At 35.4% G+C, this 144,179-nt stretch overlaps 9 protein-coding genes and 1 long non-coding RNA gene across 21 annotated transcripts; 6 read left to right on the top strand and 4 right to left on the bottom strand.

The window, feature by feature from the left end:
* The first annotated feature begins 6,590 nt into the window (after positions 1 to 6,590).
* On the top strand, positions 6,591 to 15,910 carry LOC104908226 (hypothetical protein). The gene is made up of 14 exons (XM_010697322.3): positions 6,591 to 6,953; positions 8,196 to 8,286; positions 8,425 to 8,509; positions 8,725 to 8,809; positions 9,883 to 9,952; positions 10,394 to 10,463; positions 12,308 to 12,353; positions 12,698 to 12,947; positions 13,047 to 13,252; positions 13,360 to 13,434; positions 14,270 to 14,339; positions 14,460 to 14,540; positions 15,233 to 15,312; positions 15,473 to 15,910. Exons 1-14 carry the CDS (start codon positions 6,817 to 6,819, stop codon positions 15,549 to 15,551), a joined length of 1,425 nt encoding a protein of 474 aa, XP_010695624.1. The 5' UTR covers positions 6,591 to 6,816; the 3' UTR covers positions 15,552 to 15,910.
* Positions 15,911 to 16,779: 869 nt separating this feature from the next.
* On the bottom strand, positions 16,780 to 28,047 carry LOC104908227 (leucoanthocyanidin reductase). Its single transcript, XM_010697323.4, has 5 exons — positions 27,673 to 28,047; positions 26,061 to 26,201; positions 18,999 to 19,236; positions 17,728 to 17,931; positions 16,780 to 17,232 (listed from the first exon to the last, which is right to left on the bottom strand). The coding sequence occupies exons 1-5, from the start codon at positions 27,886 to 27,888 to the stop codon at positions 16,955 to 16,957; spliced, it is 1,077 nt and encodes a 358-aa protein (XP_010695625.1). The 5' UTR covers positions 27,889 to 28,047; the 3' UTR covers positions 16,780 to 16,954.
* Positions 28,048 to 43,509: 15,462 nt separating this feature from the next.
* On the bottom strand, positions 43,510 to 46,736 carry LOC125497461 (uncharacterized). Its single transcript, XR_007274211.2, has 2 exons — positions 45,933 to 46,736; positions 43,510 to 43,786 (listed from the first exon to the last, which is right to left on the bottom strand). It is a non-coding gene; the product is annotated as an uncharacterized LOC125497461 (long non-coding RNA).
* Positions 46,737 to 56,588: 9,852 nt separating this feature from the next.
* On the top strand, positions 56,589 to 57,074 carry LOC125497710 (ribulose bisphosphate carboxylase large chain-like). The gene has a single exon (XM_048645376.1). It carries the CDS (start codon positions 56,589 to 56,591, stop codon positions 57,072 to 57,074), a length of 486 nt encoding a protein of 161 aa, XP_048501333.1.
* A 1,344-nt stretch (positions 57,075 to 58,418) lies between these two features.
* Positions 58,419 to 71,742, top strand: LOC104908330 (uncharacterized). 4 transcript variants are annotated; one of them, XM_057395159.1, is made up of 5 exons: positions 58,419 to 58,701; positions 58,791 to 60,520; positions 60,615 to 60,807; positions 63,761 to 63,812; positions 69,338 to 69,468. In XM_057395159.1, the coding sequence occupies exons 2-5, from the start codon at positions 58,905 to 58,907 to the stop codon at positions 69,343 to 69,345; spliced, it is 1,869 nt and encodes a 622-aa protein (XP_057251142.1). In that variant the 5' UTR covers positions 58,419 to 58,701; positions 58,791 to 58,904; the 3' UTR covers positions 69,346 to 69,468. The 4 variants fall into 4 exon arrangements, 2 of the variants coding, with proteins under 2 accessions (XP_057251142.1, XP_010695725.2); XR_007274212.2 differs by lacking the exons at positions 63,761 to 63,812; positions 69,338 to 69,468 and adding exons at positions 70,959 to 71,278; positions 71,384 to 71,742 and having other exon boundaries at positions 58,424 to 58,701; XR_792165.4 differs by lacking the exons at positions 63,761 to 63,812; positions 69,338 to 69,468 and adding exons at positions 70,959 to 71,278; positions 71,381 to 71,742 and having other exon boundaries at positions 58,424 to 58,701.
* Positions 71,743 to 72,142: 400 nt separating this feature from the next.
* On the bottom strand, positions 72,143 to 99,109 carry LOC104908332 (histone deacetylase 15). 6 transcript variants are annotated; one of them, XM_048644412.1, is made up of 20 exons: positions 98,951 to 99,108; positions 94,260 to 94,471; positions 92,425 to 92,673; positions 92,143 to 92,322; positions 91,680 to 91,794; positions 89,309 to 89,385; positions 85,742 to 85,817; positions 85,550 to 85,614; positions 85,256 to 85,351; positions 83,792 to 83,847; positions 81,106 to 81,229; positions 80,898 to 81,023; positions 80,743 to 80,793; positions 80,154 to 80,222; positions 78,375 to 78,483; positions 74,362 to 74,441; positions 74,166 to 74,248; positions 74,041 to 74,086; positions 72,980 to 73,151; positions 72,143 to 72,522 (listed from the first exon to the last, which is right to left on the bottom strand). In XM_048644412.1, exons 3-20 carry the CDS (start codon positions 92,623 to 92,625, stop codon positions 72,410 to 72,412), a joined length of 1,839 nt encoding a protein of 612 aa, XP_048500369.1. In that variant the 5' UTR covers positions 92,626 to 92,673; positions 94,260 to 94,471; positions 98,951 to 99,108; the 3' UTR covers positions 72,143 to 72,409. The 6 variants fall into 6 exon arrangements, 4 of the variants coding, with proteins under 4 accessions (XP_048500369.1, XP_048500370.1, XP_057251144.1 ...); XM_048644413.1 differs by lacking the exon at positions 94,260 to 94,471 and having other exon boundaries at positions 98,951 to 99,104; XM_057395161.1 differs by lacking the exons at positions 72,980 to 73,151; positions 94,260 to 94,471 and having other exon boundaries at positions 98,951 to 99,107.
* Positions 99,110 to 103,590: 4,481 nt separating this feature from the next.
* On the top strand, positions 103,591 to 110,000 carry LOC130591444 (uncharacterized). The gene is made up of 4 exons (XM_057394766.1): positions 103,591 to 104,210; positions 106,756 to 107,189; positions 107,262 to 107,391; positions 109,945 to 110,000. Exons 1-4 carry the CDS (start codon positions 104,192 to 104,194, stop codon positions 109,998 to 110,000), a joined length of 639 nt encoding a protein of 212 aa, XP_057250749.1. The 5' UTR covers positions 103,591 to 104,191.
* A 4,432-nt stretch (positions 110,001 to 114,432) lies between these two features.
* Positions 114,433 to 116,307, top strand: LOC130591526 (pheromone-processing carboxypeptidase KEX1-like). Its single transcript, XM_057394867.1, has 2 exons — positions 114,433 to 114,831; positions 115,190 to 116,307. The coding sequence occupies exons 1-2, from the start codon at positions 114,519 to 114,521 to the stop codon at positions 115,462 to 115,464; spliced, it is 588 nt and encodes a 195-aa protein (XP_057250850.1). The 5' UTR covers positions 114,433 to 114,518; the 3' UTR covers positions 115,465 to 116,307.
* Positions 116,308 to 121,152: 4,845 nt separating this feature from the next.
* LOC130591525 (uncharacterized) lies at positions 121,153 to 122,197 on the top strand. Its single transcript, XM_057394866.1, has 2 exons — positions 121,153 to 121,894; positions 122,080 to 122,197. The coding sequence occupies exons 1-2, from the start codon at positions 121,634 to 121,636 to the stop codon at positions 122,191 to 122,193; spliced, it is 375 nt and encodes a 124-aa protein (XP_057250849.1). The 5' UTR covers positions 121,153 to 121,633; the 3' UTR covers positions 122,194 to 122,197.
* A 7,228-nt stretch (positions 122,198 to 129,425) lies between these two features.
* On the bottom strand, positions 129,426 to 133,603 carry LOC104908333 (uncharacterized). Of its 4 annotated transcripts, none has more exons than XR_007274216.1 (6): positions 133,503 to 133,603; positions 133,210 to 133,372; positions 132,761 to 132,854; positions 131,892 to 132,091; positions 129,787 to 129,936; positions 129,426 to 129,654 (listed from the first exon to the last, which is right to left on the bottom strand). XR_007274216.1 is itself a non-coding variant. In XM_010697426.3 (6 exons), exons 1-5 carry the CDS (start codon positions 133,560 to 133,562, stop codon positions 129,798 to 129,800), a joined length of 633 nt encoding a protein of 210 aa, XP_010695728.2. In that variant the 5' UTR covers positions 133,563 to 133,603; the 3' UTR covers positions 129,426 to 129,654; positions 129,787 to 129,797. The 4 variants fall into 4 exon arrangements, 3 of the variants coding, with proteins under 3 accessions (XP_010695728.2, XP_010695729.2, XP_048500374.1); XM_010697426.3 differs by having other exon boundaries at positions 129,787 to 129,913; XM_010697427.3 differs by lacking the exon at positions 132,761 to 132,854 and having other exon boundaries at positions 129,787 to 129,913; positions 131,892 to 132,143.
* Between the last annotated feature and the right edge of the window lie 10,576 nt (positions 133,604 to 144,179).

Here is a 144,179-nt window from a genome sequence, read left to right as displayed (position 1 = left end):
AGGTACGGTTAAATTGAATATTGATGCTTCTCTTGCTATTGATGGCTGGGTTGGTTTGGGTGTTGTGGCCCCAAACTCGGATGGTGATGTGTGTTTTGCTGTTACTCGACGAGTTCGTGCCCACTGGACTGCGGAGATTGCGGAAGCAAAGGGTATTGAGCTGGCGGTCCGTCTTTGCCGTAAATATGGCTGCAAAATGTGATAATCGAGTCCGATTGTTTAACGGTGATAAACCGTCTCTCTAAGCATGTTATCTTCCTCTCTGATCTTGATATTGTCCTCCATAACATTTTTGCTTCTAGTGTGCATTTTTCGTCTCTTATTTGGTCTCATGTTAAACAAGACGAGAATGTTGTTGCCCACAATTTAGCAAGAATTATCCCGTTTGGGGTTGAACAGATTTGGGAGAACCACTCTCCCCCGGAGGTGGCTCCTTATATTTTGATGGACAAATTATCAATGGAATAGCTTGCTTTTCCCCTAAAAAAAAAAAAAAAATCCTACTTCACCACACTTACATAACCACATTTATATTCAAGAGTTCCAAAAGCCCTTCAAACATTTCATTGTCTTACTCCTACAACAACACTACTCTTCACTTGTTAACAAAAAAAAACTACAGACATAATTCACACTTGCACACACAGCACCATAGAAATAGGTTAAATTAACATGTTCATGCCCTAACATAACAACAAAAAATATAGCAAAAAAAACTCCGCAAAAACCATTGCTTCATCGTATTTATATTCTCAATCAACACGGACAACGTTGAAGGGGGTGAGGAAGGTTTTGGTTAGCAGAAAGGCTCGTGTGGGAACAACTGCTCCTGCAATAAGACATTGACAATGAGAAAGAGGAGATGGCAGACTAAGAAAAAAATCTAGAATCAATCATAACAAGTACCAAACCAAATTTGACTTTTACACAAAAGAGGCTCATTGTTGACAACTACTTGCAATTCAAGTTGATGGAAAACTTTCATGGGGGTTTGAAATAAAGTTAGCAGCATAAGTAGGTGTACACAAATGCACCATTTCAAGAATCTACAAAGATGCAATGGAACAAAGAGATCAAGGTAATGCAATAGATGTGAGGAAAAAGAGGTTTGGGAAATGTGGGAGGAAACCAAAGCATTATTCTGACAATTTTTTGCAATCAGTACCCCTACATCTTAGAACCACAATAAGGTCCTTTGCAGGGGCACTAAAACTTCCACCTGTTAGCATTTATAAGCTGCTGAAAAAGGGTTGGTTAAGGTCACATACTTCAAATTATTACCCTAGGGTCACAGAGAACAAAAGTTATCTAGAATGAAGTGGGTGTTGTTCCATCTACTTCCTGATACACCAACAACAAACCAACTTTTGCTGACATGCAAAATGTTATTCACATAGATGGAAAATGGTTTTACTTCAACCTTCAGATGAAGAGGTTTTATCTCCTATATTTTGAATACGATCCTTATAGGTGTTGTCAATAAAAAAAGTATGTACCCACTTAAAATCATGTTCAGGGGTGTCATAGGAAGGCCAATGTATGACAACAATGGCATAGAAATACATGATGACAAATATGGCATTTTCCCTTTTGTACAATATGTGGCAACAAAGAAAAGAAACAGAATAGGCCTCCATGCACTATTGAAACCAAGGCAGAATCAGTCACACAAGAAGTCATCAGAAAGATGATCATTGACAATGTCATATCAGCCATTATACAGTAAATGGCCTCCTCATATACCAAAGAACTTATTCATCCATTCAGATAATGCAAGACCCACATATCAGATGATGATATGAAATTTAGAGATGCAGCACCAAAGGATGGGTTCAATATTAAGCTCATTAATCAATCCCCCACCCAATCCCCTGATCTCAACATATTTGTGTCTTTTTAGGGTTGTGCAATCTATTCAAAACCAAGCATTTCCATAGAATTTAGATGAGTTAATCACTATAGTCCAAGATGCACATGATTTCTATGACACCAAAAAGATTAAATTTGCTTGATTACAACTTCAATATGTCATTACTAAGCTTTTAAAGGTGAAGGGAGGTAACAACTATAAGAACCCTCATCATGGCAAGACACATATGGAAAGGATTGAAATGCTACCAGATAATGTACATGTTGAACAGTAAGTTGTAGATGAAGTAGTTCAGTTTTTAAATAAAATATTGGTGCCTGTTTCAGAAAGTATCCAGTACTTACATGAAGAAGTGAGTGTTGATAAAGATTATGTTACATAACAAATTGTCTGGAATGGTTTTTTGGTCTTCTAGAATGCAGTTATTGATGATTGCTACACATAACCATGCTAGGCAGTGCTAAGTGCCACTCATAATGCAAACTTTTGTTTAGAGTTAGATCTAGGTAGTGCATTGTGATTGTTACTTGTGTTTAAGGTTTGGTTATGTATCTTTTGTATTTATACTGAGTATAAATGGGGCAGTCATGTAATTTTACATTGCATTGATCTATATGTGATTATTGTAAATGGTTATTGTTATGTAAATTTATCTCTCATGTCTCACAACCCAAGTGAACTCATTTCAGGTACCATTTATGAGACCAGGGAAGTAGAAAAAATGACAACCAAGCTTTAGTGGTAGACAATCGACACTAAACCCTCATCATTTGACTTATTATATAATTGTACTAGGAAAAACCAATGTCATCAACGCATAATTATGCATTGATTCCTCAACAAGTTGAAAATAAAACTTGGAGCTAAATAAACATGAGTTATGTATCTAGGTGAGTCCCATCATCATATGCAACCTATGTGACACTGATCCCTCACATTAGATCCTTGAGATCATTTTTTTAGGACTCATGCACATTAAGACTCAAACTGTCACTAATTTAACAGAGCCATCAACCACAAACTGTTGCTACCCCACAATCCAAACTAAGGGGTATTCCAGCAGCCTCAAAAGTGAAAATCAGATGCCATTTTTTCGAGGGACTCATGTGGAATTATAAGCACAAGACCACACACAGTAGAAAAAAATCATTTCCACATCAAGGGACTCAAAATAATAAATTAGCAATCATAACAACAAATTATCATATCATAAAATGGAAGACAAAAGTAGTGATCATAAAACCTCAGGAACTCGACTGAGTTCCTCTACGCGGCAAGAGGAAAGAGTGGTGATTCAAATCCATCTCTTCCCTTTTGACACAGGGACTCATGGGGATCTCACGCCCATCATCATCAAACTGGACATCTAACTCCTCATAAACCTTGAAAAGCCTAAGATTCCCATCATTATCTTCACAAAGCATGTCATATATGATCCCCCCCTCCCCAGGTTGAACCTCCCTAGGCAGCCCCTCTTCTTCCTCCAACATAGCCTTAATCTTAATCTTCTCCTTCCCCTTCTTCTCATTCGCAACAATCGTTGACTTCCCTTTACCCTTGTTTTCTTTCTTTACATCCACAAACCGCAAAGCACAAACAATCAATGGTAAGGTGTTGTTCTTCACCCTATGGTTCTCTCTTTCCTCCTCACTCTGAGGATCCACATTTTTCACCTTTTCCCCTAGATCTACTATTCGGTTTGGGAGAATCACCAAAGGGGAGGGGGTTTGAAATCCAGCTTCTTACTCGCCCTTCTTCTTTCTTCCGATTTTTCAACCCTTTTCATGACCAATTCCAACACCTTCATCAATTTCTCGCTCAAACAAGTCGCGGCTTCACCGGTGCAGTACAATTTCCATGCGTATGGACTTTCATCTTCAATTGAATTTGCCAAATCTCGACAAATCATCAATTTATTCCTTTGTTTTAGCATCAAAGGCAGCGTTAGTGAGATGTTGAGTGTTAATCACAATGAAATTTTGATAAGAGAGACAAAGATGAAGAGAGAAAAGACGATGAAGAAAGAGAAGAATAAGAAATGAAACAGCTGAAGAGTGAGTATGAGAATTGAGGTTTAGGGTTCATATTTTGATGAACAATAAATGATGATCACTTCAATTAATTTGATCTGTTTTCGGTAGTTAGTAGTTGGGAGCTGTATTAATTTTTTGGTGGAAATCATTAAGTTAATGAAAATGACCTAATGCTTTTAATCTGTTGGTTTAGTCCATATTAATGTTCTTAAATCAGGTTTGTTTGGGTTCATTAAGGGTATATTCATAATTTCACAGTAAAAAACTTTACCAAAAATTAAAAAAAAAGTGAAATGTTGCATTTAATTTGAAATTGTCGTTGAAGGAAACTGTTACATTTAAAACGAAACGGAGGAAGTATAAGGTTGGTCACACCTTGAACAAATGGTGTGGCAAGCTAATAAAAAGACCCAAACTAAAAGCCCAATCCGAATAAGAAGGTCCAAGCTAAATTACGGGGTTACTTTTTGTAACAGGGGTTACTTTTATTAAATCTAGGGGATTTTTTTTCTAATGTTAATGAGTTACTTTTAGTGAAACTAAGGATTATCTTTTTGAATGTTAAGGGTTACTTTTACTGAAACTAGGGATTATTTTTTGTAATGCTAAGGGGTTACTTTTACTAAATGTATGAGTTACTTTTTTGTAATTATAAGGGGTTACTTTTACTGATACTAGGTTTTTTTTTTGTAATTATAAGGGATTTTTTTTTGTAATTACAAGGGGTTACTTATACTGAAGCTACGTGTTACTTTTTATGAAACTAGGCATTACATTAAAAATTACCTTAGATTTATGCAAGAGATTATATGCTTTGCAAGGGGTTATTTTTATATTATTATAATGTGGTTACATGATATTTACCTAGGGATTACTTTAGATTTTGTACCAGGACTCGTGAGTTACTTTACACTTATGCAGGGGTTACCACTTTTATCTGTTGGAAATTACTTTATATTTTGTGTAGATGTTACTTTTACATTTAAGATAGGGTTAGTGAGAGGAATTTTCGCATAGGCGATTTTAGCGGATTTGCGAGCGTGTTCGAAGAAGAGAAGACAGTTGAAATTACTTCATATAACCATTTTTGAATCAATGGAGTTTTGTTATCTTTCTCTCCTATTTTTAGGGTTTACTGATTGATTGTAGAGAATTAGAATGTAGGAAAAGAGAAGAAGTGAAATATTTCAAGGAGCTAAATTGCTATTTGGAAAGATGACCTGAAAGGAAGGTTTGGAAGGGGAAGTCATGGAAGTGAAGGAGAGAGAGTGGCGAGGAGAGAGAGTGGCGAGGAGAGAGAAAAGAAGTGGAGATTGGGCTGTTGGAGAGAGATGAGAAGAGGAATTGGGATGGAGAAGGAAGAGCTATACTAAAATGTGTTGCAACATGATTTTGGTTCCGTGTAGTGTGTTGTATAAAAAAACGGACTGTTATTTTAATTTTCAGTTGTACATAAATCATATAGTGAGAATTATATTTCAAGCATGGTAAAATAAAACATTTTCTTTGAAGCATCACATAAGAAAAAGATTCTTATTATTATTAGTTACTTGCAAATAAGATTTTATCATTAGAAAATCTTTCGATGCTCTTTTGTACTTAGTCAAGATAGATTTGATGTCATAATCATAAAATATCATATAGTACAAAATATTATTAATATCTTCATCAGGGATTTGCATTTGATAGTCAAACTCTTTTTTTAGTGTAAAATATAATTCTCCTAATTTACTCCATATATGATGATGACACTTCTACATCTTATTCTTGGCACACTACCGCACTTCAACAAACGAACCAAGTTACCAAGAAAACCCATAAATTTCGTTTGATGTGTTTTTGTCTTTATGCTCATAAGGGGGCGTTTGGTTCGTAGGTTGGTATGGGTTTGGAATTAGGAATCAAATAAGAGTGGTATGGGGTTGGAACTTGATTCCTAATACCATGTGTTTGGTTCAGTTCTAGAATCAAAATTATCCCCATACCTAGTGTTTGGTTTAAAATGTCTCTGAAACCAAAAATGAAATTAATATTATTTTATTTTGTCTTATGTCTTGTTTTGAATAATTCAACCGTGATACTCATGAATTACAACATAAAAATCAATAAATTGAAAAAGAAACTAAAAAAAAAAGTTAGTGAATGAAACTTTGAACTACTGATAATGTCAGGGAGATGTTTTGATCGTAGGATAAGCACTAACAACAAGCCAAAGGAAATTGATGAAAAATTCACTTTTACGTTTTGTTTTGAAGTGAAAACAAACGAAAAAAAAAAAAAAATAAGTAATGGCACAAAACATAGTGCGTTACCTTGATTTATATTGAAACAAATATCTTGGTGTAATTTACACACAAGCAGATTAAGAAATAAAAGACAAAAAAAAAATTGCAGTAGAAGAAACTAGAGAAAAAAAATGGAGTATTGGGCTTCGGCAGGCAGTATCACAGGGAAGAAAATGAACGCTTTTTATTTTTGTGCAACAAGATATTCTATCTTAAATAATTTGATACCTAGGGTTGGTATGAGCCAAACCCACCTCCCCCCATGGGTTTCTAAACCCCATACCTCATGGGTTTAAGGTATTGGTTTTAAAATCAAAATTTTACTAACCAAACACTAGGTATGGGTTTAGCCCATTCTAACCCCATACCTCATACCTATATTTTGTGAACCAAACACCCCCTAAATCTTTTCTTAAAAATTCTGCCTCAATTCTCATCAATGGCGCTTGCGCCCACTGAAACCCCCTCTTTTTCTCTCTAAATACTCCTCTAAAAATCCCATCTTTTCTTTTTGCACAAAAAAAACCAGATTTTGTATTTTCTCAAAATATAGCACACTGAATTTCATTATATTCTCTTAAATCTTCATCCTTTTTATTTTGGGTGGTATTTATATGTGTGCAAAAGAATGAGTGGAAGAAGACATGCGATGAGCTGGAGAAAAGTGGCGCAGTCTTTGCAAGGATTAGCAGCGCATGGTTCACTTTTCACTTTCACCCTCTTGCTTGTTCTCAAGCTTGATCACATCGCCTCCTTCTCTTGGTGGTTCGTTTTTAATTCTTATGTTTTTAAGTTTTTCAAAATTTATGACTGTATTATTTGTAATTTATCTTTATATACTGTTTGGAATTTTATCATGTTATGGTTTTTACTTTAATTGGGTATTTTTCTTTCCTGGGTATTATTGAATCAAACAATTCTTTTGAGTTGATTTTGTTTTATTCTGAATTGGGTTAGTGTTGAAATTTATGGTGATGATATATATGTATATTTTTTGTTATTGTTGAGATGACCTTAATTTGTGGAAATTTAGGTGGGGTTTTTGAATTTCCTTTTATGGGTTTTGATTTTGGGTGATAGTTTGATTTGGGTACAGATTTTTGATGGCATAGTTGTTAAAAGAATATGGTGGGTCTGCAAAGTTAGGCTTAGAATATGAATGTTGCTGGCACAATCAGAGAAGCCTTAAATTAGAGATAAAGAGTCAATTTTTTGTTTTGTGGTGGACATAGTTTTCTAGTTAAGCACTAGTTTCGATAGTATTTTGATTTAGGATTGTTTATCCATTCCTTCAAATTACACCAGATTGAGAGGGGAAAAAAGGGTAGGTGCTGGTGGTATCTAAGTTTAATTGCACCCTTACTTTTTGTGCTCTTGTGTTTGTTGCAAATATATAATCCTCACACTTTTCATAGTCTCCACAATAACCGTGTGGTTCTGAGATTTTCTCATTGATGCACGTACCATTGTATCTTCGTTAATATGCCCCGTTAGAGAGACATGTTGCAATTGCATTAGATAGTAAAGGCAAAACGGGGAGTTGGAATTAGAAGGTACCACACCGTACCTTTTAGCTGTGGTAGTGTCATGTAGGATAGGCTGATACCATATCGTATCATACATTTGAGTGATTTATACACGGTTGTCTTTTTTATCTGTAATGAGGCATGTAAAGATTTCAGCAATGCGGACTAGACCTTGGACATATCCATTTTCCTCTAATGACTCCTATGCGATAGAGTTGGGTTCCTTGTGTTCAGCATGATTGAAATGCTACGCTTTGGGTTTGTTGCTTGGGTTTGTCTTCCAGTGTTCAGCAGGATTCCTATGGGGTAGAGTTGAACCTGGTGTCTCTTTATGAGTGACTAAGCTTTGGGTTTAACTAGCAGAGGAAAGTAGTTTATTCCTTATATTTGATCTTATTAAGTTCTTCCATTTTGCCAGCTTACCTGTATTGATATTGGTTATTATTCTTGCTTTGAAATCTGAATACTGTCTATGTTGCAGGGTTGTCTTTTTGCCGATATGGTTGTTTCATGCTGTTGTTGCTCGTGGAAGATTCTCATTACCTGCCCCTTCTGTTCCACATGATCGTCATGTATATAACTTTCTCCCCATATAACTTTCTCCCCAGTTCTTTAAGATTTAGTACTTTGAAAACCTGCTGGCGCTTTCTTTTTTTGATAAGTGATGATTATGTTAATGACTTAATGTATATAATTTTCTGAAATAACAGTGGGCACCTTGTCATGCTGTTGTTGCCACACCATTGATCATTGCCTTTGAATTGCTGTTATGTATATATCTTGAGAGTCTTTCTGGTATGTCTTGCAATCTTTCATCGTGCAATCTCCTATTTATTTTTGCCCTTTTTCTTCAAAGGGAGGTTTATTGCTCAACAATTTGGGGTACATGGTAGGCAGTGAAATATTTTCCAATGATCTATGTCGCAGTTATTGCCTATGGGTAGTAATGTGATCACCCCAATTAATATTGAGGGATTTGGTAGTAACTCTGCTTCTCTATTCTGTGACAGTTTATGGTTTTGCCGCTGTGAGCCTGAAGATTGTTTTCTTTCCTCTGTTGGCTTTTGAAACAGCTATACTGATTGACAATTTCAGGTACTGAGACTAACTTTTGGCATTGTCTCATCAGAAGTGTTAGCTGTTGCCACTACTAGTATCTGGTTTATTGAAGTCTGATTTAACTAACTTACATTTAGTCCAATAATGTGCTACTACATTTAGCTAATCTCAACAGAACTTTATATTAGCGGATTTACTTAGTTTGTTCTCCTTGACAGCAAATAAGTTGCTCAAATTTGGGAGATGGATATTAGAGATCTCTTTTGAGAGACTTGTCAATTGTAATAACTAATAAGCTAGTTTTATTACATATCAGGGTCAAGGGTTTGTCAATAGGTCATGGCTAGTTGTGTAGCTTACACAACATAGTTAAAGAATTGTTAATTCAGTAGTATAACATGTCTCCTGCATAGATTATTACAATATAATTGGATATCGTAAATCAGTTGTATTTTAATGTTGCTACAACGGGTTACTGGAGAAGGGAGTTCTTTAGGACCTAAAATAATTGGATCGGATACTAGCTTTGCCGTTGATAAGTGTACAAGTATTCAGAGGTATAAAGTGTATGCTTGGATGCTAAGTGAAAGGAGGCTTGTAGTGAAATCTTAGCTAATGAAGTAATCAATGACAAATATGCTTGCTGAATTTACTTTAAGGGCCAATTGATGTGGCTAGTATCTTCCATGTAGAGATTTTCTTGGTTGTTATTACATTAACTTCGTTGGAGATAGATAGGCAATGTGAACTATTATTGTCAAACCAAAATAGTGCTACAGACTTTCTTTGCATAAAAGATCTAGATTATGCAAAGAAGTGCTCGACACAATTTGTTGAAGTAAGAGTCAAAGCATCCTTTCGTGGAAGAAGGGGATTAGTTGTTTTTCCAAGATAAGATTATGAAGTTTCTATGCCTTAAAATTAACTCAATGCCTCTACAAGGCTCAGGTTAACTGCTTAAGATGCTTTCTTAGACCCTGATTGGCTTAAGACTCTGAAGTGTATGTTCCATTGCTTTTTATATTTGCTGTTGTCATTTATAGTGTGATGGATTGCTTGCACCTCTAGCTTATGCACTGCATCGTGTGACGTGTGAGTGTTCTTTACAGAATGTGCAGGGCTTTAATGCCAGGAGATGAAGAAAGTTTAAGTGATGAAGCAATATGGGAGACACTTCCAGTAAGTTTTATTCTGTCCCGAATGATTTATGCCTTTTTGGTCATGTAACTTTTTAATATAGTTCTAGGGGTCGGATCTTTCCATTTTTCTGATATTTATGTCGGACATCCTGAAAGTATCTGAATAAGAGTTTTCGGGATGTATATCAGATACTACAATGTTAAGTACATAACCTTTTTTGGGAATTCCTTAAAAGAAATTCGAAAGCAGATTTGGAAGAAGGAAGTAGTTGAAACTCTTATAAGTTATTCATAACCCTTTCTTAAGTGATGCGCCTGATTTGGTGGTCTTAATGTTAGTTTGCCTTCTGTTGGCTGTGAGAGTAGCTTTAATGTGTACTGAACTTCTAATTTTCTAATGATTCTTTAAGTAAAATGATTGTTGATTTTGAGTAGCCTTTCTTTGCTTCGTGATGGCTCAACTTTGATATATTGCCTGCAGCATTTCTGGGTTGCTATCTCCATGGTTTTCTTCCTTGCTGCTACGCTGTTCACCGTCTTAAAACTCTCTGGTAAAATGCTTGTCCTTGTCCCTTCATAGTATTGTCATTTCTAAATTGATAATCATATAATTAAATGTATTGTGGTTACCGCTTTGCATGATCAAATGTTCAATTTTGCAATTCATGTTGTTGCCTAGATTAAAATGTAGTAGTCTTTATTTGCATAGAAATGATTTTCAGAATTATGGACTAAGCAGTTCATAGTTTGTTTATACGAATCAAAGAAAAACTAAGAGTCTATCTTGATGACTTGATCTGCTTACTTATAATTTTAGAAAAATTAAAAGGTGACCTGATCATTGAGGGATTGACCAGAGATTAACTAAATGACTTTCATAATGGCATTGGGAAAATGTAGCATATAAGGTGCAGAGAAAAGGTTTTAGCGCTGACTGGGGGTTTTTTCTTCCACTGCTATCAAATATCAATGAAACAAATTTTGATGTGACCTCGAACATTCTTTCTATTTCTTCTCAGAAAATTGCTTTGTAATATAATAGTAATTAAATAATGGATGAAGAACCATTCTGAAATGGAGAATAAACATGGTGATAGTTGTGAAAGCTGAGAAAATATCAATCCGAATGTATTGTAATCATATCATATGTATGAGATAGATACAGATTGCAGTGACTGTCTTTAGGGACATGCTTAGAATGAAGGGAATGTATCAAGGGTAATAGAGTATGGGGTCTGAACTAGATGCGTGGACTCATCAATTTGCCCTGCTGTACCCGTGTTAACTCGACCTGTCCCCATGCTACCACTGCATGAAAGCCCATTAATGTAAAATGCATTTGCATAGATTCTTTTTAACCCTTATAACAGTTGTTCGGCTTTACCAAAAAAACTGAAATCATGTTTTTTTTGGTGGGGCACGATCCACCGCGGCCTCAAAGTACATCCGCCCCTGGCTATCATGTGTCTTATCTTCTCCCTCCCTCTTGTTTTGTTATTTGTTGTCATATCTTTACGACTTTACCTCCTTAACTCCCTCTTTTTGCTTTTCTCTCTCCACCTAAATAAATTGTGGTTGGGGTGAAATCACGTGGATACATTAATTTTGACCTTGTAATTGCTATGGTTCCTTTTTGCATTTCCATTTGTGAACTTAATAAAAAGATAAGTCATCCTTTTTTTTTCCTTTTTCTTTTTTGATCTTTCGTAGTAAGTATATTTTTTATACAAACGGAAATATTCGAAAATAGGAGACTACGAATAAGCATCTTATTTAAAAATTGTAAAAGAAAATAGGGTCTAAGGTGTGGTTAGTAGGTGGAGGTTGTGGTGTTGAAGGAACATGTGGCAATGTTATCCTAGAAGAGTGGGTAATTGTTACTGTTCATATGGGTGTAATCTATTGTCTTTTTATGGTTCTATCCCATGTCTCTCTCTTCCATCAAGTACCTACAATTTGCAACCATCACCTCCTCCACTTGTTCACACTTACTTATGATCCAAGTTTTGTTAAATCTTATATCAACATAGTGGAATATGCTCATTGTAGTTTATGCGGAAGTGATTCTTCTCTGTTGAAAAGATAGTAACTTTTAAACAGATAGCATATTTGCATCATGCTATGTCTTCTCACTCCTTTAATACACATATGGTTAGTTCTTTCCATCTTATAAAAGTTTTTGCTTGTTCCCATTGCTGTATAACTTGCCTAGGTCCTTGAGTATGTGTGCACAGCAATATAGATTCAAATATTCTGCACAGAACTATTCAATATGATATGCTTTGCATCATGTTCTGGTTTCCCCATGCATTATAAATTATCAGTTTCATGTGTTTCTGCCTCATCTTTATGGCTTCTTCTATATTCTTATTTCCTTCTCATCTAATACTTACAGGTGTCATAGGTGCACTTGGATGGTGGGACCTGTTTATCAATTTTGGGTAATGTTTATGTTCTTTCACAATCGCTCTGCATGAGTCAAGACACTCAAACTCCTCAGCTTTTCACCAAAATCTGCTTTTGAAGTTGGCCCTGCCTGGGCCAGCTTTATCCCAAGGATTTCCAGTCCAACCTGTTCATGCTATTATTGGGCATTCCAATCTTACACCCGGTGGACTTGGCCCAATCTTAACAGTTTTAGGTTGCATAATCCGGCCCCAAATATTGGCCTAGCCTGAGAGTGGACCCATCCATGTTTTTATTTGCTGGCGGTTTTGTTTGAAAAGCCCTTTATGGTGGTTTCTGTTTGTAATTTTGTTATTCGTGTTGCGCTTTCTTCATGCAGTATCGCAGAGTGCTTTGCCTTTCTTGTTTGTACGAAATGGTCCAATCCTATGATACATAGGAGTTCATGCACCGTGGAGAATGCTGCATCTTCGAGCACTATTAGCTATCTTGACTGGACTAGTGGGCTAGTTGTTTTCCCTGAAGAGGATCAAAACCAGGAGACCCTGTGTGCTTTGCCAGACATTGGTGGTCATTTTATGAAAGTACCAATTATTGCTTTCCAAATCCTCCTTTGCATGCGCTTAGAGGTGAATGTTCTTTGTGGAATATTGTCTTTCTTGCTTGGGAAAGTAAATGAACAAACAAACAACATTATTTGATACTTAAACATTGGTTTTTTCTTTCAGGGAACTCCTTCTGGTGCTAAAGATATGTCTATTCCGGTTCTTTTCTCTCCGTTATTTCTTCTGCAAGGTGTTGGAGTTTTATTTGCCATATCACGTTTGGTGGAGAAATTCTTTCTGTTGCTGCGTAGTGATGCTGGACAATGGCGTTATTTTACCATTTCTGCAAAACTGTGTGACTGTCTTGCATTTATGCACCATGGTTCAAGGTAATGATAACTGTGATATAGTGCTCTATGTATCTGCTTACTAGAAAATCTTGCATATTGCAAGTGAATGCTAATCTATTTCTGCCATTTTGGGTATTGTGAAATAGACTACTTGGCTGGTGGTCGATTGATGAGGGAAGTCGGGAGGAACAAGCACGGCTTTTGCATGAAGGGGCATCTGGGTCAGTATCTTACCTCAAATAAATGTGTATTGTATTAGTTTCTTGTAGTTAGTATTTTATTCTCCTTTTATCCAACACTGATAGTCTGTAGTAGTGTTCAGCATGTCTGGAAAAATATTGTAATTCTTGTAGAATGCCATACCTTATGCTTATGGTTGCAAGTGTACAACTACAAGTACTATTTCCTGCTTTTCCTTATCTGAAGCATGACATGGAACTTGCGTGTGTGTTCTGGATGCGACACATAGGAGTTAATCATATTTATTTATTTTCCTTTTGTTGATTGGAGGGTGGCATGCTACTAAGAAATTCTGAGCTTTGGGTTGGTATGCTGCTTGAGCCATGTGACTGATCTCAAGCAGGGAGTTATAGGCCTACAGCAGAACCTTGTGCATGCCAGGCTGTTTTTGCATGATGAACTAAGGAATGTGAGTAGCATGAAGGATATATTGGTGAATTGAAGTCAATCTTCAATTTTAGTTGGAGATGTGACTATTATGTTGTCTATAAATCTCAAGTGGCATAGCCTTATATGAGCAGCTAGCTATATGGGACTATGACAATCAAAATTTAAGCTTGAATTGGGGTGGGGGGGGGGGGGTGTGTGACTTTAGCTGCTTCCAAAATAATTATGTTGATGCTTGTGATTTGAGTACCGAAGTCTTGTACCTGTTACTGATGTTTTCCGCAGTTAGTGTTTAGAGCCAAATTCGCCAAGTATCTTTCTTTGCCAATAGAGTCATATTAGAGGCAAGGGCTGTATTTGGTACACAATACAAATAACTTTTTGGCTTTTCATATTCTAATTGTTTGTTTTTGTTGCTGTTTAATACAGGTACAACACCTTCTGCAGTTATCCACCTGAGATTGTGAAAAAAATGCCAAAAAAAGATCTGGCTGAGGAGGTGAGTTCTCTTCTGATATCTGGACTGGCCATCGTAGCTTAAAGCTTTTGAAAGTAGTTTAGGAATTATGATTTTGCCGATTCAGTCAGTCTTGTTCTGGATTTTGTTTTTTATTCACAGGTTTGGAGACTGCAGGCAGCTCTTGGCGAGCAGACAGAAATAACCAAATATAGCAAACAGGAGTATGAAAGACTACAAAATGTAAGATTTTCAAGCCAGTTATATCAACTATTTCTGCGCATGCATGGTACACTTTTTAGATTTTCTTATCTACTCCCACCATCCATAGTATGTTGTATTGTCGCAACCTCTCATATTAAGATATATAGTCTGATTTTACGAAATCATCCAATTCTAAAGTCGTGTTTTCAGCATCAAGCTGTCATCACGCATCACTTAAGACACCTGCCACAGAAATTAGAAGAATGTAAGCAAGGGTATGTTAGAAAATCCAACATAAACCGTTACCATTTCAGCAAGCTGACAACCTTTCCCTTACATCTCAAATTGGTATATGTGAATTAATTTTGGTCGGAGGAAATATGTTTCAGAGATCATTCAGGAATGGCTCATGTTCATTCCTATGCTTGTCTGCTGATGTCTGAAGTGTTTCGGTCTGAACAACTATATACATGCAAAATCTTTTTTATCGTACGTAATTGTCATTTAATGATTGTGTACATCATCCTTATACTGATGCTCAAAGAGAACTTTGTTGCTGTTCATTTTATATCTTCCTCGGTACTACTTTTTCTCGTAAACTTCACGGGATACACTCACAGGATAGTGCATATAGTTAAGCGTGGGACCTTGGATGATGTCATAACAAATTAGCATTTGTTGAATTTCATTGGTTTCACACGATTGACTTCATAGTTCTGTCATTCAATCAGGAAAAAGTTCTTTGTCGAGTCTGCTTTGAGAGAGAAATTAGCATTGTGCTGCTCCCTTGTAGACATCGGATCCTGTGCAGGTGTGTTTTCTTTCTTTCTTTCTTTCTTTCTTTCTTATGTGTGTTCTTTTTTCATAAAGAAGTTTAAATGCGGGTGCCATTTTTCTGCTCCTTTTTGTGTCTTCTTGAGCTTAAGTACCCTCTTCCATTCATTCATTGAAATATTCTCAATCTGGTGCAGTGTCTGCAGTGACAAGTGCAAAAAATGTCCAGTTTGCCGGGTCTCTGTTGACAAGAGATTAGCTGTATATGATGTATAGTTGCAGCATACTATCGATATTTTATCTATAAGAGCATTAACTTGATATAGGCAAGGAAGCAGATAGTCTAGTGATTGCGCGGTTTTCACCAAGTGTCGTTTTTTGCCCCCCAATACTGGTGGCTGTTGCTCTTTGTTTTGATTGAACAGGTAGGATAAAAGTAGATCAGTCTGTTTAATTTTCATGTTCATCTTTCTGTGATGTAAATATTATTGTAGCGAGGATCACATCTTCACTGATCTTAATCTCTCTTAAGGTTAATGTTTATAACCTAGTTTGCTCTCACATTATGTATTCTTAAATCCTTCTCTCCATTACTATATATCTTATGATTAGTGTCAAAAGATATCTTTCAATCATCTTGGTTTTTATCTTTTTTTTTTTTTTTTTTTTTCTTCCTTGAGGGACATATTGGTTTATCTGACACCAGTTATAAAAGACAACTCTACCTCGCTGAATGTTCTGGAGGTGATTGACTCACAAAGGGGACAACTTAATTATTTTTCCTCTTTGTAAGCATATGGTTTTTTCTTTGTAACTAAAATTAGTTCATTAATGTAAAATCATTCGACATCTACAACGAAAATAAAAATTAACAAATAGTAGCACATATTAACTTGGACCAAATATATTCTGTTATGGCATTTTAACGACTGTTGATGAGATGTAGCTTCCTAGTTCCTATTAAGCTACAATGATTAGACTAACCATGAAATCATCTGAAGGATTATAGTTGATAAAGATAGCAATCAGTTACTAAAACAAACTATGATGTTATGATATAGTTTATGGGCGTGTTCGACATAAGCTTTTCAAGTAGATTTTAGTGTCTTGACTCGGTCAAAACACTAATTAGAAAAAATAATAAGTGTTTGGCAAGGTAGTTGTGTAAGTAGCTTTTAGTGGTACAAGTAGTGTTTTAGTAGTGTTTGTCAAAAGCTACAATTTGTAGCTTTTGGGGGTAGCGTTTAGCGGTGTATAAATTATATGGTAAAGTTTTGTTTGAGTTTTTAACTAGTTATTCTTAAACAACTACTTTGACAGCTTCTTTTACCGAACATCAATATTTTATTGGACACAATTAACAGCTACACACCAACCACTAACAATTAACAACTACTCTTAGCTAAAAACTACCACCACAGCTACTGTTGCCGAACACGCCCTATGACAAACTCATTACTGTGAAATTATGAGATTGCTTTTCTACCAACCAAATATTCATCGATACTCAAAATTCATCTCCAAATTTCTAATAAAGACCATACAATCTCTTTATTCAACTTCGATTTAATCAAGAATCAAAACTTTTTATAAGACTTGTACTGAAATTTATTCCATGACATAACAAATGTAGCTAACATATATAGCATACTAATTTGATTCCTACATAACATGCATGATCATGCAGCAGATAAGGTGATAGCGTAAGCCTCAGATCCAGGCAGTTTGATGGCTTCAGTAGCACTTCCACTGGCTGATTTTTCAGCCATCACACGTCCATCGATTATCAACGGTACAAAATCATCGAAACACTCATCGAGAGATCGAAATGGTGTATCAGGATAAAGAGATGTTGCTTCCACATCTGTAGGTCTGTCCAAGGCAAAGTTTATCTGGCAACCTTTGATGAAAATGTCGTGGGTAAATGCCGCTACAATACTCTCTGGAATCCGCATTTCTGGCATAATTAAACGACAGTATTCTGTGTTAAGTGTTAAGATTGTGATTTTAATTGTTATTTCGTGGAGATTAATCAATCATAGGCCACTTTGTGAAAGCAAAATACATTTCAAAACAGTTAAATTTATTATTTCTACCTATTGACAGATTCAGGGCGAATTATTTTTCCCAAAATGATGCAATAACATATACATTTAATATATGAGGTTAACCCCGAATTTTGGCTTTACAAAAAATTCATTAAAAATTTGGCGAGAGGTATTACTAATGAATTAGACCTTTTAGAAAGGTTATAACGTTTTCATACACGTTATAAATCACAAAGTGACCTATTTCTTCCGTTTCATTTTAAATGCAATAAATGAGTATTATAAAAATATTTTTTGTTGCATTTAAAATGAAACGGAGTAGTCAGTCATCCGGAAAAAGGAATAAAAATAATTGTGTATTACTATTTACTAGTACTAATTATATTCGATTAGTAGTATCTTACCATTAGCAGCATTGAGTAGATCATCTTCTGTAATAGTAACTCGAGGAAGGTTACGGTTGATTTTTTTCTCCCACAAGGAAGCTAGCTCATTTATGCTGAAGAGATTATTTGGTGGTCGGAAATGAACTGCTTTGTTGATAGTCCGCTTATCATTTATCACTTTGATTGTTAGTCTTCCTATGTCAGTACCATCCACAAAATATGCTGGACATAGCCAAAGATATCATATCCCCAAACAAACAATGTTAAAATTGAGGTGCTGTGAACGTTAGGTCTTCTTGTACTTTTCATAAAAAAGTTAATGGCCGAAAGAAATAAGAACAATATATGATAGTAATTGATTCATCAATCAAAGACAAGACATGATATCATGTTAAGTAAGGACCTTAGGATATATATTTTATCAGTAATAAAGGATATCTTGGCCTAGTGGTTGAAATTGAGGTGCTGTGAAGTGTGAACGTTAGGTCACAATTAGTGTTAGGTATATTCTTAATAACTTGGTAGAAAAAGTTGTAAAATAGGTACAAGAAAGGTGCTGTAATTGATTTATATTATTTGTTACCATCATTTCAGCCAACATCATCTTCCTAGAAAACATTGATTCTTAGGAACTTAATTAAACATTGTCTACCATATAAATGCAATTCGAAATTGACGATTTGCCCTCTCACTATCTCTTGTAATAAAAGTACAAGAAGTGAGTGTGAAACCAAAAAGTGCAAATGTTCCTTCCCTAATTGCATTCATATAAACAAATTAAGTAGGAATTTGGTAATATTTTATTTCATCTTTCCTTAACTATAATGTATTGTTGAGACAAAACATAATTAGATAATGTCTTTATGTACTTAAACCTAAATTCCAACAAAAAATGTACTAATGCAATTTATATGAATGGCACACACAAGATGATCCTTTTTGCTATTTATATAAGAGGTACTTCATCTGTCTTGACACTATTCGCAATCAAAGAGAATCTTATCAGTTATTCTTGATATAAGAAAAATTATAATCATGTGTGGTCTTATTTAATCCGTCTCAATAAATACTTATTAATATTGAATCGTTCTAATTTTTACAAATATATAATGGAAGTTATTTAAAGTCTAAAAAGTGCATTTGGCAAACCATGCATCACAAGAAGGTGATAATGTTAAAAAAAAAAAAGAGGGAGTACAAAGTATAATTAGGATTACTAATTAAGGAATTAGAATAATTATATTGAGGAATAACAGTGATAGTAAAAAAGAAAAAATTATATAATTTACCTTTAACATTGCCATCACCATAAATATGGAAGTGATCCAAGGGAGGAAGAACATCAGCAGGGTGAGTATTGTCATGGTAAGGCCAAGCTGCAATAGAATTGCAACAAATGTAGGTGTAGGGAATCCCTGCCTCTTCTATTGCTCTTCTTACCTGTTTTTTCTCATTGTACATTTGTAGCCCTGGCTCTACTGGATCTGCTCTGTCTATGTCATGCCCAAATTCTGAAGGCAAGAACCTCTACAACATATTGAGACGAATCAAATGATATCCCACATGATTATATTTTTCCTTACATATACACACAAATGATGGTCAAAGTAACAATAATGAATAGTACTATAAGTCAAAGTGGATAAACTAATAAAGGACGGAAGGAGTAATTTTCAAAAAAAAAATGTTCAATACTAAAAATATCTTGTATAGATAGAAATATTGTTAATATGCATCATAATCGAGTACATTTGATTAGCAGTAATAGCAAGAATGGAGTTGGATATAAGCATTTTCACAACAACCTCTATTGTTTGGTTTAAACCTTCCAACCATTTTAATAGTAGGTGCTAACTACTACTAATTGTCAGTTAGTAATCTAACCTAGAAATATTTACAAAATCTCTATTATATAATGTCAACCCACTGTCCCCCAAACCACGCAACCCTAATGCAGTGGCGTTTCTAGGAATTTACTCATGGGGGTACGAATACGTAAATAGTTAGACTCGTTAAATTTTTTTTTTCAAAATAAAGCTTTATTAACAATTTTTTTTTCAAAATAAAGCTTTATTAACATTTTTTTCTCCCTAAGTTTAAGTAAGAGCTTGGATATAATTGCTAACTATTTAAGCGTTCAATGTTTCAATTTAAATAACCAGATCTTTAAAAATAAGTTGTTCAATTTAAAAACAGTTGTTTAAGTATATAAATGAGGAAATTTTTTTCTCCTTAAGTTTAAGTAAGAACTTAGATATAATTGCTAACTATTTAAGTGTGCAATGATTCAATTTAAATAACCAGATCTTTAAAAATAATTTGTTCAATTTAAAAACAGTAGTTTAAGTATATAAATGAGGAAATTTTGAAGGAAAAAGAATAGAGACAAAATTAGTATTTCGGAGCTTTTCTTTTTGTGGCCTTATAAATTTGTAGTTGCAGAGTCATTTTACTTATAAATTTTTAGTTTCACACTAATAGCCATAGGCCCATAGAGAGTAATATATAGTAGAAGTGTTGAAGATAAATTAAACATGAGTCAAAGAGAAGTAATTAAAAGCAAAAAAAGAACTTTGTGGGGTTTTGAACTCAAGACCTCCTCATGAAGTCATGGATCTTTATTTTCCCTTCTGCTACCAACAAGACAAACCTCAACATAGTGATTTATTTTCATTATTTTTCAGAAATAATGGGGGTACAGCTGTACTCCTTGTACCCCTCTAGATCCGTCTATGCCCTAATGTGCAACAATATTCTATTGACATTCTCCTACGTTGTCACTTCCTATAATTAACCAGTACACATGATTCGGGAATGTATCACTACTCCAACGTATAAGCTCATAATAAACGGGAATGTTACGGAGTCGTTTTCTCCTTCTTATGGGCTCCGTCAAGGAGATCCTTTATCACCGTACCTCTTCTTGTTCTGTATGGACATTCTGTCCCGCATGACAACCCTAGCAACGGATATCCGCAAATTTCAAGGAATTAAGATCGGGCGTGGGGGCCCGCAAATCTCCCATCTTTTCTTTGCGGATGACGCTACGTTCTTTTTCAAAGCTTCTACTGAATCCTGCACTGTAGTCAAATCACTCATTCAGCGTTTCTGTGCAATCTCAGGACAAGTGTTGAGTTTAACAAAATCTTTTGTAAAATTCAGCCCCAATGTTTCAGAGGAATCTCAGCACGAATTTAAAACTATTCTGGGTATGGAAACAAAGTCTTCTCTAGGCATTTATCTTGGCGTTCCCATCGATTTTCACGGCTCTTGTGTACAACAATTTACGCATTTACTGGACACGGCGTCCACAAGGATCACAAGCTGGAATCATTCTACTCTCTCGCAGTCGTCCAAGGTGATTATTATTAACTCGATTCTTATTGGAGCTTTAATGCACTATCTGGGAGTGTTTAAAATCCCGCAAACAATTGCGAATAAACTGGATAGTCTTTTTGCAGGGTTTTTTTGGAAAGACAACCATGGAAAAGGTTTACAATGGAAGAAAAGGAGTGTGATTCAGCGACCAAAAGGTGCTGGAGGTTTGGGTATTCGCAATGTGGGACTTTTCAATAATGCTTTATTAATGCGTAAGGTGGCTCGTTTTCACCGGTATCCAAATTTGCTTATTTCGCGAATTTACAAACATAACCTCGCAGCTCATCCTAGTTTGACAACCAATACGCGCCCTTCTTCTTGGGACCGGCGAGGAATGATCCTGGCAAATCGGTTATTAAATCAACATTCAGTTTGGAAAATAGGGGACGGCTGCAACATACAGGTATCTAGTGATTCATGGATGAATGGCGCGAAACCTATTTTTCGGGACCAGGTTCCGCTATCCACAGCTCGGCATCTAAGGGTGGCGAATTTGATAACACCAGAGCAAGGGATATGGAATATCCCGAAGATTAATGCTCTTTTTGAGGCCAGCTCAGCTCGCCAAATTAAGAGCATTGAACTTCCACCTGCTCCCAATATTAGAGATGAACAATTTTGGCCGTATACTAAGAGTGGTATCTACAATACAAAATCGGGGTACGCTTTACTACTCCAACAGCAACTTGAAATTAGTAGCATGACATCTTCCTTGGACAGGGAATTTTTCCGTGTTCTCTGGGGATTGCGCATCATGCCAAAATGGAAACTTTTTCTCTGGAAATTGTGGCACAATGGTCTGGCCACCAAACATAATCTTTTCCGCAGACATCTTACTTCTTCTAGCGAATGTCCGATTTGTCTCAATGACAATGAAGATCCTTGCCATCTTTTTCGTTACTGCCCATTAGCGATTGAGGCATGGACACAACGCAACCTTGGGCTAACCCAACCAACTGGAGATGTACAATCTATGAGGTTTTGGCTACATCACTGGGTGCTGTTTTTCTATAAAGCAGATGGTTACCATGGGGATAGGTTGCCACAATTTATCGCTACTCTGTGGTCGATATGGTTAGTACGGAATGAGCAGGTGTTTCGCCAGGTGCGTCCGACACCGGATATAATCGCTTGTAGTCTTCGCAAGCATGATGAACAACATGCTCCCTTTTCTGAAGGCAGCATTCAGACTACTCAGCGGATTACGGACCCAATCAACCCGCCAGGTTTCCATCAAGTGCAGTTTGGGAATCAACACTCAGGAGATCGGTTGATGACGGTTCAATTTCATGTCGTCTGGGACAAACACACTCTTGTGACGGGCATAGGCTGGGTAGCTAACCCGCGCTTTGGACATCAATCACAGGAACATGGGCGCTTAGCTTATGCTTCATCGAACATTGCTGCCATGGCAATGGCATGCCTCCAAGTTCTTACATGGGCTAATTCAGTAGGCTGCTCGACCATCAGAATCATGACGACATCAACCCAACTTCTTCGCATTCTCCAATCTCCACACTACCATGACATAACAATCAAATGGACCATTGAAGCAATAAGATCTGTGGGGCAATCTTTCAGCTCTTGCACGGTCACCAAAGTAGGCAACGCACAGATTACAGCGGCTCAGCAAATAGCTCTTTGGTGCCGACATCACAAGATGGATTACGGATGACGCAAGTAGCTCCAACCAGCTTCGTATTTGTAGTGGTTCTTTTTTTCTTCACGGTTTGATTTTCTTTTACTTCTTTCTTACGTAAGATTTCTCGTTGTCAAAAAAAAAAAAAAAAAAATTAACCAGTTTAAAGCACTTACTACTTACTACTACATGTATGCCATTTGACTTTTTATCATCCCAAATTCTCTAAGTAAGCTAGTCATGGACTTGTTCCTTTTCCCTCTTCACGAAGGATAGATATTTTTATAAAGAAAAGATAGGCAATAGCACTAGAAGTACTTTGAAAAACATATTTGATCTTGACTGATTCAATTAAGGTATTAATGTTTATTCCGTTAGACAACAAAGATTGCATTTTTTTCACTTGGTTCAAATAAGAGTTATACCCTTAATTCTTAATAGCAACTCCAATGATAAGCTATCACACCCTTCTAGCTATATAGTCTTCCAATGGTAAGTTACATCACTTTTTAGCTTGTCATTTTTCTAAAACATAGAAATAAATAAAAATTTCCACATGACATATTATAATTGGATGTGTTCACTCTTATTTTTTTCAAGCTACTTAGCTTGTTGGAGCTACACTTGCTTGCAAGCAGGTTTATTTTTCTTCTCTCCAATGGTTAAACTACAGCTACATATTTAACAAAAATTGCAAGCATGCCCTTATATGAAACCATTGGAAATGCTATAAGGGATTCTTCTATTTTCGGTATATCTCTATCATCATCTCTATTTCCTTTATAAATATCCCACTTGATCTAGAATTTTTTCTATCAATTTCAGTACCTTATCCTTATCCACAAGGTTGCAACATCTTCTCCTTAATCGACTTAGGAGTTCGTTATTTCCGGGCATCTTTTGAAATAGGTTATTATAAACTCTGACTCCATTCCTTGGAAAGAAAAAGGAAGCACCGAAGAAAGAAAAGAATGAGATGGTGGTTTTTCTTCCTCCCAATTCGAAGTTTTTTCCTGGAAGCCTAAACGCCCTTGTTGACTATGACAACAGTCGCGACTATAAACAGACTCGCGAGTATTCACCTTATTCCCTCCGGACACAATGTATTCGGTGTTATCGGCTTGTTCTCCCGAGAATCGACTTCATTTGGCTAGGCATTTCTATGAAAAAAACCTTAAAATTGGTTAGAAATTGGATTATGGAATCCACACATTATTTCTTTGAAGTAAATCCCCCAATTCGGTTAGCAAAATGCTAATCTTAAATCTTATATGTGGCATACAAATAAAAAATTGCTCTGGTACAAGGAGTCTACAATCCAATCAAATAATCAATGTGGATTGAATTCTTGATCTTTTTCCGACTTAAGAGAAGTGGATTGCTAATGATCAAAAAATAAAAGAGAGAAGTGGATTGCTACCTGTAAACACGATTGTATGCAATTTCAAACAGGATGGAAACCCTTGGGGCGAGATTGACCCGACTGGATTTTGACTTGACCAACCCTCAGTACCATTATGTTTATAGCAATAATTTGAAATTATGAAAACTTTGCTACCAATTGAAATTTGAATACCCTCAATTATAGGGTTGCAAACTTTTTGTTGGATTATTTAAAGATCATTTGTACGGTTAGAGTTCATAATGAAGGATTATATTCATTACTACTTGCTATTTGCTACTTTTTTTTTTCCCTTTGGGTGCAAAAGAGGGAATATCCTATATACTCCCTCCGTCCTTTATCAGTTTACCCCTTTTGACTTTAGACACTATTCACATATATGACTTTGACTATCTCTTATAATTTGTATTTAAGGAAAAATATAGTCATGTGAGATTTTGTTGGATTCGTCTCAATGTGTATTATCCAAATATCAACTTTTGTAATTTTTGCTTATCGAAAATTAAAGATATTAAGATTCAAATTAGTATCTCGACAAATGTGCCCCAAAGAAAGGGGTAAACTAATAGAGGACGGAGGGAGTATCTTAGAAAACATTTGCGACGGGTATTGGGATATGCCATTATATATGCATAAGGATGGCAGTATGACGGGTCAAGTAGGAGACCCACCCAATCCCCGACCAATTGGGGCGCGAATATGGCAGGAATGAGGATTAAAATCGTATCCGGAATGGGTGGTGGAGCGGGTGTGAATTTTATGCTATACTCGTCCCATCCCCACCTGCCCCACATATTTATTATCAAAATTCTATTTATATACTTATATTATTAATAATTTCATCTTAAAAAATATAAATTAGTGGGAATGACGTGGGTACGAAGCGGGTGCGGGTACCCATGTAGGTGGTAGGGCGAGAATGGGTTCAAATACGTACCTGGTGGGACGGGGATGGTTCTTGAATTTCCCCCCGCAATGAATAGTGGGGCGGGGATGAAAATGAGAATTTTATGCTGGCGCAGATATGGAGGTACCATCCTCCGCATCGGCCAACCCAATTACCATCCCTATTAATATGCATAGCCAAAAAAATGAAACTGAAATAGCTTGTTCAAATTTCTTAACCAGTTGGGTCAACCCAAACCCAAATGCGTGGGTTTTGAACAAGTATTGTACAATTTGAACCCTAAATGAACCAATCAAATTTGACCTGAACTTAAGAAAAACTCCCGTCAAAAAAAAAAAAAAAAAAAAAAAAAAGAAAAACTAACTCTAATACAATCAAACCGAACCATTACACATATCTTGATATCTAATTACTATTTGTTAAAATTGTTATTTTTAGCGAACATGTTTAGAGGACGATAATATCACAATACCATATAAAAATATACTTCCTATTACACCGACTATTCGAATTTGAAAAATCTTTAAATAAAAATAATTAATGTCGTTACTGATAGTAGCATTATACAGTTTGACATATTAATAGTTATTAGTTAATGCAACTAAAATTGAATGTAAACTAGCTAGTTGGTTAAAATCTTAGGAGATAATACCCAAGATTTGAGATTAAATATCGTCTACGTAATTTGTTTTGTAGCTCTCTCTACACACCAAAACAAAGCAGCTAAGAATTTAATTATACTCCCTCCGGTCTTTATTAGTTTACCTATATTCTTATTTGAAATGTCCCTTATTAGTTTACCTCTTTCTTTGGTTTCTATTTTTGGAATGAGACCACTAACTTTTCATCACATACATTCAACTTTAATAAAAAATAATAGTTTTTCTTTCTATGACTCACAGCATTATTTCTCCAAAAACTCTATGCAAAAGAAAGAGGTAAACTAATAAAGACCAGAGGGAGTATTATCTAATTTTAAGTCCTTTTTCTTATTTTAGTTATTTTGGCATCCAAAAGAAAATTACCTTTACAGTTCCAACAGATTTAAGTGCATTAACAAGTTGAAGCTGGTCTAAAATGCTTTCCCCACCAACAGCTGATATCACAACTTCTATCTTATATTCCTCCAGTATTTTCTCCATCAAGCTCTGGTCTGTTATGGTCCCCTGCATGCATTATATACTTTTACTCTTTTAGTACATGTACAGCATGGCTAACATACTACTAATAGTAATAAGAATTATCCAAATACAGCAGGTGAAATTAAATATTATTTTAGATTGTTTTTCTTAATAATGATTATTCTCTTGCATATTTATACCTTTTATTGTTATTGTTTTTACCAATCTTTTAAACTTTAGTCTTCATATCCATATTATAATTAATATCAACAGTTATTTTTACTGTATAGCACTTGGCAATATGCGTACTATTTAAATACTCCATCCGTTTCATAATATAGTGCTTAGTTTCTTTTTTGCATGGTCTCCAAGACATACTTTTAACCTTCAATATCTTCAGTTTCATTATAATAAAAAATATAAAAAGTTGATATTATGAAAGTACACCTTGAGACAACCCTAACAAAATCCTACATGAATGTATGTTTTTTGTATATATTAATAGAATATTTGATCAACGATTTTGAAATTTGACCTACAAAGAGAGAAACAAGTATTATATTATGGAACAGATAGAGTAAATAATTTCAAGAGCATAACATATGGTAAATATATTTCATCAGATTTCTTATACTATGTATTAAAGCAAAAACATATTTTTCAACTTGAGTAAGGGTAAGTTTATCTCCAGACTCTAAGAATTTGCTTCAAACTCTGCCACATCAGCTTTTCACTAACTTTTTACTTTCCAGACTCACAACAGACTCTCTATATTTTTACACTTTATCACAAGACTCCAATCCAAATTCTTTAGAAAAATGATATATTTTTAAAAATTGTACAAAAAGAAAAAAAAGACCCAATAGAATTTGGACACATGTCTAACATGAGTCTTGAGTTGAGCTTTGATTTTCAAAACTCACCTTGACACTTTAATGGGTCTTATACAACATTATCCCTTAAAACTTTATAAAGTCTCAAGTTAAGACTCTCAAGACTAGAGACAAACTTACCCTCAACTCCTCAACATACTAAAGTGAACTTCCACATATCCCAAGTAACGTTTAGCACAAATAGTAGGACATTGCTACATCTACCCACCGGTCACCGGGTAGACTACCCGCTACTAATAGATAATTAAAATCATAGTGTTTAAGTCTAGTTGAATTCCACTATCATAATTACCACAATCTTATATTATGGAGTGGGTAGTCTACCCAGTAGGTTAACCAAGTTTTTTCCCAAATAGTACATAGTCAAGGGCGGGGTTTAATTTCACTACAAGCTTTACAATTTGTTTATGGATTTCGATGAATTTCAAAAGTTGCTTAAGTACAAGTTGCATGACGAATTTAATTGAATTTGTCATTTGTACATTAGTCATGTTGATAATTAGTTTCAAATACTGTGAACATATGAAATTAGAAAGAAAAGAAATGATATATATATTCAACCCTTATAAAAGATTAAAAGTGAAAATATTAAACAATAATTAAGTATAAGAGCGAGAACGTACAATGAGAATTGTGGCACCCTTGTTTTGAAGTGAGTGTATGGTTTGAGCCTTGTTAGTGGAGGCGGGTGAACCGGACCGGACTAGTAGATAAGTGGACCGGCCAGAGTCAAGGCAAGCTTCAGAAATGAGCCGGCCAATGAACCCGGTTGAACCAACAATAAGGGTTCGGCCTCCCATTTTAGCGTTGGCTAAAACCGGAGCTGTAGAAGCCGTCATCTAGATTTTCTTTGTGTTTTTCCAAACAAGAAAGATAAATGCGAATTAGTGGTAGTTAGTGATTTGGTTTAGAGGAAAGGAATGAATATGAATATATATAGAGAGATCAGAGATGGACTTTTACTGTTTGAAGGGTTTTTTGACTTTTTGTTGGTATGGTACATGACTACATGGTGTTATGATTACTTCATTACTCAAGCAATAACTAGCGTTTAGTCTATGCGTCTATTAATTGCTTTGCATTCATGATTCATTACATAGCCTTATATATAGAGTTTGGCTAGGCGTCCAACCGTTTGAATCTCTTAAGGGATTCAAACGGGGGCAATTTGGTCATTTTATGTGTTGGAAATTTCACGTGCGTGTGGCAAGAGTTTGCTTGGTACCAGTGCTAGGTTATAATGGTACCATTGTCCGAAAATATTGATACCAATGTAAGGTTTGCTTAGTACCAATCCTGATAACAATTTGATACGTACCAATGCCAGGTTATAATGGTACCATTGTATTTTTTTTGGGTGTTTGAGTCTCTTTTGGACTCAAACTGTTGGTTACCAAGGCTTTCTCTTATATATATATATATATATATATATATATAATTATATATATATATATATAATACAAGCGAAAGCAAATAAAAATTGTTCTAAAATGTAATAAAAACTACCACGTAATTTGGCCTTTTTTGTTATTCTAAAATTAATAGAGATGACTTTGATTGTTTTTTATTTGAGGGTATTTGTAATGTAGGGTAAACCGTAAACGCTAAAATCCTTCCATTTTCCCTTATATAATAGAGATCAATAATACATAATCAAGTAGTCTTATGATTAGTAAGTTTGAACTCATGGATTAATGGAAGAATGAATTGGATTTATTTTTGATACATATCTCAAAATATATAATGTTGTACCGTTGAGAAAAGTTTGAAATATGCTTATAAATTAAATCCTTGTAACATATGCTTAAATTTAAAGTACTTTTTTCACGGTAGATTTAAGTTTGAAGTGAAGTCAAAGTATGTAGTGTTATAAGAAAAATATAAATGAATTACATTAGAAGTTGAATTACAATCGAATCATGAAATTCTAGATTATCGTATATAATATGAAATGTGTATATATGCCACTTTTTCCTTCATTTTTAACTTGAACATTGTACGCGCTTAAAAGCTAGTTAAAATTAAATACTTCCTCCGTTCCATAATAAGTGAAACACTTCTCTCCTTTATGTGAGAGCTTTTTGAGAGAAGTGTTTCACTTATTATGGAACGGAGGAAGTATTAGAGAAAAAATATGTTTATGTTAGAAGTTATTTGACGCGTATATATAATCTATAGTTTATGATTAATTTTGAAGATGATTTCATTTAGATATGTTTGCTTAGAAAAGAAATGAGTGGTAGGTTGGGAGAAACACAAGCATGCATGGAAGGGTAGATACGCATATTAGATGGGGGTAAAGTCAATCGTAGTCAATCTCATTGCCAACCAAGCATTACCACTCCATCAAATTGGGAAGATGGGCCAATTTGTTTCACCTTCTGTGAGTAAAAATGAATTATTGTCCATTGATCATGATAATAGACCAATTGATCAAATTGCGTATACGACAAGTTATGTGCCAAATGAGTAAATACTCCTTGTCAATTGTCATGTCCGACTATACGAGAATGAGGTTTTATGTCTTGAAGGTTGTTGTACATTATTATGTACGTAATAATTCAACCTCTGCACCTCCATTGTAGTGCAATACAATTCTATTTGATGTGATTTCAATCAAATGACCACTTATATAGTTATATAAAAAGAAGAAGAAGAAGGGATTAACCAAGTAATATAGTTATCTCATAATGTTAGTTTTAAGGTTTTCAACATATATGATCGACTTTATCCAGCTCTTAAATTACTACCCCATTACCTAACTTGGGTGTCTATAGCTAGTTAGCTAATGCATCATAATTGATAGATTATGGTTAACTCCCTTGGGAGGCTCAATGATACTATTAACAATATATACTTAGTACATATATACTAGGGTTTCCAACAGATATTTATGGAAACTAAATATACATACAATATTGACATATTTGTATTCTAACACACCCCCGCAGTTGGAGCGGGAGGAGGACGGACGCTCAAACTGGAGCGAAAGTCGTAGAACAAAGTCCGAGGAAGCCCTTTGGTGAAGATATCGGCATACTGATACGCAAAGGGCACATGGAGAACACGGACATGACCAAGGGAAACCTTCCCAGGCACAACCGGATTGTGAGACATGTAAACAGCACTAACATTATCACAATAAACCACTGTGGCTTTGGAAAGGGGACAATCGAGCTCGAGAAGAAGGTTGCGAAGCCAACAAGATTCAGCAACGACGTTTGCAACGCCGCGATTTTCGGCCTCAGCACTGGACCTGGAGAGGGTAGCTTGCCGTTTAGACGACCAAGAAATCAAATTGTCACCAAGAAAGACGCTTAAAAGGATGGAGATAAGTATAGTGTCAGGGCAGCCATCCCAATTGGCATCGGTATAGGAGATAAAAGGATGGAGATAAGTAGTGCTTAAAAGGGAAAAAAAAGTAGAGCTTATAATCGGGTCGGGTCGGGTTTGTGCCAACTCGGCCATGCATACTACAAGAAATATAGCTTATGGCAATGACTGAAAAGTGTTGCCACAACTCTCAAAAGTGTTGGACTTCTTAACCCAAACCCGACTCATTTAATAAATGTGTCGTGTCGACCAGTGTACGGAACATATCAACGCCCTCCTGCTAATAACAAGTTGATTTGGGTCGTATTGGCGAGTTGTGTTGGTTTTTGCACGTTAATGTTGAGAATTGAATGGATTGAGTTGTTTCACGTCGTGTCACCCGCTTACTTAAATGGGTCAAACCCCTTAGCTATAACCGACCGATTGCGTGTACTAGACAGGTCAACCCCCTCGACCCAATAATGGGTCGATTTTGTGTCCGGTTGGCTGGTCGTATCACCTTTTAGACCTGGAAAAAAGATGTAAATAAGTAATTTAAAATTTATAATATTGAGTAGAATAGCTAGATGATAATTTTATTTGAAATAAGTTCAAAAGATAAAACTAATTACTTTTTTTTCACGTTGGAAGATCTTGTCGTTAGATGCATGTTTAGTCTTTTAACAATTAGTCAAAGTGGCGAGATGTAGGAAAACAAATTATTTATTTTGAAACTTAATTGAGGCATGTAAAAAAAAAAAGAAAAGCTTGATAGCTTCCGCCAAACCGAAATCAAGATAATGAGTGTTGAGAAAATGAGTTGTTTTGATTGAAGAAGGTCGGGTCCATTCCCAACTTTTTCTGTACTCCATAAAACACCATACGTAATCAAATGTGGTGTTTTCTTTGCGAAAATTATATTTTTGCCATGGATATTAGATGGCAAAACCAATATCCAATATTGATTTATCATTCCTCTTCCAGTGCATGCTTTATGAAAGACAAGTGTTGTCCCTATTGTATTATTTCCTTGAGATTGTGAGAATAGTACTGATATTCCTTAATGTATTGATAAATTGAGAATAGTACTGAAGTCTGAAGTCCCTATGCGAGTATTATGTGTCCAAGCTAGCAGTCAAATTCAATTTAGTCGGCGCTATAGTCTCTTCTTTGAAAAGACAAACTACATCACTTCATACTGATTAGTTGGAGACTTTTTACATTGATTCGGTACCATTCAATTCGTTATCTTTTTACATTGATTCGGTACCATTCAATTCGTTATAACCTTTAGGGGGCATTTGGTTACATAGTGGTATGGTATGAATTTGGAATTAGGAATGTATTGGAAAATAAACTTTGTAATAAAGAATTTCCTTTTACAATTTACTTCTCTGTTAGTTAGTTAGCTAGTCTTAACTACCTAGCCTATAAATAGTAGTTTGTAATAACAGAATGTAACTAATTCATTCTGAAATAATAGAACAAAAAGAGCTTCTGCTCTCTCTTCTCTCTCTATTGATTCTCATGGTATCAGAGCAGGTTCATCAGATTGAACGCTGCTGAATCTAAAATTTCTTCTCATTTTTTGAGTCTTATGATATTCTGATTCATCGATCACAATTTGAAGTGATTTTGCGAAAATCTTGTTCAAAATCCAGAAGCGAGAACTCATTTTTTTTAGCTTCATTAAGGGCGGAAAATACTGAAGCAAGTTCAAATACTGGATCCAATAATGGCGATAGTAATGTGAGTAGCAATGATCCTTTCTATATTTCCAATTCAGACCAAACTATGAATAAATTGGTAGCAATTAACTTGAATGCTACTAATTTTGTTAGCTGGAAAAGAAACATTAAACGAGCATTAGTTGCGAAGAACAAATTAGGTTTTCTTGATGGTTCAGTTGAGAAACCTAATTCGACTAGTAAAGATTTTAATCGTTGGTTAAGGTGTGATTATCTAGTTACCTGCTGGTTAGTTAATTCAATGGAACCAGAAATTGGTGAAAACTTTACATTTGTGGAAAGTTCTGCTCAATTGTGGAGTGAGGTTTGTGAGCGTTATGGTCAATCTAATGGTCCTCAGATTTACCAATTGAAGAAAGATTTAGAGAAACTTAAGCAAGAAAATATGTCAATTATCACATATTATGGAAAGATGAAACGTCTTTGGGATGAATTACAAAATCTTAGGAACTTTCCTGATTGTAGTTGTGGAGTTCTTTCTAAGTGCACCTGTAATTTCTTAAAGAAAATTGCAGATTTCCAGGCAGAAGAGAAACTCATAGAGTTTCTTTTAGGTCTTAATGATGGTTATGACAATGTTATTACTAACATCTTGTCCATGGATCCTTTACCATCCTTGAATAGAGCATTTTCTATAGCACAACAAATTGAGAAGCAGAAACAGATATCTGCTCTTCAAATTAGTACTAATGAAATTAGTGCTTTAGCTGTACAAAGGCATTCTGGTGTTAGGAGAGACTGGAAGAAGGAGAAACTGGAGAAAATGAATTTGAGGTGTGACTATTGTAAGGGTAAAGGTCATACAAAGGATCAGTGCTTCAAGATAATTTGCTTTCCTGATTGGTATCATAAGAAGCCTGTTACTACATCTGGAGGGAAGCTTGCTGCTAATGTGGTTGTTGATAATCATAATTATCTTGAAGATTCTCCTCTTGAACTTGTTGCTGCTGGTCCTTCTGTAAATGTATCATCTATGGCAAATCATGTTGATACAGCTATGATGCATTCAATGTTTCAAGAATTCTTGAAATCTATGAAAGGCAAACAAGTCCTTGGAGAGTTTTCCAACAGTTCACCTACTGCTCCTGCCTATTCTGCAGGTATAAAACCTTCTCATTTTTGGATAGTAGATTCTGGTGCTACTGATCATATGGTGTATGATGCAAGTTTATTTTCATCTAAAAGAAAACTTGATAAAGTGATTGAAGTAGGCTTGCCTGATGGAAGTATTACATGTGTTTCTGAAGTTGGTGATGTGACTATTTGTCCAAATGTTATATTACATAATGTGTTGTTGGTTCCTAATTTCAAGCACAACTTATTATCTGTTGGACAATTAGCTGTTCATAACAAGATTGAAGTGAAGTTTGCTTTATCTGACTGTATGTTTATTGATGCGTCTGGTAAATCAATTGTTCAAGGGATTAAAGTTGGAGGTTTGTATTATCTGAAAATGCATTCTGTTGCTCAGAATCTTACAGCCTGTAACCTTCTTCTGTCATCTTCTAATCAACCTACATCTTCTGCTTATAAAGCCAATACTTCCAAACTCTCTATTGAAACACTACATGCCAGATTAGGTCATCCTTCATTTTCCAGGATGAAATATATTGATTCTTCTCTATGTTCTCATACAAATAATTTCTTTGTAAATTTGTATCTTTGCCAAACATCATAGGTCTCCTTTTCCTAGAAGTCTATCTAGAGCTACTGAAAGTTTCTCCCTTATACACATTGATCTTTGGGTCCATATAGGATTAAGACCATTCATGGAGCTTCTTATTTCCTTACTATCCTAGATGATTTTAGCAGAACAACCTGGACTTTTCTTTTAAAAAACAAACAACAAGTCTACAGAACCATAGCTAATTTCTTTATCCAAATTGAGACCCAATATGGTAAACACATTAAAGGAGTTAGGTCTGATAATGGTACAGAAATCATACAAGAACAATGTCTTAATTTGTTTCATAACAAAGGCATTATACACCAAAGAAGTATAGCAGGAGTACCTCAACAAAATGGAAGAGTAGAAAGGAAACACAAACATTTATTAGAAGTTGCTAGGGCATTGAAATTTCAATCCAATGTTCCTTCACATTTCTGGGGAGAATGCTTTTTAACTGCTACATTCCTTATCAATAAACTTCCAACTCCTCTACTCAATTTTAAATTACCATTTGAAGTCCTAACAAACACTATTCCTGATTATTCTTCTCTTAGAGCTTTTGGTTGTCTGTTTATGCTCACAACACAGATAGGCAAAAGGATAAATTCAGTCCTAGAGCAACTAAATGTATGTTCATAGTTACCTTTTGGTCAAAAAGGTACAAAGTCTATGACGTAGCCTCAAAAAGTGTTTTGTAACTAGAGATATTGTCTTTCAAGAGTCTATCTTTCCATATAAAAATGTTCCTGTTTCTCAATCCATTCTTAAACCAACTGGTCATACTCTTATTGATATTTCTGATGATCCAATATATGTTACTCTCAATTCTTCTATTTCTTCATATGTTCCTACTCAACCTGCTATTACACCTCCTTCTGCTCCTCCTTTAATTCCTTCTCTTTCTTCTCAACCTTCTTCTTCTGAATCTGCATTACAGACACCAGAACCACATATTTCTGAACATCTTAATTCATCTACTTCCATTGATCACAATTTTGCTCCTAACTCTACTGAATCTGAATCATTATCTTCTACCCCATCTATTTCTACTATTCTTCCTAAAAGAGTTATTAAACCTCCTGTAAAATACCAAGACTATGATTGTCCTACTTTACATCCTTCTTCTCACTCTCTATCTTTTTTAGCCACTTCTTCTCCTCCAAACACAGAACCTCTTTCCTATAAACAGGCCTGTTTGTATCCTGAGTGGCAAGATGCTATGGATAAGGAACTTCATGCTCTTGAACAAAATGACACTTGGTTTTTAACTGAATTACCTCAGGGTAAGAAGGCTATTCTTCCAAGTGGGTTTACAAAATTAAATACCTTCCTAGTGGTGAAATTGAAAGGTATAAGGCCAGGTTAGTGGCTGTTGGATATCAGCAAGTGGAAGGGACAGATTACACCCATACTTTCTCTCCAGTAGCTAAAATAGCCACTGTTAGAGTTCTCATCTCTCTTGCTACTGCCAAAGGCTGGCCCTTATGTCAACTTGACATCAACAATGCTTTCATACATGGGTTCCTAGATGAAGAAGTTTTCATGAAACCTCCCTTAGGTTACACAAAGGCTAAATCTGGTGAAGTGTGTAAACTAAAACGATCCTTATATGGTCTGAAACAAGCTTCAAGGCAGTGGAATAAAGAACTCAGCAGATTTCTTTTAAGTCATGGTTTTATTCAATCTGTGCAAGACTATTCTATGTTTACCAGGCATCAAGAAGGTGAATTTGTAGTTATCTTGATATATGTGGATGACATGGTGCTTACTGGAACAAGCCAAAGTCAAATTAACATCATGAAAGCTGCTCTTGACAAAGCTTACACTATTAAAGACCTAGGGAGATGAATACTTCTTGGGAATTGAGGTATCAGGAACAAATCTGGCACTCTTTTGAGTCAAAGGAAGTACATGACTGACATCATTAAGATTTTAATTTAAGTGATTCTAAAGTTGTTGTTGCACCTTTACCTAAAGGTCTTAACTTATCTACTAAGATGGGGAAATCCTTGATCATCCTGAAATTTACAGACAGCTTGTAGGGATATTGTATCTCAACATCACCAGACCTGATCTATCCTATGCTACCCAACACCTGAGTCAGTTTCTCAGTTGTCCTAGGAAGCCCCATTTGCAAGCTGCTATGTACATTGTCAAATACCTCAAGAGTACACTTGATTTGGGTTTATTCTATTCTGCTCAATGTGATTTGCAACTTACAGCCTATTCTGATGCTGATTGGAGTTCTGTTGTTTAGTTGTAAGTCATTAAGTGCCTATTGCATGTTTATGGGTTCCCATTTGGTTTCTTGGAAAACCAAGAAGCAAAAGACTGTGAGCAAGTCTAGTGCTGAAGCTGAGTACAGAAGCATGTCTAGTGCTGCTTCTGAGGTTGTCTGGTTAGAAAGTTTATTGCAAGATTTGAATCAGCCTGTTGCTAAGCCTATAACTTTATTTTGTGATAATTCTGCTGCGGAACATATTGCACAGAATCCGGTTTTTCACGAGAGGACAAAGTATCTCAACCGTGATTGCCACTATGTTAGAGAGCAGGTGGTGTCTGCTTTCTTCAAACCACTCATGTTCCTAGTTCTATGCAGCTGGCAGATCTCCTCACAAAGCCTCTAGCAGGTCCTTTACATAAGCAGCTCAGTTCCAAGCTTGGTCTTGTGTCTTCTTCACATGTCCAGCTTGAAGGGGGGATATGAAGACTATTGGAAAATAAACTTTGTAATAATGAATTTCCTTTTACAATTTACTTTTCTGTTAGTTAGTTAGCTAGTCTTAACTACCTAGCCTATAAATAGTAGTTTGTAATAACAGAATGTAACTAATTCATTCTGAAATAATAGAACAAAAAGAGCTTCTGCTCTCTCTTCTCTCTCTATTGATTCTCAGAATGAAATCAAGGTGGTAGAGATTTGAAACTTGATACATACGGCTCGTTTGGTAGTCGTTAATAAATTACGGTAATGGGAATTAATTTTAAGTGTAATTTTATTAGGAAAGCACTCTTAAAATTTCCATGGGGAGCCATTTTTTCTCCATGGGCAAGCAATCTCATCCCTAAACTTGTGTTTTGTCTCCAAGGGGAAGCAATTTTCATTACCACTCATTACCACATACAAGGTGGTATTAGATGGGAATGAAAATTCAAGAAGAAAAGTGGACACTTTAAGATAAATTAGCATTACCATGGGAATGGACAATGATATTTATCACAAATTTACATACAAATTCATTCCTATTACCACTATTTATGACCAACTACCAAACAGGTCGTTAATACATATGTTTGGTTTTATTTGGGAATGAAATTTTTTCTTTTATTTAATACCTAGAGGTATTGGTATAAGCCAAACCCACCTCCTCCTTGTGTTTCTAAACCCCATACCTTATGGGTTTAAGGTATGGGTTTTAAATCTATCAAATTATTGAACAAACACTAGATATGTATTTTGCTCAATCTAAACTCATACCTCATACCAAAATCATATCAAATTATTTCTTCGGCACTTATGTCTCGTGTTTGAAAAGCAAAACCATCTTAATTTTTGATATTGTTTTGTTGAGTGTAGGATTGTAGGAAGTAATATTTTATTGAAAATTATTTTTCTTTTGAAGTTCCAATTCATCACAAGTGGGACAAGTTGTTAATTGCTCATAAAAAGTAGAACTTTAAAATGGAGAGTTCTATTTACCTAGATCCTTCTAAGGATGCGTTCTTTTCACCTTATTGGACCTGAACTTATCTGAACTAAACTTATTGGACCTGAACTGAACTTATCTGAATTGAACTTATTGGACCTGAACTGAACTTATTAGACCTGATTGGACCTGATTCAACTTATTGGACCTGATTGAACCTTATTGGAACTTATTGGACCTAATTGGAACTTATTGATCTGATCGGAACTTATTAGACCTTATTGGACCTGATTGAAACTTATTACACCTTATTGGACCTGATTGAAACTTATTAAACCTTATTGGACCTAGCTAACTGGAACTTATTTGACCTTATTAGACAAAATTATTGATGAGTTATTACATAAATATTACCCCTAACATACTACCCCTCAAAATTTATTATGAAATAATAATTATTAAAATTTACCCTTTTAAAAAATATTTATTATTTATTATCTCTTACGATAAACAATTTCACAAAAAACATATACTATATATATACTTGCATATCTAAACTTTCACCACTAATATATATCTAATAGTCTTGTTAATAGTAATATGAATAATAAAATAATAGACAATAATACAAGCATAATACTATACATTGTGCTACTTTGATTAAAAAAATTTAATAATAACATAATCAGCTAATAGTCATATGAATAATAAAATAATAGACAATAATACAAACGTTTAATAAAATAATAGACAAAATACAAGTATAATATGATATAATCATTGTTGTACTTTAATTAAAATTTTATTAATAACATAATCAACTAATAGTGTATGAATAACAAAATAATGGACAATAATACAAATATTTATTAATCATTGACTATTTGGACCTTATTGAAACTTATTGGACCTGATTAGACCTAATTGGAACTTATTGGACCTTATTAGACCTGATTCGAACTTATTGCACCTGATTGAAACTTATTGGACCTTATTAGACCTGATTGGAACTTATTGCTCTGCTTGGACCTGATTGAAACTTATCTGAACTTATCTGAACCTATTGGACCTAAAACTTAATTTATTAAGGTGAAAATAACGCACCCTAAATAGGCAACTTTCTCCATTTTGAGAAAGGTCGAGATCAGCAGGTGATAACCTAATGGTATTGGAATCACTTTCATTCCCAAAGAACAGAGGTCATGAAATTGCGTTTCATCCTTACAAGATAAATCTCCAAATCTCTCATACTTGCAAGAAACTCAATGACATATTGTGTGTTATGTGTAATACATGTAGTTATGTGATTTTATGTCTATGTTAGATGTATATTATGTGACAATAATGATATTAGTACTTGTTATGACTAAAATTATTATTAATAATTATTTTAGTACTACTATCCCTGCGTATAATACGTATGTATCTACTAGTATTTTGTTATCACCTTCGGAATTATAATGTACATATGTAACCATCATATTAAAAATTATACTAATGTTGATAATGTAACTTAATGGGTACAACTAGTGAGTTAATGATGTTACGAACGATATTTTGAGTTGATATTATGACTCGATCTATGAGGCTCTAATGATGGACGTATTAATTACTATAAATTATGGACGTTGATTATTATAATTCTATAAAGTGGTTAAGTTGTGAAAAATATTTATTGAATTAAAGACGTTCCTGTTAATGTTAATCAGTTAATGTGATGTTTGATGTGTCATAACTTTTAAAATCTATTAACCACGTAAAGTGGAAACATCATTGAGGAAATTAACCTGTGGACTTGGATCCTCCATAGGTGATGAACAATACTTGATTTTTATTATGTTACAACTCTTTATTGTCTTCCTCCTAATACTATTGATGCGCATCGCGGATACCCATTAGATTAGCGAGGGGTCTGCACACTAGGGACATTCTGCAAAACGATATTGGCCATTGCTCTTAATTATTTTGGTGACGATCCATGTTGAAGTAGGTGGTTACTGAGATCAGTCCCGGCCAACTGACATTCAATTCCCCTCAAATAATTAAATTTGTTGTTGCATGACTCATATAAACTTGAAATAATTGAAATGGTGAAGTATATTATATACTTGTCTGTATTATGTTATACTTGTCTGTACTACGTTATACTTGTCTGTATTATGCTATAAAAATTATTTTCAAAATATAACTATTATTATTTTTACGTGATGGAGTTGTAATTACTTAGCTTTTGCTAATTTTTGTGTTTTTTTTTTTTCTTTGTTCTTTTTCCTATTTATATTGTGTAGGTTGGTGAAAGTGACTACGTTGCAGGAATGAGCAAATCTATAGTTTTTAAGTTCACCTAGTTCAATAAATATTATAGTACTGTTATTTGAGATTGTTTAGTTTTGGATTGGTTAAAATTAGACAACTTAGTTTGGTTTATTTGATACTTTGGTTTGTAAGTTAAATTTTTATTCTTAATAATTAGCTTTGCATTTATTTTAACAATAGATGCGGCGATAACACCCTAAAGGTTTGGTCAGATATTTTAATGAAAAGTGAATGTTTTATAAAGATTTAAAATCAAAGTTTTGGAGTCTTACAAAACTATATTGGATTAAGTGTATAACATAACGAAGCCAAATAAAAGGACCTAGGATAATAGTTCTCCATCTTTATAATTCAAAATCTACCAAAAACACCATCAATAATTCAATTAGTCTAATATCTAGAGCCCATGTCAATCCTATGGCCATGTCTTAACGCTCTCAAATCAACATATGCAATACGGTTGCCAACATAGTCAGATTTGCTAATTGTAGATAAGCCTCTAAGGAGTGTACTACTTGTTGATCTATGACTCGTTATTAGCAAGAATTAATCCAACAATTGATCAAATTGCAAAGATTAACAATATAAACCTAATCAATCAGAGATATGAATGACTAATCAAACCTTAATAAAACCAATCAAAATCATGGCATAAACATGGATTCCCAAATCCTAGAAAGAAAACTATTCGATCAAGAAATACAGAGTAAAAACTACATTTAAAAAGAACAACATAATAAAAGAAATCAATTAAACAAAAAAGAAATAATAATACCTTAATGAAAAAACATAATAAAAGATTCTCGATAGGAAGGTGCGTAGTACACGTAATAAGGATGTCCATATCGTGCAAGTCCTTTGGTCTAACCACGAGTCGGAAGAGGCGACGTGGGAAGCCGAAGATGATATGAGAAAGAAATATCCAGACCTATTCCTTGAGGTGAGTTACGAGGGCGTAACTCGTTTTCTTTAAGGGGTTAGAATGTGATAAATTTCGCGCTTTTTGCCTATTTTTATGAAATTTTCATTCATTTGTATGTCTATGTTGGGCAATTTACACATGTTTGTGCAAAAGAAGTAGATTCTACGCATGAGAAAATGTGTTCATAAGTAACACAAGTGTTTTAAGACTGGGAAAAGTGCACAGGTGGCACAATTTTTTTAAACTTTTGAAAAGATGAGTACAAATTGAAAGTATGTGAGTTTTGTGTCAAGTTTCGGGACAAAATTTCTTTCAAGGGGGGTAGACCGTAATCCCACATAATTTTAAAGAATTTTATAAATATATTTTAGTATTTATATATTTATATATAAACACAAATTAGTTTTAAAATGATTTGACTATTTCAAAAGTCAAATGAAATTATTTTCATGATTTAATAAAATTGAAAATATATTATTTGGTGCTAGTGGGGATACTTAACTGTAGAGTCTTTTATTTTTATATTGATTAGTATAGTTTAATTCCACCATTATTCTTGATATGAATCTCCCTTAGTCTTACCATTATTTAAGGGCTAATCATAGAACAGCTTTCTCCCTGTGGATTCGACTCTTACTTACCCTAATACTCCTAACTATGTAGTAGGGTAAGTAAGAGTCGAATCCACAGGGAGAAAGCTGTTCTATGATTAGCCCTTAAATAATGGTAAGACTAAGGGAGATTAATATCAAGAATAATGGTGGAATTAAACTATACTAATCAATATAAAAATAAAAGACTCTACAGTTAAGTATCCCCACTAGCACCAAATAATACAAAATAATTTCTACCCCAAACTAATAAATTAAATATTCACAAGGAAAAGTACACCCTATAAAGTACCATAAACCTCTCCCGAGTATCTATGGCTTCTCTAATATGCATTCAAGCCTACTCCCGTGGAATCATGCAAATTAAAGACATTAAACACGACACTTTAACTTCCTAACAATCCATTCTACCTACTCCCGTGGAGAACTTCATGTCCTTAATTGAATAATCAAATCCGTCAAAATCCAACTCCCGTTGTGATCAAGACAATGGAATCATAACAATACTAGTTATCCCTAATCTAGTATTGGAATATGCACAATCAATTAAGCAAGAACAATTAACAATTAATATGAGAATTTAAAGAAACAATCATGAATTAAATCATATAGGGTTCAACTTAACCATAGATAAAAGAAACTACTCTATCATGAAATAAGTAATGAAATCTAAATCTACAAAGAAAAACATAATCAAAGAAATCAAAGAAAGAAACTAATAGAATCATGAATTAATGAAGAAGAATAAAACTAGGGTTTACACTAAAAACTAGAGAGAAAGAAGAAAGAAAACAAAACTAAACCTAAGAAAATAACGTGAGAGGAGGAGGAGAGAGAAAGAATGAAAACCTATCTAAATAAATATTCAATAACCTAATATGACTTGGAAAGTAATTTACAAGATAAGGAAAGTCTTAAATAAATCATTAATAGGCGGATTAGTGATCCGCGCGTAACGCGTGGCAGATTCCAGCAGAAACAGTGCAATCTTCCGAAAGGCATAACTCCTTGACTAGAAGTCTCCTCGGGGCGTGCCACCTATCGTTGGAAAGATTTCAAGTCTAGTTTCCAAATCTGTGGAATTACTCGATTTAAAGATCACATCAAAAGTTATGATCAGAAGAGTAGAACGTGACTCTTTTTCACATTTCTTCTAATGATTTTCCGCTTCGTTTTGCTCAAACTCGTACTATGACATATATTACGATCCTTATTATTGTAGCTTCTTTCCAAGTGCTCCTAATCCTAAGCTTAGCTAATCATACTCCAAATACGTCTTTAATGCCTGAAATTCATCAAAAACAAGAAAACATACCTAATAGAAATAGAAAATCATAACTTAAGAATATAATGCAATAATGAACCTAAATATGAAACTAAATGCTCTAAAATGCAACCTAAATGCATCTAAAAACTATATATAAAAACGACTTATCAAACTCCCCCAAGCTAAACCATTGCTTGTCCTCAAGCAATAAGACATAGACATCGGAAAAGTTAGACAACCTACAATATAAGACTACAACATGGCTAAACACTCAATTGAAAACACAAGAGGACTTATCAAACTCCCCCAAGCTAAACCATTGCTTGTCCTCAAGCAATAAGACATAGACATCGGAAAAGTTAGACAACCTAAAATATAAGACTACAACAGGGTTAAACACTCAATTGAAAACACAAGAGATATTATCACTACATAAACCAAGCATTGAAACAATCTCGAGCAAAGCCGCATAGCATATCATGTATCGCAATCGACTCTCCCATCATACCACAAACCATCTCTCCCAAACTGGATTTAACCAAACATGACAGGCCTCACTATAGTTATGTGCACTCAAATCTCTCATGTGTTTAAGGGATAAATAATAATGACTCTCATCCTAAATAAGTCAACTCAGATGAAGCAAATACTCTTTAACTTTGACTTTTTGACTCACTTAATACTCAATAACACAATACATAATGATCAAGAGGGCTTTTAAGGATTGTAATGGGGCTGAGGTTAAAGGTATGGAAATAATTTGGGAATTGTGGTGGAAAAACCAAGAAGGGGGAGCATCATATAACTGAAAATATGACCAAGATATATCATGTAACGCCCCGATCCTCAATCACAATTAATACAAACCTTAATAAAATAGTCTCCTAATTTGACTCGAAATTTCGACAGCATTTCCTCTAAAAATTGGACAACCCAAAGTGGGAAATAATTTAAACCTGTTTACAAACTCAATAAAATATAATACTCTTCATCTCAAAACCTAAAACCGTCAACGCTTTCGCGGAAACAACCTCAAGAGGGAATCAAACCTAATGGCACTAATCAGTATTACAAACTAATCAAAGAAATCTTCAATCAAAACCTCAACAAGACTAATATAACTAATACATATTTAAACCCACGTACAATTTACATTTCGAAGTCTTCGAATATAAAGTTCCTCTATGAATTTCCGTCCTCACCTTAAACTTCGCGAATCCAACAAGAAACCTGCTCTAGTATCAACTGCTCACCATTATACAAAGTATATGGATCATTACAGGTTCAACCCCACATGGGAAAGAACAACACAAACAAAACACAAATATAGCACACGTCAGCAAAAGCTGAGTACCAACACTCCACCTTAAGCAAAATATGAAAGCATCCAAAATATGTACTTCAAAAGATAAACGTATAACTCAAATTCTCATTATATTCTTATATGAAGTTTTCGCTTTATAAACTTTATATGTTAATCTATATTCATTCAAAGCCAAAAGAATTCGTATCTCAAAACTACCTTAATTATGTTCAATACTCGTAATCCTCAAGTTCCAAAATAAATTACATAGTCATGATAAGTAAAATAACCATGTAAGTCATATAGACAAGAATATAGTCAAATAGAGTTACCAATAAGTTTCATCACCGAAATCACAAAGTAATCGAGTAGCATGTTCACGACGTTTGAGTATCCTAATATATTAATAATGAATTCATTGAGTCCATAATCACGAGTAATTCATCTTTGATAATCAAATACGAGACGTGGAATAAATATTAATTATTATCAAGTTCCAAAAGATCATTTCATCAAACAAGAGTTATCAAATAATCCAAAGATAAAGTCAGAATGGATTCGGGAGCCCCGACCGACCCACTAAATAGCAAATGATAGACCCGGGAGTCCCGGCCGGTCTATAATATTGTAAACCGGGAGCCCCGGCCGGTTTACCAATAATATCAATGGCCAATAACCTATAGTGTGCACACCCCTCAACTCAAGCTTTTATGTGACCCGGGAGCCCCGGCCGGCCACGCTAGAGAAAAGGACGGTTTAGTATCTTGCCACATGCGGTGAATATCAATCAATCCAATATCTTGCCAATTCGGCCGAAGATAATATAACAAAACATCTATATTCTCAATAGTTAGTCCATGTAATCTTTTATTTTCCACAATTAATATCTTTTAAGAAATCAAGAAGAACAAAGGTACAATCTTTCTTTCACAATGATCAAATAACCAACAACCTTATTATGTATCGATCAAATCAAACAATATTATCAAGATTCAAGAATCACACAAGTTGATCGATCCATTCAATAACATTGTAGTTCATACTATGCATTTCAATCGAAAACAATTCTATATAAATCCATATCCACGTCGATATCATTAATGATTCTACAATCACACGAATGAACCAATACATTTTATATCAGGGTAGTACATACGATATACTTCAATCCATATCAATCATATACAAGTTCATATCCATTTCAAGTAACATAGGGAATGACCATCAGCAATTCATTACACTAAGTTTCATATCCACCTTGACAAGTAAATTAGTTGATAGGATTCATGTAATTTCATTACAATTAAACCATGAGTTTGAGAACAAGTCAATTTCAAATGATTCCATGTCCATTCCAACAGTTAGAAATTAAGGTGATTTACAACTATAATAAACGAATACAACTTAATTCCATACTTTTCATTTATAGTTCAAGTAAGTCGATGTATCCAAATAATATCATGATTCATAACTCAGAATATAACAAACTCATAAACTTGTAAATTTTAATAATATACTTTACATACTCTAAATCTCACAAAACACATCTCCCTATAGTAACTCTTTAACCAATTCAATAAGAACTTTCAACTAGTAACTCAACATCTCATTAAGGCTAGTTAAGGATCAAAATAGTTCATGAATCCATAATCTTAAGTTCTAACTAAAATTTTGCATGGTATATATATTGAAAGATTTACCATTTCTAAGGTCTACTATGTACAATCAAGTCACGAGAATTACTATGCATAATAGTTTTAATGATAGGTTAGTCCAACATTTCTATCTTAAATTTTATAAGGCAACTAAATAAAGTATAGATGATATCTATTAGTTCTAATAATTTATTCAACAACTCAATCAATTGTCCATAGTTCAAAGCCAATGCTGATATCATAAAGCGTTAAGTTCCTAGAACTTGTAATATTGAATCAGAGTCTACGAAATTAATTCAACTCACATCTAAAATGATAACTAACGAAGTATGTTTTGTAGCTCAATTCATTTCACACATGAACAAACAGAAATTCTAAAAACCTAAACAATATTATATAAATCTAAGGAGAAAGGAGAGTTAGAGTGTGGCACCTCACTGGTGGCTAGAATTGAGCTGCAACACCGCGACAGTGGCGGCAGCAGCATTGCGGGACTGTGTCGGCATCAACACCGACGCCCCAGCAACAGCACGCAATAGAAATCAGAGGAGAGAGAGAGAAAAACGGTGGAGACTAGCAAACAGTAACCCAACATCAACAACACAACACCATCACGACAGCTGGGCAGTGGAGGAGCAGACAACCACGGCGGCAAAACCGCCAATTCGCAACAACAACTAACTGAGTAGAGGAGAGAGGGAAAGCATAAAATATCGCCGCTAGCTTGCGGCGGCGAGAAGCTCCGATGAGGGTGGGGAAACCGACGAGTTCCAACAGCAAACCAGGGAAGAGAATTAGAGATGGTGCTCAAGGTGGAAGAGAATGAATGAGGGTTTGGTTTTCCATGGGAGAGAGAAACGGTAGGGGGGTTTTGGTGTTTTTTTTTCTTCTTTTGTTTCTTGACCGACTAAAACAATAAGGCGGGTGGTGTTTATAATTTTCGGGTTTTCTATTCTGTTCACATCTAAAATACAACACGACTTACTAACTTAATACTGTAAATGTTGCTAACTACGATAAACTAACATATAACGATTCGAACTCCAAGTTATTCAAAATCATTTTCCGAAATATACTTGTAGATTAAACGCATCTAAAGTATTGTTTAATTAACATATAATATCAAGAATAATAAAACTACTAAAATATCGTTAATTAAAACATAAACTTCATATTCCAACTTAAATATAATAAGAAGATCTAATATATATAATTTTGGATAATAATGATAATTAAAACACCCTTGAAAATATGGGTTGTTACATATCACAACTCCATGCAACAACCAACAATCTCCAAATATAATCAACAACCTTTTTCACTCAATAAATTCAATCATAGCCCTTTTTATTTCACTTTATTCACCACTCTTTTTCACTTCTTTTTCATTTCATTTTTCAATTTTTTTTTTGTGTTTCTTTTTTTTTTTCAAACTTTCATTTCAATTTCAAAGCTCACTAAACATACTTTTTCATTCTTCTAACCACAAATAGATCACTTCAATTCAATACAAACCAAAACAAAACTAATACTTGCTCCCCCAAGCTAGGCTTGGGACAAGAATCAAATGAGGTCAAGGCTTGTAATGTAGGTAACAATCGAACAAAGTCAGAAAAGGCTCAGCGGGGCTAAAGGAAGGATAATATGAAAACAAGAATAACTCTGGAGCTAAGATCATCAAATGAAACGCCTCAATCATATCAAAATGTATGCACTATCAAATATCAAGAAGTACCAAGTCAAAGTCAAGATCAATGCAACAACGAGGAACTAATCACACATGAAAGAATAGAACTGACACAGTCAGTTTATAGGCACAAAAGCTCACTTAGGCTAGGTGTCTGCATAGTAATGTTAAATCGAGTCAGAGAGAGATCAATTAATCTTACCACAAACAATCAGTTGCGAAACAATCATGCTATGAAGTATCATGAACAAGATGAGTGACACTTAACAAATGTAGTAAAATATCAGCAAGGTTCTCAAAAAGTCTTAGCAGTAGTCCCATAGATGCAACTAAAATGAAATGAAATCTAAAATGAGATGAAATATGCTAATGCAACTAAGAAAGCAGTACAATTTTTTTTTGGTTACACGTAAACTCCCACTCCTAATAAGCAGTACAAATCGTGCAACATCCTACAAAAGCAATGAAATCTACACTAGAAAGCAAATAAAGGATAGAATATTCCTCCCCCAAGCTAGAATTTTGCAGTGTCCTCACTGCAAAAAAACCAGTTCAGAGAAAGAACGAAAAGCAACCCCGGGATCACCAAATCACCAAAATTGCCCACCGAAAGTCACAACACCACAAAATCACTTACAAATCCCGACAATCCGACGAACTAACAATTCAATCAATGTGCAAGATTCTAACAAGTGAACAAACAAAATCCTAGCAAAAGTGGAGATGCATGAACATTAACAATAATTATAAGTGAGAAAAGATGCTTACTACCCATTGAATTGGGGAGAAGAGTCAAATATGCTCAAAATCACGTTCCAATGCCGGTGAAAGACCAACTTGAATTAACTTGTGCCGAATTGAAGAAACCCTTGAATAACATTGATGAATAAGAAAAAAATAAAATAAAAATAAATTAGATAGTCATGTAGAAAAAGGAAAAATAAAATAAAAAATAGAAGAAAAGAGACCGAAAAGGACGAGAAGAGAGAATAACGAGGTCACGAGGATGGAACGAAAGGGAGTTCAAACGGAGGGTCGCTATTGGGGCTGGTTGTAGCGGCGCTGGGGTGGGAGAATCACCGACGAAAATATGGAGGTAGTGGTCACTTGTGGTGGTGAGTGGTGCGGCATGAGAAGAGCAGGGGGAACGAAAGAATGGTGGGTGAGTGGGTGCTGAAACGCTGGTGTTGCAAGCGGGGTGGTTTGTGAAGAGGAGACAGAGGATGCGGGTATGGCACCATGGTGGATGCCGGAATTTCGAAGGCGCCGGTGAGGGGGTGAGATGCGCCGTCGTGGTTAGTCGGAGATAGTGAACTGTTGGTGCGGGTAGTCCGGTAAACCTGAAGGGGAGTGTGTATGAGGAGGATGAATAAGACGGAGGGTGTGATGATGGTGGTGGTGCTGGTAGAAGGTCGGCGGTGGTGCGTCGGTCGGATGACGATGGGCGTGGGTCGCGACTGGCGTGGTACTGGGCAGATTTTTTTGTTTGAATTTTTTTTTTTTTAAACTCGTTCTACCTACAACAAACACACAAAACACACCATAATCAATAAAAACACTCAAAAAAATGATGAAACAGAGATAGAAAATCAAAATAAAAAATAAAGAAAATAAGAGACAAAATAAGTTAAAACTCGGGTTGCCTTCCGAAAAGCGCGAATTTAAGGTCTTGCATGACGTTTTAAGATTAGTAGATACTCGTAATAGTTCAATGCTCTAAGAAGCTTATCATATGTTCCTGCAGACATCTCAGAGCATATTATATAAGAGTGAAAAGGAAAAATGAAAAAAGTTAGTACTAAAGAATTAATAAAACTATAAAAAGAAAAATCAAAGGAAGAATTATATTTACAAGAAGAAGTAAAAGAAAAATTGTTAGTCTTTTTACATGACTCAAAAGAAGGAAAAGAAACTAATTGTACATTATTCACATTATCATGAAAGTCATTCAAAAGGGGAGAAAAAAGGAACGATGGAGATAAATATAGGGAAGAAGATATAATATCAAGTTTCTCAGAGAAGGAACATGAGACTCAAAAACAGTAGGTGTTACCGATAAAGACTCATAAATCACCTCACGCTCAACTTGACTTTTCTCCAAAGAGGAAATTTCAACCATGGCTTCTTCCTCTTGCAAAACATCCATCACATTAGTCGTTCTTTTAATCTTTTCATCATCCCAATAGCTCTCATTTATTATCCACCCCTCATTATCATCATAAATAAACGAATTGGGGCTAGAAGTCTGAGCAGATTGACATTCAAATTGGGAAGAGAGGTCAAACCATCTACTAATGGTGGTATGTAAGTTTGGGGTAAAAAACAGATAAAGACATCTCCCACTCATAAGTATCCCTAGCCAACCACTCAATTAGATCCCAACAATAATCAGGCGATTGGAATAGAAATCCTCCATTACACATAGATTCTACCACCATCCTAGTTTCTTCATTTAACCCCTCATAAATCACTAGACACATATCCCACAGTTCAATTCCATGATTAGGACCAATAAAATCACCAAGTCTATGATAATACTTCCAAAACACTTCATTCTCATACTGAGGAAAAGAAAAAATTGCTCTAGAATTACTAACATGTATATGGGGTTCACAGAACATATGAGGTAATTCGGGAGAACTCATGCAAAAATTGGGAGGATTTTGATATGATGCATCAAAACTGTAAACATGAGAATTTCAAAAATTATTACTATGTTGCCTAGCAAAATAATTATCCACATCATCAAAATAGCATGACTCCATGATACAAAAAATAAATAAATAAAATTCACAAAAAGGGAAAAAAAAAATATACAATTTAGTCTCACCAACAATAAAAACTAACTAAAACAATACTGTCTCCCCGGCAACGGCGCCAAAATTTGATAGGCGTGTCGCGCACCTAACAAAAATAAATAACCTAACTAATACTCCTAACTATGTAGCAGGGTAAGTCAGAGTCGAATCCACAGGGAGAAAGCTGTTCTATGATTAGCCCTTAAATAATGGTAAGACTAAGGGAGATTAATATCAAGAATAATGGTGGAATTAAACTATACTAATCAATATAAAAATAAAAAACTCTACAGTTAAGTATCCCACTAGCACGAAATAATACAAAATAATTTCTACCCCAAACTAATAAATTAAATGTTCACAAGGAAAAGTACACCCTATAAAGTACCATAAACCTCTCCCGAGTATCTATGGCTTCTCTAATATGCATTCAATCCTACTCCCGTGGAATCATGCAAATTAAAGACATTAAACACGGGCTTTAACTTCCTAACAATCCATTCTACCTACTCCCGTGAAGAACTTCATGTCCTTAATTGAAATACTCAAATCCGTCAAAATCCAATTCATGTTGTGATCAAGACAATGGAATCATAACAATACTAGTTATCCCTAATCTAGTATTGGAATATGCACAATCAATTAAGCAAGAATAATTAACAATTAATATGAGAATTTAAAGAAACAATCATGAATTAAATCATACTAGGGTTTAACTTAACCATAGATAAAAAACTACTCTATCATGAAAAAATATGAAATCTAAAATCTACAAAGAAAACATATAATAAAGAAATCAAGAAAAGAAACTAATAGAATCATGAATTAATGAAAGAGAATAAAATAGGGTTTACACTAAAAAATAGAGAGAAAGAAGAGAGAGAAAACTAAAACTAAACCCTAAGAAAATAACGTGAGAGGGAGGAGGAGAGAGAAAGAATGAAACCCTATCTAAATAAATGTTCAATAACCTAATATTACTTGGAAAGTAATTTACAAGATAAGGAAAGTCTTAAATATATCATTAATAGGCGGATTAGTGATCCGCGCGTACGCGTGGCAGATTCCAGCAGAAACAGTGCAATCTTCCGAAAGGCATAACTCCTTGACTAGAACTCTCCTCGGGGCGTGCCACCTATCGTTGGAAATATATTCAAGTCTAGTTTCCAAAGCTGGTGGAATTACTCAATTCTAAGAATCACATCAAAACTTATGATTAGAAGAGTAAACGTGACTCTTTTTCACATTTCTTCTAATGATTTTTCGTTTCGTGTTTGCTCTCGTACTATGACATATCCATACGATCCTTATTCATTGTAGCTTCTTTCCAAGTGCCCTAATCCTTAAGCTTAGCTAATCATACTCCAAATAAGTCTTCAATGCCTGAAATTCATCAAAAACAAGAAAACATACCGAATAGGAGTAGAAAATCATAACTTAAGAATATAATGCAATAATGAACCTAAATATGAAACTAAATGCTCTAAAATGCAACCTAAATGCATCTAAAAACTATATATAAAAACGACTTATCATTAAACATGTTTATATATGTTTAAAGAAGGTTTATTAATTTTTAAAGTTGCTGGAATTTCAGAAAGGTTTTTATTAATGGAATTTTAAGAGTTAAAAGTGGCCTGCAGACTAGTTTACACGAGGTACGTACATAATTGCGTGCTATGTGATTAATATCATGATTTAAGGAAAAAGGATTTTAGCATCATGTATAGGAACTTATTTTTTTTATTTTTTTATTAGAAAATTAAGTTAGCCCAAGGGCTAACCCCCTACAAGGCTACTAGCCTGTAAGAAACACCAACACATTGGCTGGTAACGCATGCATAGCATGCTAAGGAAATACCCCAACATAACGCTGGGGGTAAGGATCGAATCCCTGACCTCAGGGGCCAAGGGGAAGCGCTCTACCCACTTGAGCTAATCCATATCCTTGTATAGGAACTTAATTATTCTGTTCATATATATATGATTTCTAGTATTGATTGTTACATGTTTTATGCATGTGTGCAAGCTTGTGATTTGAGATTTATTATGAATACTAGATTGTATGTTTGTATGGAATATTTGATACAAGCATGAAGAGAAAGTTTATTTATTAATTCGCATGAGGAATTAATATATATTATAGAGATTGAATCATGTTATTCATGTATTCCCTGACAAGTATTATTTTTATTATCTTATGAGGACTGTGGGCCTTATTTGGTAAGTTTGATAAGTTATGCCTTTTTAAAGGTAAGATTATTGTTGGCTTATGTTCAACAAATAAAGAAAGTTGAGATTAACAAGGAAGTAGTCTTGGATTGTAAGTTGTGACCGCTTATTAAATCCTAAGATAAAAGAAGTTCAGTTGTGACTGTTTGATTATTATTTCTGTATTGCGTGTATGTGTGTCATAACAAGTGATAATATGTAAATAACATAAAGTGTAACGAGAACAGTTATAGACTTTAGACTGGTGCACGTCTAGAGTTGGACATTAGGAGTTGGAGTACATGGTGAGCGAGTCATGGCTTTTTACAGAAATGGATTGATCACCATCCCTTTTTCAGTTAGCAAAAGTTCCTCGATATCGCAGGTCAATCCGAAATGCGTTGTAGTGCCTAGTAGCACCCATGTTTCGTCTTCGTAGGTGAAGACATTAGTAGATAAGACAACTCAATTCCAATAACTATTCCATTAAAGTGATAAAATGATGTTTAGAGTTCAGTTCAGTAAAAGTTATCTGCATAATGTTATATTATTATATTATTATTTATCCATGCATGTTATTTATGTAGTATCATGTTAGGAATGCTTATGTTTATTATGTAGTACTCAGCTTTCCTAATTACGTGCTTTGTTTGTGTGTGTGATCATGGCTTTGCCTTATTGATCCTGTGATGATCCTTTATGGTGAGCAGATTCAGTGTAGCATTGACATTACAGGTTCGCAGATGTGCATCATTGGGAATCTGGAATGGAGAGAATGTGTAACTAGTATAGTTTATTTTCTGCATTGTCAAGAACATATTTTATTTAAGTTTGTTTGAGTTGATTAAGTCCTAAATACTTGTTATTTATTTATTGAGTTATAACAAAGTTAAAGTTGAGTTAATTGTTTTTCGCTGCAAAATTCTGAATAAGCCGATACGTTATTACACGGGCGATAATACTTGGGTAATTCTCTACTTGTATATATTATAAAAGTATTTTTTGAAAAGGGAGAATTATCGGGGTGTTACATCTAAATTGAAGATTATTAAGTCATTTGGAGAGAAATGATCAATATGAGATCCAATTTGGAGATAGATTTGTGTTTGGCTAATTGAAATTTGGCCATTTAAAGCGAGACACGTGAAACGACTGAAAATCAATTCAGAGATCATAATTACCAATCTAATTATGTCAAATTATATGATTAATCCATTTGAGGATGGAGAACAAATTTAAAATGTAAGATTAATCATCATACAATTTAACTTAGTTAGATTTGCAATTTTTCCTCTTAATTGAGATTATGTCATTTGATTCATATACTATGATATATTGGGCCCAACATGCAATAATTCTAACATTGGTTGTTCCTTTTATTCAAAAAGGATTGTGGGATTATTTGTGAAAATTGTGCATAAACATCTTCATATTTTTTTATTAATTGAGTGATATAATAACTATTTAGAAAAAATTATTATTACAACAAAATTTACAAAATCTATGATCTATACAAAATCTATGATCTATACAAAATCTTCAATCTTGATCTTCATCTCCTTGAATAGATTATGGAATTCATGTTTATTTGTAAATTTGTGAAAACTAAAGACTAATTAACCTCTTTGATTTGCATTTTTATGATAATTTTTATTGGTTTTTATTTACATGAAAAAATGAGTCATTTTAAGAGAAACTTAAAATTTCATGATTTTTAATTAACATTTTCGTGGGAAAAGAAAATAATTTCTTTTATGAAACTTGAGTTAATCACTTTATTTCATTTTCCAGATTGCACTTTTGTTCTTGTACTTACTTGAAAAAATCATAACTTTTTCAACAAAGCGTTAAATTGAGAATGTGATACATTTATGGATATAACAGTGATTTCTTTATCTTTTTTCAAAATTACACAAATGTTTAGTAACAACTCGAATAATAGTGAATTGTATGCCAAAACTGGTCAAAATAGGACTTTTATTCAATTTGTTCTTTGAAATATAACTTATTGAACTTAGTTTTACGTGAATTTTGGTATGAATACTACAGACACATTGGAAACTAGACTGAAAATTTTCCTTTGAATTGGACATTTTAAAGACCACATTTTGTTTATTTTCTTAACTGAAGAAAAAATTAGTATTATGGAATTTAGTGATTTACATGAGCGTTTTTGCAAAAATAATATAAAATTGTATGAAATTCATATGAAAATGATTTTTATATTTTTGGAAATTCACTAATGTTTTATTTAAACTTTATGTTATTAGTTTTATCTAAATGATTTTTATTTAGAACTTTATTGATAGAACAAACTTAGGTGGTACTGGACAAAATCAGTTTTGGACAACAAAGTTGTATGATTTTTAAATATTTGTACAAAATTATTTTTTTAGAAATTCCAAATCCCAGTTGCTGTAAACATCCTGAACTTCAAAGGAAAAATATTACATACTAAAAAAGATTTATATGATACAAACGCAAAATGAAAGAAAACACAAAATTAAAAGTGATTATAATTACATCACATTTTCTTTTTTATGGAGATGTTTATGCACAACTTTACTTGAATTTTTTTATGAAAACAATTTTTGGTGATGAACAACTTAATTAGGAAAAATAACATAATCACATTGTTTCCTAAGAGTCTCCCCCATTAGAGTTGATTATTCTAGGTGGGGTGATTTGAAGTTAGGAACCTATTAGGACTTCCTCATACCCAAATCACTCCAAAAATTAAAAAAAAATGGTAAGAAGAAACAAGGAGAAAGTTAGTAGATGATTGAGAAAATAAAAATAATAATAACAAAACCTTCAACTTTACCTTGCTAGCTCAATGATGCACTTCCTTTTTGCAAATTTTTCTACCTTTTTTTTGTGATTTTCTTAATTTCTAAGTGAGTTTCTAAGTTTACTTAATTACCAACTTAAACTCTTTTTTTGTGTTTTTTCTTTTGATGAACTTCTTTACTTACTAATGACTTTTCTAGTTTTTACTTTCTTTTTTCTTTAATGTGATTTTTAGAGGAACGAAGTAGAGAAGATGAGAGTGGTATTGAGAGAAGTTGTGAAACTAAGTTGATTATAGCTCAACTTGGTTTTGAAGTGAAAGGAGGGTATCTATAGAGTAATGGGGGAGATGAACTAGGGTTTCAAAGAGGTAGAAAATCATTTTTTTTAACCCGAAAAATCTGATTTTTCGTCATTCTTAATCACTCTAATGACATCAATCTAATGACCTCACCCTAATGACATCATCACATCTCTTTGAAAACACAAATATTCTTATTCTTTTTGGATTTTCTCATAAGTAAGGCAAAATCAGGTTTTCAGAAAATATTCTTATCCTTTACACCCTAATACATAAAAAAATGCATTGAAATACATGCAAAACAAAATTGATCATAACGTTGCACCAAATGCAGGAGCCTACGCTAGGCACAACGCCTTGCGCTAGGCGCAAGGCTCTGCGTCTGGAGTAGGGCATTGCTATGCACTGGGCGCACAATCATGCGTCTAGCGCATGATCGTGTGTCTGCCGCACACTCGAATTTTCCTTAAAAATTCGGATGGCCTCTTACACATGGAATTTGATTCTTATTCTCACTTCTTTTCATGATTCTTATTCTCTAACTAATTAATGGATGAAGGATGTGATTAGTGGATAAAGAATATATTTTTATTCTTTATTCAATGAATAATAACTTGACCATCAAGAAAACTGATTCTTGACAGTTTGGAAAGACGATTAAAATTATGGTGCCCAATGGCGACTCGTTTTTCAGATTTTCGAAAAACTAACTTGAAATAATTAACAAACATTCGTCAGATTATCAAAGAAAAACACGATTCATCAACAAATCATTTTATTAAAATTGGTGGTGATGGTCGTTGACTACGATTTGCCAAAAATTATATTTCTAAACCAGGATCGTGTGACGAACACGTAAAAACAGAAAACCACACGACGGAATGATACTCGCGTTCGGAAATGTAACATGCATTTGATGAGACGCGCACTCCACGATGCATGACGGTTTTTGTTATTTTTATTTCTTTTCAAAATCTTTTCATCCGAAAAGGGGGTTCAAAATTTGGTGTCTACAATAACAATCTGGTGAAAAGACAAGTTAGTATGGATCCAATATGCTCTCGATGTGGGGAAGGGGTGGAAAATGTTGAACACCTGCTTTTGCAATGAAAGGAGTCAAGATGCTTTTGGTATATCTCCCTTCTTAGGATTGAGATTTCTATGAATAAAAATGTGTCATTTAGCACCTCGGTCAATGAGAAAATGAAAACTTTCACATTGCAAGAATGGTGGGGAAACTTTCTTGGAGCTATGCTGGTCTATTTGGTTAAGCATAGATGATGGCTTTTCAACAAAAAGACCATGGACATAATATGGAGGATAGACAAAGCTATAAGCATAAAAGAGGAGTATAAAAAGTTGTGGAGACTGTGTGTAGCTATACCAAAGGCGTTCCCAAGTAGCAACAGTTGGACTCCTCCTAGTGCTTGCTCCTTGAAGCTAAATGTGGAAAGAGATATTACTTTAGGCTTTGTTGATTTACTACGTGATGATTATACTGAAAAAGACCGAAGTCGCGGTATTTATTTCACTCAATCTTGGGTTTCCACGCCAGGTGTTCTACCCGTTGCTTCAGGAGGTATTCATGTTTGGCATATGCCTGCGCTAACCGAGATCTTTGGGGATGATTCTGTACTACAGTTTGGTGGAGGAACTTTAGGACACCCTTGGGGAAATGCACCAGCAGCTGTAGCGAATCGAGTAGCTCTAGAAGCATGTGTACAAGCTCGTAATGAGGGACGTAATCTTGCTACCGAGGGTAATGCAATTATTCGCGAATGGGTTTAGGGGTTGTTTCTCCTGGATGAGAGCGGTGTGTGTTGTTAACTATGTGTGATGTTTGGAGGGGCGAGTGCTATGTGGAAGAAGGTGAAGCATTGGCTGTGAGAATCAGAATGAAAACTGTTGTGGAAGTTGGATTCCGAGCCTTCACCTTAGAAATGGATAGCTTGGTGCTATGTGCAGCTCTTAGAAGGCAAATTTTGATGTGCTAGAGGTTGCAAGCAATAATTTGATCATTTAATGTATCGCTAAAGTTTCCAGTAATAAAAAAAAACACTAACTAGGTTAAACCCACATCAACAAATTCTTTACATAAGTAGATTATTTAAACCGCAAAAAAAAAAAAAAAAAGATTGTTCACACTCTCCAACAACATCCAAATAAACAACAAACAACAATGAGAAAAAGTATTAAAAGTAATAAAAAAATAAGAAAATTGGACATACCTCTAGAAGGAGGCAAATTTGGAATATTCCTTTGTGGAGGGGGCCTAGAGTCGCTTTCAGCCATGTTAATAGGAGTAACAATCGAGAAAAATGAGTTAAAATGACCTTTTGGGGAAGATGATGGAAAGAGAACAGTTGGAGTAGCAAACGGAACTTTGCGAAGGTAAAAGTATAGGGCTGGGAGTTAAATACCAAAAGACAAAAGGGAGGGAGTAAAAGGCGCCAAAATAAAGCAAAGGATTGTACTTGCGTTGGTACGTGCGTCTGGGAAGTCGAGTCAGTTCACGAACTCAAGCAAACTGATGGAAGTTAACAAAAGTTGGTTTTGATTATCCTTGTTGCAACTTTTGCAACTAGGGTGCCCAAAGTGCAACTTTTGGTAAAATTTAGTAACCAAGTATGCACTTAGCTCTAATATCACACAAACAGTATCTTGTCATACCTAGTAATTAGCACATAAGTTATTGTGTACATGATCCATTCAAATATTTTTATAGAAAAAAAATATTCCTTTCTACATCAAACTAAAATTTATGTATCAGTACCACACTACCGCCCAAGTAGTACCAGACATCGTTAGTGTCTTAGTTAATACTTAATACTACCTCTATATTTTTTTAGTTGCGTCATTTGTTTTTTTTTACGTTTGTCGAGACGATTTTTTGAACGTTAATATCTCTTATTGAGTATAGGTAAAAATTATAAAAAATTAGTATTTGAAATCCTCGCATTGAGATGAATTAAACAAGACACCACTTACCTATGTTTTTTTTCTTATATAATGACATGAGATTTTTTTTTGAGAGGTTTCATGAGGGGATATAATGACATAAAATAGTTTACAAAAGTTGGTTGATGAATACTGAATAGTGTCACAAAAACAAATATTGCAACTAAAAAAATACCACTTAAAATCTGACCTTCTGTAAAGAAGGGAAAAAAACATACCACAGGCCTCTGCTCTACTGCCTCTCCGGCCATCGCCTTCCGCAACAACTTTATCATTCTTCTGATCGAATATCTTTCGCAATTTACACCCCCAAACATTGCAATTCATTTTTTTTTTCCTGAGATTAGATTTTTCTGTTGATCCCCTTGCTAGATCTGAAATTTTCTATTAATTATCTTCACATCTAAGTGAAATTGCTCGGCAATTGGTCGATTCAATTCTGAGAATTAAAGTTGAGGTAACCTCTGAATGAATGTTTTTTTATCTTACGAATTATGCTATAGCTGAACAATAATTTTGATGTGCTGTATTAATTTGTTGTTGTAGATTAATTTCGAGAATTTGTTCACTTATAGAGTGTAATCAAGCAGCGATTATTTTGTTGAAATGTTGCCATTATGATGTTATGTTGGATGAGAATTTGCCTTAAATTTGTGGGAAATGAGCCGTTCCCCATCATTTTCATTGAAGTCTGAACCGAATTCGAAGGTCGATAATGAGTCGTTACACAGATGGATTGTGGCCTTCTGTGTTATTAGGTTTGATCTTGAGCAAGGTCAGGTGTTAGAAGAATGTTTTCCGCCCGGTTGTTTAACACCGGATGAGGAGCTTGCAACTGCGTTTAGTTCATTTCCGGATTCTGTGTCCCAGAATCATAATCGGTCGAGTATCCATGACTGCATATTCTTCTTTAGGATTCGAAGGCGTGGAGATGCTGGATCAGGAAATGTACCCACTTCTGAGTTTGTTGAGATTGAAAGAAATAGTCCTCAGAAGACTGCTGTAAATGGGCAGGTGTTACAGGTCTCGAGCAATGAAAAAGACGATGAAGGTTCTCGATTCTTGTATGGCTTTGTCTTCAATAGGCAAAGGCATGACGAGAGGCTCAAGCGAGGTGGGGAACAGAAGTCGGTGGTGATCTTGTCTCATAGTCCATTTTCTAGTGTATTTAGGCCGTTGTTACAAATTATGGGTCCATTGTTCTTTGACATAGGAAAAAAAGCTTTTGAGCATATTGCTGCCTACGTGTCAATCTGGCCTCCTCCTGTTTCGGGAAAGCTAATGGAGCTTCCCATTGGTAATGCGACTTTGAAGGTGAACCTGCCTCCTCTTCATTGTTTTCCTTTAGATGGGAGAATGACGTTTGAAGAGTCTGCCACTTTTTTGGTTCCGTCGCTTTCAACAAATCAATCAATTCCGCTGGGACTTTTCCATGAAGCAGACCTCTTTGGAATATTTCGTGGAATTCTTTTGCAGCTTTGGGTTCTGTGGGAGTTAGTACTTGTTGGTGAGCCCATCCTTATCATTGCCCCTACTCCTCCTCAGTGTTGTGAGGCTGTTGCAGGACTTGTGAGTTTAGTTGCTCCACTACTTTGCAGTATTGACTTCAGGCCTTACTTCACCATTCATGATCCAGAATTTGCCCATTTGAACTCCGTTCAAGATGGTGGCACCTTTCCTCCTATGATACTTGGTGTAACAAACCTCTTTTTCCTGAAAGCATTGCGCAATATGCCTCACATTGTGTCTGTTGGAAGTCCTGTTGCTAATACAAGTCGTGCTAACGTTGCTTCTAGGTCCTCTTCTGCTAGGCCAACTGGCCGCTTAGAAGGGTTGGGTGTTCAACAGCTTTCCTTGAGGAGATTTTCTCCATCAAGTTTGTTGAATGCAGTCAAGTTGAGGAGGGAGGGCCCTCTTTGCTTGATGACAGAACACAAAGAAGCTATTTGGACTACTTATGGAGCTACTACCAAGCCAGACACGTCTATCTTGAACAGGCTTGTTGATGCAGGGACATTAGCAAGGGTTGAGGAATCTATGTCAGTTGTCAACAATGAGATTTTACGTCGGCATTTTCTGGAGCTTACAACCAACTTTTTGTCTCCCTTTGGCCCTTATTTTAAGATCAATACACCTTCTGAAGGGTCTTCACCATTTGTTGATCCACCAGTTCTTCCTCCTTTTAATGCGGAGGAGTTTCTTCATACTTTAGCAGCAAGAGGTCCAGGAAAATTTTTATCAAAGAGGATGAGATCAAACTGGCTTGATTTATACAGGTGAGACATGCAAGTGTAGGCTAAATATATGTGTTTACTTGGCCGTTTTAATCAGAACACTTGCTAATGCTGGCTTGATTTGGTTTAACAATAGGCGGTTTCTTAAGGGGCAGAATTTTATGCCATGGTTTACTAGAAGACGTGCAGTTGCTGAACGGGAGCAGCACAGATTATGGAAACAAGCAAGATTGAAGACTGACATCCAACAATTTTTATCAAAAATGTCTGAATTAGAAGTCGTGGACTCCTTCAATGCTATTGAAAGGCATCTTCTTGGGGAGTTGCAGGTGACTTAAGACATACTTATATTTATTTCTATATTTTTATAAACAATAGCAACCTGTGAATTTGAAAGCCTTTTCAATTTTTTATGTTTAGAGCTTGAGGTCATTTGTGCCTTGGTACTCAAGAGAATGTTCTCTGTGAAATTTTTGTAGTTTGAACAACACTACTTGAAAAGATTAGAAGTTTTACATTTGTATCCTCTCAACAATAATATTTGACTTGGATTCATTAGGAGTTATATTTAACTATTTAAAATATAAAAACGAGTTTGACTTTTCCTTTTTTCGAAGTTGAATGGTTTTGTGGATGTTTACATAGATACAATGTTCATACTTGACCTTCAAAATGGGAATTTGGATGGATGTCGAGTAAGTATGATATCATTCACGACAAGCTAGTCACTATAAGGCAAAAGTAAAACACTAAGTTGCTTGATAATCTGACATTGCGGAATTTAGGGAGGAGTTTTGATAGAATAGTAACAAATATTGATTTAAGTAGAGGCCATAACACGGATACAATTGTCACATAAGATGATCAGAAATTTAGAGTTGATGTATGAAAGCGCTAATGACGGGCATAAGAATAATAAATTAGCTACAAATGTTTACTCAGGGTGTGTTCTCTTTACCTTATAAAATAAGTTTGAAGAGAAAATAGTTCAGATATGTTCCAAGAAGCTACAAAATTAAGTTCCACTAAGTTTCACAGAGAAGTTCATATTTGTTCAGAGAAGTTGGTTCAGCACAAATTTGGTGAAGAGAGCACCCTTAGTATGACGAACCCAGCAGGCAGCAGCCCATCTCTTAAAGCAGATCTTTTGGGATGAATTGCCATTCTTTGGGAGTCTTTCTTTAACCTTCATTTTCATTAAATATCGTACTGCAGCCACAGTTTTCTTTTTGAAGCTTTGCTTCTATGTAATTGACCCTTGTGGGTGTCCAGTATAAGACAGTCTTGATCAACCACTTAGCAGATGAATTTGTACAGCTACAAATCTCATCTTCCGCATCAACATACACATTGTTGTTTCATTAGAACTGTACTGCTGACAATTTTGGCTAATCTCAGTTTGGAGCTGTAAACAGAAATTATTAGGATCCCTTCTTTCCTTCTTTTCTTCCCAGCCTTTAGCTTTTAGTAATTTTCTTAAGGGAGTATCTATTGTCCAGCTGCAAAGCTTTGAAATAGACACTCTGCTATCTCCCTAGAAAATATCTTATGTCCTGAGATGATTACCCCTGGATTATGCATCGCTCAGGGTTCCATGCTTTGAACATCTAACATTAGAGTATTTCCACATGTTAGAGTTGTCTTATAAATTTTTACTGATGTGGACAAGGAATTCTACCGGGTGTCAACACTGGGATCTAGTTATTGATGAGGAGATATTTATTTAGGCATTACAATCATCTATCTGGCAGCTTTTTGTATGGAATATGTGATTTTTGATAGTCTTGAATACTTGATTAGGTCTTATTTCTATTCAGCATGGAGACTGTCTTAAACAGATTGCATGAGGAGAGGTTATGAGATTAGCATGGAAAGGGATTACTCTCTAGTTCAAGGGGTCCCCTATGTTCTTTTTTTTAAGATTAAAGGGATCTCATGAGAGAAGGTCATATGACTTTTCATTCCCTTTTTACTTACTGATTTTGAGCTTCTATGAGATTGGAATGGCTAAGAGGAGTCTTTGTTATTGTTTTCTTTGTCACCACTGTCCCCAGGTGGGATCATCTGTTAATGTAAGAAAATAGTGCTTCTTGAGCTGCTGTTGGCCCAATAGCAGTTGGGTTTGTCTAGGCCTATGAAGGAAAGGGTTTTGGCATAATGGTGAAGAACAGAGGGATTAGAGTTTTACTTCTTTCTATACATGCTTATGGCTCTTCTAGAGATTGGTTTTCTAGCCTAGGATATTGAGGTTAGAAGTCAGATATCCTCTTTTACTTTATTCAGGCTCACATTGTTGTCTTAATCAGGATCCTATATAATGATCTTATGTTTTAATGTGTCGCATCCCGGACTTGCCAATAGCACTATATTCCATTTATGTGATGTGGAGAGGTATAGGAATATCAATATCTTTCTATGAGGATTATAGATTTTGTTTTTACGTGAATGGTTTGAACTTTGAAGTGCCACAAAGCTAGGCGTGTTATCCATCTTTTGTTTCTATAAAGCTTTGCATCGAATTTTTTTGGATGCCTGTCCAATCATCCAATATGGCTTCTTTTTTTGGGATGTTCCTTTTTTGGCTTTAGCACTAGTTCTTCCTTCTATAACTTTGTGGTGGCATGTGTGTAGAGAGACTCATGGAGTTGAAGACTTTTTTTATGTCTACCTCGTGTTAGAATTGGCACTACATCAGTATGATTGCATTTATTAATGAAGAGGGGAAACTCCAAATAAATTCTTAAGAGATAGTAGGGTTCCCATTCTGTCAGTTACTAGGGCTAAATTGGGTTGGATTAAACTGATTAAGTCCCACTAGTGGGCATGATTCTTAATACGGTTGTCAAACATATGTTTCGAATACAAGTTGAGTTTGCCTAATCCGCCAAAGATAAATACCTGTATGTTTTTTCTTCTTAGTTCTAGTCAGTACTCAAAACTATGGAAATTACAAGGAGGTGTTTTTTACTCTGAAGTCGGAGAAGATACAAATAGACTAGTTTCTGAGCTATGCCATAGTGTTAATGCATGAGACGGTTTGATTGTGTCCTGAATACTCTTGCTAACTACAAAAATCTGGAAGGCAAATGCTTCTCCTAAATTATGTTTCTATTTAGGGCAGCCGTCAAATAGAACCAAGGATGTTTTCAAGAGAGGGAAGTTTTCTCGAGGACTGTCGCAGTTTATGTGATAGGCAGGAAGAGTCTGTTAACCATCTTTTTCTCCTCTCCTTGGGTTCCATCTCCTTGACACTCATTGTCAGCCTTGTATTGCATGCTTTAGGTACAACCTTCTTATGCCGAAGATGTTCTTGTCGATTGGAGGAGGATCAAGATGCTAAGACCCAAAAATGAAACAAACAAGCAAGTAAAAGCAACAACAAAAATGGCACCAAGGATAGATTGTATTAAGGAAATTCTCAGATACAATCCTTGCATTCGAGAGGCAAGGTCTCTCCCATGACTACTCTTTCTATTACTTAATTTCCGGATCCCCAGGCTGTTGAGCTAAGCTCCTATTTATATACACAGCAGTACTAAATATCTCAGCTTAGCCACCTCATCATTCCTCTAACAGATATCAGCCACCTCATCATTTCTCTAACAAATTCTGTTAGCCTAAGTGTCAGGGGAATAATTCTCTTTACCACTCCTTGCTTGCCAACTGTCTTGTGGTAGGAATTAATATCTGAGACCTGAGGTAATTTCTTGCGCCTTCTAGAATAAGTGTGCACAATAGGAGGGATAATTCTGCTGGTAGGGGACTTAGCAATACTCCCCTCCCAATTGAGCACCTTGTCCTCAAGGTGAAAGTCAGGAAAACGAGCATTGAAGAGAGCAGCATCTTCCCATGTGGCTTCAAAGGCAGGCAGATTGAGCCATTTAATGAGAACTTCAGTAACTTCGGCTGGCTTCTGAGGATGAGACCTGATGTTCAAGAGTGACTCAGGTTGGGCATCAAGAACTAAATCAGTAGTGAGCTGTGGAGGAAGAGTAGGAGAACTCTGCAGGCTGCCCACAGCCTTTTTAAGCTGGGATATGTGAAAGACAGGGTGAAGTTTGGCACCAAGAGGAAGTTGTAATTGGTATGCTACTTGACCAATTTGTTTGAGCACGGGAAAAGGCCCATAAAACCTGGGAGCCAACTTTTCATTACGCTTCTTGGCTAGAGATTGTTGCCTATAAGGCTGAATCTTGAGGTAAACCATCTCACCAGGTTCAAATTGGACTGCCCTGCGATGTTTGTCTTCCTGAATTCTCATACTATTCTGAGCCTCAAGGAGATGAAACTTGAGCTCATCCAATGTAGCATCTCTGTCAAGCAGTTGTTCCTCTAAGGAAAAAATAGCTGTGCTCCCTTTTTCAAACCGAAACAAAGGGGGGGGATCTCTGCCATAGACTATCTTGAATGGGGTGAAATGAGAAGACGAATGAGTAGAGGTGTTATACCAATACTCTGCCCACGAAATCCACTGAGCCCACGCCTTAGGCCTACCATTGCAAAAGCACCGGAGATAAGCTTCAAGAGACTTGTTGACCACTTCAGTCTGACCATCGGATTGAGGATGGTAGGCCGTACTCCTATGCAAAAGAGTCCCTTGGAGCTTGAACAACTCTTTCCAGAATAAGCTCATAAATACCTTGTCTCTATCCGAGACTATTGTGGAAGGAAACCCATGAAGCTTGACAATTTCTTTAATGAATACCGCAGCAACAGTAGGTGCAGTGAATGGGTGCTTGAGAGTGATGAAATGGGCATACTTAGACAACCTATCAACCACCACAAGTATAGTATCCCATCCTTGAGACTTAGGTAAGCCTTCCACGAAATCCATGGAGATATCTTCCCAAATAGCGAGTGGAATGGGTAGGGGTTGGAGTAACCCGGCTGGGCTAAGGGTCGAAGTTTTGAATTGTTGGCAGATTTGACAATTCTGCACAAAAGTGGTGACGTCCTTCTTCATGCCCTTCCAATACCATTCCCCTGCCAACCTCTTGTATGTTTTAAAAATCCCCGAATGCCCTCCCATTGGAGAAGAATGATACTCCTCGAGAAGAGTAGTTGTCAACGGCACATTCTTCGGAATTACCAGACGCCCGTTGTATTTTAGCAACCCATGTTCCACTGTAAAGCCTTGCAAAGGAGTTCTGCCAGCAGTTACTTCGGCCATTAAATGCTGCAGATCAGCATCCTGTCTTATAGCTTGTGCTATCAACTCTTGGTGAGGAGAGTGAGAAGAAGTGAGCAAATTATATTCGGCCTCAGGAGGGTGTTTCCGGGACAGAGCATCTGCCACTTTATTGTGGCCACCCGGTTTGTATTTGATTTCAAAATCAAATCCCAAGAGTTTCCCAACCCATTTTTGGTATGCCGGACCAATCTCCCTCTGGTTCAATAAGTGGCGCAAACTTTGCTGATCAGAATGTATCACAAAGTGTCTCCCCAATAAAAAATGCTTCCATTTTTGTACCGCCATGACCACTGCCATTAGTTCTTTCTCATATATCGATTTAGCCCGTGCTCTTTCCCCAAGCGTTTTACTAAAGTAGGCAATCGGGTGACCTTGTTGGAGCAGCACTGCCCCCAATCCATAGCCGGAAGCATCGGCCTCAATGACAAACGGTAGGCTGAAGTTTGGCATTTGCAAAACCGGAGCTTCTGTGAGAGCTCTCTTCAATGTCTCACAAGCTTGAGTGGCGGCAGGAGACCACCCAAATGAATCTTTCTTTAACTGATTGGTAAGCGGATGAGCAATAGAAGCATACCCTTTTACAAAACGCCTATAATATCCGGTTAGGCCCAAAAACCCACGTAACTCTCTTAGAGTAGAAGGGATGCTCCAATCCATCATGGCTTGGACCTTTGAGGGATCCATGGCCACTCCTTTGCTTGATATGATATGCCCCAAGTAGGCTACTTCCTCCTTACCAAATTCACATTTCTTCAAATTGGCAAAGAGATGATTGGTAGCAATACCCAAGACCACATTCAAGTGATGCATATGTTGTTCCAAGCTTGTGCTATACACTAAGATGTCATCAAAAAAGACCAAAACAAACTTCCGCAAATAGGGTTTAAAAACTTCATTCATCAAAGCTTGAAAAGTTGCCGGGGCGTTAGTAAGCCCAAATGGCATCACAAGAAATTCATAATGACCTTCGTGAGTTCTAAAAGCGGTTTTATGGACATCAATAGGTTTCATTTTGATTTGGTGATAACCCGATTTTAAGTCAAGCTTTGAAAACACATGCTCCATGCAATTCATCAAGTAGTTCATCAATAATAGGGATGGGGTACTTATCGGGTACCGTCACATTGTTGAGAGCTCTATAGTCCACACAAAATCGCCATGAACCATCTTTTTTTTTAACCAAGAGGACCGGACTAGAGAAGGCACTATGTGATTGTTGAATAATACCAGCAGCTAACATGTCATGTATGAGTTGCTCTATCTCATCCTTTTGGGATTGTGGGTACCTATAGGGCCTTACACTAACTGGGTTCGTTCCATGTTTTAAATTAATAGCATGTACATGACCTCTATCAGGGGGAAGGCCCAAAGGCATGTTGAATACCTGCTGGTAACTCGACAGAAGTGGTTGCAAGCAGCTGGGAACTTCAGGTAACTCCCTGGTAACACCTCTTTGAGGCCATTTGGTTAAGATCCACCAAAAAACCACCGCCCTCCTTCCGTAAAGTCCGGTACATGGCCTTCAAGGATACTTCTGTTCTGCTTAACGCCGGATTACCACGCAAAGTCACCGTCTCATTGCCTTCTTTGTATTGGAGTGTTTGTGTTTTCCAATTCGTCACCATGGTGCCCAATTTTTCTAGCCACTGTACCCCCAAAATTAAATCTGAATTCCCCAAAGTTAACATCTGAATTCCCCAAAGTTAACGGTAAATAATCCTCCATAACACATACCCCCTGAAGATGCAACGGAACAGCCTTGCATTCTCCCTGACCATGCGCTTCTGCCCCCGTACCCAGCGATACTCCAAAAGGCCGAGATGACGAAATGGGTATTTGTAACCTCCTCACTGTATCAAGTGATATGAAATTGTGCGTGGCCCCTGGGTCCACCATTACTATTACCTTCTGCCCGTAAATCGTGCCTTCCATTTTCAACGTCTTTGGGCTAGAAATACCCATCACAGAATTTAAGGAGATTTCCGGTGAGTGGATCTCCAGTTGGGAATCATCCGGATGGGCTGACTGAATGTTCTCCATGAGTGACCATACTCTTCTTCTTCTTCTTCGTGCCCCAACAGAATACTCAGCTCCTTTTTCTTACAGCGGTGACCGATTGCCCATTTTTCGTCACAACGAAAACAGAGACCATGCTCCCTTTTGTATTGCAGCTCTTTCTCACTGAGCCTTCTTATCTCTCCAAAATTTGGCAATGGGTAAGGTTGTTTTGAGTTTATTAGGTGAGTTAATGGAGGTGCTGGAGTGATGAGAAGGTGCTGGAAACTGGTTATAAGGGGTATTATGAGTTTGGGTGGGATAATTAAAAGAGTAGGTGGGCTTAGCAGAGAAGGTTGGTTTAGGAATATAGGAATTTGGGTTGTGGGCTGAATATGAGCTGGCCTTGGATTCCCATTTCTTTTTGGGCCGATGGTTTAATTTTTCCTCCACTTGGACTGCCAGCTCCATTGCATGGTCCAATGAACTGGGCCCCATAATTCTGACCTCATTTTTTATCTCCTCCTTCAACTTACTCACAAACTGGGCTTGAGCTATGGACTCTGGTATCCCTTCCAAAGGTGCCAGCAACTCTATGAACTTGCGCCGGTACTCGACCACCCCCTCCTTGCTCGTGGCTGAGCCACTGCTCTTGTAAGGATCCCAGCGCTGTTTCACGAAACCGCCGGAGTAACATCCACCTCATCTCCGACCACCGGTGGATGGGCCTCCTTCGATTCTCCCATTGATACCACAACAGCGCTTCCCCATCTAAGGAAACGACGGCAGCTTCCACCTTCTCGTCTTCTGTCAGGCGGTAGAACTGAAAGAATCTTTCAGCCCTAAGAATCCATCCGTCGGGGTTATTGCCGGAAAACACCGGTAGGTCTAATTTTTTTGCACGCCAACTACCACCCCCACGAAAACCACCACCGAAACCTTCTCCTTCTCCATCGTCGTTTTCCCTCCGTTCGTCTCTCCGTTCATCTCCTCTCTCCTGAATCTTCGCTACCTCCTCCCGGAGCTGTTGAGTAGCCTTTTCCAGACTAACGGCTATCTGGGTGGCCAAAGTTTCTTGCAGTGTCTCTACTGCCTTACCCACCGCCGAGGCTACCTCCCCTGATAAGGATGCACGTAGGTCTGCGATCCCTTGTTCAAGCTGATCTAAGCGTTGTGTATTCGAAGGAACTACCATGGCCGCCGGCAGGACCTACTGCTCTGATACCACAATTGCTAAGACCCAAAAATGAAACAAACAAGCAAGTAAAAGCAACAACAAAAATGGCACCAAGGATAGATTGTATTAAGGAAATTCTCAGATACAATCCTTGCATTCGAGAGGCAAGGTCTCTCCCATGACTACTCTTTCTATTACTTAATTTCCGGATCCCCAGGCTGTTGAGCTAAGCTCCTATTTATATACACAGCAGTACTAAATATCTCAGCTTAGCCACCTCATCATTCCTCTAACAGATATCAGCCACCTCATCATTTCTCTAACAAATTCTGTTAGCCTAAGTGTCAGGGGAATAATTCTCTTCTACCACTCCTTGCTTGCCAACTGTCTTGTGGTAGGAATTAATATCTGAGACCTGAGGTAATTTCTTGCGCCTTCTAGAATAAGTGTGCACAATAGGAGGGATAATTCTGCTGGTAGGGGACTTAGCACAAGAAAGGTTGACTTGCTAGTGTGTGCAAGATGGTTCCCAGGAAATCTTGGTGGTGTAACTAAAGAAAGAACTGAATGATTTTATTAAGGGAAGAGCTTGCATATAGTTGGACTAATTGTACGGTTTAGAGTACATTTTTATTTCTCTTCTTCTTTTAAAGTTTATTTTGCTGATAAATTGCTACGTGAAAGCTTGAGGAAATGAATATATTTTGCTGGTGACCCTCCGTTTATATATGGGTGACATCCCTTGGGCGTCTTTTGTATACGAGTAATAGCATCGCTTCACTCAAATTTTCAAGCTGACTCTATTCACCCTTTCCTAGATGACATGTAACTCCGGGGCCATGTTTTTTTTGTTGAGGGTTTTTATATGTTGTTAGCTAGGAGTGAAACACCAATAGAAGTAGAGGAGAAAAAGAAGGGGGGGGGGGGATGAGGTGAAGAAGCCAAAATAGCCTGTGTTTTCTGGATGGGCTGCGTCGCTGTGGGAAGATGAAGCTAGGCTGGAGGGGAAGATGATGGATGCAGAGGACCAACTGGATGGATGATATTTTGTGATGACCACAGTTTATGGTGATGATGACGATAGTTTATCGGGATCATGGTTTTGATGACGACATTTTTTGGTTGCATTCAAGTGCGTGATGGCCTTCTTGAGTGCGTCTAGTCTCTGCAAATAGGTTGTCTCATCCAAGGGAGAAACATCCAACAGATATGTCATATGTTTGGAAATATGGTTGATACGGACATACGGTGAGCTAGCAGCGGGTGTTAGATAAATACAGCAAGTTGATTGAGGGACATCATTTACATATATCTTTATTTATTTTCTGTCTCTTCAGTAGAAGTATGTTGATGTCGGATAGACATTACTAATTTTTAGAATGCAGCGCCAAAATCTGTTTTCCTAAATTTGTCATTTATGAGCATTCAGATTACAAATACGGTTAGCATTTTGTAATGTGATGGAAGGAAAGTATATTCAAGAATTATGCTTGATGTTCCTGAATCTCCCATGGTGTTTGGCCTAAAGTATTTTGTTGAAGCTGTAGTTGCTTTTGGGAGTCTTTTCCCTGTACTAGGTTGAACAAGGTTTCTTCTAGGGGGGAGCTTAAGTGGAGGCCAAATGGTGTGGCATTAATCAACCGTGTCAGCTTAGCCAATGATACTTCCTCTTCAAAAATATTGCAACACTTCCCGTTTTAGAAAGTTCCAAAATAATTAAGTTTACCCTCCAAGCTTTCAAAAAAGGGAAGTGTTGCAATACTTTTGAAGTGGAAGTATCATTGGCTAAGCTGACACGGTTGATTAATGCCACACCATTTGGCCTCCAAGCTTTCAAAAACATTGTTCCATCATTCATGCATCTTATACTCCAAAATAATGGAAGTGGGAATCTGGGGAAAGAAGTATTTTGTTGTGGAAGTGGGAATTCTTATAGAAGTTTCTGTTCCGTCCAGTTATCATGTGATCAGTAGTCCTGGCATGTGAAACCTAATGAATTTGCATTTTGTTTTATCCACTACAGCTTTCCATATCATTTAAACTGTCATTTTCCATTGCTCTGATAAATTCGATTATCAGAAGTCTGTTAACTTTTTCAGTACAAATCTTAAATTCAGCTGCAGAATTCTGGAGCAAGTGAACAAGACTCTATGAAAAGTTGCAAGAAACTGCAGGGAGACCTACAGGCAGTGTTTAATGTTCTGCCAGAGGACATGCAACAGTTGCTGCTGATGAATCCTGAGCGAGCAGCTCTAGTACAAGGGGCTTAGGAAAGATTTTCTTCATGCATTTAAGATGTTTGGTTGACCAGAATGGGCCGTGCAATCATTTGAGTTATGTTGAGAAAGATCCTCTTACTGCAGATAAATGTGCCATTTGCTTATGACTGATTCGTCTGTCACTGAACTAGTGAACTTATTCGTGGCTGGTCTTCAAGGTGAGGCTTCATAGCCACTTCTAGATAGGTTTCTCTGTAAATCCTCAACTGATTCTGTACTGATCTTTGTTGCTTCTCCACCTTTCCCTGTACTTCGACTAGAAGGATCGGTGCTGGGTTGGCAAATAAGGGCTCAGAAGGAAGAACTTACCACACTCCCAAATAGTTGCAAGATTTGTGACCATTTTCTTTTCAGATATAAGGAACAACACCTAATGCTTGTAATAATCACTTTGTTATAGTATGTCTCGTTCTTATTTTATTGCCCACTCCGGGTCTTTTACTGTCCACATTATGATCGTGAATTGTGCAGGGCCAGAATTCTGGAGATAACGTCTGGGGGATGTATCCATTGTAATATTGAATTGTTTATGCAAGTGCATGTCAGAAGAATACTGATTAGCTCGAGTAGGTATCATCTCATTTTGTTTTTGCTAGTTATCCATTGAATTGAATTTATGTTACCTTTATTTAGTTGTCACTTTTTATGTACATTTCTAAAATATCGACTTTATGATAAGTCAATATGTTGCTACTAAACAAAACAGAGGAAAAGAACCTAGCATAATGCCGCTTTTTTTGTGGCGCACTGGCACAGCTTTAAACTTTATTTCCGCAAGTTGTACAATTTCGTATTTTCCCAGCTCTAACTATTGAGTTACCACCTAAGACTCATAAATCGATTCAAGTGTCATTTCTGTTTCCTTTTTCTGTTCAGGACACAATTTTGGTCAATTTCACTCTAATTTACATGGCTGTCTGCCTTAACTATATTTCATCTTAATTATGCATTGAGAGAATACATGCAAAAGTATACTGAATGCTAACAAAAGCTATCAAACGAGCTAATGAATATGCACCATCTTGACCTAAAAACTCACTTTCTATTCAAGTGCAATTGAGGAAACCACCAAGACAGAGAAAAGAGCAAAATCAACTGATTTATCTAAACATGAGAGCAGATCCACTTTACTACACCTACATTTACATGGATATGTACTATCCAAAAACCATGTAAAATATACTTAAAGGGCCATCAAGCCGGCATACATACGTCAAAAAAGAGACAAATTAACTGAGCAATCAGCTATAGTTGGGGTTAGCATTACATTAGATCACTCTCTAGCATGACTAGGGTTTTACACAAAACCGCTGACAATGGAGATAATAAAGAAACCTTTTTCTTCCCCATCTCCACCAAATGGGTGGTGCCACAGATCGAAGTCTTCTTTTCTTCAATTTTCCTGTGAAACCACCAATATAAGAAAAACCACGTTTTTAGATTTCTTTTAGAAATATAATATGAAGATAATAGACTAGAGGTGCTTCAGGCAACACCGAATATTTCAATTAAAAATGATAAATATCCAGCTTAGCTTGAGAAGCAGTCATGGTACCCTATAAAATTTAGTAAAATTAATCCAGTAAAGCAATTAATTGTCAAGGCAACCCGCATATATTGAACCCCTGATCTCCCACTAACCAAATGAAGACAACTATATTTATGCTCATCTACCTCATTGCACTAACTTTTAAGTTTCTCGTGCATGAACCTGGCAGTTAAGACTTATGAAGATGCCATTTCACTACTCGTTTTCTACTCTCTTTCCTTTTAAGGGGTCGGGGAGGAGTAGGATGTGCTTGGGAAAAGAATAGAAAGTTGAATTGCGGATCCTTTGTCCACACATTGTATATACTCACTTTTGTTTCCAGCCAAGTACGATTCCCAGCATGATTGCAGTTTTGTGAAGTTGGAACTAAGACTTGGCCAAAAGTTTGTCTGAATTCTGAAAACATCCAAAACAGCTTGCACACAAGCTGCAGTGGGTGCGACTTTACTAAATTGGTTCTCAGGGCTTTCACCAAGCAGTACCTTAGTAAAATTCAAAACAGAGAAGAAAAGAATACATGATTAGTGAATATCCGACGAACGCAGAACAAGTATTGTTTTATTCAATTACTAAGTGGATGTTACATGGAAGCAACATAATACCTACGAGCATTAAGTTTCGGAATTTTTATTGCGACTCGAAGGTTGCAGCCCAGTCTCACTAAGACAATAGAAGGATTATGTCCACGGCTTTAATCCATTATGGTTGAACAAATAAATATTGCATTTCTATTATACTAAGGAATAAATTGGAGCATCTCTTATATGAATACTAGACAAGCAGAAGAATCCGACACTAAAACCAGGGTTGGGAAAAGGGGAGCATATCACTTCATAGCAATAAGTCTTGGGAAAATTTGGCACATGTAAGCTGATTGTCCATGCCTTCTAGAATTTAATGACTTAGTTTTTCACTCCATTGAACATGTAAATTAATGTATAACCTATAAAGACAGGCCGAGGTCAAAACTTAAATAATCCAAAAATAGAAGGTTCTGAATCAGGTACTCTTTCCTTGGGTTTCTTTTCTACACTTCAACAAAGTACAAAGTTGTTCCTCTTATATACTCGCTGATGTCTTTGTTCTTATGTTTTTAAGCCATCCAAGAAGCCTTTCTATAAGTACCCATCTTCTTTTCATTTCATCCAGGGGCTTGCTCAGAGAACCTCTTTCAGATTATATACAGTGCTAAAATGGTTCCTTCCAACATCTTATATTCCTGATTCATGAGCCCAGATCAGAACCTCAACAGTATCACTGTCGATGATTGTCACATAATGTCACATATATACATATATAGTCACCTTAGTTACAGTGATTGTGCGCTTATATAGCATAGCCCTATATTGTCATTTAAATATATAGAGTTACCTTAATTACAGCTGTGGCAGATGATGATATTGATCGCAAATTATAGCTGAAATCAGAGACAAGATTGAGTATTTAACCATTGACGAGAATAAACAGAGGCAGACGATAACAAGGAAACCACTCACCCGCCCTCCAATATTACAAGTAGCTTTCCCCCGGCGAGGGTATTTAACATGTGAGTCATGCAAGCATAACCAGCAGGTGTGACCTACAAACATTTTTCAAGCAAACCTAAATAAGATGAGAGAAATATAAAGTATTCTACAACTTCTGAGAATGACAAGCGACAGCAAAGCTCAGCAAGGATATCATAGTCCTCACATCACAACCACCAAGTGGGTCTCCTCTTGCCGCATCAAATCCAGCTGATATAATAATGAAATCAGGAGCGAACTCCTGAGCTGCATAGAATGGTAAACTGTTCCATTAGAATTTTCAACACCGCAAGGCAAAATGAAAGCATAAAAACTTGCCAATAACTTTAGTATAGAAGTATAGAAAGATATCATGATCACCAGGGTCACTCACTGTCTCACTGTATAACCTAGTTATCTCTCAGCTTTCAAATGACCTCACATCAAAGACTGCCTAGGATCTTTCTCAGTAGTATTTCAACGATTCCCCAACTAGCCTTGAGTAACCTTTCAAAAGACGTTTTTACCATTAAATGCTGATCTAAAGACTCCCTCATCCGAAAAGAAAATAAAGAAGAACACTGTATTAGATGAGAACATTCTACAACCTGCCAATACTAAGGTCTACTACGTGAATAAGCTTCATGTAGTAAGAGTATATTATAAGCTCATGAAGTTACTAACTTATAAATTTTATGTAGCAGGAGGTAAACTATACCGCAAACCTCAGAAAGTGGGGAACAAAGCACGGAGAGAAGAAAAGGGAAGGGGAAAATTCTACCACTCACATAGAAAGTGAGAGGGATGATTTTGTGTGTTCAGTCCCCTCTTCCAATGTCTAATTGCATAGATAGAAAAAACATGTGGACAAAAAAAGAAAATTCATATTTACACCAAGTACAGAAATACTATACATCAACGTTCTTGCATCAACGATTGACATCCCTATTTACGTACAAAACATTATTATTGACATTTGTAACTTGTAACTGATGTATGCTTGACATTGTAAATACATGAGAACATTTGGAGATTACATGAATACATTGTGAGACAAGTGTCCACGTGTGTCCATTGTGAGACAAGGGAGCAGCACCAGATTGATCTTCAGCATCTCCTCTTGATATTTAAACAAGGAAGTCACCTTTCTATTAATCAGACTACTTTTAAACCCATGGGATGCACAGATTCAAATAATATAAAGTAAAAGTTACATTGATAAGTATCCTTACTATGTTAGGTTGTTAATTAGGAGATACTCCCTCCATTTTTTTGAACCGCTTGCTATTTCAGTCTCCAATGCACAATTTTGACCATTAATATCTTTGGTTTCAAAATTTATAAGACTTATACTTTGAAGATGCATCTAAAAACAAATCCAACAAGATCCCACATGATAATTTTATTTCACATATATTTGTAAAAAAGTGCAGTATATATACACAAAGTTCAATTAAAAGAAGAAATGAAACAACTAGAATATGGAGGGAGCAGTAACCTAGTTCAATTATCAAAATAGTGGTATTTCTTAATTATGTTAAGTTTCTAAGGTTTCTAAACTTGTTACATTTTTATTACAAAATATTAATTTACTAAGATGATTAAATTAGACTAACTATACTAGATGGCACTCTTTATGCTCCATATAACTTTCTGTTTTATATGTACGAGCTAAAAGAATGCAAAGTCAGAATAATTATGACACACGATTTTGCTCCTATAAGGCGATGTATTTCTATGTTGTACCAGCACATGAATATTTAATTTTAAAGCATATGAGTGGTTTATAGTGATATAAAAATTATAATGATTCAAATTATGTACTCACTTCGTTCCTTATTGATGTTCCTACTTGGAATCTTGGCACTATTTAAAATTACATAGAATCTTTTACATTTCTCCACCGATATATAAGAAAAACATAGTCATATGGGTTCTTATTGATTCGTCTCAATAAGTAATTTAATAATATCATATTTCTACACTTTATTGCTAATATATAATTACGTATAATGATAGCTAAAGATGTATATTGGCAAACATGCAAGTCCAAATAGGAACATCAATAATGAAAGGAAGTAGTAATATATTTTCCTAACAATGACAATTTCCTACATGATATTAATTACAGTACGTTCCTAGCAATAATACTATTATAGCTGGAAACGAAAAACATTATTACGTACACGTACACAAAACAGGATAGGAATCAAGGCATGAAAGTCACAAACCAAGCACCTTTCCACATAGGAACATACTCCCTCCGCTTCCTAAAGATCTTCCTTGTTACTGTTCCTACATATTCCAAGGAGGATCCATTTGTGTGGGGTGTAGGGTGCGTAAAGTAGGAGAGAGAAAGGGGTTAAGATAAATAAATAAATAAAAAGGGGTTAAAGTAGGAGAGAGAAAGGGAGTAAAATTGAATTAATAATGTAATGGTGGACCATATGATAGGGACATGAGAGGGTAAAAAGGGGAAAAAAAATTCAAATACGGAATAAAGTAAAAGAGGGAAGATCTTTTAGAAACGCACTTAAACGGAAAGAGGGAAGATCTTTAGGAAATGGAGGGAGTAGTTCCCTAAATAAACAATGAAACAGAGAAGGATAGGGAGAGAGATCCTGGTGGGGACTTGATCTTCAATAGGAACTGTGCATAGTGGAAAGAAGAGAGGACTACTCAGCATCGATGGTGGAGCTGAAAGGATGCAAAAATGACAATACAGGCAGCGAAGTTGGTTTGTAATGAGAGTAAAATGATCACTAGCAGCTAAGCAGATCTGGACAAATGGAGATCATCAGAGTGCCGTGATGATGTTAATAGCAAGATAAGAGAAAAGTAAATTCAAAATAGCAACATTTTGGCTTGAAGAGGAGAGAGTAGATGAAGACAAAAGGACAAAAACGTTCTGATAGAGAAATGCAAATTTATAAACATGAAGTGAACTTGCAGAATGCAGAGTATATTTTTTCGTACGTGGCAGTGGTGATACATGTAGTAAATTTGGGATATTGAGGATCTCTATGGAATATCCATTGCGTCTTATAATTGTTATCCCATTAGGCCATTACCAATATCCAGATTCAAAAGAATGTCTCCAAGTCAAATTTTTAGGACATGACAAATTGGACATGTACCCTTATCCAACCCTTATACATGAGTCCATGTAACATAGATGAAATTGAAAGAAAATGCATAGCAAGATAAGATCTTCAGGGAATTAGCAAAGTAAAAATAAATTTACAAATTTTTAGTTTTAAAACAAATTATAATATACTCGGAATACCATCATTAACTTATCTGGCATCTGTCTATATAATTCATAGTAGACAAACCTCTGCCAACATAATGGTGGGAGGAACAAGTAACTTCAAGAGATTTAAGAGTCAAACACTAGCTTCTAAACTTTGTCTCCTCTTAGCTGAGCACGAGATCTTTCCCATGCTCTTCTAAGCTACTTAGAGCATGTACAATGGTAATGGCTCTCCATTGAACTCTCGACTTTTCTCTCTCTTCAAGCTACTCTCAAAAACTATATCTAAAAAACACCCAACAGCAATGAAGCACCTTAAAGAGCTCTTCATTCATTTTTCACTATGAAATGGTCCCCATGTCAATTCATGATTTATTCCTTTGTGCCATGTGTTACCAGTTGATTGGTTGGGGCAATGGAGAGTCAATTCCCATTTCTCCCAAATGGTATCCCCTCCAAGAGACATTGTTCAAAGTGTCTCCATGGAGATACACTCAAGACACACCCAAGAGCCCCATTGTTCGGTAAGATGTAACTCTTTAGTTTCTCTCTCCTTGGAGAGCTAGTTGGAGAACTCTCCCAAGAACCCCATTGTACATACTCTTAGAGAAGAATGACAACATCAAGATATAGTTCTTTTAACAGAAATCCTCTAACAATAAAAAAGCCAAGTCAGCATATCGGTGGCAATGTTCATGATTTACATTTATATTGCACCATTTTTCCTAAAATAAATGCTCAGTTGAATAGTAAGCTTTCTAATTGATCCATTCCAAATCATTATCTTCAACAGTCTTATTATCATTTTATGTGTGTGTCACAAATTGTAGGCTATAAACAATTTAGTCCTTTTAATTTTTATCCCCTTTTTGTTGTCACTCTATACGTTTCGTAAACCACAAAATGGAAGAAGTAAAAAACATATCCAGGCTGTGTTTGGTAGTCACCTATTGGGAGCACAACATGTTGAAATGCAAAAATGTAATCGTTATCACCAACTCCGCCACGGCTCCAAGGAATGTTCACACAGAAACCTTCAGCACCCATGGTACCAACCTGCAATCAAAAGGCGCAACAATAAGCATGACAGATTGAATTACTGGCAGTGTAGATGATAGTTCAGAAAGTTTTGCCATTATAAACACAGTCGAACATTTTTCAATAATAAGCTAGGTTACCCTTCATTAATTTTTACTAGGCATTTACTCTTTTTTTTTTTGACGGGTAATAGGCATTTACTTGAAAATATAATTAATATTATACTTCTTCGTAACTCAAGCCAGTGTTGATGATACGAGTTTTCCTCGAGTCATGCAGGCACAAGGCTTCTCCCAGGATTGACTATTTGGGGTGAGGCCACAAATCCTCACATTGTTTTAGAATCATAGAAGAGCATCACTTCACTTTACTCCCAATTTACCATGTCCATAGAAGAAAGTTGCAAGGCAGAGAAAGGCTTCTTATGAGTTACGAAAGTAAAGATTTGGTGTTTGGAATGCAAGTGGGAGGCAATCAAGTGATGCTTCCCTATCTTAGGGATCACTGCAAAGTGAGATGTGGTCTTTTCCATTAACTCTGTAGAACAACAAAACACCAGCTTTTAGCAGATTCACTACCTTGGGAAGATAATCAACTACTAGCATCACAAGAACTTACGTCATCCAGTCCCTCCAAATGGTCAACCATAGTCTTTCCTCTCCCCTCACAGTTTGAAGATGCAGCCAAGGGCTAAGGTAACTCAAACTTGATCATGTTCTCCTTCAGCACCTTACACAATAACACAAGCTCTCCTAATCTAGCTTTGCTAGATGGTCTTCTAAAGAGAGCCTTGACACCTTGATAGTCCTTACTACAAGATTCAGGTTCGTAGAAGCAACCAATGCTTTTAAACCCAGGCTCCTCTTCCCTTTTGCATGTCGTAATTAAACGTAGAGGGTTATTGCTTTGTTTTATGTGAGAAAAGCGCCATCAGATTTACCTAGCTTCTTGTTACCCTCCTACTTCAAGAATTTGACATACGTGAATAACTTATCCTCCCCACTAGTATGCATAAACATCTATATTACATACTCATTATCCTATCAATTTCACCAACATAAAAGTTAAACAGAGTAGAGTGAATGGCTTCACTACCAACAATGGTAAAGAAGCTATAATCACTAATGCAGAGTAAGAAAGGGACCCGAAGCAATCCCACACAACAGAAGGGAGCCAAACCATTGAACCCACAACACTACCTCAGGACCGGGTAAAAGAAACAGAATCCTAAACGCTAAACCAATACTCAGAATGCGTAAATGAAAATGTCATGCTAGAAACTACACATAAACCAAAAAAAGGCAAATTGGGCATTGGCACTGCTGAGGAGTTGCCAAATCCTCTCTTGTGACCAACGAGCCCCCATAACAGGGGCTGTGGCTGGAGTGACGTAGCTTAGAGATGTTTTGGTAGGGAGAGAAGATGTTTTTTGTTAGAGAGACCCAATTTTGTTTCGACGTGAGAGGAATCCTTGTCACGTAGTTGACTAATCTCCCTCATCAATGAATTGATATAATCTATGTAAATAAAACTCTGCATCTTGTACCTCCTTTCTCTCAATTCTTTGTTACTAATCTGTACTAGATATAACTAAAGAACCAAGGGAATCACAAGGAAAAGTTGAGTAAGAAAAAATACCAACTGCATCTTGGAACAAGAAAGTACTAAACAAAGCGCCAAGTCAATACCTCATGAGCTGCTCCAGTTCCAGGATAAAAGTTGCCTCCCTCATGTCTGTGCAAGGAAATATACAACACCTACATATCCAATATTTAACACAAACTTTATATAAAGCAGAACAAAGCCACTAGACAAATAGAAAAAGAGTCAGCAAAGCCACTGAGTATAATAATCAACATAAAGCTAGTGTTAGATTTCCTTGAACTGGATTCATCTTAAAAACAACATGAACTTGATTTCTAAGATGTCTAATGGACCATTTTCTCTAGAGGTAACCTAGGAGCACCTAGAGAGAACATAATTACAATAAACATTGTATTTCAATAGTCCAGTCAATTCTTCACAATTACTACATGAGCGAGTAACTTGAGCAAATCAAGAACATCTGTAGGGTCATGGAGGCAACCAAACAACATACCATGCATTTAGTGTTTACAATTCTGTTTTTATTATTATTTACGGGTATGCATGCAAGAACATGTTCAATCAGAGACATCCATAGTTCACATAAAGAATTTGAAGCACATGCTCAATCAGAGACATCCATAGTTCACATAAGGGAATCAAAGAAGTCAAATAAAAATCTGATAGCCTCACCGATTTGTACTTTTCAAATATTTCTTGTGTACCATTTCCATGGTGCACATCCTGCAAAGATGCAAAAAAAAATTATATCATTGCATGAGGATTTTGCATATTATTTAGCAAATGGCAACTCAAAAGATAAGAAGAAACAAGAGTTTGTTGCATACCCAATCTACAATCAAAACCTTTTTGGCTCCAGCAACTTGAGCAGCTAATGCAGCAATTGCTGCATTATTGTGCAGGCAGAATCCCATGGACTGATGTACACCAGCATGATGACCAGGGGGCCGAATCTGATGCATTAAAAACAACAGTTTTAGTGACAAATTCCAGATATTACAATGCAAAGCACTCAAAAGGAGGAAATGCTCCTACCAGGGCAAATCCATTCTTGGCACGTCCAGAATAAATTTCTGAAGCAAGATCAGCACATAAACCAGCTGCAAGCCTTGCAGCTTCTGCTGAATGCTCATTTGCATAGGTGTCTGGAGTGAAATAGCTGCAAATTGATGATATACAGACTAGTCACACTTTTTTCAATAAATAGAAATTTCTTGCACAAACTACTGTGATGCGAGTAGAAAAATGTCCATCCCCTTGAACCTTGTCTACTGTAACCAAACAGCCAACTTATCATCTAGATAGGCAACAAAAAAGCACTATGTACACCAAGAGATTCATGATGACCAAACAGATGACGTCATAAACAATACACCCACAAACCCCTGATGTGAACACTGTGAATCATAACCTAGCATAACACCAAGGGATTCACTCAACGTGTAGTCCTTGTCAGTCCTACAATATCCTCAATAAGGTAATCTATGTTTGCCAGAAAATAATATATGCTAAAGAAATCTATTAGTTACTTCCACAAAATACCTTGTCAACATCTTGCCAAAAAAGCTGCTGCGAACTTCAGCAATGCACTTTCCCTCACCTTATTTGACATGTCATATGCCCATCCTTGGTAAAACATATTCCAAACAAAAATACACAATACCTCAGGGAACAAGCCCAAAATGAACGCACAACCTACTAAAAGATGACCAACAAAATTCCACCTACAAGCTCGAGCAAAGTTCCTTCTTAAAAAGTAATACATGAACAACACAATCATAAAGAAGTTACAGCTCCATCAAGCCTTGGCAGGAAATCAGAACTATGAGCCCTTCTCAGAAACATGGGAATTCACTGAACAATTTGCAGTAATTCACATCATTACCTTCTGCTCTGCTTGAGTAAATCTGTCAGCTGTTTCTTTGCTTTATAGAAGGGTAAAGTTCTTTTATTGAGGAAAGAAGATGCATCATTAAGGATTAGAAATCTATCAAGCTCTTAATATCTTCCTAATTCCAGCAACCAAAAAAAAATCGGGAAGTTGGCTGTGATTCTGACTGCAATTCGAACTCACCTTTTGTAGCACCATAGTATTGCTTAACATCTCCATCCTAGAGAAGACCAATAAGGTAAATTTCTGATTTTCCATACATCCAGATGTCAAGCCCAGAAAGCACAGCTCAACCAAAATTTGACAGAATCATTCTCACTAAGGCCCTATGCTGACCTCCTAGTTTCTTATTCCAGAATAGAACAGCAATGTTCTGAAATGAAGTATACACTTTCGAAAGTCTTGAAAATTATTAGTCGGAGGAAAATTTTACATGAATAATGCCAATTCCAAAAAAAATCCCAACTTTTCATTTTTCGGGAACAAACCAAAGTTTTTGGGGACCTCTAAAATACTTAGAAGTGTATTTCTTTTGTTTTTGTCGAGTATTTCTAGATCTGTAGTATAGGAAGAACAATTTGGATGATTTTGAGAAGGTTCCCATCAAATTTCAGGATTCATGAATAAAAAAAGTTGGGATTATTTTTAGATGATCAGAGAAAGTTGGGGTTAATCGTAGCTTATTCCAAAATTTTAGAAAGAATTGGATACATATTGAACATCAAATTGCATCATTATTGTTCTTAATTTATTGGGACACTTTTTCAAAAACAATAAATCAAAAAAAATTATTGCTTACACGGTGCTATAAATGCTAGCCAAAAATACGCAATGGTATAGTGATGATGGGGTTTTTCCCCAGGGTGGTGAGATTGTCTATTGTTTTCACCCTATCTCAAATTCCTTTATTCCATATAGGACAATCAACAAAATTAATTGAGTCCTCTTTCATTGATTTTAGTTCAAAACCACGGCCAAGTTATATAATTACCTAATAAATTTACCCAAGAATAAACACTTGGCACCACTTTCACATACCAAGAATCTCTATTTTTTTACAAAAATAAAACAATAATATTATGTTAAATACTTAAATACTCTTGGAGATCTCAATATAAAGAAATTTATTTTATCATGGTTGCTTAATCCCTACTTACTATACGTAGCCCCCCAAACGACCACCACTAAATACCCAAAATACTCCCTGAATATCCTTACCCCTCTCTCCCCTAGCCCCTTTTCCTCTTCCCCAGTTCCCACCCCCATTTCCACAACAGTCATCACACATCGCATGCAATTCAAGAAATTGGGCCAGCAACTGAATTCCATTTATGAATACCGAATTGAAGCACAAAATTCAAAGAAGGCAATTCAAAAAGTCAAACGTTCTCCAGCAATCCAGCAATTTATAGAGCAAATGAGTTCCAATTCTAAAGTCTGTAAAAAGATATACAAAATGAGCTAAGAGTAAGACTTCATATGTCTTGAATTCCTACACCGCACCCATGTAAGGTCCACAAAGGGAGGACTACTTTTCCTCAAATCTTTATAAAATATCTAAACGTCTTTCCAGACAACTTACATTTCAGCAGAAACTGAAAGATTCAAGAGTAAACACTGCCTAGAAGAACAAGCACCAACTAGAAACCAAAAGAAAGTTTATTTTTAAAAAAAAATATATCTTCCTAACTGTCTCCAATAAAGACATCATTAGCACACAGCAGCTTTTATGCAAACTTGGAAAGACTTATCCAACGCCCACCATCAGAGCATGTATGCAAGATGTGACACACAAAAATCAATTAAAGGTTGATAGGGACAGAATTAGACCTAGATAGCATTTTCTCAGTGAGCTCAACAGCTTCAATATGCTCCATAGAATGTACCTGAAGATGCAAATCAAACAACAATAATTTGAGGAGAGGAGTGAATAGATGACCCTTAAGCAATTCAATGTATTTTGGCTATGACCAACCAATGGTTATGGACAGTCAAATCAACAATATGTAAGAACACAAAGGTTGAAGCACATTTAAAAGTTAAGATAGACCATTATCCTAAGTTATGTAGACTTTGAGAAAAGAATCATAGGTATGGCTACAAGCTTCTAACCAAATGTAACTTCATGACGCATACACCACTCAAAAGGATATGGGGACTTGCTCTATAGGTACACTCCTACCTTTTGTTTGACCTCTTCCAAGTACACTCATTGCTCTTTCATATGAAGCATGGAAGGTACAGTCAAATATAATCATTTTGCTTTCAGACGAAGTATGGAGCTAATTTTGGAATAAGAAAAAGAATTTTAAAATGTAAATAATTAAGAAAACTCGATCAACAAGATAATAGAATGACTTCTTCCTTTTCCTTGTGTAAAATTAGTCAAACAAAATACTTTAGCTATGAGAACAAAAAAGTGCATCTATCTTCTCACTGTAACTCAAACATATCAGGATGATTATTTCCTGCCACTGACAATAACATATATAACTGGATTGCAAAAGCTCAGAACATGGAAGTATTCATATGGAGTAGAGATAATTGGTTAGAATCTACTCACATCAACATAGCAGACCAAGGAAAACTGAATTCTATATGCAACTTTAACACCATACGACGGTAACGTTTGCGTTGCCGCGGATGCATCCGCGATCACGTAACATTTGCGTTGCCGCGGATGCATCCGCGATCGCGGTAATGTTTGCGTTGCCATGGATGCGGTCGCGATTGCCGCGGAAGCTGCTTGTATTAGATGAATGCAATGGATCGGCCGACGCGGCATGAATTTTTTCGAAAAAATTATATTAATATGTTCTAACCTTATTTGCATTGTTTTAGTTTATGAAGCATTATTACAGCATAATATATCAAATCTATCAGAATATCATGTTTCATCGGCTATATAATTAATTCATAAAATAAATGTTTGAAAAGAATGGATGTAACGGGGATAAAAACATTCTGACCCGATGAGTTCAAGTTACGGAACAGACAACACGGTGAGAAGTATGTGATTTTTATTAAGGTGTTATGTCACGAGATTTTGTGAGACGACAAATCCAAAATACATTCCAGAACGGGTAGTGTAATGGAGCAAGAGACTTTTAATTCCACAAGGATCACCTCATAGATTACATTATTGGTGGAGAGTTTAATAGCTCCCTAAAAGATCATCCATCCAAGGAAAGAAAAAAGAGGCAACTCCACCTGTTTATGAAGTAGATTAAGACATTGATCACTCAACCAAAGCTCAAAAACCCACAAGAAAAAACGGACGGACAAATATCGTACCAGAACTTCCTTCGGCTTAGGCAATGTATTGCATTCATATTCTTTCTTATCAGCATGTTCTCTAGACCATGTCCTTTGATTCCCCTTTTTGTCTATCTAATCAAGGGCAACATCCCTTTCAATGTCACTAAACAGCTTTAGCGTCTATCCTAGACCATTCCAAAAAAGATTTGAAGTCATGCCAATGACTCAAACACATCCGAAGTCCACATTGAGCCATTACTGGCACAAGCGCAGACAAGAAATACACAGGCAAGAAGAAAGTACAACAACAAATCATAACTAGAGCATTACCTTCAAAAGTTCTTCTTTAGTTATTTCTCTTGCAGCAATAGGACGGCATTTGCCGGGAAATATTCCTGCAGAAACCAAATTTATCCAATGTGGTAGAGAGTAGGCAACAATGTAAGAAGTTCTGCCATCCATCAAAAACAGAAGATGAGAAAAAAATATAATAAAACAAAGCGTAGCTCAATATGGCTAGACCTGAAGTGGAAAGGCTGGCAGCAATTGCCCTTAGACGATCAGGTCTTTCTGGATGAGGATGGGACTTCAGCACAACCTACTCCGACAGAAACCACCACAAAAGATTAACTGCCAAGAAAATGCTAAATGAAACAACCATGTACAATTTATCATTACCCATAATTTTATACTAAGAATTAAGAAAGACAAAACAAACAATAAAATTTTGTCACATTTCTTAAGATAATCAACTCAATAAGTTCTATCCAACAACATATTACTCGTATTATACGAATTTTATAGATAAAGTTTCATATGATAATTGTCAAGGAGATCCTCTTTCTCCGTATCTATTTATTATTTGTATGGATGTGCTCATAAAATAGTTAGTTAGCGAGAGTGCCAAACCTAAATCAGGGTTGGGCTTTAAGATTTGTCTGAGGGGTTCCCAAATTTCTTGTTTAATGTTTGCAAATGATAGTCTTGCTTTCTGTAAAACTACATCTACAGCTTGCAACAATCTAAAAAAAAAAATCCTTGATGATTTCTGCCTCATGTCAGGTCAACTAGTTAACTTTCATAAATCAGCTTTGGTCCTTTCAAAGAAAATTCCAAATGCTAGAAAATCGTCTCTTGCTAGGTTTTTCAGTATGACCCCCAAGGCTTATCTTGGTAGGTATTTATGAGTTTTTTCAGCTCATACTACCCTAAAAAGTGATTATAGTCAAACCATGGCTAATTTTATCCACAAAATTCAGCATTGGGAATCTGGCTTCCTCTCTTAAGCGGGTCGTCATTCCCTTATTCAGTCTAATCTGGGAGCTCTTCCAACTCATACTTGCTCCTCAGCTTTAATCCCTTTGGATATTTGTAAAGCTATAGACTCCTCTGGTGCCAAATAGAGACCAAAATAGCACCCCGCTTATACTGCTCTTCAAAGTCTCAAGGTGGAGTCGGTCTAAGACGAACTTTACCGCTCAATAAAGCGTTCTTAGCCAAGCTTGGTTGAAATTTATTATCTCATAAGCAAAACTTTTGGACAACCCTAATCAAGGAAAATATCTTCAAAATAAGTCATTCTTTGAGTATGCACTTAAAATCAATGATTCTCATATCTGGAAAAAAATCCTAGCATAGCGTAACCTTCTTAGGAAAGGCAATAGATGGAAAGTCGGAAATGGGCAATCAATTCTCTTCTAGCTAGACAAATGGTTATGCCACGATAATCTATGTGATATACTCAAAATGGATCGTAGTAATATTGATCTAGAACTAAAAGTAGCCTATTTCATTACTATAGATCATACTTGGGATATCAGTAAATTAGCTCCTATTCTGCCCCATCATCTTCTTGTCAAAATCAAAGGCATCCCCATTCCTTTCAATGACATCCCTGATGTCCTTATTTAGGACCTATGTTACCTGGACTCGGCTAGGAGTGTCGAAAATGGGTACGGATCCGAGTGTCCAGTACGGCACTTCCAAAAAACCAGGACACGGGGACTCTGTCCGGAATTTGGACACGGGTACGGGTATGCGAAATTATTATTTTACAATATTAATTTTAATAATTAATATTACTTATAAAAATTAATATTACCGTATGGTAGTATAAAAATATAAACAACAAAGATAATTATTGAACAAATATAGAGAAAAAGATAAGGGAAGAGCAAAGGCTACTTTGGTCTTTATTAATTAGGTATGTATAATATTTGAGAAAAAATAACTAATATTGCAAAAGAATCTTTAGATAGTATATCACGTGACATCTTATAAAAGGAGAAAGATGATAAAGCCCCTTGGCCCACCTATTTTTTTAATTAAAAAAGTAAAATATGTGAGTTGAAAGAAACCCACGTTTTCTCTCACCAAGTTGGCCCACCAAGTATGTTCATCTTCTTCCTCTTCAACCTCTGTCCTTTGCAACTCCATTCCCTCCTACCATCCATCAAAAATGGATGAAAACAACATCAATGGAGTCGCCTCACTAGGAACGCAGAAAGCCCTAACATAATTCACCATATTCTCATGAAGCAACATCAAAATTTCAGATCTAGCAACTAGGGTTCAGCGCCGTGTCCGACTGCAATTTGAAGGATCCGACACGTATTTCATACCCGAGTCGGTGTCGTGTCGTACCGACCCGGGTATTTGGCGAAAAATGCCGAGTCGAGGTAACAGAGTTTAGGACCCTACTTCAAGTGAGGAATTTTCAGTAAATTGGCTCACGACCTACCTCAAAGACCTCCCTAGCCTTTAAATGGATTTGGAATTCCTCCCAAATTACATCTATTTGTTTGGCAAATTTCCCACAATAGTCTAGCTGTTAAGAGCTACGATGTTTCATAGGAAAATCTTACCAACAAATCTGTCCTCGCTGTAATTTGCAACCTAAAACTATTGACCACCTGTTCTTAATTGCCCAAACTCTCAAAGTACTTGGCACCTAGGGTTGCTTCTCCATGCCAAGGTCCATCCCATCCACTTCAGAATTCTTACGGGATTTCAAGCGTAATCATACCTTGTATCTTTATTTTCTGGAGCATTTGGAAAGAGAAATTCTATTATTTTCAAGAATGAGAAGTCGTGCCCCCAACGTATCATTCACCGTGCTAGACTTGCACCATGATGAATGGAAATGTCACTTACAAGTGGATGCTTGTCAAGCTATTGAGTCTCCTCTTAGAGGAGCACCACCCTCTTCCCCTCAACCCCCCCCCCCCCCTTAAGAGTAGTCTTGGATCCTCCACCTCACTCATTCTTCAAATTAAACTTCGACAATTCTGGTCGTGGTATGGATGTTGTTGCTGGTGTCATCATCCGTAATCATGAAGGTCAGCTCCTTCACGCCAAAGCCTTCCGTCTTGGTCGCACTACATTTCTCATTGTCAAAGCCACCGCATTACAGCAAGGTATCAAGTTAGCTTTGCAATCGATATTGTCACAACATCATCATTGAAAGGGTAACCTCTTGTTCATCAACGCCATTAATAATCTTTGATCTATACCTTGGAAGATTGCTAATATTATTGATGATTGTACGCACAGGCTTACCAATTTGCCTCTTGCCAAGTCAGACGTGTTCAGGGAAGCGCTGATTGGATAGAAAATGTAGGGCATCTAGTAATGTCTAGTTTTGATATTTCTCCTTGTAAAAACTCTTCTCTTTCTTTCATTCTTGTATCCGACACATTAGGTATTTCCCTCGAGAGGAGGGTAGCCTAATGTTTTTACCTTACCTTTTATAAAAAAATGTACGATAATATATCAGCATATCACAAAGTGTAATCTCAAAGACTCAAACTATAACTACAATATGGAAAGACAAAAGGTTAGTAGTCATTGTTAGAATAGTGGTGAAATGCATGCATTAGTGCATGTCAATACCAAGACCTAGACAAGCAAAAGTACTGCAATGTCGACATTCTTCTCACCTCGGTGAGCTAGCTAATGGACTTTGACTTCCAAACATATAAAACTCTGGATTACATGATTAAGTCAAATATCCTATAAAATCATAACCGAATATATAACTAGTTACCAGAAAACAGAAAAGAGAGTGATAATCAGGGTAAAGATGCATACTTCTGAGTGCAATAGCATTCTCTCATCAAAGCCTATTGCAGTGGAGCACCCAGCAGCCGCAATATCAGAGACTGACTCTGTAGGAAAATATTTTTAAAAAACCATAAAAAAATTAAACAATATTGAGAATGACTTCAGAGAAAATCAGCCAAATCACCTCCTAAAATAAAAGCAGCTCAAAACAACCAGCAAACCTTGTAATTTAGCAGTTGTACAAGACCCTATAAGCAACAAAGAGAAGTATACTATAAAGAACCAGTATGTTATGGAAGCATGTACCAATAATATATTGTTTTTCACACATCAAAGTATCAAACAGAGCCGAAAGAAAGCTATCAAGCTGCTCTTTACCCTAAAAGCCACCATAGACTTAAACACTAATAAATTCCTTTTCACACACCAGTACCATGAGAAAAGAGTTCTTGTAGGTCCAACCAAAACATATGATGACTGTCTTCCAAGAATATTTCTCTTTTGAGTGGGACCTTGCACTAATCATCTTTGATAGCAAATCTTGAAAAAACATTTCATTAAAAAAAGCATCAATCAGCAGACTAAGTGGTCGGAGCAAGACAGCAAGACCTTCTACCTCTTTGGGCAACAAACTTCATTACTGTTCACCAAATGATACCCCGGTAATCATTGTTACTTAATACTCATAATGAGAGCAACATGCAGCTCTATGGCTAGCACAAGGCGATATAAGACCCAACTACCACTATCTGAAGAATTTCACGAGTTAAAAAAAGTGGTTGTCAATTGTATGAGAACCTAATACATACATGTGCCCTTATCTTAGTGAACCTCAAACTTGAGCAGCATAATTGTTTTTTTAGTTGATCGTGCATCATCCATTGCTATAAAAAGATGTGATATATTGAAACAATCGCATAAGAGCCACTTGAATCCCTCATTACTAGTGCATAATCCCATAAGATTTTGAACAAGAAGACCCGTAATCAATTTCCCTTCAAATGTCATTTTTAAGGACCACAAGCTAAGCTCCAATCACGTGTCCCGACACAATATTGAAGATAGCTGCTCTTTACCAAAAAGAGTATGAAGATAATAACAATGTTGGTAGTCCTGTTACTCATACATTTGACCATGAAAATGGAGGAAGAGGGCGTGGTAGATGTGTTTACTCGTCCTTTTTCTTAGTTACCTCACTTCACACACCCATTTACTTTGTCATGTGACTATGTGAGTGCAAATAGCCCAATTGTGCATGTCGGGATTCATCTAGTGCAACTTTGAACTTGGTTTTCTTACTTCCGTCCATAAGTGGAGGATGTGTGCTATGAAGGATAGTCAATGAGTTAATTCTTGAAGTTCATACTTGCCCGACTCCACCAACAAGAGCTTGTATGATTCAAGTATCTCTCTCCATGCAAGTTGTATACTTTGGACATATATGCTTTACATGATAAAACTTGGACACCTATGAGTTTTCTCTAAGTAAGGCTTAGATGTATACCCATGGCGTTCATACAAGTATCTTTCTCCATGCACTGCGTACACTCGACACGTGTTTTATAGGATAGAATAAAGTTCAATATCTATGAGTTCTATCATGTGAGCTTGGACATAACCCATGACGTTCATTATTAGGGCAAAATAACATGAAGCACACATAAGGACCCTTTGCTATTCCTTTGAATAAAGCAGCATGATTTAAATTTCTTGTTCTCCTCTCCCACGTCGAAGTAGTGGATCTCTGTCCTTTCCGCTATTAAAGACAAAGCCCCAATTTCAAAAGGGTGTCGACAAAAACTAAACTCCATCCTCATCCTATGAGCCTACGTCCAACGGTCCAAGATCAAGAGCACATGTTAGGGAATAAAGGATGCAAGGAAGTGTTTTCTCGTCTACTCTTCTTTTAAAAGGCATTGTTACTATATTTTGCAAGTTTATTTGCTCTCTTCAACTGAGTAAATGTGGTTTGCTCCAACCATCAGGAATTCAGAATCATATTTTGTTAATGATACTTTCAAAAACTATTTACTAGTTCTCAAAGATTGTCAACGTGGAGATGCATGAAAGCTAACAAATTATACTCAAGCTCAGATGTAGCATTGAAAAGTACAAGTCCCACATCAAGACCAAGATAATATCTAGCAAAATATCCCCAAAATAATTTGGTACTATTATCTAAATATTGACAAGAACCCAAAATAATGATATATCAATTGTGGCTCATGCTTTTCTTTAATTGTTTCCAGGGAGTCTAAAGTATGTCAAAGACATAAATATCACTAGACTATTATTACTGCTTCCGACTACTGGAAAAAGAAAAAAAAAACCAAGTGATTCCACTTCATTGATATGTGTCTCAAAATCAAAGCAGTAGAATTCAACAGCAGAGTCACACCTGTGTATCTTTCTATTACTTCTGACTCAGCTGGAGTAAGAGCAGCCCCTTGTGAAGCAGGTGAACCAAAAAAGCCATGCTTAAGGATTCCAGATTCCTTGTGTTCCTTACATGCCTGCAGCAAAGGAGGAGAAAAAAAGGGTTTTTATTATAAAGCCCTAATGGTTAGGTATATGTATTAAATACATTTCTCAAACTGGTATTAAGTTGGCAATGCATGAAAAAATCATGCCGCTATCGGTATTAATAGAATTTAGTATTCTACTTTGGGGAATACATTTGATGCTGAAACATACATATCTCTAAGGGCTAAATCTAGAATTTTCCATGAGAAAAAAAATTACAAACAACTCAATTGATGTTTCAGGGGACCGAAAAAAAGACTCTTAATCGCTCTTATCCAAAAAAAAAAAAAAAAAAAAAAAAAAAAACAGCAATGACGAAGTTAAGAAAGTATACATACCTCACAAAAGTCCATACCATCAAAGTTAACCATTGTGCAGTTGGTGCAAAACCACTTTCTAATTGCCAGATGATCCAAAAGGGGCTCCCAATCAATATCATCTTCATCTTCATCATCCAAGTCATCCTGATTCTTGCAGATATCTTCCAGGGTCAACTCCCGGCGGTGGTTTGCCTTTTTCTGTAATGAACACAACCAAGAAACACCATTTCAGAGGTCTGCAGGTGTACTTACAACACGTAATAAACACAAATATTATCAATTAAAACGTGCAAGCTCAACCTGAGAACTGCCTTCAATAGAGACGACAGATAAATTTCCTCCCCTGCCGTTTTCATCAGAATAAGAGCAGACAGTCGCCACCTCCATATTTCTATGTGTTCCATTAAGTTCTTCATGTGCAATATTATCAGTTCCATTTTCACATATAGCTCCCACCTTTCCATTCATGGAACAAACCAACTCAACTGGTTCTGATATCATCTTGCATTCAGATTCCACCAATCCCAGCAACACCCTTTTTACATTGACCTAATCAACAAACAAACTATGAGTAGCTATTCCTAACAGAAAAGGTATCCATGGACATTACCATTCATAGATAAAATTTGAACTCTTCAACTTTATGAGGTAGTGATCCAAAACTTGTACTTCCTCCCTTTTTTTTTAGATGTTACACTTTCAAAAATTGTGGTTCCCTAGGCAAAAATTGGAGTAATTAGGAGAGAATTAACATGGGGTTTAAGGGAAGGGAGGAGAGAGAAAGAGGACCCCAACTAGGGTTCCCCACCACCACCCCAGCAGCCCAGAGAACTCCCACCACCACCCCACCACCCAGCCACCCAAAACCCCACCCCACCCACCCGAAAACCCCACCCACCCACCAAAAAGCCCACCCCACCTGCCAAAAAACCCGCTCATATTAGCCCACCCGCCGAATTCGAACCACCACCCCACCACCCACTTGAAATTCGAACATGCGCCAGCCCACACGCCGCGCGCTCGACGCTCGTCGCACAAGCCCTCGCAGAAATCACTAGCACAAACCTTCGACCAGCCTTCGCACCGCCGCACACACCACACACGCTCGCCCAGCCTCGTCGCGCGAACCGCTCGCCCAGCCCTCGTCGCGCGAACCGCTCGCCCAGCCCTCGTCGCGCGAACCGCTCGCCCAGCCCTCATCGCACGAATCGCAAGGTTGTTTTCGCTCGCCCAGCCCTCATCGCACGAACCGCTCGTTTTTCTCGCTTTTTCAGTCGTTCTTCCATCGGAATTTTCTAGTTTTAGGCCCTTTTCGTCGGCACCTTCGTCGTTCCCCTTCGTTTTCAGGTAGGTGGGGCCCTTTTCGTCGTTCTTCCTTCATACCATCGGGGCTCGTTTGGTCGTCGCTGCTCCCCCTAGTTTTCCGGTGGTGGGGAATAATTTCGTGGGTGGGGGTCTTGTTTTCAGGTGGGTGGGTGGGGTTTTGGGTGGGTGGGTGGGATTTTCGGATGGGTGGGTAGCGTTTTGGGTGGGTGGGTAGCGATTTCGTGTGGGTGGTGGAGTGGTGGTGGGAATTCGCCGGGTTTCTGTGGTGGTGGGTAAGGAGGCTGCAAGGTGGGGGGAAGGGGTGGGGCAGCTGAGGTGGTGTGGGAGGGGTGGTGGAAGAGAAGGGAGGAGGTTTAATTAATTTTGGATTAGTATGTAATAAGGTTAAATTAAGTTAGTTTAATTTTGATTAATCCTTATAAGTAAGGGTAAGTGAGTAATTTTACAGCATAAAACTTTCCAATTTAGGAAATAAAAAAAAGTGTAACATCTATTTAGAAACATGCAATTTAAGGAAAGTGTAACATCTAAAAAAAACGGAGGAAGTATTTCATTTCAAATACTGAAATTCAAATTTCAAATTCGAAAAGGCGGAAATTTAGATCCAAATTTAGTGTTTGGAAAACACTAATAATTTTATATTGTTTGCGAAGTGACGAATATTTCATTTGTAACGCATAATATTTTCCCGATTCGATATAGCAATTAGAATACCAAATAATGCAAACTCACTCAAATTGTCACATCTGGTAATTCATCAAAACTAAAAGCATATTACAACAATTGAAGATAACAATTACAAGTAGTACCTTGTATCAACTTTCAAATTTCAATTGAAGAGAACAATTGACAGCTTCAAATATCACAAATATCACGAAGACAGCTCAGCTTCAAGTCACCGCTGGCGTCGCCGGCAGATGACTTAGTAAATAGGCACCGACGTTCGTGCAGTGGGTCGTGAGCTGTCGACGTGGGGTAGTGGGGTCTAGGGTTTCTTGCACTTTGTCGATTATACACAGTACTGTAAGTGAGAAATGATATTGAGATTATGATTTAGTCTCGAGAGTGAGAAGAGAGAGTTATATATTCAGGCCAAAAAGAGAGAAAAAAGAAAAAGAAAAAAGAAAAAAGAAAAAAAAATTGTGGAATTGACCCAAATCAAAATCCTACATTTTTCAAAAACCTGACGTGGGCCAAATAAGGAATTTCAGATAAGATTGAAGTTCCCAAACAAACCATTAATCTCTATTATATAAGGGAAGGGGGAGCAATGGTGTCCTCTTTTGAAATGCCTATTTTGCCCCCCTTCCCTTTCTAAATTATAAAAGGAATGTCAAAAGCAAAATTGGCACTCAAAGAAAACTACCGAAAATTAATTTATGACATTTACTTACAAATCACTTAAAAGAAGAAATTTTACAAATCACTCATACAATTGAGAAAATCACATTATAAAAATCACGCAAATCACTCAAATAATCGGAAAACTTTATTAAAATTTAAGATTAATATACAAACTAAAACTAATAACCTAGAACGTCAATACATACAAAAACATTTACAAAAATTTACTTACAAATCACTATTCTCAAGAACCATTCACAATTAATGGTGGGTTATGATAAAAATAGAGATGTATTTGTAGTGAAATCAGAATTTAGAAGTTAGACAGGGGAAAAAATTATTTACCTTTCTATAGTATTTGGAATTTAGAAGTTAGTACTGTACTTAATTCAAAAATCAACTAAAAAATTATAATATTAGAAATCATAAATAAATTCAATAAAATTTCTATTTTGTTCATAGAATTTAACTTTGAAAAGTAAAAAAAAAAATGACAAAAATAATGGTGATAGATTTAAGTGACAGAAACTAAACCAATCAAATTTTGCAACTAAAAACAATTATACTTCATATGTCTAATGTTCAAATTTTGACTCTTATGCCGAAGAAAATCGAGTTTTTGTTTCGAAAAAAATTCAAGCACGCATCGCTTGCAAAAAATTCTAGTAGCAAATAATATAAAGTGCATAAGATGCAGAAAATGTACAGGATACTTTGCATATTTCTATTTTCTTACAAGTCATCTGCTAGGTAGGCTATAATCTAATACACCAGCTACATTATTTCATTACATGGTACACATTGTCCACCACTCAAAACTGATAGTCATATATACTATTTTAGGAATCCCTGGATGTCCTTCCTAAGTTCCTATAATAGTAATGATTAACATTGAAATTCGTTATATGCCACCATTTATGTGAAGGGAGATGACAACTATAATATATTTGTTTATTCATTTAAATCAAGTTATATCCTTCATCAAAACCATAAGTGTTAGAGCACAAGATAACTTTCTCTAAAATAATAAATCTAATGGCATGTAAATTAAAAGACTAAACTCGTGTCATAAATTTACATCAATATCACGTTCACTTCTCTCCCACCCCTCCTCAAAGCATATTAGACTGTTTTTCATGTGAAGCTTACTAAGATGGGTAGGAAGGTGATTGAATTATCGATGGGGCCCATTGTTGTCAATGGTCACCGCCACTGCTCCTATTGTTGCTACAATGATGCCTAAGCATTTTACTAGATTGAGGGGTTATTAAATCAAGTATTCTCATCCTTCATAATTGATTATCTTTTAAATATTCATCATTCGTAATTGTTAGATAAAAAAACCAATATGTACAGCATTTCCTCTATCACATATTACAAGCCCAAGAAGTCAACCCTAACAAAGTGTATAAGCAAAGAATAATTTAAAGCAGGACTTAGATAAAAAGTGCAAAATTTCAAACTAATTGACGATTAAATACTACAGGGTGGTATTGTTTATTTACATGTCCAGATTTTTGGTATGTTTTGGGGTCTATTCTTTCAACTTTTTTCATATAACTTCTTATTGCATTAATAGTGTTTTTTCAGTACAAATTGCATTTTACGATGTTAATCGTTACATTGCTAACAAATCATTTTCATTTTATTGTTACTCAGTACAATGTACTGGTTAAAATTTCTGAAGAAGATATATAGATACATTAATAATCTCTATTATATAAGGCAACACATGGGGGATACCAAAAAATAGAAAAAGAAATAAAAGAAGAAAAAAAAAAGGGAGATAACTAATTGTTTCATTTGAATGAAATAAGGGGGGAAAGTACGACATTTAAACTATACATCAGTTTTTTGAGAAAACAAAATGTAAAGACAGTTTTTCGACCCAATTAATTTTATTTTCTACTTCATATGCTATCACACATTATAGCATGCATTGCGTGCATGTAAGGCTAGTAATAGTGAAGGGAGAGGACAGAGACAAAATTGAAACATGGGTAATTAAGGAACTTATCAAGATAACATTAAAGTTTCCCTTACTTAGAGAAAATTAAACCTTATTTAGTTCCTTCTGTAATGAGAGGATGTGACCAAGGGTCTAATTAAATGTGTCTACTTGCAAGCAACTTGAACTCAAAGTGGTCAAACTTGATCATAACTAGACTTGAGTTCACTTGACTAGAGGCTTTAACAAGTCAAGTAGAGCTAGCCACGACTAGACTCGATTCTAGCAGCTAGGATAAGTTCTAATATTAATATCAAAGATATACAAAAAAAAAAATTAAAATAGATATAATTAAGTTGGTACATGAGTATTTTGGTATTTCCAAAAACAAAAACAAAAACAAAAGAAAAAGTAAATACCACAAGCTAGAGGAGTGACCGAGTGAAAGGAAACTTTTAGGTAAAAAAGAAGATTGAGGAAGGTGGAAAAGAGCAAGATAACATTCCAAAATGAAAAGGATAAGAGTAGACTCAAATCCTATTATCTACATTTCCATTTGTACTCGTTTTCTAATCGAGTGTGTCTACTAGTGACCAATTCAAAACTAAAATCAGATAAAGCTAAGTCAAATTGACTCGACCAAAACTCATAAGCAAAAGGACCTTAGTGTAACAACCCGATTTAGCTAGGGATTTCAAGCTTTGGACAGCATGGTGACTAATTTCGAACCTAGTACTCGGTTGAAAGTTTGGAACCTTTTCTTTATATCCTCTTTTTAGTGGCAGAAAACCTAGTCAACTCAAGTTGACTCAACTCCAACTCATAAGCAATACCTTAATGAGTCAAGTCGAGTTGAGCAAGAGATTTCAAGCTCGCGATGACGACTAATTATAGGACTAGTACTTATTTAGAATCTTCTGTTATTTTTCTTTCTTTTAGTGACAAAAAACCCTTGATTTCATTTAACATTATGGCCTGTTTGGATTCTGGAATTTCATTTGAAATTCTGGAATTGGGCCAAATCACTTGTTTGGATCATCTAAGAATTTGGAATTGTATTTGGCCCAAATCCAAGACTCATAAGAAGTAAGGCATAATTGGAGAATTTGAAATCCAACCAAAACATATGTCATTTCAAATCCAAAATAAGTGTCAGTTTATTTCTATCTCCTCTCTCATCACTCTCCCCCTTCTTCTCTCTCCCACCATTAACAATACCATTACAAACATGTTCAAATTATACATTTGAAATTCCTAATTTTTCCCAAACAAATCATTTGGATTTGAATGTGGGGATTTACAATTCTAGAATTGAAATTCTAGAATTCAAATGAAATCCATGTTCCCAAACACAACCTGAACTTATTCTATTTTTAACATCAATTTTTGACTACTTTTAACTAGTACCAAAACTTCTTACTTTGTATTATATACTTCCTCCATTTTAATTGCAAACTTGCACATTTGCAAATGCATGACTTTGAGCATAAACAGCTTTGATAATCTAAAAGATTCATAACAAGTTGAAAATATGAATATATACATTATATAAAATAAGTCTACTAAAATTGGTTTGTCTATATTATTCTAAAAGTTCATGCTAAAGTTAGTATATAGAAAGTGTAAAAAAACAAAAGGTTGCAACAAAAATGATGGAGTACTGAGCAGTGAGCACAACCAAATTAAACACAATAAAGAGTCGCGATTGCAATAAAACGTCAAATAAAGCATAAATTCACCACTTCATAGTACTAACTAAAAACAAACAAGCAGAACAAAAAGATAATTATGCATCAAAGTATTTTAGAAACTCCAAAAAGAATAAGATCCAAAACAATTAAAAGATGAACAAAAACCCTATTAACCCGATACTGATGCACCTAGAAGAATAAATACAAGCAAATCACCAAACTTTTCCAATTCTTCATCGAACTTCCTTCTCAGCAAAGCAAAACGAATACACATTTTTCCTAACTTACTAGTTTTTGGAGAAAAACTCCAGATTCAAAAGCCATAAACGTGAAACTAACAAAAAATTTATCAATAAAAAAAATCGAAGAAATGATGGAATCCAGAATCACATGCAAAAGGCAAAATTAACTTAGAGTTTAACTGTTCAAAATTAATTTCAGTTAAAAAAAAAAGAGCACAGAATTTCTGAAGTACTGAGGATTGAAGAAAGAAGAGAGAAGAAAAGTGTGGACTTACCAGAGGAGTTGAATGGAGGTTTTTTTTTAGGGGGGGAAATTGGAAAGCCTGGAAAAACAGAAGACTATCTAATACCGTCTCGCACGCCGGCCGATTTGTATCGGAGTCTCTTAAATTTCTATGAGTGGGTGTTGTTTTCCATTTAAACTAGTGACTTGTTTTTTTTGATTTCATAAACTAGTGACTTGTGTTTTTTTTATTTTATTTTTTGAGGGGAACTTGTGTTATATTCTTGTGATGTATGCGAAAGTAATTTACTACGGGAGGATTTTGATGTAAAGTTTGTATTATTAAAAAATAATCAAAAGTTTGTGTTATTACGAGAGAACAAACAAAAGTTTGTATTATTATAGTTAAAAAATTCAATTATCTAATAGTAATATCATATACTCCCTCCGTTTCCTAAAGATCTTCCCACTTACTGTTCCTACAGATACCAAGGAAAATCAAGTTGTGTGGGGCATGGTGTGAGTAAAGTAGGAGAGAGAAGGGGTTAAGATAAATAAACAAATAAAAAGGGGTTAAAGTAGGAGAGAGAAAGGGAGTAAAATTGAATTAATAATGTAATGGTGGACCATATGATAGTGACATGAGAGGGTAAATAGGGAAATTTGTTTTGCCAAATAAGGAATAAAGCAAAAGTGGAAAGATCTTTTGGAAACACCCTTAAACGGAAAGATGGAAGATCTTTAGGAAACGGAGGGAGTAATAAGTAAAAAAAAAATTGGTCGCGAAGTCTCCTTGAAATGGAATATGACATCATTCATATTTTTAGCTAATAATATAATTATACTAGTCTTCTATTCACGTGATGCACCGATGCGTGCGTCGATTGTTTGAGTCTATTCTTACTAAATTTCATCAAAATATAATTATAGAAGTGTGATTTATAATTATTGTTATACAAACTACTGTAATCTATAAAGTTTTTAGAAATTGAGATAAACATTTAGATGTAAAGTTTTGTAGTTAAATTAAATTTGTAATTTTTTGTATTGAGTAACCATTTTTCTCATTATGTCAAGTTACTTTGTTAGTGCTTATTTAGTTTATTATTTGAATTTTTGACCCACCTTTAAATTAGGAAATGATATAATTGTACAAAATCTGAATATCCAATTAAGTATATATACTTCCTCTGTTTCTAAATAAGTGCAACATTTGCATAGTGTTTACTATTCACAGTTTAAACTTTAATTAGCTTTGGTGATTTACATTTTAGGAAAAACATAGTCATGTGGGATCTTCTTAGATTCGTCTGAATGTGAATTTTTTTAATATCAACTTTATATAATTTTTATTTATTGATAATTGAAGATATTAATGGTTAAAATAATGCATTGGCAAACGTGAAAACAAGGAGTGTTGCACTTATTTAGAAACGGAGGAAGTATTTAGCTAATGGTAAAAAAGACATTTGATTGGGGGACACCGTAGCTTCCCCTTGACTTATATAACAGAGATACATATATAGTGAAATTCGTGATTAGATAATATATTCATTATTTTTAAATTAATTAATTTATTATCATGTGAGTAAGAGAATTTTAGTCTTTCTATATAGACCGAACTCCTCAAATCTTGGCTTATTTTTTTATAAGAAAAAAACCTAGGACGTGGCCTAATTAGGAGGTCGCACTAAAACATATTTCGTATGATAAGAGGAAACTCCAAAATAAAACAAGGGGAAACAGTTGAACAACTTGGGGAAGTTGTGTCCCTTATAAGCCATGAAATTCGCCTCTTGATTTGCTTCATGGAAATAGTGAGAGTATTGATTGTTGCTAAACTTCTTCGACTCAAAACCTGCATCAATAATTAAAGACTTAATAGTTTATGGAGGTTTCTAATTGTTGAAAATGGTGATGATAACCAACAGATTATCACCCTATACAATAATGTTGTCAATGTTCAAGAATCTAGTTGCATTGAGACCTTCTCTTAATCCTCAAACTTCAACTTGAATAATAGAACAAGAGGCATGTAACACCCCGATAATTCTCTCTTTTATAAAAATACTTTTTAAATATAAAACTTAGATAATCATCAAAGCATTATCGCCTGTGTGATAACGTATCGGCTTATTCAGAATTTTGCAGCGCAAAACATATAACTAACTTTAGAATTGAAATAAAATAAATAATAATGTAACTTTAAAACCAAACAACATTGTTAACGTTAACTTCAAACCAAACTGAAATATAAATGTATCAACTACGAGACAATAACTAAATCAACATGCTACACAAGCTCTCCATTCCCAAAACCCCATGATGGATCATATGCACACATGTAGATGTCAATGCACTGGAGAAACTACTCACCAAGAATGGATCATCACAGGATCAATAAGGCAAAGCCATGATCAACACATACAAACAAAGCACGTAATCAGCTGAGTACTACATAATAATAAATAAACATTCAGAACATAATACTAATAAATATTAAGCAGAGATAAATAACAACACAACAATATGCAGATAACTTTTACTGAACTAAACTTTAACAATCTTTTTTATTACTTTAATGGAATAGTCATTGGACCGAGTTGTCTAACTAAAAACCAGTCTTCCCTTTGGAAGACGAAATACAGGCGCGACTCCATATTTCCATGACCTACGATATCGAGGAACCAATAAAAGTATGAACGGTGATCAATTCGAACCCAGAAAAAGTCATGGCCTACTCACCATGTACCCTAACTCCTGATTGTCCAACTTCAGATGTGCACATGTCTACAGTTTATTAATATCCAAGTTTCATTTTCATGATTTATCAATTATCACTTGTTATGACACACAAGCAACACAGATAATAGATATTCAAACATTCACAACTTTGCTTTTATCTTAGGATTAAATAAGTGATCATACAACTTACAATCCAAGATTAATTATTCTTTAATCCAATCTTTCTTATTTGTTGAACCTAGCCAACAACCAACTTATCTTTTAAAGGTGTAAAATATCAACTTACCAAATAAGGCCCACAATCCTCATAGAGTAGTAGAAATAATAGTAAAAGGGAACACATGATTCAATTATGATCCAAACCAATAAATATATTAATTCCTTCATGTGAATTAATAAAATAAAATTCCCAACCAACATGCTTGCATCAATCTTCCATGCAATCATGATATAAATCTCATAATTGAATCTCATACTTAACATGTTCACACACAGGCATAAAATATGTAAAATGCAACATAATAGCGATCATGTATGAACTCACAAAGTTCCTATACATGATACTACATAACTTCCCTTTCTGAAATCATGATATTACATCACACAACACATGAGTATTCACGTACCTTGTGTAGATAAATTGATAGGCCACTTTAACAACTTTAGAAGTCGTCTAGAGAGAACTCTCCGCCTAAAACAACCAATAAAATTTATAATCAATACTCCAAATAAATTCCAGCAACTTTAAAATACTTTAAATCTCCTTTAAAAAAATTTAAAAATTATTTACATTATTAAAACTTTAATTACTTGTACTCCCTAGCATAGTACTACTATACTAGTCATTAAAATTCCATTAATAACAATCTTTTTTAAATTCCAGCAACATATAATTTATTAAAACTTCCTTTAAACATACTTAAACATGCTTAAACTCATAAGTTTAATCAATTTCATTGTTTATAACATACTACTATAATTTTCCAATCTTTAACACCCTAAAAATCCATGCTTTGATAATTAAAAATTCAATTTTAATATAATAATCAAATCTGAATATTTATTCTTTCAATACATAATTTATATAATCATAGACTCATCATTAAATCAGTAATTTAAAGCTTCTAAACATAATTACCACGCACTAAAACAAATCACAAAAATATAATCTTTAATCAAAACTTGATGAGGAAGAAAAGTAATCAAACCAAAATAAAGAAGGAAAGAAGACAAAAAGGGGCGTCGGTAGTGGAGACAGCAACACCCGGAAAAATCGCAATGGTCGGCGGTGGTGGTGTGAAGTGAAGGATTTCTTGTTGAGGAAGAAATTATAAAACATATTTTAGTTTTATTATAAGGAATCATAAGAGAGAAGTTGTTTTAGCTGGTGCTAATTCCCTTGAACCTTACTGTTCCATTATTCAAGCTAAAGTGTGGGGATTAAGTGAAGGCATGCAAGTGGCTAGGTTCTTGTATATGGAAAATGTTATTTGTCGAGGGTGATAACTTGTTGGTTATCAATGTCGTGTTCAAGATTTGGAAACCTCCTCGATTTATTAATGTTTTGGTTGATGCAAGTCTCGATTGGAGGAAGTTCAACTACATCAAATTTTCGCACCGTTTTTGAGAAGCAAATCAAACAGCAGATCATATGGCGCACAAAGGGACATGACTCCCCTAATCTAATCATGGATGTTTTAGGGGAGCCTCCGAATTGGACCAAACCCTAGTTTTTTCTTTCCTTATAAAAAAAGTATTCATTTAGTAGTTAGTAGTCGAGCTCAACGTTATCTTCATTATATGAAAATAAATTTAGGCAAAAGAATGTACATATTAAAGGATCAGATGGTAAATAAATATAGAAAGTATCTTAAGACTCGCTTCGGACTCATTTTAGACCTAGGACCCAGTAGATCTATCAGGTATATGTAAGGGTTTGTGGCGTGTAGCATGTAGAACAAATACTTTTTAGTGAAAGTATTGGGTCAGATCGTCTGACCCAATACCTTACGTCGGACGGGCTTAGCCCATCAAAACGCGCGGGTTTTTTTTCCATATTTGTCTTCTTTCTTTTTGTTGATTAGCAGCTTTGTTTATTTTAAAAAAAACATTTAACGGTTATTAGGTTATATCTTTTTACGAGTTTGAAACTGTTTTTTCGATATCTTCTTGATTCTCGCTAGTTTTAAAACTGATTCTTCTTCTTTTTAAAGAAACCGATATTTTTATATTAATTACTGATTATTTCTAGAATTTTTCTGGTTCTCTGCTTCTCTGCTTCTCTGCTTCTCTGCTTCTCTGTTGTTGAAATTTAGCTTGTTTTTTTGTTCGTAATTCATTACTGTTGCATCGCAAATATGGTGAAGAGGATCAGAGATGATGGTTCTAGGTATAATTTCGTTTGATTTTTGCTGCATTTTTTTTTTTCAAATTCTTAGCGTTTTGTTGTTGTAATTGTAATGTAGCCCGAAGTCGAAGAAGGTGAAGAGTGTTGCATCTTCAGGAAAAATTTTGGTACTGTCTACTGCTGGGAAGAAGAAAGAGAAAGATGGTGATTATGATCCAAGGTATATTTCAAGTTCTTAGTGTACTTGAGATATTTATTTTGTTTTTTTCTATTTTTGGATGTTTTCAGTTTATTATTGTATTTATTTCATGTTGTTAGGGTTTGTGTTTCAGTTTATGTTGTTTTGTATTATTCACATATGTTTTCAGTTGTTGTTGTTTTTCAGTTGATTCTAGTATTCTTTCAGTTGCTACTTGTATTCTTTCAGTTGATGTTGTTTTTCAGTTGATATTTATATTCTTTCAGTTGATTCTAGTATTGTTTCAGTTGCTTCTTATATTCTTTTAGTTGATGTTGTTTTTGTTTCATTTAGACATTTCTACCTTTCGTTTGGTGTTTTTCATTTGTTTTTCTTTACTTTTTTTTTTAAAATAAAGATGTGTAATTGAAAAATGAAGAAGTGTAACTGAAACAATGTAAATTGTAACTGAATATTTTTAGTCTCATTGGAAAACAATGAAATGAAAGAATCATTATACTGAATGAAATAATAAGAAGTCTAACTGAAAAAATATAGAAGTCTAACTAAAACAATGTAAATGATAACTGAAATTTTGTAGTCTTTATTGGGAATACAATGAAATAAAGGAGTCATTATACTAAATGAAATAATAAGAAGACCAACTGAAAAATAAAGAAGTCTAACTGAAAAATAAAGAAGTATAACTGAAGCATAACAAGTCTATCTGAAGCACTATATAGACTAGCTGAAAAACAAACAAGTCTATCTGAAGCACTATATAGAGTAGCTGAAAAACAAACAAGTCTATCTGAAGCACTATATAGACTAGCTGAAAAACAAACAAGTCTAACTGAAGCCCTATATAGACTAACTGAGAAAACAAACAAGTCTAACTGAAGCACTATATAGACTACATGAAAAACAAACAAGTCTAACTGAAGCAATGTAAATTTTCAATGAAAATTTTAAGTGTAATTGGAATAGAATGAAATGAAAGAATAATTATACTAAATGAAATAATAAGGACTAGCTGATAAACAAACAAGTCTAAGTGAAGCACAATAAAGACTAGCTGAAAAATAAAGAAGTCACTTTGAAGGACTGTAAAGACTAGCTGAGAAACAAACAAGTCTAACTGAAGCACTATATAGACTACCTGAAAAACAAACAAGTCTAACTGAAGCACTATATAGACTAGCTGAAAAATAAACAAGGCTAACTGAAGCACAATAAAGACTAGCTGAAAAACAAAGAAGTTACTTTGAAGGACTGTAAAGACTAGCTGAAAAACAAACAAGTGTGACTGAAGCACTATATAGACTAGCTGAAAAACAAACAAGTCTAACTGAAGCACTATATAGACTACCTGAAAAACAAACAAGTCTAACTGAAGCACTATATAGACTACCTGAAAAACAAACAAGTCTAACTGAAGCGCTATATAGACTAGCTGAAAAATAAACAAGGCTAACTGAAGCACAATAAAGACTAGCTGAAACACAAGCAAGTCTAACTGAAGCACAATAAAGACTAGCTGAAACACAAGCAAGTCTAACTGAAGCAATATAAATAGTAATACAACTAACTGAATCTCGAGTAGCTGAAAAATAAACAAGTGTAAATTTGAATACAATTAGTGACTGGGATACAATTCGAGTAGCACCATATTCATTCGGATGCCTTGTCTTGATTTTACGCTTCTCAAAATGTCCTTTTACTCTCAAAATAAACAAGTCTAACTGAAAAAGAAGTGACCAACTGTCTAGCAGAATAGAATGAAATGAAAGAATCATTATACTAAATGAAAGAATAAGAAGACCAACTGAAAAATAAAGTAGTCTAACTGAAAAAGAAGTGACCTTTGTATTCTTTCAGTTGATCGTGGTCTTCTTTCAGTTGATGTTTGGATTTTTTCAGTTGAACTTTGTATTCTTTCAGTTGATGTTTGTATTCTTTCAGTTGCTCTTTGTATTATTTCAGTTGATGGTGGTTTTCCTTCAGTTGATGTTTGTATTCTTTCAGTTGAACTTTGTATTTTTTCAGTTGATCTTTGTATTCTTTCAGTTGATGTTGTTTTTTGTTTTCAGTTAGTCTTATTGTTTGATTAAACTTTCTTTCTTTCAGATGTGATAAATCATTGTCTAAGAAGAAAGGCAAAGTTGATTTATCACCAATCAAGTTTTCATTTTCAAGGTCTAATCCAGATGAACAGAAAGACACATTTGATAGATCGTAGTTTTTTCATTATTCTCCTTTTATATTATATGATTGTTTCTTTTTTATTTTTGTTCACTTTTCTTAGGAATTTCACTGAGCAAGAAATGAAGTCTATTAGTCTACAAGTTTTGTCAGACTATTCTCATTTAAATGAAGTTGATAGTAACTTCAGTGATGGGCAAAAAAGAGATATTAGGGATATTGGGTTTGGGGTCTCTTAGATATTAGGATAAAGAAGTTCTGTCCTAATTTGAATTTGGAGGTGTTGTTGAATTACAATGCTTCTAGAATGATGTTTTCAACAAAGAATGGTAAATTGATTTTTAATAAGTTTATCATTAGTGATGTTTTGGGTTACCTGTGTCAGATAAACCAGTTGAGGTTATAGATGATGATGCCTTTAGGAGGAAAGGTAGTCAGATAGAGGCTGGAAGTGCCAGGAAGGATTGGCATAGGTTCCTTGGTATTTCTGACCCCAAGAAGCCATACATTGGTAGAAAAAATTGGGATGATTTGTTTAAGAAATATCAATCTAGGGATGATTTGAAGAAGTTATTTGTTATCTTTTCCTTGTCCAAGCTTCTATGTCCAATAGCTGATTTAGGGCCTGTGCTGAAGTGTGCCAAGAGTTTAGAAGATGTATCTACGATTTCAAGCTATGACTGGTGTGGATATATCTTAAGAAGTCTTTGTGCTGCTGTTTTGGACTGTCATCAGTGTATTATGATGAAGAAGAATGAGCTGGGACAGAAGAAAGTAACATTCAAGCTTCGGGGATGCATTAGCGCTTTGACTCTTGCTGTTTTTCACAACTTCAAGTGTCGTAATCTGGATTTTTCAAATGTCAGTAAGCCATTTATCACTTATTGGCAGGAAGAGAAGGATTTGAGTAGTGTTGTGAAGCAGTTTGAGATCAACATGGATTTTATTCTGACGGTGAAGCGTGAAAAACAGAAGCTTGAGTTTAAAGCTCCTAATGTTAGTGCTGCTAGTAGGAAGTCTGGTTCTCCTATTATAAAGGTGGTTGAGGGTCCATCACCTTCAACTAGGCAGCTTGTATGGATCTTCCTCATAGTTTGATGACTGATGAGGAAATAGATGCTCTTGATGTTTCTGTGAGTTTCATTTATCTTATGTTTTTATTATTGTTATACTCTTAAACTCTAAGTGAAGACTGTTAACCTCTAACAGAAATAATGTCAGTTCTAGCTGAAGAGTATATACATACCAAATGAAAATATTTTTATTTCTTTTTATTTCATTTAATGTAAAGACCAACTGAAAAGCAAATAAGTCTAACTGAAAAATAAAGAAGTGTAACTGAGAAATAAAGAAGTCTAACTGAAACTAAATAACACTACTACAAAAAGAGTGTTTTCTCAACACTATTCCCTCGACACTATGTTAAAGCGTTCTTCATGTATTTATTATTCCGTGTTTTCTCGACACTTTTATGTGTCAGAGAAATATTCTCAACACATAAAAGCGTCGAGATTGGTCACGTGCCAAGCGTGTGACCATTTGCCCGCGTTGTTAAAATTTATTAGGGAAAAATCATTTGCCCGCTCGTTGAAATTTTGGGGGAAAAAAGCAGTTGTCTTCATTCACTTCAAAATGTTTCAAAAAGGAGGAAAGCTAAAAAGAAAAGAAGAAAATTAAACCTTTTAGTCTGACATATTGTAGGTCTATAGCAAGGCACTTACCCCACGAACTCCATTCTTGTTCATCTTCTCCTCCAAAAAACCGATATTAGAATAACCAAAAGCTATTGTTATCTCAATTTAAAGCTGTAATTGACTAGCAAGAAAGATTAGTATTGAATTCGCTGTGCGGGTAATGAGCTAATCTTCAAACAATGAATTTTTTTTATGGCACTAATATCTATGAAGGGTGATGCAAACATCTTCTCTGATTTTTACCACAGAGTAGTTTCATATCTGCAACAATTGAAAACAAGCATGAGGTATTCTGTATATCTCAATTTTATAGTTTCGATTTTTTGATTTATTGCTATTAATTTGTCACAATTTTTTTGAATATCTTCAAATATCGTCTAGGGTTTTCGGTTTAATTTTGTTGGGATACTGGATATGCATTTACGGTTTTCTGCTGATATTTTTATTTCTTTGGATTAATTGGATACTGCTGGAGGTAATAATATCTTCTCTTCTACGTCTATTTACTGTGATAGTTTGCCGTATAAGGTGAATTTCGAAATTGTGTATATTAATTATGATGAGTTTGAAGAGAAAGGCTTGGAATGTAGGCCTAAACTGATAATCTGTGGTGGAAGTCCTTACCCTAGAGATTGGGATTATGCTCGTTTTTATTGCTTTATGGAATGGCTCACAATAGTGGTCTTATTGCTGCTGAGGTATGGATTTGTGTTAATTTGGATTTAGGTTGGTGAAAAGATTTGATTTTTAGAACTAGGTTTGTGTTAGTTTTGCCTGATATTTTATATTAAATTGTTGTTCGATGTCTTATAAAAACTAAATCTGAGATGATTTGATGGGTAAGCTTAAATGGATCTTGAAATTTAGTGGGTTTTTGCTATCATGATGAAATATTGTTGTTCATGTAATATTACTTCATAGGATAAATATGTCGTTGTTCGTCATATTGCTCCAATTGCCATTCTTTATGCATATTTCTGTGAAACATTTTAAGTAATTCTTGTAAGAAGTTTTGCTTCTTTGCTAAATAAATGGCAAATGCTTGCTTTATTAATTTAGTTCTAAATCCCCTTTTTATTCTATTAAGTTAGTGTTTTGTCTATTAATTTTCTAATTAGACAGCTATGATGCTTTAAGAAATGCTTCTAAATGTTAGTCCTGTGTAAGTAAGACTTTGTTGTTGGGAGTTTGGGAGTTTGGGAGTTTGGGAAATCAGAAGTTAATACTAATAGTTTGCTGATATGAGATTATGCTTAAATTATTTTGGATTAACGATTTGGAATTCTCTCTTTGAAGTTGGTTTAGGCTATTTGATGAGAATATTTTGTTTGTTCTCATTGAAGTTCTCAAGTCTTCAAATCTGTCCCTCGATCTTCTTGTTGTTACGTTCTTCTCATCGCTGCTCATGTATGTGATTTAGTATATATTGGATTACAAAGTGTTAAGTCTGCTTTGCGTTTGATGAGGTTTATGTGATTTTTTTTGTTATAATACTCTAATTATGTTTTAATTATGTTGTATGATTGGCTAGTCGGAAATATGTGGACAATTTAGGAGATGGGTAAGTTCTGCTGGACTGTCATTAGCAGTTGGCAAAGTGCAATCTTTTGTATGGTGAAAGAAGAACTTCTTTGGTAGGGATACAATTAATATTTGGAGAAGCATAATCCGCTTTGTTGTCAAATTGATATCTATGAATTACAAACCCAACCCAGCCAATTCCTTGATCAATAACCACCATCCTACAACCTAGCCCTTCCCCAACCCAGATTGCCAACTACTAGCTCAAAATAGGTGAGACAATTGATTCATGGTAGTGAAAGTTGAAACTGGAAAGATGAATCAAAGAGTTCCTGAAGTTCAGATCTTTTTTGTTGCAGACTGCAGAAGCAAGGAAGGGGAGCAAAGCATAGCAATGGTTGTTGCAGAGCCTTGATTACTCTAAATGGGGAATAATGTAAGTAGCATAGCAATGTTCTTTTACTTTAGACACTTTATTACACGAATAGAGATAAGACAGAAGCAGCAACTTGTGATCTTCTGGTTGTCTAATTTTATATTTACTGCTATAAACATCAGCAAAATGCTCGCTTAGATTGTGCTAGTAGTTTTAAATTTCGTTTGTTCGTAGCAGATTGAATATGAGCTGATTGGCTTCGTCAAAGCTCTATCTTCGTGCAATTTCACCTCTTCTTGTCTCTTTGCAGCTATCTTCGCCCTTTTTCACTAAACATGAAAGAACACTGATTTCACCTATAAAGCATGAAAACTGCTATTTAAGAAAAAAATTGACTTAACATCTACAATGGTGACATTCAACTAAGAATCAGCATACCATCAACTTCTGACTGCAGGTACGACAAATAGGTATTGATAATTGAAGAAGGATTTGCCCTAGCCTCACCTTCTGAAATAAAATGGCTAGATCCTAGGTCTAATAAAAGTTCAGGGAATGTATGTTCAACCTCTCTGAATTTCCCATCACAAGATCCAGCAATTAACTCTTGTTCTACTGGCATATCATTAGTATCTGTTCTCTCAGAAATCACAGAAGCACAATTGAACACTTCATCACCTACTGCAGTTTCATTCTTAGATGAATCACTTGAACAAGGAAACTTTTCACATTCATGTTCCTGTTTACTTAATAGCTCATTCTTTGATATTAACGACTTGATTTATAAAAAGCCATGATTAATCTTAATGAGTTAATGTACATACGCTATCATATTGAAGCTTCATATTGACTAGTTGTAATACTCCGTATTTTTTTTAGTAAGTTAATATTTATATTTTTAGAAAAGTTTTAGTTTTTAGAAAGGTTTTATTTACTAAAAAGGCTTATGATTTATTAAGAAGACTTTTACAAAATATTTTGAGTATTTATAAATAAATTATAGCCCAAATAAATATCGGGTCTAAGTTTACTAGTTTTAAAACCCAAGTACTTTGGTAACAAAATTTTAAAAATGTTTTAGAGAAATCTAAAAAGGTTTAGAAAAGAAAAGAAGAAGAAAAAAAAGGAAAAAGGTTTGCAAAAGATTTATAAAAAGAAAAGGAAAAAAAAAAAGAAAAAAGAAAAAGAATTTCGCAAGGAGTTATGCGTGAAGTTGATGAAGTTTTTATTATTTTCTTCTTTTGCTTATCTTTTAGTTATTTTATCTTAGATAATTATGTATTATGGGATAATTTATATCTTTTCCTACTCTTAGTTGGATAAGCGTAAATATTAGCTATATCTTAGTTAGATTAGTTTATTTTTTTTTCATAAATCTATCTTTTAGTTTCCTAATCCTATTCCGATTCTACTTTTCCAACTAGTATAAATAGGGGTCTCCACCCATCATATTTTTCACACCAAATTTGAGAAATAAATCTCTTTTCTCAAGTTTAAACTCTCTCTCCCTCTTAGCCTACCTTTTCTCTTCTCCATAGTAGTTATTATTATTCAAGGTGCGTGTATTTGTAGATCTTTAATAATTGTTTTGCAAGTTAGTATCATATTTTTAGGAAAATATTTGGACGAAATACATGTTTTATGAGTTCTATTATGAACTGCATCTGTTTTATATGAACATGTTTGAATGTTTATAAATTTTATTTATGAACTTTGAATTATGTCTTTTATTTAATATATTTATAAAGTTTTATCTTTGAATTTATATTCAAATACTTTAGAAGGAGTTTGATCTTTTGATTTATGTTTAAATATTTTAAAAGGAGTGTTTTTGAACTATTATTATTTTTCAAAGGTTAATCCTTGAGCAAGTTATTTCATTTATGCCTTTATATGGCTAAGTTTTAAGAATTATTATTCTTTTTAAAGGAGGATTATTTCAGAAGGATTTTTATTAGATATATGATCTTTTATGATCACAATTATAAAGAGGCCACGGCTTGTTATTTATTAGCAAGAACGGTAGCTATTATATTTTTTACCCATGTACTTTTTGTATAAGTCATGTGGACAAGGTAGTTCCCCTCGTAATAGACTCAGTAAGGAATACTAAACTTGGGGGGTGTGCACACTTTAGGCAAGGTACCTAGGCAAGGAAAAAGGATTTTTATTAAGGTTATATACTTTGTATTATACAAGTATTATCAAGTATCTAGAAAGGTTTTTCGAAATTAAATATTTCAAAAGTTATGTTATACAAGTATTATCAAGTATCCAGAAAGGTTTTTTGAAATTAAATATTTCAAAATTTAATCAAATAAAGTGTTTAATATTCCGCATATACATGTACTCAGTATTTTTACTGACACGCGTTTTGTTTTGTTTTATGGCATTGTCCCTGTGATGACCCTTTTGGTGAGCAGAATTTACAGGTTGATTGATGCATACTTCATATGGGGGAGCTAGTGAGGAATCATAATTAGCCAAGGAGTTGTTATTTTATTTTCTTTATTTCTATTGTTGTATAGTTGTACAATAAAGATTATATTAATAAAGAGAAGTTATTTAAGTTATTTCCGCTGCATTAGTTTAAAGTTCAGTTAGTAGTTAGTATTAAAGCCTTTAACGTTATCACGTGGCGGTAATACTCTCAAGTTTCTCAAGGAGTTTTATATGAAAATAAGTTTTCCAAAAGAGAGAAATTTGGGGGTGTTACACTAGCTTGGGGAAAACTTCACGTGCAATGTTGTAGATGTCCTGGACCTTGTCCTGCAATTTATTATTCAAGGTAGGGCTTGGGGCTGATCTTGAATTGTAAGGAATTTGTCTCTCTTGCTAAGCTCTTTGTATCCCCAAGACCCAAGTGTGCAATATGTCATAATAAGATATAGGCTATTAAATATTGAAACTTGTTTAATTTGTTTCTGGTCCATCAGCTCTTTGACAGATGTGATTGGTCTACGTGAATTATGAACTGGGGCCATTTTAAGTTGATTTTATTCAGGTCTGTTCTAGATAACTAGCTCAGCTTATTATCTTGGTTGTGTACCTGCCAATGCTAATTGTCTTCGTTTGAGTGACTTTTATTGAAGTTGGGAGCTATGATCCTGTGCTCTTGGCTTCTGGACTTAATCTAGGAATCTGAAGTCATGAAACCTAAATTGGATTATCCTGTTGCACATGCAAGCTTAATTTATTTTAGTTTTGCTGCAGCTTTTCTGTCCACTATGTTCTTCCTGTACCCTTTATAATGTATATATATGGGGACTATCTTTGTGGTACATGCACAAAGTGGTTATAATATTATCATTCATTGTTTCACTTGAATTATCAAAATCAAGTTGCTTACTAGTTACCTATTCTTTTCTTTTGTCATTAACTAACTTTTTTACATCTTTTATAATTGACCATCACTATAATATATCACATTATATAAGATTACTTATGTCATTCTTTGTTTTTTTTTTTCAAGGATCAAGATGATGGTGAAGGCAAAGAAGCAAAGGATCCATTATTAAATTAGTACAACTTGTAAAGCTATGAATGATTTGAAAAGGCCTTGTAAAAGATATATTTCTTTTGTTATGTTTTTTTTTGTAAGGTTTTAAGAAGTTGATAGTAGACATTATCTAATTGACTTATTTGTGATCGAACAGAATATTTTAGTGTGTATTTAATCATTAATGAATTAAGACAGATATTAATATTATTATATATATTATTGGTCATTTCTACTTAAGTATTATTTTTTATTGGAAAATCGCTTATAATATATTATATTTGATTCATATCCAATTAAATAATGACTATTATTATTACGATGTTTTTTCTAGGCTAAAATCTCGACACATTTTCGTGTTAAGAGTTCTTTTGGCTCTAAAAATTTATTTGTGGAGGTAAAATAATCTTGACACTGGAATGTGTCTAGAGCATATTGCGCGACGCAAAAAAGCGTTGAGAAACCCAACACAAAACAACGTCACGCATATATTCAAGACGCTGAAAAGCGTTGAGAAACTCAACACAAAAAAGCGTCACAAGTCATACTGGACGCATCTCTGCGTTGAGAATCTCAACGCAAAAAAGCGTCGAGAATTCTCCACGCCTAAAATCTCGACGCTTTTACAAAGCGTTGAGAATCAATTTCTCAACGCATTTTTCCGTCTAGAATATTGAGGAAAAGTGTTGAGAAAACACTCTTTTTCTAGTAGTGTAAGTCTAACTGAAAACTAAATAAGTCTAAATGAAGAGTAAATAAGTCTAACTGAAAACTAAGTTAATCTAACTGAAAAGTAAATAAGTCTAACTGAGAAGTAAATAAGTCTAACTGAAAACTAAATAAGTCTAACTGAAAACTAAATAAGTCTATCTGGAAACTAAATAAGTCTAACTGAAAACTAAATAAGTTTATTTTTATTTCATTTAAGTTTTCATTTGATTGTTGGATTCTTTCAGTTGGTCCTTATTTTTTTGTTTATGTTGTTTCTGTGTCATTATCATATTGATTTGTTTGTTTTTTTTGTTTTGCTCTTTTAATCGAAAGAATATGTGAAGAACATGCACAAGTTGAAGAGGAATGCGCTTGCATTCTGTCAAGTGAACTTGGAGATTGCCCAAAATATTCGGGAGGAAGGCGAGAAGCTGTCTCAAGACAGTATTTCTCTGGATGACAGTGAAGTATTTAATCCAGATTTTTTGAGTCAAATTGACGACATATGCAAGCGTCATTTGGAAGCGAAAGATAGTGCAAACAAAGTTGATCCTACAATTTCACTATTGGTGAAGCGGACTGTGGATTTGGAGTTTGAAAGAAATGAAGATGTTCCTGATTTGGATTCTGGTGTTCATGGAGTTGAAGAGAAAGAAGAAAGTAAGTTCCTTTCATTATATTGTTTTCATTTTGTTGTTGTAGTTTTGTAATCTGGTTGGAATAAAATTTTTAGACTCTAACTGAAAGAAATGTTTAAATGAAGAAGTTAAATAGCTAACTTTGAGACTCTAACTGAAAGAATAAAAAGACCAACTAAAAACTTTGACAGTCTAACTGAAATAATATCAACACCAGCTGAAAATGAGATGAATATTAAATGAATTTTTTCACTTCAATTAAGTTTTCATTTGATTGCTGGATGTTTTCAGTTGATGGTTTTTTTTTTCATCTGCTGGAAACATTGTTTCAGTTCTTGTGTATTTAGTTGTTTCTTATTTTTTTTATGTTTTGAATGAAGATGATGAAAAAGAAGGAGAGGAGGATGAGAAGAAGAGGAATGCTGATGATGATCAGCATAAAGATGATGATGATGATGATGATGATGGTGATGATAAGGATCACCAGAATTATAATGAGACAAAGGATGATGATGCTGATGATAATGATTATGCTGGTCTTCAAGGAGATGAAGACAAAGGAGGAGATAAGGATTTGGATGCTGGTGTTCATAGAGATGGAGAGAAAGGTGGAAGTAAATTCCTCTTATTGTATTGTTTCAGTTTGTTTAAATGAAAAAGTTAAATAGCTAACTAAAAGAATAAAAAGACCAACTGAAAAGTCTGATACTCTAACTTAAATAATATTAATACTAGCTGAATATCATATAAATACCAAATGAAACTTTTGCTATTTGTTTTTATTTAATCTGGTGGAAAAATTGTTTCAGTTTGTCAATGAATTGATTCATTTTTGATTTTGTGTTTTTCAGTTATTGTGTATTTATATTTTTTTTTTATTGTTTTTGTTTTTGAATGAAGATAATGAGAAAGAACCAAAGGAAGATGATAAGAAGACTGACAATGCTGCTGATGATGGTGGTCTTCAAGGAGATAAAGAGAAAGGAGGAAATAAAAAGTTGGATGCTGGGGTTCATGCAGATGGAGAGAAAGGAGGAAGTAAGTTTCTTTGATTTTATAGCTAATTGAAAGAATACAAAGACCAACTGAAAACTGTGATGCTCTAAAGGAAATAATATCTTATAAATAGCAACTGAAATATTGTTTCAGTTTGTAACAATATGAAAACGAACTGAAAAATAAATAGGGCTAACTGAAGTACTATAAAGACTAGCTGAAAAATAAACAAGTCTAACTGAAGCACTATAAAGACTAGCTGAACAATAAACAAGTCAAACTGAAAGAATATTTAGACCAACTGAAAACTTTGATACTCTAACTGAAATAATATTAATACCAACTGAATATCATATAAATATCAAATGGAACTTTTTCTATTTATTTTTTATTATTTTGTTTTTGAATTAAGATGTTGAGAAAGAACAACCAAAGGAAGATGATACGAAGACGAGGAATGCTGATGATGATCAACTTAAAGGGGCTAAGGATAAGGATAAGTATAAGAATGTCCCTACTCGCACCGCTGTTGGTGTTAATCTTGTTGATCTTTGTACTCCAACTCCTCCTCCTCCTCCTCCTCCTCCTGTTGTTGAAGTTGTTGAGAACGTATATATCAGAAATTCTTGGAGAGTTGATTCTTCTGCTGAAAGGAAAAAGATACCTGATTTCGATGGCCCTTCATTCCAACTATTAACTCCTAATCCTGTTGTTGAGGATGTTGGATTTGCAGACAGTACAGAGAGTGCTGAGGGTGTTGGAAGTTCAATTCCAATCATCACTCCAGTAAATGTAAAATATCCTCGAGTAAGTATAGTTTTTGTTTGTGTTTTTGTGTTTTAATTTGTTTATTTTTCTGTTTCAGTTAGTGTATGTTTCTTGTCATTTAGTATATCTTTCTATTTCAGTTAGTGTATGTTTGTTATCAGTTAGTGTTTGTTTCTTGTCAGTTAGTATCAGTTTATGTTTGAGTTAGTGTAAGTTTCATGTCCGTTAGTGTTTGTTTCTTGTCAGTTAGTATTATTCACTACTACAAAAAAGACCTAGGAAACCGGTTGAAAATGGCCTATGAAACCGGACTACAACACATCTCCATCTCACAGGTGTCCTAGGTTAAGAGACCGGTTATTATGTCTGGTTTCTTTGTTTATTTAGGAGACCAGTTGACAGGTAAAACCAGACTCTTAGATAACTGTATATATAATATGTAAAGAGGTTAGGAGACCATTTAACATTAAAAACCAGTCTCCTTGCCTTACCCTTTGAAACCATTTATTGACCACAACCGGTTTATTATGTTTATTATACGTTTTTTTAAATAAAATGATACAATATACATACGTTATCCTATATTTGCGGATTCTTGTATATACGCTTTTTTTTAATAAAAAAATTTATTTTTAAAATTTTTTTTGACAGGTTTGTATAACAATTTATAAATAGCTATAATAATATTATTAAAATTAAATTTTTGCTTGCTTTATTCATCATGTCAAAAAAATATTTGCTAAATTTAATTTACATACAAAACCAATTTCATTCAAAGCATCAATTTCTTCGAATAATGTCTTAGAATAAAGTTTCTATAATCTAATGCTAGCTACTAAAACTAGAATTCTAAAATAATCAAATAATATGTACAAGAGCAAACTTGACCATCGTCTTCAATCTCCATCGTCTTGTGTTTGATTGTTTAAATAATTCACCCACATATCTCTTAGCTCGTCAATCAACTCTTGCGAATAAGTGCTAGGATTCCCCGAAAAGTACTACAAAATAATTACAAAGAATTATAATTAGAACTAGTATATCTATATTTTATAACTTTCATATATACAAACTCGGCAAGAAGCAATGAAACAATTGGATAAGATTTTGATCAAGTGTCGTCTACATCAGAAGCACAAGCACAAAATTCAGTAGCTAATTGTCAGGTGGTAGAATAGATAAGCAGAGTAACCAAAAACTTTCAAGTATTTGTTCATCGGCGAAATTGAGAATCATTTGATGTGGGTGATAGGTGCAAGCTTGCAGCATGATGACTATGATCATGATCCATGCCACCATTATGCAAAACAGTAAGTAGTAACTCCAATTACTTGAGAGATAAAGTGGTCATAAGCCTTAACTTTAATGCTGAAAACAAGTTTCTTTTTAAATGAATGTAAGAAAACTCTTCTGAGGTGAAAATAAGGTCAGATACCTGTGGATATGAAAGCTACAAACTTGTTTTTTGACAGAAGTGGCATCTGAAAGTTGTGCTCAGTTCAAAAGAACTTAACTCCTACAGAGAGTAGTGATTCTTAAGGTAACAGTTCAGCGTTAAACTTGTCATACATCCTGATTGCAATACCTTTGTGTATTATGTTGTACCAGTTGGATGTTTTTCCTAGTCCATGCACGAGGTCCAGCAAACGTGAGAATCTTCCCGTTAAGATTCTCATTACGCAAGGTAATGAAAGTTAATCGAGCTATATCCTGGAATATATAAGATCAATTATTTCAGATAGAGATACCCAAACAATCCTGTCAATAAGAGTCTTCAAGAGAAGAGAGATTCAAGAATTCAACTCTTGCGTAATGAACTGAGTGTCCATATAAGCTATCCTTGTCTGGGCATCTGTTCCACAGACAGACTTCTCTTCCAATATTGGCACGGCATACTGCCCAATTAGACCCTGAAGGTGAATTAAAACAATAGCAATGTCAGTACCGATAGCTACAACAACTGCCTGGTATAGACACTACCAAGGACAGTGATTAGGAAGATGTAGAAGTAGACACCCTTACACTTGATTGTTCAAGAATTTTACAAAAAAGTTACTAAAATACTTCTTCTGTTTCTTTATACTAGCAACCAAGTTCATAGACAAACTGACAAAAATTAAGAAAGGAGAGAGAGAAAGGAAGTTGGTACATTTTTCTGAAACAAAAGGTACTACATATACGACTTGGTTGCAAGTACTACGAGTCTGACATTTCCATTTAAGAGGAGTGTTACAAGTATTATGAACCAAGGGGAAGTATCATTACCAGATTATCTCAAGTAATAATAGTAGTCAATCAATCTTTCAAATTTAATACAGTAAGGAGGAGAGGATAGTCCCAAAGAAAGTCGAACATCCTTAGTGCTGAAGAAGTGATTGTTACCAATTACTATCATAAATATAGGTCCAAGTTAAACAAGGCTAGGGGTGAAAAAGGTTCTCAACCAAACTAGATTGCACGTAAATAATTCATAAAGTAACAAAGCCCTTTAGCTGATTATTAATGTTGTAACTGATAATGTTAGAACATGAGAGATTATCATCCTCTGAAGCTGGACATTTCCTAACCCTATGCCTTTACCTGCATGAAACCACATAGTCGTATTGTCATATGATTCAGTCCATAATCTTGAAGAAATTTCTCGGTGCAATACTTAATCTCCATCAAAGGTACTTGTGGATGCTTGTCACAATTGTGAATAGAAAAAAAAACACATACTTCTAGATTCCCATTGCTTTTGCACATTGTATGAGAGCAACTTTGCCTTCCTAATCTACCTGATTTGACTAGACTAGTTAGTTAAGGTTAATAATCCAGAAATGCATGCAGTGAAAAAAATCGACTCCCAAGAAGTTGCAAAATGCAAATCAGGCTAGTATTCAGACTTGAGACTCCAGCATGATGGATTGGCAGCTCATGAAGCTAAGGTCAGACATCAAGGACTCGAAGTCCAATTCCAACATTTTGGATATCATATAGAAGCAATGAAAACAATTGGATAAGATGTTGATCAAGTGTCATCTATATCAAAAGCACAAGCATAGAGTTCAGTAAGACCCACCTAACTCAATTATCTGATTGAATCTATTAAGACCCACTTCCCGAACTTTCTTCACTAATCACTCAATTGAACCAGCTCATCATTGAGTACACTACTTTGTTCTTTAACAAACATAGATAATCTCATTTCTATATCTTACCTACAATCTCATACGAAAGGTGATACATTTTATTTTACAGCTCATTAGTTGATAGTCACGCCACAGACTAGGATCCTACCATTTTTTAGCCACATCCAATTCACAACAATTCCAAAGATCATCACATCTTAACTAAAATAATATCTCATATCACTGGAAACACAAACAAAATCAACTCCAACCAAAATCACACTTCATAAACCCTAATCAAGTTGAACAATTCCAACAATGAACCAAAAAAAAATCACAGTGCACAACTTGAAAAAAGCAACCAAATCAAACTCAATATTGAATAAAATTGAAAATCAAGAGGAGGGATAAACCTCAATAAGAGTAGTGAGAGCGGCGCATATCCTGAAGTGCAGATACAAATGAAATTTATAGTTGGAATCTGCCATAACTCCATCAAGATAATGTTGTTATGAATTTAACAGCGAAAACACCGCCTTCGAATCTTCGATGCTGATCATCTTCGAAGTTGTGGTTCGCTGGAAAGTACAAAGGAAAAAGAAAGAGAAGGTAGAGGAGAGAGAAGATGGATTATTGGTTCAAGTTTGAAGAAGGAGAAAGAATCGACGCCATTTTCATTTTCATGGTGTTAAAGCTTTTGGATTTTGGTCGAGGGTTCCATGATTTCTGGGCTTTAAGTTGGTGGGTTGTTGTTTTCCGTCATTTTTATACAGGTTTTGAAGTTGGAGGAGCGAGAAAATGGTTATCTGATGCATATCGCCGGTTAGAGAACTTTGATAAAGAGGGATCTATGGTGTGACAGTGTGTTTGAGTTTTGAAATTTCATAAACAAAAGGTGGGAAATTAATAGACCATTTGGGCGCCCACCGTTGCCGTAGCTATTTTAAGCAACAACTTAAGATTATTAACAGGTGCATTTTTCAATTTAATGCAACTGCATTATAATTAGTATTAATTGAAAAGATATTAAATTTTTAAATTATTATTTTTAGGAAATCGGTTCAAGTTAGAAGTAGTCTCCTATATCTTTACAAGAAGAATATATATGTATAATTGTGTATTATGTTGAAAAAAAAATTGAATTAAAAAAATAAAATATTTCAAGGAAACCGGTTTTACTTGGAAGCAGTCTCTTATTTCACAACAACTTTTTTTATTAGTCAAATAGTTAAACTTAAGAGACTGGTTTTAGATAATCAATGGTTTCCTACAATTAAGAAATGGGTTAGCAACCTCAACCGGTCTCCTATAGGTAGTCTCTTTGGCCATTTTTGTAGTAGTGATTTTATGTTTCAGTTAGTGTATCTTTCTTGTCAGTTAGTAATAGTTTATTTTTCATTTGGTTTATGTTTCTTGTCAGTTAGTATCTATTTATATTTCAGTTAGTGTATGTTTATCTTTCAGTTAGTATATCTGTCATTTTTGTTTAAAGTATTTTTTTGATATTTTAATTGAATGCAGGGTGATGGCTCTTATTATGATAAATCATCATACAAATCCTACATACCTCAGAAACATTCTAAGTCATAAATTCCTTCAACACCTGAATTATTGAAGGGGTGGGACTATGACCATACTTCAGAGAAATCTGAGAAAGTTTTGAGAGTTAAGGAACCAGGTGATGATTATGACGATGAAGGTTTGAATGAGCTCATTGATAGGGTTTGTGCACAAGGAGTTGATTCTGATGAGCCCAAAAAAGAAGAGGATGAGGCGAAAGATATTGGTTCTTCTTCTACACCTGGATTGCAGGCTGTCCCTGTCAACAATCATGGCATAATATTGTGTCGAACCTTGCAACAATATAATAAGTACCTGAGTGATCTGTCTCCTGAGCAGAGGTTGCTGGTTTATTATCTATTTTACAATGAGTTTGAAGATATTTCATTCATGTCATTGGATATAGATTCTGAAGATGTGAAGATGAAAAATCATATTATGCAAAGTGAACTACAAAGTGATCTCATTGTGGATTTTGATCATCCTCATAGCAATTACGCGGTTCAGTTGTACAAGTTCGACTTAATTAGCATGCCTCGTCAAGGTTGGCTCACCAGTGCAGTTATTGATGGATGCGCCTGCATGTTTAATAGGCAAGAAGAGGAATCACCTTCTGCAATGAGGAGATTCTGGTTTAATATTATGCCTTTTGTAAGTGTTTAGTGTCATTGCTTAGTTTTATACGTGTGTTTTCATTTGGTCATATTATTTTTTCAGTTGGTCATCTTCTGTTTTTCAGTTTGTCATATTATGTTTTTCAGTTGGTCATATTATTTTTTCAGTTGGTCATCTTCTGTTTTTCAGTTTGTCATATTATCTGTTTTCTTTTGTTGCAGAACTATATCAATTGGATGTGTGCTGAGAAGGTAAAAAAGGTTAAGGTTGATAGTGAAATTGCTGAAAATGAGATTATTTTGAAAAAGCTGGAGGGTAATAGTGATCGAGTATGATCAGAAGTTGAAGGAATGGGAAGAAAAGAAGAAATAGTTGGTTACAAAAGATGATGATTTATACTACAATAAATGTAAGGAAGCTATTTCTTCATGGGTGAAATCATTTCCAGGGAATGATATTCGAGAAGCTGAACTGGTTAGTTGTATTATTGTTAACCATTTTTTTATTTCTTTTGATTTCACTTAGTATTATTTTATGTTTTATTTAGTGTATGTTTGTTGTCAGTTAGTGTATGTTTCATGTCAGGTAGTATTAGTTTATGTTTCATTTAGTGTATGTTTTTTGTCAGTTAGTGTATGTTACTTGTCAGTTAGTATTAGTTTATGTTTCAGTTAGTGTATGTTACTTGTCAGTTAGTATTAGTTTATGTTTCAGTTAGTGTATGTTTCTATTTCAGTTAGTGTATGTTTCTATTTCACTTAGTGTATGTTACTTGTCAGTTAGTACTAGTTTATGTTTCATTTAGTGTATCTTTCTATTTCAGTTAGTGTATGTTTCTAGTTCAGTTAGTGTATATAAATGAGTTGGAGTAATGTACATTTCAGTCAGTGTTTTCAATCTTTCAGTTAGTGTATGTTTTTGTTTCAGCTAGTGTTTTTAGTATTTCATTTAGTTCTTTGTTCTCTGTCAGGTAGACTTATTGCTTTTGCATCTTATGTTTATTTTCCAGATTTTTGTTCCTGTTCACAAGGATGATCATTATACTGTCTTGGTGCTGAACAAGAAAACTAAAAGGATTGAAAACATTGACAATCGTACAGACATGAAGGATATTGATAGATATATGCATGAGAGATTTAACGGTCTTACATACTTTGTACGTACGCTTTTGTGATTGGATTGTTTTTTATTCCATTTTATTACTTGTTTTTTTAATTGTTCTTAACTTTTTCATCTTCAAATGCAATGTCGTGCTTTTGATGCTTTTATGCAAGGTAATATGAGATGTCGTGATTTTGATCATCTCCAACATTGGCAAACATCAACTCTTTATTTCCCTTGGAGAAGCAAGGACAACAATTATGATTGTGGTGTCTATGCAATCAAATCCATGGAGCTGTATGATGGTCAAAATGCTAACCATTTTGCACTTGTTGACGTGAAAAGGGTATGATTACTTTATTGTTTTTAGGGAGTATTTTTACTTGTTAGATTTATGTTTTTGAAACTTTTTTAATAGAAAAGGGTATGATAACCAGTTAGTGAATCACTTGAAAGACTAGCTGAAAAACAAAGAAGTCTAACTGAATCACTATAAACACTAGCTTATAAAAAAACAAGTCTAACTAAAGCACTATAAAGACTAGCTGAGAAATAAACAAGTCTAACTGAAACACAATAAAGACTAGCTGAAAAACAATCAAGTCTAACTGAAACACAATCATTACTAGCTGAAAGCCAAAAAAGTCTAACTGAAGCATTATAAAGACTAGCTGAAAAACAAGCTGGTCTAACTGAAGCACTATAAAGACTAGCTTATAAAAAAAACAAGTCTAACTGAAGCACTATAAAGACTAGTTGATGTTGTTGCTTGTTTTCAGTTAGTTTTATTTTTTACTTGTTAGATTTCTGTTTTTGAAACTTTTTTAATAGTGTTGATTTTATTATTTTTCAGGCAGCCACCAAAAACCTTGAGCGGTGCAGGCTTGCACTTCGTCTTGTGGAGCATCCTTTAAACAAACTGAGAGAGAAAGTGAAGCATGACTGTTATGTTTGGTCTGCAAACAAACCTCAACTTATGGCAAGACAAAAGTTAAGGAATGATAAAGAGGCTGTTCTAGATAAAATAGCATGTAATCGATCAAAGAGGACAAATAGAAAAGAAGCACACGTTTTACGGCGAAGGAGGGAGCATGAGGCGACAGTCGAAGAGGTGTTGAATAATAAATTTGAAGACAAAGTCAAATTAGAGGAACTGTTGAAATTTCGTTATTCTTAGTTGCCAAACTGTTTTTTTTTATTATAATGTACAGTAGAAATAGCACACCATTAAATTTTGTAATGTACAGTAGAAATAGCACACAACTCATTTTATATTTTTTATCTTTAGAATTGTACATTTACACTTACTTTGAATGAAATACATTTGTGTAAATGAAGTTGTTTGAAAATTAATTGGAAAAATACAATCACCAACTGAAAAATGAAAAATCTAACTCATAATAATAAGTGTATGACATATATTTATAAATATAAATTTTAAGTCTAACTGAAGCACTGTAAAGAGTAGCTGAAAAACAAACAAGTCTAACTGAAGGACAATAACGACTAGCTTAAAAATAAACAAGTCTAACTGAAGCTCTATAAACAATAGCTGAAAAATAAACAACTCTAACTGAAGCACAATTAATACTAGCTGAGAAATAAATAAGTCTAACTGAAGCAAAATTAACACTCGCTGAAAAATACACATGCTAAGTGAAGCACAATTAATACAAGCTGAAAAATAAATAAGTCTAACTGAAGCAGAATTGACACTAGCTGAAAAATACACAAGTCTAACTGAAGCACAATTAATACAAGCTGAAAAATAAATAAGTCTAACTGAAGCAGAATTAACACTAGCTGAAAAATACACAAGTCTAACTGAAGCACAATTAATACAAGCTGAAAAATAAATAAATTTAACTGAAGCAGAATTAACACTAGCTGAAAAATAGACAAGTCTAACTGAAGCAGTATAAAGATTAGCGAAAAATAAACAAGTCTAACTGAAGCACAATTAATATAAGCTGAAAAATAAACAAGTCTAACTGAAGCACTATAAACACTAGCTGAAAAATAAACAAGTCTAACTGAAGGACAATAAATACTAATATTACTGAATTTCGAGTAGCTGAAAAATAAACAAGTGTAAATTTGAATACAATTACTGACTGGAATACAATTGAAAAATAATATTATTTGTACACTATTCAACTTCAGGTACATTTGGGGTTTTTGTTCCATATTCATTCGGATGCCTTGTCTTCATTTTACGCTTCTCAAAATGTCCTTTTACTCTCTTGTTTCCCTTTAGGGGTCTTCTTTTTGTCTTTATCACCTCAGGATTTTCAACTGTCTGTTTTCGTAGTTCTTCGTCTTCGATTTCTTGTTTTTGTTGATCGATCTTGAAAACTTCTTTTACTGATTTAATTCCTTCAACGACTTGTCACATAATGTTCTTGCATCCTCATTTGATTGACATATTGACACTAGGTTGTAGAAATTCTTGGTTATTGCATGTCTCCATGGTGTCCATAACAGTGCATTTTGGTTTGGTCCTTGTCTGCTGTAATAAATGTTTCTTAGTCAATTATTTCATTTGACTAACTAAATTTTTCAGATAGCTGATAAATTGTTTGAGGTGGTGTGTTAATTGTTTCAGTTAGTTAAGTGTTAAACCCCACACCCCCAAAACCCCCCACCACCAAAATCCCTCCTCCCACACACAAACAAAACCCCCAATTAATTTTCTGTTAGTAACATTAATGGATCAGTTAGTTATACTAATTTTTCAGCTGGAGCCTTTTTTTTTCAGTTCACTAAGTAAATCTTTCAGGTGATCTGTAAATTGTTTCAGTTGGAGTCTTCATTTTTTCAGTTAGTTGCATTAATTTGTCAGTTAGTCATATTGATTTATTTCACTAACCTTGAACATTCTCCCAACTGCTGACTTTGCAAGTCTTGTCCATCTCTTAAGGATATATTGTTCTGGGATTAAATATGCTGAACATGTGCATGACCCTTATTATGTGAAAGCAAAGCATCCCCTCTCTGTGAAGCATTGACATGAGCACACTAATTCTGTTATAGCCTCATCGTATGCTACTGTATGTGAATTGTGAAATCTTCTTCTGGTGAGACTTCAAACAACTTCAGCTCTGAGTTTTCTGTTGCAAATGCTCGTAAAAAGATGCCATTGCCCACTCATACTCTGTTTCAAAGTCATTATACAGTGCTAGTGTGTATACATCAGCTGCATGTTTCAGAAGCTTTGATTTGGATTTGACAGCTTTGGGACGTTCGGTTCTGTTCCGGAAGTTGTCACTAGTTTCATTGCTTCTCCATCTTTTCACTGTTTGCTCAAATATATGATAGAATTCAAACAGGTTTGTTGTTGCTTTTGCATTGAATGATATTACCTTGTTTGTGACTTCACTTCTTTGTGATGATAAGATTCCAGCTGAAAACATATCCCTATTTAACGCGGTGCACACATGTGTCTCTGATCATATACTTGATCGAACCATTCTTTTTCTCGTGTCCATACATTCCATCATTTTCGCCCACAATTCTTCAAAGCCTGATTCATTTTGACACCCCATCAAGCAGTTCTTGAACATGTTCTTGAAGTCTTCATTGGTCTTGAGGGATCCGAAGTGGCTTACAAAGTTCTTCTCTATATGCCAAAGGCAAAGCCTATGTCTTGAATTTGGGAAAACCTGTTTTAAGATAGTACATATTATGCTAGAAATCACTTTCATTTGAATGCTTGTGAATCTAATTGAAATAGTAAAGAAATAATATGAAGACCAACTGAAAAATAAAGAAGTCTAACTGAAACAGTGTAAATGCTAACTAAAATTTCATTAGACAAAATGAAGTAATATGAACCCAAATGAAAACTAAATGAGTCTAACTGAAAACTAATAAGTCTAACTGAAAAGTAAATTAGTCTAACTGAAAAGTAAATAAGTCTAACTGACAACTAAATAAGTCTAACTGAAAACTAAATAAGTCTAACTGAAATAATAATAAGTCTAAATGAAAATAAAGAAGTCTAACTGAAATAGTGAAATGCTAACTGAAAATTTCATAGACTAAATGAAGTAATATGAAGCAACTGAAAACTAAATAGTCTAACTGAAAACTAAATAGTCTAACTGAAAACTAAATAAGTCTAACTGAAAACTAAATAAGTCTAACTAAAACGTAATAAGTCTAACTGAAAACTTAATAAGTCTAACTGAAAACTAAATAAGTCTAACTGAAAACTAAATAAGTCTAACTGAATTATAAATAAGTCTAACTGAAAATGTTAATTGAAAAATTTATACCTTTTCAATTGCATTGCCCATTGCCTTATCTTGATCAGTGAAAATTGTCTTTGGCTCTTGTTGGCACATTGCTCTCTTGAATGTTTCTAGTAGCCATTCAAAGCTCTCTTCCTTTTCATTAGTTATGAAAGCACATGCAAACATTGTTGTTTTCCAATGGCAATTTATGCCAACAAATGGTGCACATATCAGTCCATATTTGTTTGTCCTATAGTTGTGTCGAATATCATAACATCTCCATATGCTTTGAAGTCCTCCAACATCATTGAATCTCGCCAAAAGTAGCTGACAATGTTGTTATGTTCCCCAAATTTCAGCCTGTAGAAGAATGCAGGATCATCATCCGCTCTTTGCTGAAGTAAGTCCAACACGCTCTGCATATCCTTTCCTTCAACCAATCTTGTTCTGTACTGTGTGATATAGTTTAGATGGTCCCTTTTTGTGTGGCCCACTACTTCTTCTGATCCAGCCTCATGACACAAAAAGTTGTATGCATGCATTGGCTTTATGCCAGATTCAACCATTGTTTCTATTAGTTGTCCTTTTTGTTCAGTTATCTTCCTTTCTGATTTCAGATGATGTATTTCTTGTTGTATTACCAACTCATGGTTGTGCTGCAACTCATGAGCTACTACAACAAAGTCTTGACCAGGTTTTTCTTGCTTAAATCTGACCATGGCTTTGCATGCTGTTCTTGTTTCATTGACTACTCTTTCCTTTCTTTCCTTGGTTGGCTGCTCAACATCTGGTATCTGAACATGTGTTGTTGTGTGTCTTTTTCTTTTGGTTCTGTTATTTTGTTTGTTGATTTTGAGGCTCCTTCCTTTGAGCAAACCAAGTAGAATTCGTATATATGAATTATCAATTCTCCTCCTCCTTAGAGTTTGTTTCCTAATACTAAATCCTAATGCTCTTGAGTGTGCTTGATACAAGTTGTAACCATCTTTGTGATCTGTAACATGTCTCCCTATTAAACTGCTACTGATATTTCGTCATTGATGTACTTGAGATATTCATGTTCAGCTGTTGAGTTCATTGACAAAAAATAAGGACACTAACTGAAAGAACAAAACACTAACTGAAAACTAAACAAGTGTAGCTGAAAATATTGTAATAGTATCAAATGAAAGAATCATTATACTAAATGAAATAATTTAAGAACCAACTGAAAAGAAAATAAGTCTAACTGAAAAGTAAATAAGTCTGACTGAAGAGTAAATAAGTCTAACTGAAAACTAAATAAAGTCTAACTGAAGAGTAAATAAGTCTAACTGAAAATAAATAAGTCTAACTGAAGAGTAAAATATCTAACTGAAAACTAAATAAGTCTAACTGAAAACTAAATAAGTTAACTGAAAACAATAAGTCTAACTGAAATAAATAAGTCTAACTGAAAATAAATAAGTCTAACTGAAAACTAAATAAGTCTAACTGAAAACTAAATTAGTCTAACTGAAAAGTAAACTAGTCTAACTGAAAACTAAATAAGTTTAACTGAATAATAAATAAGTCTAACTGAATAATAAATAAGTCTAACTGAAAAAGAAGTTAATGAGTGAAAAACAGACTTTTGTTGCAATGTAAATGCTAATTTTAGACATACTAACTGATACAATCGAAATTCTAACTGAAAATGAGTAAATGCAATTGAAAATTAATTTTAGACATACACCTGTTTCTTTGTCTTCTTTTCCAGCTGATTCTTCATGTAATTTCTTTCTTCTTTTTTTCTGATGTGAAATCTGTGTTATGTTTTTCATTGTTTAGTTCAATTTGTAATGTGAGATCTGTGTCACCTTTCTCATTGCTTAGATAAATTTGTAATGAACTTCCGATTTGTGAATTCGAATCTTCGGTTGACATTCTTGCTTGAACTAGATTTAAGAAGTGGAATGTTCAAATGAGATTTAATTGCAGGGAGAAAGTGGATCTGTACGATATTTTGCCGTTGTTTTTGTTTTTGAACAATGGCGGATGAAGCGCTTGAAGGGGATGAAGCTGTTGTTTTTGTTTTTTTTTAAATTTTTTCGGTCTTTATTAACGCGCGCGCGCGTGCCTCGTCCGATGAGAATGTTGTGTCGGACGAGTCCGACACAATACGTTCTCTACTTTTTATCCTCAAGGGGAAAAAGTAAAGCAGTTAAGGCAGCAGCATTGGTTATGATGAGCCATAAGGGCTACATTTGTCGCATGTTAATAAAATCTGCTGTTATGTTATGTCAACGAATCAGTTGATGTACTTTCCTTACCATATTTCTATTGCTTCAACAGTTTACCACCATTGAGATAAAAGTTTGAAAATGTACTATAATGATGGAAAGATCTAGCTGCAGTCGGAACAGAATATTTAGAAGCAAAGTTAACTGACGTATTCAGTCCTGAAATCAGAAAAGGTTGTGCAGAACTGCAACTTAATACCTGTACAGAACATGTAAAAAGATTGTCATCAATCAAGATTTATAAAAAAGCAAACAGCAATGTTAGAAGTATAACTGCGGGCCTTTATGAATGTAGAGACAAGAGGCGGATGCAACTGAACATGTAACTAACCGTTACAGTAATCACCATGGATCGTCAGCATCAGAGATGGCGGCAAGCAGTGTAGACCTAAGATCCTCAATTTCCTTCAGCAATTTCTCATTCTCAGCATTCCCTTCATGAATCTCAGTTTCCAGGGCTGCAATTGGAGTAATTTGCAATCTAAATAGAGGCAGATAACCAGTATGTTTGCATGTGAAGTATGTTCAAAGTTGTCGCACTTTAGATTCCATCACATGTAAGATGGTGATTACTTAATCCAAACAACAAATCTTAAACTTGGTGATGGACGGAAAATAGAGCCTCATGTAGAGGAGAGAAGATAATGGAATATAGATCCTTCAGCCATTGATGTTAAACTTTCCAGTTTCATCGTAACTTTTTCTTTCCATTACAAGGTCAATGTTAAAATCAAGCAGCAAAACCAGACCCTTATCAGGACGTAAACAAAGATCACTAAAGATCACTAAAGATAACAGCGGATGTGAGTGTCATAAGTTCAGTACTGAGGATAAGGGAGAAGGATATGGAACGGATATAGTAATAATAATGGAAGTAATTTGTAGTAGTAGTGACTTGTCTGGTATATAAGCACAGGCAACGGGATCTCCTCAGATCAAGTCAGCACACCTGCTATTCGGCCATCTTGAATAAGAAAGTAAGAACGCAGTCAAAATATATTTTGGTAACACCTCCCTTAAGCAGAAGATACAATATTTGAGTTATGGGTCGATCCTGTTTTCTAGTTCGATAAACTACTTACTGCAACTCAACAAACATGACACAGCTAAATGAAATACTACTCATGAGAGGAAAGCTTTAGGTCTCCAATACCTATAGCAAAAGTAATGATTGGTAATAAATATAATAACTATATGCCATTTCCCATATGAAATAAATCAATCTCTTCCAATGTCCCATAGCAATAAGGCAGCCACAAACAAAGTTATAAATCACAAAAGATGTCAGCTACAAGTTTGGGGGATTGATGGCTTTGAGTTGGATTTATAAATTAACTACCAAAGACAGTAGTCAAGTAGCTTGAGCTGAAAGAGAACCCAATAATCATAAGCAAGCAAGGGAGAAGCCTTCAGGCAAAGGTTGAAATAGAGCTCCTAGGCTATTGCCATTTGCCACTTGTAATAATTCTTGATCTAGGAACAAGTCTTGGCATATGTGGAAATCTGGTACTCAGGGTAATAAATCTCGGCTGCATCACCACATTGTGTCTGCCTTGCAATGTTTTTCAAATTATAGCGATTTTGATAGTAGGCTATGATAGCCATAACCATCCGCATTTGCCGTGAAAGGGGTACCACAGTTATTGCACATCATGACCACCCGAAATTTGAAACTGATTCAGTGATTTAGTTCGCATTGAAGCATGGACGATTGGACTCCATAGGCTATTACTAATAGTAAGAAGGTCATCCAATTATTCTAGAGTTAAAAGGAGGTCTCCCACATGTTTGAAACACGTCTATCTTAGACAACAAGAACGATGACCAGCTGTCTTACTGAAATGAAAAAAGGTAACTAGAAATTCTGTCTTCTACACAGGAGATAGAACGTCTGAAATAGCTTCAATAATTTGCGTAATCAAGCATCAATTCAGTACCATTATGCCATGGAATCGTGTAGAAACATCATTAGATGAAGAGAGAATACGTCATACGCTATAGCAACAAAAACATATGAAGTAAAAGTATCACATAAGGTTAAAATGGCACCGCAAGCAACCAATGCAATTTGCAAGTGCAGTAACATAGATTCTCAACAGAGTTTGCTGCTAACTATTTAGGCAGTTTCAGCTTTCGATTGCAGTGGACTATTTAGAAATCCCATTAGAAATGTGCAGAAAATTCATATTTGTTGGAGAGTAAGGCTGATGTCAATTTGATTGGGTTTAAATTTTAGCCTGTACAATTGGGAGAAAAGAAGCAGTACATGTCATCTACAATGTGTTACACTATATTGTACATGCAGTAGATCACCAAGCATTGATTAGTGGCTGACATGCCATGTGAACTCAAGTATACAGGCGAAAGATGAGTCAAAAAACAATTGCATATTGAAATTCACAGTGCCAAAAAGATAAATAAGAGGAAGAATAATACCAGAACTAGAATTATAAAGATCTTCAAGAATCTCATTAGAAAGTGCTGACACTGAACTTTTGAAACTGGTATATGTCTGATTAAGCTTATGGATCTCTTCCTCGAGATATTCATTCTCCAGCAACAATTTTCTCAGTTCATTGCTTTCTTCACCTTCAATGCTCTTTTGAAATTCAATGCACGCCATGGAGAAACTTTTCCTATCCAGCAATTCTAGGGTTAATCCCATACAGATAATCTTGTCTTGTGGCTCTAAAGCAAATGTGAAAAAAAAACTTTAAAAAAGGGATTGAGTAATGTTTGCAATCTTTTCTGAACTCCGTATACAGCATAAACCACAAACTGTATATTTGATATAATCCAACTGAATCCTAGCAACATCAACCCATCTTATTCTTTTCCAAGATTGCGAAGACTAATCATCAACAAAAGGGATTTTGTTTCTTAGCAATGCCCTGAGCAGAAATTATAAATATCCTTTATCAAACTGTCATATCAGTTCTGTATCTTAAAATGAATCAAGCTCATTAATGATAGCTTCTCCATTTTGAAAAACTCAATACTTCAGAACTCTTGAGTCTATCGAAAATCAATTGCCTCCTTGAAGCTAGACAACTAAAACCCTGTTTACTAGTCGGTAATATAATAGATGGTTGAAATGGTATAATTTTGCAAGGAAAATCTGATGCTAATGTCCAAAGTTACATCGTCATGTTCAGGAAATAAGGACCTTGTTCTTAAAGAACACAAACACATAAAAATAGTCATGCATAATCCAGACTGTTTATAAGCTGTCCCCAACAACCTTTTTGTTCTCAGCTTCTTTTACAAAGGAATATTGAAGTAATAATTACAGCTTTAAACATTACCGCTTCTCATTCAAGATCTCAAGCAGGCCATCTTTTTTCCTCCTTTGATAATTAATCTCCTCAGTCAAAACTGCTACTGATTTTCTTGAGTTAACTATGAATTAAAAAGAAGTTGCTGTAATAACGAGAACTCGCATACAGGAGTGAAGCATTCAGCCACAGATGATACAGATTGTGCATGATAATATGACAATTACTTCATCACTTAAAATGAATGTGAACAAGTAGAAACAAATCAAAAATATTATTTGATATTATTCATCAATTTTATGATTCAAATACAATCCAACCTCACTTGAAATCGCTAACATAGTAACATGAAGAACTTAAATATGATTTTTTGGCATTCATCAACCGAAGTTCGACTTTTAATGTTGATAATCCAAATTAAAATGTGATATCTCGTCTTAAACAGAAGAATATCATCTCAAAAATCAAACCAGTATTACCTGTGACAGCAATCAAACCACTTAGTTCAAATTGCGATACGTAGATCAATTTCATGAGTTCAGATTCTCTGGCAGCCAGAAAATTCTCAATCTCCTCACTTTTGACAATTTCAGATTCGATTTCTCTTGTAATTTGAATATTGGATTCGATTTCATCGTTAACCTGACAAAGGTTTTACGCATTTGCTGAGATTTTGATGGAAAAAAACAGTGAAAATCCTAGGTAAGGAAGACGACGAAATTGAGTCATTCAGATAATGCGCAAGAATGAGAAAATTGGAATTGGATTAAACCTTGTCAAGCATGTCCTTGAGAGTTGAAATTTGGAGGAGGATCGCACCCGTGTCGTCCATCCCCCTCTCTCCTTCAAATTATCCCGCGAATGATTCTGGGGTAACGGGGCCACTACTAATAGAGACTAGTCTTATAATTTAGAGATGGCGAACAATGCAGGCTAATACAGACCATCTCTTGAGTCGTGTGAGCCGAGCTCGTGAAAACCCGGTCTAACCCGGCTCGAACTATTAAATTTGTGGATGGATTGTGGGTCAATTTTTTTTAGTCCAACCCACGAAAGTTCGTTACTAAAATCGCTCGGACCGATCCACGAATCGGTCTACCCCGACTAATGAACCGAACCAGTCCAATCCAACTAATTATTCCACCAAATTGTGTATATTTTAATCAAATTATATGTATTTTAATCAAATTGCATATATTAGTAATTGTTTGTCATTATAAACGAAAAGTTCCCAATTAAGGGGATGAATGTTACCCACAACTACAAGGCCACAATACTTAGTGGGATTTGGCAGCTTGATACAGTTACCCATAGATTCCTCTATCTCTCTCATTAGCATTCCTATCGTATCTCTCTGGATCCTCTGTGTCTTTCTTCTCCCGCCGCAACAACCACCAAAACAAACATATCTTGTCGTTGCTTCCCTCAAGACGTCCCTGCACGCGCACTCCTTCTATACTTCCACTCCATGGCCATCACACTCCTCCACCTCTTTCTAATCCCTTCAACCACCACAACCACCACCTTCGGCCACCATAACTTCTTCTCGAATTTCAATTCATATCCACTAGTGGAAAAATATGCAAGGGTTGGGTCAAAACAACCCTAAGGGTTGCGTATTTGGCCAGCAGCCCTTCAGCCAAAAGGAAGGGCTGCGGTTTAGGGAGAAAAACCACAACCCTTCACTTTTAGAAGGGTTGTGGTTTAATAAAAAACGCAGCCCTTCATAATCAAAATGACTGTGTTTTTAATAAACCACAACCCTTCTATAATAGAAGGGCTGCAGTTTATGCCTAAAACCGCAGCCCTTTTTCAATTTTTTTAAAAACAATACCTAATGCCAACCCCAAGCACCCCCATCCAATGCCACCTCCATCCAATGCCACCTCCATCCAATGCCACCCAAGCCCACCCACCTGACCACCCACATGCCCACCTGCCACACCCCACCCCCACCCCTGCACACCCACATGCACACCCTCTACCCACCTGCCACACCCCACCCCATCCCTGCCCACCCACCTGCACACCTGCACACCTTCGGCCCACCTCCCCACACCCTTGCCCATCCACATACCACCTCCCCCACCCACCTGCACACCTCTACCCACATCCCATACCCACCCCACCCTTGCCCACCCTCTACCCACCTCCCCACACCCTTGCCCACCCATCTGCCCACTTGCCACACCTCTCCTCACCCCACCCCTACCCACCACCCCACTCCCCTGCCCACTTACCTACCCACCTGCCACACCCCACCCCATCCCTACCCACCCACCTGCCCACCCAAAGACCACCTCCCACACCCCACCCTACCCCTGCCCACCCACATGCTCATCCACATACCACCTCTCACACCCCATGCCCATTTCCCACACCCTCTTACTTTGGGTTTTTTCTCACTAGTGGAAAAATATAAACAAATGCAATAGAAAAACAAATTGTAAATAAATTCAAAATATATTGAAATAATATATAAAGTGTACATAGAATTGAAAAAGTGTACATATATTAGGAAAGATAATCCTCCCAAAATATTCATAAACAATCGTCACAAAGGTAAGTCGCCAACTTATCCCGAACTTCATTTAACTCCTCCATGGTAAAACCCTTCAAACTTCTATTCATATAAACCTTGCAAAAACGACCAAGGAATAAAACACATACTATAAGAATTCAATCATTTACCGTAGTCTAAAGTTCTAAAATTACATATACCTTCTTAAAATTAAACCAACAATAAATTGAAGGTTAAAAATCTGCGCACTCGTTATATTATACCTTATATAGTCAAATTCATAAAAAAAATTGGAGTTCAATGACTCAAAATCTAATACTTGGACGCGAAAAGGTCAAAATAGGCCTAAAAAATCACATTCACGCTCCCGAAATTCGACCAACAACTAATGCAAGCCTAAATATATACACAATAGTTATATTAGACCTCATATTATCATGTTCAAATTTGATTTGGGCTTAAATGACTCGAGAAATACAGACGCGAATCGGCCAAAATAGACCTAAAATCATGTTTACGTTCCCGAAATTCGAAATACAACAAATGCTAGCCTAAAAATCTACACACTAGTTATATTATACCTTATATTACCATGTTCAAAAATAATTTTGGGTTGAATGACTCAAAATCTAATAATTGGACGCGAAAAGGCCAAAATAGGCCTTAAATGACATTTTTTCGAATATTTGCTACTTTGGTTTCTAAAGCTATTAACTATTACCCATCGATCTAATCTAAACTAACATAATATATATACTAATAAGTTACATACCGTTTGAAGATCATTGATGTTAGTGCAACGGTTGACGATATCGAATATGAACCTCATGACGTAATAACCACATGCAAGTCCATCGTCTTGTTGCGGACACTTTAAATTTCACCAAAACATGCATCCAAAGACATTCATGTTAGATGTGTATAAGTATGTAGCGAAAAAGGATGTTTCTATATATATGGACAAGCAAATTACTCACATTACCTCGACTGATATCCAAACAGGGGCTTTTGCTAGTCCAAGTTTTCGTCCACTAGTTTTCTTCATCACACTACATCAATACATCATTATAAGATCATGTAATATATATATATATATATATATATATATATATATTTATATATATATATATTATAATATATATATATATATATATATATATATATATATATATATAGAGTATTGGTTAGGCTACCTATTTAACAATGATTTGAGGAGTAAGGACCATGGTGGTTTTAATTCGCCGCAATGAATCAAAGTGGTACATTTGGTTAATTGACAAACACATTGCAACAAGTGTCCAATGAGCGCTATAACAAGGAAATATAATATTAATCATAGAACAATAGAACTTCATTATCGAATAAATAGAAGTAAAGTGGGTTTAACAGACGTACCTTTCAAAATATGGGACAAGGATGATCTGAACTCCTAAACGAGATGATGCTTTCAAACTCATTTTGATGTAATCTTTCACTTCGACTTTGTTTTTCAAGCAATTGCCATCTCGTAATATGTTTGGACATAACCAACCAAACATATTTGGGCCACTTGATCCATTCAATTCATTGTATAATAACCTGAGAAATAATATTGATTACTAGTAAACTTACTTATTATGGAAGTTGATTTGAAAACTAATTAAACATATACTTATTATGTATTACCTCATGAAAGTTTGGATCATGAAAACACATAAATCTTGCCCACATAAGCATTCTTTGATATCGACCTTAGAAATGAAGGTCGATGACTCCTCAATGTAGTGGAAATATTATGCATCCAAAACAACCTCTATTGCACTATCGTCGGTTAAATCACTACTACACTCATGCAACCAAAAGCATGGAATAGTGAGGCCTCGCAACACCACTGGATCAACAATAAATGGGTTTTTTGCACATGAAATATTTGCCTTCACCTTCTTATCAGGTGAACCGGCTTTTCTTTGCCATCCTGTCATGTTAACCCACCTTTCACAAAATCTAATAATTAGTTAGGAGTAAAGATATTACTAACTATACATATATACATATACATATATATATATATATATATACATATATATATACATATATATATATATACATATATATATATATACATATATATATATATATATACATATATATATATATATGTATATATATATACATATATATATATATATATATATATATCATAGGAAATAGAAAACCAAAGACGCATATATATAGTATGTTAATCATTGTACCTTATCTGAAAATCGCACCAATGAACGCGATCATAGAACATAACTGCCAACTACATGGCTCAGCAAATGTAGACCAACTTCTTGCCGCGGTAGCTGAAGAGGTAACTCTTCAAAACCACTGACGATTGCATTGATGGTGACCACATAGTGGTTATCCTCCACTAACTTGTTATGCAAGCGTACTCGGTCACTCGGGGCTGTGCATGGCCATATGCTACCAGAATGAATCTATCAGGACCATCCCCTCGATCTAAGAGTTCGCATGCGTTCTCCTCCTTTGAAAAAACAACTCCATTTATATTAGTTCATTGAAAAACTCCATTGGAAAAAGTACAATAGTTGTTTATAATTAATAAAGCAAATGGATGAAGTTATTACCTTCAACTCGGGTACTGGAGGTGGATCAGATGAAGGTATCATCTGATCATCGGATCCTCGTGGATCACCGGTCGGTTGAGGGATAATGACACTACTTCCCTTCTGCAAGGCAAATGTTGGTAAAACCATTTGCTCCAAAATGGCGTTGAAGTTATGTGTCTTCTCCTCCCGAATGGCAACCTTAATAGACTCCAAATCTATAACCGGCAAATTCACACTACTTACACTTGATTTTGTGGCTGTAGTGTATTGATCGCCATAAACCTTTCTCAACCCGAGGCGGACACCTCCTACGCCCCTGACGCGTCCACGGTGGTCCCGTCCTAAAGTCTCGTGCAATGCATCGATGTGTCCTTTAGGAGTGAACTCACCAAATGCCTCTTTTTTTCCTTCAAGCCAATCTACATAAGGATAAGAGAGAAATTCTCGTGAATGCAAAAGTTATATTATGCCTTATATAACCATAATAAAAAAGAAATTGGGTTAAATTACTCAAAATCTATGAATTGTATGCGAAATGGCCAAAATAGGCCTAAAATCACATTTACGTTCCCAAAATTCAAACAACAACAAAATTGAAGGTAAAAATCTGCACACTACTTATATTATACTTTATATAGTCATAGTTAAAAATAAATTGGGACTAAATGACTCAAAAGCTATAAATTGGACGCGAGATGGCCAAAATAGGCCTAAAATCACATTTACGTTCCCAAAATTCGACCAACAACAAAATTGAAGGTAAAAATCTACGCACTACTTATGTTATACCTTATATAGTCATAGTAAACAAGAAATTGGGGTTAAATGATTCAAAAGCTATTAATTGCATGCGAAATGGCCAAAATAGGCCTTAGATGACATTTACGTTCCCAAAATTCATATAATTTGAAGATGTGGACATGATTATTGTGAAGATTAACATTCTATCTCATACTATTATATTCAACACTATATTGGGGGTTACATCACTTGGAATATAAGCAAAATAACATTTTTTGTCTACTTTACAATGGCGTTGGCTATCTGTTGTGTACCGGGATTAGGCAACACTCTTTTCCCCTTAGCATATATCAACCCCATGCATCGAACACCACCAATCGATGACTCTATCTGGTTGGAACCCCTGTGTATCTGTGGTGGTTGAGCTGGTCTCCGTTGCCGTTGTCGACCCCGTAGTGTGGTAATGGGCGAACATCCACTTCTCTCTCGCCTCATTGTACGAATACGCATCTAAATGATGATAATACTTACGTGCTTTTGCGCTCGCACTACTTTTCTCACGTCTTTCCTAAAATATAATTTACAAACAAAGCAAGTTTTTTTAAAAAAAAATTAGAGCTAAGTGTAGTTAAATATTAGTATAATATTCTTACAATAGGTTGTGGAGTATTGTTTTTGGCAACAAATGCCTCCCACTGTGCCGGTGTGATGTTCCTCCAAATCTGAAATGGTAATTTGGAAGGTTCGACTGATGCTTCCGGTGAAGCGTGAGAACCAGATGGCGTTTCTACTTCTTATATTTTCTTCTTCTTTGTACCTACAACTTTCCTCCGCTTAGTGATCCACCCGGACACTAACTTGGCCTTGAAATCTCTAAATCTCTCGGCAATGACGGATAGAAATAAGCTCTTCTTTGCTTCATCATCCTCGATATTGAAAATATTTTACAATAAAACACATTTCACTTATTAGTTTCCGCAATTGTTGTAATTTATATGATATCATTAATATTACACTTATATATAACTAGATAATGAATAAAATAAACGTTATTATATGTGAACCTTACTATAGTATCCTCCCATAAACACTTCTTCAAGCCCTCGAGAACCTCTTTCCATGAGTGTACAATGAAAAGTTTTCGCATGCAAAGACCAATTTGCATGCCAGGCCATATATGCCTCCACTTTCCACAAGGTTGCCCCAAATGATCGTACTCCAAAGTCATTAGGGTGTGTTTTCTAGTGACTTTGTAGGTCCCCTTCCTTTTCTCTTTTTTGTGTCCGACGAATTCCTATGAATTCTTCAACTTTGTGCACATACCTCTTCACGTCGAGGTCGGTCTTGCATGTAATCATTTTCCATCATAGCATTTTCATCCGCTTCTTTCTCAAGCTTAGTAACGAATTCACCATCAAGATCCCGATCCTTCACATCACCTTTATCTTGTTCCTTTCTCTCATCACACGACTCATCCTCGGTAGTGTTTTCACTACCCGAGCTCTCCACCCTTTGCAAATCAGCCATCTCCCTGAAATTGTAGAAAAAAGTTCATTAATATATATAGCTCAAAGAAAAAAAAATTTACAAGCCACACTAAGAGGATAGGGGTGTGGGAGGGGTATGTAGGGGTGGGGGAGTGGGTGGGGGGAAGTGGGCAGAGGTGGGGAAGGGGTGGGCAGGGGGTTGGGAAGGGGTGGGCAGGGGGTTGGGAGAGGTGGGTAGAGGTGGGGGAGGGGTGTGTGCAGGGGGTGGGGGGAGGTGGGGGAGGGGTGTGCAGGGGTAGGGGAAGGGTGGGGAAGGGGTTGGGGGAGGTGTGGGGAGGTGGGTGTGGGAGGGGTGGGGAAGTGCATAGTGAGCAAGTGTGGATTGGGGAGGTGTGGGGTGGGTAGGGGTGGGTGTGGGGAGGTGGGTGGGGGTCGGTGCAGGGTGGGCAGAGGTGCACAGACCACCTCTTCCCATCCTGCACACTTCCACACCCACCCCTACCCACCCCACACCTCCCCACCCAAACACTGCCCACCTCCCCTCCCCACCACATCCCGCCCCTGCACACCCCTCCCCTATCCATAGTCGAGAATAGGCCAAAATATGCCTAAAATTACATTTAAGTTCTCGAAATTCGACCAACAACTAATGCAAACCTAAAAATCTATACACTAGTTATATAATACCTCACATTATCATGTTCAAAAAGAATTTCGGGTTAAATGACTCCAAAAGCACAAATTGGACGGAAAAAGGCCAAAATAGGCCTAAAATCACATTTACGTTCCCAAAATTCGACCAACAACAAATGCAAACCTAAAAGTCTACACATTAGTTATATAATACCTCATATTATCATGTTCAAAATTAATTTGGGGTTAAATGACTCCAAAAGTACAAATTGGACGGGAAAAGGCCGAATTAGGCCTAAAACCACATTTATGTTCTCGAAATTTGACCAACAACTAATGCAAACATAAAAATCTACACACTAGTTATATAATACCTCATATTATCGTGTTTTAAAAAGAATTTGTGGTTAAATGACTCCAAAAGTACCAATTGGACGGAAAAAGGCCTAAAATCACATGACAACTTCATCTAGCTCATCAACAAATCAAACAAAAAATAAAACATGCAAAGAAATTAAACTAGTTACCTCTTAACATAAGTGATGAGAAATGAAAAGAGAATAGATAGCTGGAATGTTATTTGCCTTGCTAAGTCTCTTTTCCTACAATTAAAAAAATCTACATTGCACATTTTAAGCACATAATTAATTTAGAAAATTAAATTAACTAAAAGAGTGGACATGGGCTATACAAATAAGATTACGCATGATCATTAGACATCAATGTGCTACATTAAAAGAGGATTATGCGACTAAGTGAATTGTTAACTAATCACATAATCACACCCTCCCCAACCCCTGCACACCATCACACACACCCTCCCCATCACCACACCCACCCTCCCACACCCCCTGCCCACCCTCCCCAAGCCTCTGCCACACCTCTGCCCACCCTCCCCCACCCCTGCCCAGCATCCCCAGCCCTCCCCCACATACACCTTCCCACACCCCCTGCCCACCCTCCCCCACCACTGCCAACTCCTAAGTTTTCACTCTTCTCCAATATCTCTCATTCACTACTCATGTGATGAAAAAAACACACTCTTTAAGGGGTTAGGAAATGAGCAACTACAAACTACATTATAGTAAAAACAACTAACATCCTTAGCTTGGAATCGCAAAATTTGCATTAATGTATTCGGAAAGTTAAAAAAAAATGAAAAGAGGGGAATTACCTTTAGAGTAGGAGAGGAGAGAGTGAAGGTGGCGCTGTGTTGTGGTGGTGGTGCGTGGTGGTGGAGCATGTAACTAGAAACCCGCATATAGCATGCAACTAAAACACCCTTAGCTTGGAGAAGAAAAGAGAGGAGAAAATCGATGTATCATCGGTGGTGTTGTGTCGTCATCGGTTGAGAAGAGAAAACCGATGGTGTGTCGTTGGTGGTTGAATTAGGGATCTGGTGAGTGAGAATGAGAGGGAGTAAGTGAGTGAGTGAGAGTGAGAGCGAGAGAAATTCATGCTGTGCGTAGTCTAAAGATGTGCGCACATTTTTAGTCAAGGAAGGGCTGTGTATAGCCCTTCACCGCAACCCTTCTAAAGTGAAGGATTGCGGTTAAATGGGAAACCGCATCCCTTCACATAAAGGGTTGCCTATGGTCTAAAACCGCAGCCCTTCGTATCGAAAGGGCTGCGTTTTCTAGATCACCGCAACCCTTCATACTTAAGGACGCGTTTTCTAAAAAATGCAGCCCTTAAAGCGCAACCCTTCCAGTTTTTGTCCTCTAGTGATCAACTCTTTCTATATGAGTGTAATTTTCCCAAATTTAGGCTTAGGGTTGTGGAAATCGTACTTTGTTTGATTTCTTTATCAATTATAGCTACTAATCGAACTCACGATTTGGACCGGCGATTCCTTTGATCGTTATCAAAATTGAACTTTAGATCTTACTAATTCGAAGTTTTATTTGGGAATGATGTTTAAATTTTTCAGAAATTTTGGAGTTTTAGAATGCAAATTATATAATACACCTCTTTTTTTAGAGTATGAGGAGGCAAATTTTTAGAGTATTAGTGTGCTAATTTTGGTTTCTTCCTTATTCTTCATACAATTTGCATTTCAAGTTTAGTAAGAATACCTTTTTTCTGTTTTCCAGATTGAACTTGCAACTGCTTGGCTTGCTGCTCATAATTGTTTATGGTGCTTCAATTATTATTGCGGCTAAAATTAAAGTCACAAAAAATGAATGTTAGACTTTAAACTTTTACAGGGATTATGAAGAAATCATTTGTATTCGAGTTGTGGTAATGACACTTATTTGGTTATTGTGGATAGATTGACCAAATCTGCTGTGTTTATACACATTAAGGAGACATGGAAAAAGAAGCAACTTGCTAAGACATACATTAGGCATGTGGTAAGACTACATGGAGTTGCAAAGGATATCATTTCTGAACTGATTCTAGGTTTTTTTCGAAATTTTGAAAAAAGGTCCAATTAAATCTTGGGACAACTTCGAAGATGAGTACAACCTTTCACCCTGCAACTGATGGTCAGACTGAGAGGATTAACCAGATTAGGGAGGATATGTTGAGAGCATGTGCTATTGACTTTTAAGGTAGTTGGGAGGGCCAATTAGACCTGATTGAGTTTTCTTATAACAATAGCTATCATGCGAGCATTAAGATGACACTTTTTGATGCATTATATGGACGGAAGTGTAGAAGCCCCATTTGTTGGAATGACTTTAGTGAAAATATAGTCTTGGGGACAGAATTCATTGAGGAAACCGTCAAGAATGTCAGACGGATTCAAGCTAGAATTCAAGCTGTGCAAGATAGGCAGAAGAGTTATGCTGACTTGAAACAACGCGAAGATGAGTTTGCCATAAGTGAAAAGGTGTTCTTGAAAGTATCACCCACTAAGGGCGTCATGAGATTTTGGAAAAAGGGCAAGTTAAGTGCTAAGTATGTAGCCCATATGCGATTTTGGAAAGAATTGGGAAAGTAGCCTATAGATTTGCATTGCCAATAAAGTTTGAAAACATGCATGATGTGTTCCAGATTTCCCCAATCAAATGCTATATCCCTGATGAGCGTCATGTCCTAGAGCCTGAATGGATTCAGATCGCTAATAGCATCACATATGAGGAAAGACCTGTCAAGATTCTCGACAGGAAAGTGCGTAGTACACACAATAAAGACGTCCACATCGTGAAAGTACTTTGGTCTAACCACAAGTCTAAGTGGCAGTGTGGGAAACGAATATGAGATAAAAAAGAAGTATCCAGACTTATTCCTTGAGATGAGTTACGATGGCGTAATTCGTTTTCTTTAAGGGGGATAGAATGCGATAAATTTCGCGCTTTTTGTCTATTTTTATGAGATTTTCATGCATATGTATGCCTTTTGTGGGCAATTTCCACATCTTAGTGCAAAAGAAGTAGATTCTCCGCATAAGAAAACGTATTCATTAGTAACACAAGTGTTTTCAGTTAGTAAAAGTGTGCACATAAGTGGCATAATATTTTTCAAAGGAA

The sequence above is a fragment of the Beta vulgaris genome, chromosome 5 (assembly GCF_026745355.1).
Source record: "Beta vulgaris subsp. vulgaris cultivar EL10 chromosome 5, EL10.2, whole genome shotgun sequence".
Taxonomy (NCBI): Eukaryota; Viridiplantae; Streptophyta; class Magnoliopsida; order Caryophyllales; family Amaranthaceae; genus Beta; species Beta vulgaris.
This window is presented reverse-complemented; position numbering and strand designations above follow the sequence as displayed.

What these genes read in the sequence shown, in the direction of transcription:
- LOC130591444 (XM_057394766.1), top strand. An exon ending in TTAGCGCTTTGACTCTTGCT is followed by an intron (nt 107,190 to 107,261) that starts GTTTTTCACAAC and finishes ACTTATTGGCAG; the next exon opens with GAAGAGAAGGATTTGAGTAG. An exon ending in TGCTGCTAGTAGGAAGTCTG is followed by an intron (nt 107,392 to 109,944) that starts GTTCTCCTATTA and finishes TTTTTGTTGCAG; the next exon opens with ACTGCAGAAGCAAGGAAGGG.
- LOC104908227 (XM_010697323.4), bottom strand. Translation starts at nt 27,888, where the DNA reads ATGACGGCTTCTACAGCTCCGGTTTTAGCCAACGCTAAAATGGGAGGC. An exon ending in AGGGTGCCACAATTCTCATT is followed by an intron (nt 26,202 to 27,672) that starts GTACGTTCTCGC and finishes TAATGCATGCAG; the next exon opens with GGGACCATAACAGACCAGAG. An exon ending in TCTACTCAATGCTGCTAATG is followed by an intron (nt 17,233 to 17,727) that starts GTAAGATACTAC and finishes TAATTATGCCAG; the next exon opens with AAATGCGGATTCCAGAGAGT.
- LOC125497710 (XM_048645376.1), top strand. Translation starts at nt 56,589, where the DNA reads ATGGACATAATATGGAGGATAGACAAAGCTATAAGCATAAAAGAGGAG.
- LOC104908333 (XM_010697426.3), bottom strand. Translation starts at nt 133,562, where the DNA reads ATGGACGACACGGGTGCGATCCTCCTCCAAATTTCAACTCTCAAGGAC. An exon ending in TCAAGGACATGCTTGACAAG is followed by an intron (nt 133,373 to 133,502) that starts GTTTAATCCAAT and finishes AACCTTTGTCAG; the next exon opens with GTTAACGATGAAATCGAATC. An exon ending in TCTTTATAATTCTAGTTCTG is followed by an intron (nt 129,914 to 131,891) that starts GTATTATTCTTC and finishes CTCCAATTGCAG; the next exon opens with CCCTGGAAACTGAGATTCAT.
- LOC104908332 (XM_048644412.1), bottom strand. Translation starts at nt 92,625, where the DNA reads ATGATATCAGAACCAGTTGAGTTGGTTTGTTCCATGAATGGAAAGGTG. An exon ending in TATTTGAAAAGTACAAATCG is followed by an intron (nt 80,223 to 80,742) that starts GTGAGGCTATCA and finishes TTGGATATGTAG; the next exon opens with GTGTTGTATATTTCCTTGCA. An exon ending in CTGCCACAGCTGTAATTAAG is followed by an intron (nt 73,152 to 74,040) that starts GTAACTCTATAT and finishes AATTTTACTAAG; the next exon opens with GTACTGCTTGGTGAAAGCCC.
- LOC130591525 (XM_057394866.1), top strand. Translation starts at nt 121,634, where the DNA reads ATGTCATTGGATATAGATTCTGAAGATGTGAAGATGAAAAATCATATT. An exon ending in GGTTTAATATTATGCCTTTT is followed by an intron (nt 121,895 to 122,079) that starts GTAAGTGTTTAG and finishes CTTTTGTTGCAG; the next exon opens with AACTATATCAATTGGATGTG.
- LOC104908330 (XM_010697423.4), top strand. Translation starts at nt 58,905, where the DNA reads ATGAGCCGTTCCCCATCATTTTCATTGAAGTCTGAACCGAATTCGAAG. An exon ending in AACTGGCTTGATTTATACAG is followed by an intron (nt 60,521 to 60,614) that starts GTGAGACATGCA and finishes GTTTAACAATAG; the next exon opens with GCGGTTTCTTAAGGGGCAGA. An exon ending in ATCTTCTTGGGGAGTTGCAG is followed by an intron (nt 60,808 to 70,958) that starts GTGACTTAAGAC and finishes TCTTAAATTCAG; the next exon opens with CTGCAGAATTCTGGAGCAAG.
- LOC130591526 (XM_057394867.1), top strand. Translation starts at nt 114,519, where the DNA reads ATGCACAAGTTGAAGAGGAATGCGCTTGCATTCTGTCAAGTGAACTTG. An exon ending in AGTTGAAGAGAAAGAAGAAA is followed by an intron (nt 114,832 to 115,189) that starts GTAAGTTCCTTT and finishes TTTTGAATGAAG; the next exon opens with ATGATGAAAAAGAAGGAGAG.
- LOC104908226 (XM_010697322.3), top strand. Translation starts at nt 6,817, where the DNA reads ATGAGTGGAAGAAGACATGCGATGAGCTGGAGAAAAGTGGCGCAGTCT. An exon ending in TTGCATGAAGGGGCATCTGG is followed by an intron (nt 13,435 to 14,269) that starts GTCAGTATCTTA and finishes TGTTTAATACAG; the next exon opens with GTACAACACCTTCTGCAGTT. An exon ending in AGACATCGGATCCTGTGCAG is followed by an intron (nt 15,313 to 15,472) that starts GTGTGTTTTCTT and finishes AATCTGGTGCAG; the next exon opens with TGTCTGCAGTGACAAGTGCA.